Raw genomic sequence first — 122,826 nt, forward strand, 5'->3', positions numbered from 1 at the left:
GTAGCCCTGGACTAAACACATAGTTAATCTACATAAATTCCCGCTTGAACAATGAGAATAAAGGACATTTTCATTCCAGAACTGTATATATTATCCGGAGAATATCATGTAGTTAAGAACGTGATGCCCCCAGAGCGAACACAGAGAGTGGTGAATCTGTGGAATTCTCTGCCACAGAAGGTAGTTGAGGCCAGTTCATTGGCTATATTTAAGAGGGAGTTAGATGTGGCCCTTGTGGCTAAAGGGATCAGGGGGTATGGAGAGAAGGCATGGATGGGATACTGAGTTGAATGACCAGCCATGATCATATCAAATGGCGGTGCAGGCTCGAAGGGCCGAATGGCCTACTCCTGCGCCTATTTTCTATGTTTCTATGTTTCTATGAACGTGACCTGGCGTGAACTGCCGTGGGGGTGAGGTGAGGTGAGGTCGGACCGCGTCCTGTCACTTGTGCTAGCGCCCCACTAGATGCCAACTGCCCATTCATTAGTCTCAGTGAGTGGGGTGAGGAGGGGGGAGGGTGGGGGAGGGGGGGGGGGGGTAGGGTCGCGAATGATGCTCGTAGCCTGGTGGAAATATCTCCCTCCACCCTCCACTCGATGGGGGGGGGGGGGGGGGGGGGGGGGGTAGTGCGAGAAGACGAGGTGCGTTTGCCGAGAGCTCTCGCCGCCGCAAGGCGCCCGGGCAGCCGGACAGCATCTGGTTCACTCGATGCGCACCGTCCCATCTCCTGCTCGGTTCTCGGCTGACCTGAATGGTGGAGAATACCCCGGCTGGCTTTTATCGGGCCTCCTGGATTATAAATCCTGACCTGCAGAGAATAATATAACAGTGGAGCCTCAAACCACTGCTGTTATTTGAAGTGTTGTTAAATTCTATGATCAATTCCATCAGTGAAGTGTAACAAATAGTGCTGGAGCCATTCAGCGGGCCAGGCAGCATCTGCTAGGGGAATGGACAGACAACGTTTCGGGCCGGGGCCCTTCACCTGCTGAGTTCATCCAGCACTTTGTATTTTGCTCAAGACGCCAGCACCTGCAGCTCTTCGTGTCCCGGTGAAACAAGTAGCGGCCCATTTGGTATTGATGCCCGTGGGGAGTTTGGCAGCGTAATGTGTGCGGCGCTGATTACAGTGGAACCAGGTTGGGGAAGACTTAAGAAATCCCAACATGGGTGTAAGGTTGGAAGGAAACTGTCCCGGGATAATAACACTTAGGGAAAGAGGTTGGGGCCAAGTGATAGATAGCTCCATTGAGGAGGGGGGGGGGGGGGGGTGGTAATTGGCAGATGAGTCTGGTGGACACGGATGGGTGGAGATGGTAACCAAGGCTGGCGGTGGAGTGGAGAAGGCAAACGGGTGCAGATGTGGAATCTGATAAGGAAGGATGTTGCCTCTAGTTCAACATTTCATTCTCCATCTTCGGTCATTCGGTTCCACATCTGCACAATTTAGCCTTTTCCACTTTACCTCCAACCTTAGTTAGTAACTCAGCCCATCTCTCACCCACCTAACTCATCCTGCCATCAACCTGTCCCCACCTAAATCCAATTATCACTTGCCAATTTTTGTGCCAGCTCTCCACCTCGCCTTGCTCTACCACCTATCTCCCCTCTACTCCACCAGTCTGAAGAAGGGTTCTGACCTAACCCACTGTGTTCACTTTCCTCCACATGTGCTGCTTGATCCATTGTGTGTTTCAATAGCCTAGTTCCTCCAGCACTTCCGACAATACTCAACAGCACAATTTACTTTGGTTGTGACCTGGAAATAGTGACTTCGGTCCTCGCCCGCTGGGTTAAGCCAAGGTCCATTGCTGCAACAAACATCATTGCAAGGCAAAAACAGACACAAGGTACTGCAGCTAGTGATGTATTTGTGGGTAGTAAACACTGTGGTTTTGCAGAGCAAGTAAGAGGAGGTAAGTGTTGGGTGAATTAAAATGAAGATGTTGATTAACTGAAGAGTCAAGGGGAGAGATGGGTGGGTCTCAAATAGAAGTGTGATACCTGCAATGTGGTGAGATATCCTGATTGCTTCTGTAATGTTGATTGAGAGGATTAATACTAGCATGAACACAAGGATAATTTCTCAGCTTATTTTATCATTCTCTAAAACATTCATCTCTAAAACCAAATCGGAGAGTAGATGGGAGCTCAATTCATTATCACTGCTGGAAGTCCCTAGCACGAGCATCCACACATAACTAAAATACTTGGAATGGATGATGTTTCGGGTCAAGACCTTCCTCATGCAGTCTGAAGAAGGGTCTCGACCCATAATGTTGCCCATTCCTTCTTTCCAGAGATGCTGCCTGTCTCGCAAAGTAACTCCAGCATTTTGTGTCAAACCTTTCTATTTGTTAGTTTCTCTTCAGTTATATTACACTTGCTTTATTTCTGCTTTCCCCATAGCAAGATGAACTGCTGCACGCTATTAAGAATGACCTCTTTTTTTAATCTTGGAGTTCATATATTATTCTATTGATTATTTCCTTAAGCTGACATTCCCTTAAATGGTTTGACTATGATTTTACTGATGCTTACGTCTATATAATATTCAATCATAACCTTAATGCAGAAGACATTGAATAATGACTGGTCAACCTTGTTTTGCAACCATTTGCTACTATATATCTCAAATGTCTGAAGTAATGTAGCCATGGGCCTCTGAGATGGGACATCACTAGTCCCTGGTGTGCAGGGAGTGGGATAACATAGAACTAGATTTAATGGGTGAACGATGGTTGGTGTGGACTCAATGGGCCGAATGCCGTGTTTCCCTGCTATGTCTCTTAACTTCTTCTTCTTCTTGCATATGGCGTGCACAGCCAAAAGTTGTTGGACAACTTGTTCTATTTGATCTTATTTGATTGTGCACGTCGGGTTGATTGCAGTAGTCGAAACAGGGCGGACCACCTGAAGGTTGCAATCTCCCACTCCATCTCTTAACTAAAATTAAAGCAAAGTATAACATGCTGTGATTTAGAAGGTCAAAGTTGAGTGATGTTTTGTGTTGAATGGTACTATTTGCTAATATCCTTCCACACATTTGGAATTCCATACCTATTGGTTCCTGATGATTTTTGACTATGTTCTTACAGTTTGGGTATGCAAATATCAAGCTATATAATTTCATTTTTAGGCGCTTTAAATATATCTAGGCACCAATTAGATGCCTATTTTTATGCTTCCAATGACCAGAACAGAATAACAACACACAATGTGAATAATATTTATATAAATGAGACCAGTTTATTTTTGACTCATTAATTTTGACATTTTAGGAGTGTTACTGAATTTCCTTGAAAAATGCATGGAATGAGTGAGTATAAAATGAGACTAATGTTTGTTTAAACAGATTATTGAACATTGCAAATTCTACGAATAGCCAGTTCAATAAACATAATACTAAAAATAAGTCCTGCAGATTTCCAAAATGAATCCTGGGAAATTATATAAAATGCTGGAAGTTACATCAAAGTAAAGGGAGGTTCAGAAACGTCCGCATTAATAATTTCCTTTTAAAAATTGAGATGTTAAATTTCTGATGTCCAGTATGCAAAATCTCGGGTCTATACACTAAATGACTTTTCTCAGGAGAGTCGCTGCTGTTTGCCTTTGCGCTCCTGCGCTACTGATGGGGGAGAAACTGGACAAAGATCTTATTCATGGGTCCTATCCAATGGCAGTGCTGAAAAGTGCATTTATATGTGGATTTGAAGAAGCCAGAGGTGTGAAATTGTGAAAATGCTTAAATAGCCAGTCCACAATACTGGCCTTGACCAGTCCCCCAATGAAGGCCCAGCCCCTGTGTAATAAAAGCCCAGATCATGAAGACTGTTAGAAAGCAGCAAAGTAAAATGTTGGCCATGTGTCTTTTCTAGACTGGCACACTATAGGTTTAAAACTTTAAGGTATTAATCCATTTTCCTGAAATTGCAAGTCTGTACAATTTCATAAATTCAGGGAGTGTAGTTTAGTTTAGTTTAGTTTAGTTTAGAGATACAGCATGGACACAGGCCCTTTGGCCCACCGTGTCCACGCCGACCAGTGATCCCCACTATCGTTGATCAACACTATCCTACACCCACTTGGGACAATTTACATTTATACCAAGTCAATTAACCTACAAACCTGTACGTCTTTGGAGTGTGATATAGTATCCAAGGCACTAGACTACTGATCTAGATATAATTTCATATCGCAGTCAAATTCATTGTATGCAATTCTGGGTGACACGTTAGTGGAGGTATGTGGTTGCATTAGAGAGGATGTTGAAGAGATTCACCAGCATGTTGTGTAAGAACGAACTGCAGACGCTGGTTTATACCGAAGATAGACTTTAACGTGCTGGAGTAACTCAACAGATCAGGTGGCATCTCTAGAGAAAAAGAATAGGTGATGTTTTGGGTCGGAACTCTTCTTCAGACTGTTGTCTGGTTTGGAGAAGTTTAGTTGTGGGGATTGGATGGGCTAAACTTAGTTTTCCTCGAGTGAAGATGGCTGAGTTGTGAATTAACAGTATATAATATTATCAGAGACATAGATATGGCAGATAGTTAACTCCTTTTCACCTGGTAGAGGTACCAAAATCAGGAGGCCATAGCTTTAAGATGAGGAGTTTTAAAGGCGATTTAAGGCGTGTTTTTTTACATGGAATAAGGTTGGTATCTGGAACTCAATGCCAAAGGAGATGTTAGAACAGATACAATTTCTATAGTTAAGCGACACTTAGGGCACACTGTTGGAATTGGTTTAGAAGGCTCCTAGACAGATTCCAACTAAAATTCTGACCGGCCGACAGAAAGATTTGGAGAAAGTTCAAAGAGAAGCAGAGATAAGGCAGACATGGGAAGAACCACAAAATGGACATAAAGAATAACTGACGGTAAATTATTAAATATAGAAATAACAGAAACTTCAATATACTTTACAATCAATGAAGTGTGGTCAATGAAGTGCTGGGTGTGGTAAATATAGTCACCTACCAGTACATTGCAAAGTCTCGTGGAGTAGGAATGAAGGTGACCAGTTCATCTGATTTGCATCCATGCTGTAATAGTGTGGGGTGGGGAAATATTGACCCAAATATTAAGGTAACTTCCCTGCTCCTCTTTGATTACTTATAGCAAGTCATTTACGCCAATCTGATGAGATGGATCACCATCTGAATGCAGACATTTCTGACAGTACAGAAGTGCACTGAACTGTTGGTCTATTCTATTCTCTAGAATGCGCGTTTAAAGCAACAACATAGACCATTACTGCTACTTCAAGTTTTTTTAATATAATATGACTATTTTGCCTACTTTTAGTCCAGTTTAGTTTAGTGTAGTTTAGTTTAGAGATGCAGCACTGAAACAGGCCCTTCGGCCCACCGAGTCTGCATCGACGAACGATTCCCACACATTAACACAATCTTACACACACTAGGGACAATTTACATTCATACCAAGCCAATTACCCTACATCTATGTCTATACCTATGTCTTTGGAGGGTGGGAGGAAATCGAAGATCTCGGAGAAAACCCACGTGGTCACGGGTAGAATGCATCTGTACAGACAGCACCCATAGTCAGGATCGAACCCGGGTCTCTGGCGCTGCAAGCGTTGTAAGGCAGCAACTCTACCACTGCTCTACTGTGCCACCCCTAATACCCTAATACTTGACCACATATACTGGAGGGAACTATCAACGCCAGACATATCTCTGCGTGGATTGACACAGAGACGCTCAATAATGCCGCATGAATAAACTTTGCCACAATAGTGCCGTGTGAATACCAACTCTAACATCAACCACAACATCACTCCGAGACCAATTAGTCCTTTGGGTGAATGGCTCTTCCAATTCACGCTGCCTTTGGGCTCCCGGGCAGGATACTGTACCATGAAGTTAGTCCTCAGCATGCTAAACGCGACCATTGTGTAGAAATTGCCCAATGTCTTGCCCGCTGTATTCTTCTCGGGATCTCTTGGGATTAATGGCGACAAACTGGCGCAGGTCTTCTGTAAGTCTCAGTAAACACACATTTGAGACAAATTATGTGAGCACTTTCCTGATCCATTTTAATCCACTATGAAAGCAGCTTCCATGCATTATACACCAAAGATGATTCATATCTGGCCATTCAATCACTGAAAATGTCCATAAGAGCAAAAGGAAAAAGGACAGGCATTGGTCATAAGGCCCCTGTGGACTCTTACATAATTTCATTATCTGCTCTTGGGCCCTAACTCCATTTTCCTGCCTGATCATTTATTCCTGAATTTATCTCCAGTAAAATATTTTCTCTGTATCAACCTTGAATGTAGACCTCAAAGTTTAGACTTTAGAGATACAGCATGGAAATAGGCCCTTTGGCCCACCGAGTCCATGCTGACCAACAATCACCCCCTGCACTAACACTATCCTACACACAAGGGCCAATTTACAAATTTACCAAAGCCAATTAACAAACAAACCTGTACATTTTTGGAGTGTGGGAGGAAACCGGAGCACCCAAAGAAAACCTACGTGGTCATATAGAGAACATACAAACTTTGTACAAACAGCACTGATAGTCAGGATCAAACCTGGGTCTTTGACTCTTTAAGGCAGCAAATCTACTGCTGCACCACTGTGCCACCCTAATGATACACGTTAATGATTCACCATCTAGACGTCTCTGAAGTAGAGAACTCCAAATCTCCACATTCCACTGAGACAAGAAATTCAGCCTTAAATAGCTGATTGCTTAACTTGAGGTTATGTCCTTAATTCTAGAATACCCCACAAGTTACACATAATGATCAGAAAGTGTGTGTCTATGTGTATGTGGAGAGAGGGGAGGGAGATGCATGTGGTGGTGCAGAGGATGCAGTGGTTTCTTTCCCTGACTTTGATTCAGTGACATTTAAAACTAAAAGTAGAGTCACATTGTTACTTCTGTTTTCAACTTCAAATATCTCTTTCCATGTAAAGACCAACTCTAATTGGTTTATTACAACTTGTTTAATAAAATGTATTTGCCGATGCCTTAGGAACTGCAATCTCATGATGCTCTCAAAACAGTTGGTAAATTCCAATCTCATCCCAATATCGCTGTAATATGGAAAATGATTCAGAATTTAAAACTAAATGTAATCAGTTGATCAGATTGCAATAAACCTGGTCTGAAGTTTAAAGAAGTGAGTCTGAAGAAGGGTCTCGACCCAAAATGTCATCAGTTCCTTTTCTTCAGAGATGCTGCCTGACCCACTGCGTTACTCTAGTATTTAGTGTCTGTCTACCAGCAGTGGTTCGACATTCAGCCTGGACATCCTTGGTTCCATCACCAATATGGACACCCTTGGTTCGACATTCAGCATGGACATCCTTGGTTCCATCACCAATATGGACACCCTTGGTTCTACATTCAGCATGGACATCCTTGGTTCCATCACCAATATGGACGCCCTTGGTTCTACATTCAGCATAGACATCCTTGGTTCCATCACCAATATGGACACCCTTGGTTCGACATTCAGCATGGACATCCTTGGTTCCATCACCAATATGGACACCCTTGGTTCGACATTCAGCATGGACATCCTTGGTTCCATCACCAACATGAATAGCCTTGGTTCTACATTCAGCATCGTCATCCTTCACAGATGCTCAATTGAAAGCCTGGAACAATACACCTTCAACATGGACCTCTTCAGGAAAAAGTTCAACCTCAGCCTTCTCGTGAACAAACAATTTCTGGTCCGGAAGTCATCAGTTCAAGACAAATTGGATGGGTTAGGATGCAGCACAATTTCAAAATCACATAATTTGACAACTTTTAATAGGTTTAAATATGCAACTAACCTTGTTTAAACTTCACATGTAAGCCGAGCCAGTCACTGGTCCATATATCTCCACTCCGGACACGAGCGTTTCGGTGCACTAAGGGACTCCAGGCTTCGATCATCCATAATATTTACAGTTTTGCAAACTGCCCCCCAAAAAAAATCAACATTGAGCTCGTGTTAAAATTACCGAAAAATTGGGTTAAGGGATGCAATGAAATTGGGAACATGGCCCATTGTTTTCCTTACACAGCGCAGAAATTGCCATGAATTTGGTTTAGAGCAAAGAAATGCATCGGCTATGAGTCCCTGCAACGAATGACTCGTTAGAGCTGTGTCTTATTATGCCCCTGTCCCACTTAGGAAACCTGAACGGAAACCTCTGGAGACTTTGCGCCCCACCCAAGGTTTCCGTGCGGTTCCCGGTGGTTGCAGGTGGTTGCCGGAGGTTGCAGGTAGTGGAAGCAGGTAGGGAGACTGACAAAAAACCTCCGGGAACCGCACGGAAACCTTGGGGTGGGGCGCAAAGTCTCCAGAGGTTTCCGTTCAGGTTTCCTAAGTGGGACAGGGGCATTAGCCTGCGCAGGAAAGTAAATGGGTTTTAGTAATCAGTTACCATTTTCATTGAGAACCAGTCAAAAAATAATGACTATTTTAGAGCGTGCCATTTGATTGCGATGCGGTGTATTGTTGTGGGATGGGAGTGCTGGTATGTTTCCTCTGTGCGTGGAATTGAGATGTAAAAGACTGGAAGGGCCTCGCTGCTGGGTGATTCACTTGTCCCGCTCTCTCACTTCGATCGTGTACGCACTGTGCAGAGGCCACTTGATACCTTGTTTAAGAAGGAACTGCAGATGCTGGAAAATCGAAGGTAGATAAATGTGCTGGAGAAACTCAGCGGGTGCAGCAGCATCTATGGAGCGAAGGAAACAGGCAACGTTAAACGTTGCCTATTTCCTTCGCTCCATAGATGCTGCTGCACCCGCTGAGTTTCTCCAGCATTTTTGCCCACTTGATACCTTTGTGGGAGGCCTGGGGACGCGGCAGGAGAGAGTAGATATTGGTGACATGTCCAGTGATCTCGGAGCACCCCCTGGAGGAGATGAGGCGGGAGTGTGGCTGTTGATACAGGGATCGCAGGGAATCTACATCCTCCGGTCTCTGACCAACTGCAGTTAATCTAAAGTAACAGGACTATACAGGGACTGGTGGCTGGGCCCTTGTGATCTTCTTGGACAGTCGGGATAGATTATGGCATGTTCACCTTTGTGGACTCCTGGATGGCCATCGTAGGGAACGGAACCTATTCCCAGAAGGATCAAGACGGGCCGAAGGGGGGGGTGGGGGGGGGGGGGGGGGGGGGGGGGGAGAGGGGGGGGGGGGGGTAGGAAGGGACTGCATATGCTGGTTTACACCGAAGGTAGGCACAATATGCTGGAGTTATGTTGTAGAATCTCATTCCTTCTCTCCAGGGATGTTGCAAACAACATTGCCTCGAATTTCTTATTGGAATTATTATTAACTATATTACATTCCTGGCTTCTCTACCTTGAGGGGATTTGTCATCATTTTGCCCAAGTCTTCACTCGAGAGGAGTCTAACAAGTTATTTCCCTCGATTAGATTTGACTTCGTGCCTCAATCTCTTTCGTCATCAGTTCTGAGCTGAGTGTGGTCTAACCTGAGAGAGCTGAATCTGTGGAATTCACTGCCACGGATGGCTGTGGAGATCAAGACATTGGTGATCATTTAAAACCGAAAATTGATAGGTTCTTAATTAATAAGGGCGTCAAAGGTTACGGGGAGAAGGTTGGAAATGGGGTTGGGAGGGGGAAATAGATCAGGCATGATGATGGAATGGCGGAGTAGACTCGATCGGCCCAATGGCCTCATTCTGCTCCAATGTGGCCTTGCGGTCTTACGGACCAACATGAAACAGCTTACACAGGAACGATGACGCCTGGAGACACAGCAAGTCGAGTTGCTTGGATCATGAGCAAAACACAAACTGGTGGTGCATCGCAATGAACCAGGCAGCACCTGGCGAAGCGGGTAGTTGGACAGGATCGGGGCCCTTCTTCAAACTGACACAAGAAAGAGTCGGGGCCCTACTTCAAACTGACCCAAGAAAGGTCCCGGCCAACAGGTCAGCTGTCCACCCCCCCCCCCCCCCCCCCCCCCCCCCCCTCCAGTTGAATTCCTCCGGCACTTTCTGTTTTATACCCTGTTAAGTTTGGACGAACTGAAGGTCTGCTCTTTTTGTTTAAATTAATGTCCGTGTCATGGAAACTGTAAGCTTCCGACAGCAGCCATAACTGTGCTCCTTGAACATGGTCCATTTGTAAGGGGAAATTTGCGAAAGATTTCTGGAGATCATGGCTCCGTTGTCATTTAATATTTAGATGTTCTTTAGAAATCTAGCCTTACCCCGATTTTAACGACAATTGGGACACGTTATTAATTGCATCTGTAATTACATTGCTGCATTATAACTGCGGTCAAATAATCTCCCGGTCAGTAATAGGCTTGAGAGGTGGTGCTGAAATACTGTGTGTGTGTGTGTGTGTGTGAGCGCTTGAAGCGTCTGACGGGCACTAGTGGTCATTAAAACCGGTCTAAGGCGAGGTTCGTATGTACATGGGATGTTGCCGGTTTTTCTAACGCAAATAAATAATGTGTGACAAAGGCATGTGTAAATGTTCTCGAGTGAACATTGATAGACAGTTTACGAGGGTGTCGCCTGGACTCGAGGAGGACCTGAGCTACAGGGAGAGCTTTTGGACTCTTTTCCTTACAGCGCAGGAGGCTGACAAGCGATCTTATAGGGGTGTATAAGATCATGACGGGGGTAGATAAGGTGAATGCACAAAGTATTTTACCCAGGATAGAAGAAAAAAACAGAGCACATAGGTTTAAGCCGCGATGGGCAAGAAGGGGCAGGATCTGAAAGGGCCAACCTTTTCACTCAGAGGGCGGAGGGCGCATGGAAGAAGCTGCAAGAGGAGGAGGTGGCAGCATTTAAAAGACACTTGGGTAGTTACGTCGACGGGAAAGGCTTAGAGGGATATGGGCCAAACACCGTCAAATGGGTGCATCTTCGATGGGGCATCTTGTTCGGCATGGACGTGTTTGGCCGAAGCGACTGTTTCCATGCTGTAAGACTCTATGACAAACCAATTGAGAAACTAGTTGAAACGCTGAGAAGCGAGGCAACCCTGGTTCTAGGTGAAACCGTTTAATTAAAGGCCAAAAGAAAAGAATATCCGGTGAACTTATACATATAGTGACTAGAACATTTTGTGATTATAAATTTAAATATCTCTAAGGCTCTAAGGCAAAAAAAAAAGCGACGTTAAGATACATTTGTAAAGTTGATATGGAATTGCGAAATATGTTACTGTTTGCCCTAATAATACACAATCGATGTCATGTTTAGATAATTTCAATTGCGATTTCGATCTAATACAATGCAATAAGGGGGCTATTGATGAAGCTACTTGTTCCTGGTTTGGGAATAATTCAGGCCACTCTCAGAGCGATGCAAAAACAGCGGCGCCACTGCCACCTTGTGGTGATCTGGGGGGACGGGACTGAGACACAAGGAACTGCAGATGCTGGAATCTTGCGCAGAATACCCAAGTGCTGGAGTAACCCAGTGTTGTGGAGGACATGGACAGGCGACGTTTTGGATCGGGATACTTCTTCAGACTGGACAGAGACAGGTCGAACAATTTTCAACGCAAAAAAAATACTGGAGTAACTCAGCAGGTCAAACGGAGAAACATGTCTCTCCTTCTCCCCATTGCAAATAATCCCTTTTAAACCTTCTACTCTGGATGTGGTTTTTGTTCAATGGAAGAATCAGGGAATCAATACTGTGGGAGACCTCTATCAGAACAGGACTTTCCTCCTTTGAAGAATTGTAGGAGAAATACGATCTGAACACAAATAAATTTTTCAGATACCTCCAAAAAACATCGGCACTCCAACATCCGAGATTTATAGGCGTTCATGGGAGGATGAGTTGGGTCAACACATCTCCAAGGATATATGGGACGAAAGCCGACACTACTTACATCATTGCTCTTTAAATGCCAGACACTGCCTGATACAGTTTAAAGTACTGCATAGGCTATATTACTCAAAGACCAAATTGAGCAAGATTTTCCACAGTTTCCCCCCTTTGTGAAAAAATTAGGTTTGGCTTGACTGACAAACCAGATCAATTCTTAAAAATATGGTGTCCTTTTATTGAATTCCTTGAACACAAACTCAAAACTGATTGTAAGGCTGGGTGAGCGGGCGCATGGGTGGGTCGGCGGATATATCTCTTCTTTCTTCTTCTTTTCATCTTTCTCTTTCCTTTCTTCTCTCTTTTTTCTTATTTCAATTTAATATTCTGTTTGTAAAAATGTTAAAATTGAAGCTGTTCTAATGTTGTAGAACTGTTGAGTTATTCTTTTTTGTACAATTATTTCCAATAAAAATAAAAAATAAATTTTTTTTTTTTTAACTCAGCAGGCCAGGCAGCATCTCTGAAGAACATGGATAGGTAAAACGCTTCTTGTCGTGACCCTTCTTTAGACAAATTTACAGCGCAATCCTATTTCAAACAAATTGTATTTGTGTAACTACAGTAAACGGTGTTAAAACTAGGGTACACAAAAATACTGGAGAAACTCTGCAGGTGCAGCAGCATCTAAGTGTTAAAACTAGGATTGACAATCCATCCAAATACACGCTAATACCATCAATTTCAGTACCATGTGAAATGTCACACTTTAAATTTAGGAAATATATATCTGTTAATGAAACCTGCTTTTGCTTTTTACTATAAACGAATCCAACCAGGCTGCAAACAAAATAACACTTATGTTGTAGAAAGGAACTACAGATGCTGGTTTAAACCGAAGAAAGACACAAAATGCTGGAGTAACTCAGCGGGACTGCCAGCATCTCTGGATTGAAGGCATGGGTGACTTTTCGTGTCGAGGCCCTTCTTCAGACTGAATCGGGGAGAGGGAGATACAGAGATATGGAAATTTAAGGTGTGAAAACGAGACAAAGGGGATGCAAATCAAGGAAAATATAGAATAGATTATTGTTAGCAAGGAGAAGGTAACAACAAAGCAAGTAGAGATAAAATGTCAGGCTGGTCGGAGAACTGGGAAGGGGGGAGGGATGGAGAGAGAGGGAAAGCAAGGGTTATTTGAAGTTAGAGAAGTCAATATTCATACCGCTGACCGCCAGGGTGTAAGCTGCCCATGCAAAATATGAGGTGCTGTTCCTCCAATTTGGGCTGGCCCTCATTTTGACAATGAAGGAGGCCCAGGACAGAAAGGTCATGTGGGATACGATCGGCGAGCCCGTTTTATTTCGGATTAGAAAATTCACGAATTCAAAAGTGATAGGAGCAGCATTAGGCCATTCGGCCAATCACGTCTGCAATGCTGCTCGATCGTAGCTGATCTCCATTTCTCTTTAACCCCATTATCCTCCCTTCTCCACATAACCCCTGACACCCGTACTAATCGCGAATCTATCCATCTCTGCCTTAAAAATATCCATTGACTTGGTCTCCCCAGCCTCATGTAACCTTTGCAACTGTTTCCTGCACATTCTGTGGGAAGGAACTGCAGATGCTGTATTAAACAGAAATTAGACACAAAATGCTGAACTCAGCGGGACAGGCAGCATCTCTGGGGAGAAGGAATGGGGGAAGTTTTGGGTCGAGACCCGTCTTTCTGGCTTCGCTCTCGTAAGAATATCAAAATATTCGGAAAACTGCACCTAGCGTCAAGGCATGGTCACAACAGCTGCTGGGGTCCACCTGTGGCCTTCCTGATCACACTGACCCGAAGCGAAAGCAGCTGAACTGATAAGCAGTCTAGGTACCCGTGATACAAGGACTTCCATTGGCTGAGGCAGGTGGTCAGATACGGCCATATGTTATTCGGCGGTGTTAAAAAGTTAATCACGCATTGCTCGGGGATTAGTGTCACAGCGGATTCCATTTACGTAATTCAGTGGGAAGCATAGGCCGGTTTAATTCCGCGCTTACAAATGGCACCGCCTAATAGTAGAGCCAGAGGGGTTCTGATATGGCAATCCTATTTAGATCTCTTCAAAACAGAGTAGCATTGAAGGAAAACTAATATCAGAATAGCAAGAAACATCGATGTCTTTTACAGATCACAAATTAGCATTCAGAGTTGTTGGTGCCTTGAATATGTGGTGTAGATATATATCATAAATGTAGACATGCCTATATATCATAATATGATATACGTATATGTATATTTGAAATAACAGGTCCATAGTCTAAGTTCCGACAGAAATCATATATATATATATATATGTGTGTGTGTATACGAGTGTATTTGTGTGTGCACCACGTGTGTGTATATATGTATGTACGTACGAGTGTGTGTGTATATATATACCCTGCGGTATGAACATTGACTTATCTAACGTTAAATATCCCTTGCTTTCCCTCTCTCCCCATCTCCTTCCCCTTCCCCCAGTTCTCCCGCCCGTCTTACTGTCTCCGACTACATTCTATCTCTGTCCCCCCCCCCCCCCCCACATCAGTTTGAAGAAGAGTTTCGACCCGAAACGTCACCCATTCCTTCTCTCCAGAGATGCTGCCTGTCTCGCTGAGTTACTCCAGCATTTTGTGTCTAATATATATACCCATATACCCATATGTACACACATAGACAGACATAGAGTGTGTATGTGTGTAATATATACATAATCATAAATAAAAACATACATCATATATATATCCATAAATGTATTGTATATGCTCTGGCTGAACTTCGGCCATGGACCCTGCGCCGGTCTGAGATTCGTATAGAATTTAACCCGCCAGATGTATTTACGCAGAGCGCTAATTTATATTATTTATAGACAATGGTCTGGGTTACTGCGCTCAAACTAATGAGATTACCCGCTCAACATAAATGAAAGCTTAAATCTGTCTCATCCGGAGCATCTCGATTTGAAACAGACAGCGTTCAATTCAGACTGGAGTGTAGAGAGGACTGTTTCAGGGTCGGCCCCGCCGTGGGGAGTGGAGGTGTGTGAAGAATGGCTGCAACTGCATTCATCGGCCTGGCCTTTCTGTTGCTCCAACATGTGTCCATCGGGGAGATGTTTCAGTCCTCGCTGATGTTGGACATGGCTAATATCCTGTTGGACCAGTACTGTTTCCCAGAAAACTTGGTTGGGATGAAAGAGGCCAGCGGGCAGGTCAATCAGAGCGGCGACATTCTGCGAGTGACCGACCCCCAAACCCTGGCCGCAATGCTGACCTCGGGTGTGCAGGGAGCTCTGAACGACCCCCGGCTAGTGGTCTCGTATGAACCCGGCACCTCTGCCCCTGAACCAATCGACCTGCCCCTCCCGAGCCGCGAGATGCTCATTGCCTTGGTCCGAGATTCTATCCAATTTAAAATTTTGGACAATAACGTTGGTTACTTGAGACTTGACCACATCATTGAAGAGGACATCGTCAAAGTGGTTGGCCCGATTCTAGTAGACACGGTTTGGAAATACATGGTCGCCACCAACGCCATGATCCTGGACCTCCGCTACAGCGCCAGCGGGAAGGTCTCCGGTATACCTTTCATTGTATCTTACTTCTGCGAGGCAAACCCTGCGATTCACGTCGAGTCCATCTACGATCGCCCGTCCAACGCCACAAAGGAGATCTGGACCCTGCCCGCTCTGCTGGGTGAACGCTACGGCAAGAACAAGGACGTCCTGGTGCTAGTTAGCAGGAACACCCATGGCGCGGCGGAGGACGTGGCCTACATCCTGAAACACTTGGACCGCGGACTCCTGGTCGGGGAGCAGACAGCCGGAGGCTCCCTCGAGGTCCAAAAGTTCCGCATTGGTCCGTCTGACTACTTCATCACCGTTCCCGTCTCCAGGTCGATCAGCCCCATCACCGGCCAGAGTTGGGAGGTGAACGGCGTGTTCCCCTGTGTTGCGGTGGATGCTGAGCTCGCCCTCGAGAAAGCGACCTCCATACTGGCCGTGAGGAAGGAGCTGCCCCGTGTCATCCGGAAGGTGACTGAGCTGTTGTACGCGTACTATGCCTTCGTGGACCATGTGCCTTCTCTGGCCAGCCGGCTTGCCCGGGTCGCTGGCTCGGCCGTGAATTCAGAGCAAATCCTGGCGGAAAAACTTAACTATGAGTTACAGGCCATCTCTGCAGACCCCCGCCTGGTGGTCAGTGTCAGTTCGGGACCCCCGGTCACCACAGACCAGACTCCACCTGAGGAACTCCCAGACGATGTCAGTTACCTCCAGCAGGTCGTATCCGCCGTGTTTCAAGTGGACATTTTACCGGGCAACACTGGCTACTTGAGATTCGATATGTTCCCCACCGAGTCGGCGCTGATGAAACTGAGACCCTACATAGTTGAGAGGGTTTGGGGGGCAATTCATGACACTGCCAATTTAATTCTAGATCTCAGGTACAATGTGGGTGGCACGTCGGCCGCTGTGCCGGTGTTCCTGTCCTACTTCCAAGACCCAAGCCCACCCGTTCGCTTGTACACCGTCTATAACCGGCTGAACAATTCCACCAGAGAATTCGTCACTCTTTCTGGTTTGGATGGGAGCTCCTATGGATCGAGGAAGGGCGTGTATGTGCTCACTAGTCACCGCACCGCCACGGCGGCCGAGGAGCTGGCCTACCTGATGCAGTCGCTGTATAGAGCCACCGTGATCGGGGAGATCACATCCGGCATCCTTCTCCACTGGCGATCTTTCCACATCGAAAACACCAACTTGTCGGTTACTATTCCCTTCATCAACTTCATGGATAACACCGGGGAGAGCTGGCTGGGCGGCGGAGTGGTGCCCGACTCCATTGTGTTGGCGGAAGAGGCGCTGGATAAGGCGAGGGATGTTATGGAGTTCCACGCTGAAGTCTCTCGGCTGGTGGAACACACTGGGGCTCTCCTGAATGCCCACTATGCCATCCCAGAGGCGGCCACCAAGGTCAGCTCCCTGCTCCGTTCAAAGTGGCTGGGTGGTTTATACCGCTCTGTTGTAGACTACGAGTCGCTGACTGCTCAGCTCACCTCGGATCTGAAGGAGGCCTCTGGCGACCACCGGTTTCACGTTTTCTACAGCGAGAGCGCGCCTAAAGTCCCGGAGGAACAGGTGGGTAGAGTACCAACCCCGGAGGAACTCGACCATATCATCCAAGCCCTTTTCAAAATGGAAGTATTACCAAATAACATTGGGTACCTCCGTTTCGACATGATGACCGACGCAAAAACCATCAATGTTATTGTTCCACAGTTACTAGACCAGGTGTGGAACAAATTGGTCGATACGGACGTCTTGGTCCTTGATATGAGATACAACGTCGGTGGATATTCAACTGTCATTCCTGTTTTATGCTCTTATTTCTTCGACGCCGAACCCGCCCGTCATCTTTACTCTGTGTTCAACCGCTCCTCCTCGTCCACTTTGGAAATATGGACGCTGCCAAAAGTTCGTGGACGAAGGTATGGCCCCGATAAAGATGTCTACATCCTCACCAGTCACATCACGGGCTCCGCCGCAGAGGCGTTCGCCCGGGCGATGAAAGATATGAACAGGGCAACGGTGATCGGGGAGCCAACCATTGGAGGTGCATTGTCGGTCGCCATATACAGGATAGACAACAGCAACCTCTATGTATCCATCCGGAATCTAGTCGCCTTGAGCGCCGTCACCGGGAAGGTTTGGAGCGTCTGTGGCTCTGAGCCGCATGTTATGGTCCAGGCTAATGAAGCCATGGGCGTGGCGCTTGGCATCATCGAGCTTCGGGCCAATGTGCCTGGGATTGTACGAACAGCCGCAAAGTTGGTGGATGACAATTACGCGTTTGCTGAAACCGGCGCCAAGGTAGCTGGGCAGGTCGCAGACTTGGTTCAAGACGGGAGGTACAATGCCATTAATTCTGAGATGGAGCTGGCCCAGAAATTATCAGAGGACCTGCAGAAACTCTCTGGTGATAAACATATCAAGGTCGCGCATATCCCCGAAAATCTAAAGGACCGTATCCCCAGCGTGGTTCCCATGCCGGTAAGTTTACAGAAAATACGTTTATAGGAACGGATGTCGTTGCCCTATAAGGCGCTGGCCAGGCCGCATTTTGAGTATTGAAGGATGAAGGGACACCTCATTTAAACTTGCCGAATAGTGAAAGGCATGGATAGAGTGGATGTGGAGAGGATGTTTCCACTAGTGGGAGAGTCTAGGACCAGACTTCATACCCTCAGAATTAAATAACGTTCCTTTAGGATGGAGGTGAGGAGGATTCTCTTCAGTGAGATGGTGGTGAATCCGTGGAAATCATTGTCACAATAGGCTGTGGAGGCTACGCCAATTGATCAGTTTTTAAGGCAGAGATTGATAGATTCTTGATTAGTACGGGTGTCAGGGGTGATGGGGAGAAGGCTGGAGAATTGGGTTAAGAGGGAAAGATAGATTAGATGTGACCGAATGGCGTAGTAGACTTGATGAGCCGAATGGCGCATTTCTGCTCCTATCACCTATGAACGTTCTAATCCGAAATAAAACACAGTTCAATTTCAGGACATTGAACAAGCAATCTATTAACTCCTGCCATGTGCTTTTCCTAGATCCCACCTCCGGATATGTTAGAAGACTTAATTAAATTTGCCTTCCAAACGAAAGTGTTTGACAATGCCGTCGGCTACCTCCGGTTCGACATGTTCGCTGACATTGACTTGATCACCCAAGTGTCAGATCTAATGGAGAAGCATATATGGAGTAAACTGGCACACACCGTTGCACTGATTGTGGATCTCAGGTAATTAATGTACGGTGCGATGTTGATTATCCGTTCATAGTGACGCTAATTAGTATTACTTTCAATCTATTTCCCAAACTATAAAACATGCGCAAATCTCGCCCTGCTTCGTGTGTCAACACGGAGTCGGGCCCTTCCACCCACCGAGGTCGCGCCAGCTATCAAATACACAATTACAGCAATCCTACATTCTTCCTATGTTATTCTCCCCACATTCACAAATTCTACCACTCACCGAGAAACTGGAGGCAATTTACAGTGACCAAGTAACCAACCAACGATCACTGCGTGGATCAGTGCTGAGATCATCTTCATCCGTTGGCGATGCCAGGTATTCAAAATTAGGGGCACGGCAAATAGACAAAACGTTGTACAGGGGTGTGACATGTGTAATCAATTGCTGGGTGCCCAAAATACTTCAAACTAATCAAATTTGTTGAAAATAAGATAAACTGGCTCTTCGGCCGCGCCGAGTCCGCGTCGACCAGCGATTATGCCGCACAGTAGCACTAGGGACAATGTTACACTTTTTACTGAGGCCAATTAACCTACAAACCTGTATGTCTCTGGAATGTGGTAGGAAACCGGAACACCCGGGGAAACCCCACGCGGCCAAGGGGAGAGCGTACAAACTCCGTACAGACAACACTCAGTGGTCAGGGTCAAACCCGGGTCTCTGGCGCTGCAAAAGGCACCGCCCCTGTGGAGGGCACGACGATCTTCTCCAGACTGAAGAAAAAGTCTCGACTCGGAGCATCGTCTGTCTATTGCCTCCACAGACGCGACCAGACCCGCTGAGTTCCTCCAGCACTTTCTGTTTTGCTCAAGATTCCAGCCCCTGTGTCAATGTGTTTCTTGTGTCGATCAAATGTCGGCTTTAGATTTCCTCGAGCATCTCGTTAATGTCTGGTGTACCCAAGTTGTGTTCCAAGTCAACCTGGTAGGATTAACACTGGACTAGTTAAGTACGTCCCTCAAAGAGATAACATGCAGATCTCTCTGCGTAGTATGAGTTTATGGCTCAGTCATGGACATAGCAAAAGGATTTGAGTATAGGAGCAGGGAGGTTCTACTGCACTTGTACAGGGCCTTGGTGAGACCGCATCTGGAGTATTGTGTACAGTTTTGGTCTCCTAATCTGAGGAAAGGCATTCTTGCTATAGAGGGAGTACAGAGAAGGTTCACCCGACTGATTCCTGGGATGGTGGGACTTTCAATGAAGAAAGACTGGATAAACTCGGCTTGTACTCGCTAGAATTAAAAAAATTGAGGGGGGATCTTATAGAAACTTACAAAATTCTTAAGGGGTTGGACAGGCTAGATGCAGGAAGATTGTTCCCGATGTTGGGGAAGTCCAGAACAAGGGGTCACAGTTGAAGGATAAGGGGGAAGTCTTTTAGGACCGAGATGAGGAAAACATTTTTCACAAAAAGAGTGGTGAATCTGTGGAATTCTCTGCCACAGAAGGTAGTTGGGGCCAGTTCATTGGCTATATTTAAGAGGGGGTTAGATGTGGCCCTTGTGGATAAAGGGATGGGGGGGGGGGGGGTATGGAGAGAAAATAGGTACAGGATACTGAGTTGGATGATCAGCCATGATCATATTGAATGGCGGTGCAGGCTCGAAGGGCCTACTCCTGCACCTGTTTTCTATGTTTCTATGTTTCTATTACTCAGTTACACGCGACGCTCCTCTATGAACATGGTTCGCATGCTGAAACCCTGCAAACAACGACCATCTAGCTAAGATTCATTCCAATACCCCAACAGCACATTGAATTATCTACTGTTTAAGAAGGAACTGCAGATTCTGGAACATTTTGTCTACATTGAAATACTCACCACGTTGTTGTCTTTGTTTTGTAAACCAACATCTGCAGTTCCCTGTATTCACATTAGGTGTGCTATGTTGGTCGACAGCTAACGATATGGCATCTACCAGGGAACCCCAGCAATGGCTGACATAAGTAGGGACACTCAATTAATAGAACGTATTATTAGCCCTGATATTCAGCTTCAATCATTATATGGAAACTGGACAATAACTACATAGCAATGGCCGATCGAGGGGAATCGTCCCAGGGCTCCGGTTGACGTAGGATTGCGAAGTATTTGTCCGTCCAAACCGGCTAACTTGGCCAAGAAGGGTCTCGACTCGAAAAGGCACCCATTCCTTCTATCCAGAGATGCTGCCTGTCCCGTTAAATTACTCCAGCGTTTTTGTGTCTAACTTGGTTGAAAGCTTTCCTGTTGGCTGGCTGTAATTAACCAATTGGGTTTGGGTCGGTTTCCATCTTTCCTCGGTTAGGCACAATGAATATCTTTTGATATTAATTTGGATTGTCTAAGGTTGGCTAATATGGGGAGCGAGAAATAGCAATGCCGCTTGTGGGCACTAGATGGCGATGGTGAGATGGGGATGGTTTAAAACGTAAAGAGATTCTCACCGACTGTGCTGTACATGAAGTTTGTTTAAGAAGGAACTGTAGATGCTGGAAAATCGAAGGTAGACAAAAATGCTGGAGATACTCAGCGGCTGCAGCAGCATATATGGAGCGAAGGAAATAGGCAACGTTTCGGGTCGAGACCCTTCTTCAGATGATGTAAGGGTGGAGGGAGGAGGGCGAGAGAAGAAAGGAAGAGGCGGAGACAGTGGACTGTGGGAGAGCTGGGAAGGGGAGGAGAAAACAGGGACTACCTGAAATTAGTGAAGTCAATGTTCATACCGCTGGGGAGTAAACTACCCAAGCGAGATATGAGGTGCTGCTCCTCCAATTTACGGTGGGCCTCACCCTGGCCATGGAGGAGGCCCAGGGCAGAAAGGTCGGATTCGGAATGGGAGGGGGAGTTGAAGTGCTGAGCCACCGGGAGATCAGGTTGGTTATTGTGAACCGAGTGGAGGTTTTGGGCGAAACGATCGCCAAGCCTACGCTTGGTCTCACCGATGTAGAGCAGCTGACACCTAGAGCAGCGGATGCAATAGATGAGGTTGGAGGTGGTGCAGGTGAACTTCTGCCGAACCTAGAACGACTGCTTGGGTCCTTGAATGGAGTCAAGGGGGGGGGGGGGGAGGTAAAGCGACAAGTGTAGCATTTTCTGCGGTTGCAAGGGAAAGTGCCAGGAGAAGGGGTGGTTTGGGTGGGAAGGGGCGAATAGACAAGGGAGTTACGGAGGGAGCGGTCTCTGCGGAAGGCAGACAGGGGAGGAGATGGGAAGATATGGCCAGTGGTGGGATTCCGTTGGAGGTGACTAAAATGTCGGAGGATTATGTCGGAGGCTGTACATGAATGTGGGTTTATATGTACCATCCCAGTATTTGCTACATATTTTGTAAGCAGCGTGCATCGCCTTGATCGGGCAGGTGCTGGAGGGAACTGAAATGACATTCAGTGTATGGATAGGCACACAATGCTAGAGTAACTCAGCGGGTCGGGCAGCATCTCTGGAGTAAAGGAGTGGATGACGTTTCGGGTCGAAACCTTTCTTCAGACTGAGGGTCTCGACTCGAAACGTCACCTACTCCTTTTCTCCGGAGATGCTGCCTGACCCGCTGAGTTACTCCAGCATTTTGTGTCTATCAGTGTAAATCAGTATTTGCAGTCCCATCCGACACATTCAGTATATGGCGCCTGGACAATCAAATGTAGAGCTGATTGTAATAAACCTCACTTCATTGTAGATTTTCTAGGTTTTGTCACACCGATTTAAATATTTCAGATTTCCAAACCGGACAAAATTACCTTATTGAAAGCTGATAATTTCCTGTTAATGTTTAGGAGTTAGACGGATGGTTGGGGATAGGGAAATATTTCCATGAATTCAGTCCTGAATCCCGAAGTGGCATTTTTTTTCTATTGTAAAGATAAATCCAGAAGTTTGATGAACAAGATAGTGTTATCAAATTTTAGCAAGAGAACTTAGCATGAGCGTGGATAATGTTTCGGTCTGTCTGTATAAATGACATGAAGAACCCAGTTTGCTTCAATGTGCTATTACACCGGATTTCACCAGTCCCGGTTCATCTCCTTTGTGCAACTTTCGTAATTACGAGATTGCGTGTTAAAGGCAAACCAGCGACTTGTTAGTTGTGCTGTCTTGAGATATGAAAACTAAATAGGATTTTTTAAACTATTTCCATTTGATCGTGGAGTCATAGACCTGCACGCACGGGAACAGTCCCTTCGGCCCTACTCGTCCATGCCGACCAAGTTGTCGAACTAGGCTAGGTGTACTTACTGTGCCTATCTCTGGCCAGTCTAGCTTTATGCTTTTCCGATCCATGTAGCCGTTTAAGTGTCCTTTAAATGTCTTGATTGTACCGGCCTTGTTCCACATGAGCAGTACCTTCTGCATGAAATAATAGCCTTCAGATCCCCTTAAAAGGTCAATGGGGAGGGGAGTTAAAGTGGTTCGCAACCGGGAGACCAGGTAGAGCTTTGGCGTAGTGTGCGAGTGTTCGGCAAAACGGTGGTCGAGTCTACACTTGGTCCCGCTGTACAGGAGACCACATTGTAAATACCGGGTGCAGTAGATGGGGTTAGAGGAGATACACAGGAACCTCTGTCTCACCTGGTAGGACTGCTGGGGTCCCTGGATGGAGGTGAGAGATGAGGTACAGGGGCAGGTGTTGCATCTCCTGTGGTTACAGGGAAAAGTACCTGGGGAGAGCTTGGGATGCCATGAGAGGAACCAAAGAGTTGCCGGAGGAAACGGTGTGAAGATAAGGTATGCTCCACCATGGGACCGAGGACAGAGGGGCGCCAGGTTTGTAGTCAATCATTTAACACACCGCACAATTGATTCTTCATGGGGGTGAATTAAAGAGAGCTTTGCATGTATGTAACGCAAGTAACAAACTTACGACCACGTTAGGGTGGTGTGTATAAATCAGACAACAACCCAATTCTTTGTTTATGGTGTTTAAAGTAAATATGAATCTTGCTTAATTTAATCATGACCCCCACCCCCCTATTGCCCCCCCCCCCCCCCCCCCCCCCCCCCCCCCCTATACTGCAGCAATGCGTTGTTGCTTACACATGCAAATAATGCACAACCTTATGGGTGTCCCAGGTACAACGGTGGAGGATCCGCCTCATCCATTCCAGCACTCTGCTCCTATTTCTTTGACGGTGGGGACCCCGTGCTCCTGGATACCGTGTACAATAGACCTGCCGACACAACCTCCAAAATATGGACCATTCCATGGATGTCCGGTGAGTATATAAAAGGCAGCAAATGTTTCAATGTTCGATCTCGACCACATCCCTCATCATTACAGTTCAGTTTAGTTTAGAGACACAGCGCGGAAAGAGGCCGTTCGGCCCACCGAGCCCGGACCGAACAGCGATCCCCGCGTACAAACAATATCCTACACTAGGGATATATATTTCAATTAATACCAAGCCAATGAACCTACAAACCTGTACGTCTTTGGAGTGTGGGAGGAAACCGAGGTTCTCGGCTAAACCCACGCGGTCACAGGGAGAACGTACAAACTCCGTATAGACAGCACCCGCAGTCAGGATCGAACCAGTGTCTCTGGCGTTGTAACTCTATCGCTGCGCCACCGTGCAGCCCTACAGTGCTGTTAATTTTTTATGTTTGTTTTTTTTTGTCAAGGGGAGAGTTATGGATCTAAACGGGAGCTGATTCTCCTCACCAGCAACGTCACCTCGGGAGCAGCCGAGCAATTCGTCTTCGTTATGAAGACGCTGGGAAGGGCACGCGTCGTAGGCGAAGTGACGAGCGGCGTTTGTCACCCTCCGCAAACCTACCATGTAGACGGCACCGACCTTTACCTGACCATGCCGACCCTCAGGTCGTCCAGTACGGATGGGAGATCCTTGGAGGGAGTCGGCGTCGTGCCTCACATCGAGGTACTCGCTGCCACCGCGCTGGAGACAGCCAAGGAGATACTCAAGAGTACCTTGCACGGTCGTTCCTAATTCACTCCTCTTTAGAATCAACGTCTATAGTTACGTTGCTGGGTGCGTTTTCTGAATAGATTTACTAGTATTGGGATCATAGTGTAAAAAGACAACGTTGCGTTTTCTGACTAGTTGCGATCAGAAGGTGAAAAGGCAGCGTTGAGATTAGAATCACACTTTAGATGTGATGGTCCTGTCGTTTCGCACCTGATGTCGTCCACGGTAAATGAATGAGTCACTAGTGACTATCTAATGTGTGCGTCTCGATAGGGGGATCTCTCTAGGACATTTTGGCACCATTGGTTGCCCTCATTTAGTTTGCCTTGTGCGCACTTGGTTGAGATGATTATTTTTCTGTTATTTGAGATAATTGTTTTTAGGTCAATCATTAGACATAACGAACTGCAGATGCTGCTTTATAAAAGAGGACAGAAAGCGTTGGAGTAACTCAGTGGGATGGGCAGCATCTATGGAGGACATGCGTCTGTATCCTTCTTCAAGAAGAGTCCCGAACCAAAACGTCGCCTGGTCATGTCCTCCTGAGATCAAGATTCAAGATTCAAGAGAGTTTATTGTCATGTGTCCCTGATAGGACAATGAAATTCTTGCTTTGCTTCAGCACAACAGAATATAGTAGGCATTGACTACAAAACAGATCAGTGTGTCCATATACCATTATATAAATATACACACACATGAATAAATAAACTGATAAAGTGCAAATAACAGATAATGAATGGGCTATTAATGTTCAGAGTTTTGTCCGAGCCAAGTTTGGAAGGAAGGTCAGAGCCGATTATGCTACCAGACCCACTAGTTACTCCAGCATTACTCCAGCAAAAAAAGGACACCAAGTGCCGGAGTTACCAGTGGGTCTGGCCACATCACGGGAGGACATGGATCGACGACGTTTTGGGTCGCGACCCTTCTTCAGACCCATCTATGCTCTCCAGGGATGCTGGCTCCAGGGATACTCCAGGGGTGCTAGAGTTACTCCAGCACTTTGTGTCTTTTTTTTAGACTACACACTATTTGTTTCTTATAGTTTGTATGATTGTTCCAACTTCCATTGTCTGGATTATAGAGCGATGCTTCCGAGAATGTGGCAATTACACCAGTGGCACTCCGCAAACGCTTTAAATTAAGAAGAATATGCAGAATGTTTACGGGAAGCATCGCTCTGCGAAGAATGTCGCATAAGCAGTAATCACAATTTCTTTTGTTCCTCTCAATACAAAATCGATATTTTCAAATATTCACGGTTGATTGTATTCTTAATATATAGTTATAAATCAGTTAAAAAAAACAGTTATAAATCGAGATCCCAGCATCTACAGTTTCTTGTGTTTCCATGTATCTAGCAACTTAGTATTTAACAATGTAAAACACATTTTAGATCAATATCTAATGAAAACGACAGTGTACCCTTCACACAAAATCGTTCTAATAACCTTAAATTAAAGCAATTGATAAAATGTTGGTACAATGTATCCCATTGTGGGATGTGTTGGAGAACTCCCTACGGTCTGCTGAAAGTTGCATCGCACTGTTTCATGGAAAACAGGTGAAATTACATTTGGTTTGGGAACGATTAAATCCAGTGGTAGTCTGACATTACACTGCATCTGGTACCAACTGAAACTGACAATGTCTCGACCCCCGGGAATGAAAACTGACGCCTCGAGTCTTCACTGTGGCATAGAGTGAACAAGTCATTTGTAACTAAAGATTGCTATTTTCAGATCCTTGCACGTGACTGTGCTTAAGTGAAGCGGTATTTTTTCCAGGAAGAATCTAAAATAAAATCTTTAATGTTTTACTGTTTTTCAAAACGATGTGTAAAATTGGGATTTTTTTTTAGAAGGTCAGTAAGACACGTTAGTTATGTTCTCGGTGAGTGTAATATCAAAAGGTTTCTTTGTTTTTGATTTTGAAGAGAATGGATAGTCTAATTTAACATCCAATTGGCGTTTATTAAATGCTGGAACAGGCCCAAAGGGCCGAGTGGACCTCTCCTGCCATAATTCGTATGATCGGATGTGATTGATAGACGCTGCTCATGTGTTTAGCCCTATGATTCCTGCTCCATCGCATTTGATATCATGAAAACAAAGCTGTAATTCTGCTGTGTCGGAAGGAACTGCAGATGCTGGTTTACACCGAAGATAGACATACAATGCTGGAGTAGCTCAGCATCTCTGAATAGAAGGAATGGGTGATGTTTCGGAGGAGAGGGAGACTATTGTTTCTGGATAGACCTCTCAGTAATTATCACTTAAATTAAAATCGCGCCACAAATTACCACACAAAATAATATATAACCGTGAGACCTGTGACAAACTAAAGGCAGATCACAACAGGATCACCTAAAACCTGGAATGCCGGGGACAATAAATCGTATTCTGAAATAGTCGCTGAAACTTCAATGCCGCAATTCGTTCAACCCTGTGAACATTCAGGGGGTATAAAGGCAAATAAAACAATCTTAATTCAGTATGGGTATCCTAATATCGAATCCAGAAAGAGTATATAAGGAACCAATGAAGGAGACTACTCGGACTTTCATTGCTTATCTTAATAATTGAACTTGTTTGCAGGGCTAATACCGTAAAAAAACCCTCGCCGTTTGGTATGTTTGACAGATATAGTCTAGTATTGGATGAATGTATGGACTGGTCTCGTCCGCCTGTCCCACCACGGATGCCTTCATCGTACATTCGCACCCTGGACACTCCTTCTTTCTTCTCCCTTCTCCCATCGGGTATAGGAGTATGAAAAAGCGCTCCTCCAGATTCAGGGACACTTTCTTCCCAGCTGTTATCAGGAGACTGAACTATCCAACCAACAACTAGAGAGCAGAACTGTGCTACTCTCCACCTCATTGGAGACCCTTGGACTACCTTTGATCGGACTTTATCTTGCACTAAACGTTACTCACGTTATTCACCTTATCATGTATCTGTACACTGTGGATGGTTCGATTGTAATCATGCATTGTCTTTCCGCTGACTCCGTATCATAAGTCAACCAAATAGATAACAGACCTGTACCAGCAAACGCAAACATTTAGTTTTACTCGACGATACAGAACAGTGCATGAACTGGACTATGTTCGAGAGTAAACAGGTCGTGTTTATCATGTTATTTAAAAGCAATCATGACAGATATTCAAACCGATGAATAGTTGGGTGTGGCCACTCCGTTTTGTGCTTCAGTAAGTTCACACCCTACAACACAAGAATCTAAATATGTATCGTGGCAAATAAAATGAGGGGGGCCGGTACAGATATTGTGCAAAATTAATTCTCCAAACTGAAATAATTATACATTGAATGTCGCTTTATCAACGGCATAACCAATTACTGTTTCTCTAAGTTAACAAAAATCCAAAAAGCAGAAACCTATAACCACAGATGTTCCATGCGGTATACATTTAATCCATTGCCAAATCAAACCAATTATCCTACAGCTTTGATAACATTGGCACCTTTTTGTAATTAATGTATTTTATTAGCCTAAATAAATTCAAATGTTGCGGATTTTTAATATTTAAGACTGTTTCTCCCGACTATTGTAACACTGTTCCAAGCCTGGGAGACCAGTTCACCCTCAAATGAAGTGACTCCAGTTTCTTAAGGAAGGCACCCCCTGGTACCTTCTGATCAGACTGCCGGCGAGCCCATAAAATTCCTTCAGTTTTAATTCACACCTCAATTGTGAGATGTCATGTGTCGCGATAGATGGTGGCGCTCTCTAAAAAATTCATTACATATCGGGCATGTCAACTTGTCTTCCCTCCTTCTCTTGTTCAAGAAGTCAGTTGCGTATTCCTTTTTATGATGCGATCTCATGTGAAACACCAGGTCCGAGGTCATCCGAAAGGATGCGTTGCATTTGGCGCACCAGTTCTGGGCTGAAACCCCAAAGGACGTGTAGGACGGTGGAAGGAGAGTCAGCGAGGACGTGGATTGGAGTTGTACGCCGACCGGTTTAGGCCACATGTCAGTGCTGTATAAACGTGGGCTGTTGTTTGTAACACCTGCGTGCGGTATGTGAGAATTGCCCAGATCAGTCCTGAGAGACTTGGAGCCCAGCAGATTGGCGGGGCCCGGGAGGTGACTAGTGGCGATTGAATCGGATAAATCCCCCGAGCTTTCGGCAGCGGCATGCAGTGCATGAGCAAGAAGCAGAGGCGCCCCTTCCCCGCTTCGTCTGCTCGGCTGACAGAACGCACTCTTCTGATCCTCTCTGGCACCAGATGGCAAAACCGAAGAGAAGGCGCTCCCAGTGGAGCTGAGCACCAGCTCTGTCCTTGCCTTCCTGATCAAATCAGGGGCTCGGTCTTTAACATTTCCCTCTGATTTGGCAGCTTCGGCCCTTTCACGCGGTCGACGGACCTCGGTGAATGCGCTAGTTTTATGTTCAGACGAATCCCTCTTCAATAGAAACTTGTCCGAATTAAGTTTCCAAACGGAAACCGCGAAAGCCGGGAAAACACTTGGTTCGTCTTTAGAAACGCCGCTCTGCACGCACACCAGGTTATTTGTTTTCTCCAACAAGACGGTGTTCCTGCTTTTGTTCTCATCTGTACCATCCTGTTTCCGCTTGCTGGGATGTTTCTCGGAGGAAGGTCGCCCCTCGTCCTGCGCCGCTGATTTCTTCTTGGAGTGCTCCAGATCATGGGCTATCCTGTGGAAGTTGGTCACTCTGGTCTTCTCTCTCACCTCTACGCTCCTGGGAGTCTCCTTCCAAAGGCTATCATGACCAAACCCCAGGGCCCGAAAATCTCGCCAGAGATAATCCTTCCTCTTCGCGCATAAGAATCGAACATGGGCCAGATATGGATTTTCATACTTCAGTTCCTGATCACAGTCCGCGCATCTGAAGGCTACCGCAAACAATAAAATATAATTAATATCTCGTTCTCGTTGCAGCAATATTCATTTACCGGAGACGTAAAATGGTGCATCTATATTCGCCTTTTAAACCCCACTAACCATGCTAAAGCATTTCACGGCTAATTTTGAAGTGTCGGCATCGTTGTAACGTGAGACTCTGCACAAGACAATATTCCACTAATAGCAATGGGGAAATGGACAGACTCTGGTACATTTTTGTAATGTTAGCTAATGAATAGACATCACTCCTCCAGGAAGAACACTTTTCTTAAAAAAATATACAATGACAATTTTAGTGTTAATGGTGAGCTCAGATCCAAAAGCTCCTTGAAAACTGCACTAGATTCTTACTCCGCTTGGAGTGAACTGTGGCAAACTCTCGGTCTTAGGGCTGAAACGACCAAATGAATTCAATAGAATCTGAGATTTTTTGTTTCGATAGCTATTCTTCAATGTTACTGTTAAAGGCAATATGTTCTATCAAAACCGGTGGCGGTGGTTGTATGTTCGGGTGGTAGATTTGAGATCCAAACATTTATAACACTGGGGCTTATTTTTTAACTATAGCATAACTGAATATTCCATATAATGCACAAATGGATACACAGTGCTGGAGTAACTCATCGGGTCTGCATCTCAGGAGAACGTGGATGGGTGACATTTCGTGTCTGAAGAAGGGTCTCGACCGGAACCTCACCTAGCGAATGGTATGTTAGCATTCATAGCAAAAGGATTTGAGTATAGGAGCAGGGAGGTTCTACTGCAGTTGTACAGGGTCTTGGTGAGACCACACCTGGAGTATTGCGTACAGTTTTGGTCTCCTAATCTGAGGAAAGACATTCTTGCCATAGAGGGAGTACAGAGAAGGTTCACCAGACTGATTCCTGGAATGTCAGGACTTTCATATGAAGAAAGACTGGATAGACTCGGCTTGTACTCGCTAGAATTTAGAAGATTGAGGGGGGATCTTATAGAAACTTACAAAATTCTTAAGGGGTTGGACAGACTCGATGCAGGAAGATTGTTCCCGATGTTGGGGAAGTCCAGAACAAGGGGTCACAGTTTAAGGATAAGGGGGAAATCTTTTAGGACCGAGATGAGGAAAACATTTTTCACACAGAGAGTGGTGAATCTCTGGAATTCTCTGCCACAGAAGGTAGTTGAAGCCGGTTCATTGGCTATATTTAAGAGGGAGTTAGATGTGGCCCTTGTGGCTAAAGGGAGAGAAGGCAGGTACATGATACTGAGTTGGATGATCAGCCATGATCATATTGAATGGCGGTGCAGGCTCGAAGGGCCGAATGGCCTACTCCTGCACCTATTTTCTATGTTTCTATGTTTCTATCCATGTGACCCATCCTGCAGAGTTACTCCAGTACTTTATGTACTTTGTTTTGCTGTTTGGCACCTAATTACAATAGCAATTTAATTTTTTTTTAAACATTACACAGTGGGGATGGTAATACAGACAGTCAAGCGCGATTTCACTATGAGCTAAACGGGATGTGCACGAGCTGCCAACTCTTGCACACATTGCAACGCGCATTAATAATAAGGATACGGCGCATTTCAAGTGGAACTTAAATGATATGTTGTAGACACCAGGCTATCCAGGAGCACCGTGTGTGCTGCGAGGTGGGAGAGAGTAGATCACTTATAATCAATTACATTTAAAATCAATGCCTCTTCAGGTCATAGAATTATAGAGCGTGGAAACAGGCCCTTCGTTCCAACTTACCCACGCCGACAAACATGTCCCATTTACACTAGTCCCAACTATCTGCGTTTGCCCCATCTCCCTCTAGACCTACCCTATTGATGCGCCTGTCCAAATTTTCTTAAAAGTTGTCATGATTGTACCTGACTCAACTGCCTCCTCCGGCAGCTCGTTCTATATACCCACCACCCTCCTCGGATGGTCAGATTTTTCGCGAGCACCCTCGGGTTTAACAATGTTATCCAAGCATACTCATTTATGAATGAGAAGTCTCATTACATAAAACGAATACTAAAGATGAAAATATATGGAAACACCTTGAAATATGGCGAGGTGTTGCCCAATTACGGTTTAACCTAATGACGCGGGCAAGAGAACGTCTGTTGGTGACACGTCTCCTCTAACCTTCCTACCCATGGACTTCATCCCAAAGGTCAGGCCATCTAACACTACAGGAACGCGATATTTTTTAAATAAATCTCAGATCAGGTGTGTAGAGAGTAACTGCAGATGCTGGTTTAAACCTAAATTAGACACAAAAAGCTGGAGTAACTCAGCGGGAAGGCAGCATCTCTGGATAGAAGAAATGGGTGACGTTTCGAGTCGAGACCCTTCTTCAGACTGTGTCTATTCTCAGATGAGGTGATGGACATGCTGGGTATCGATTACGGGCGGTTTAATTTCGCTTTTTGCATTTTGTGCATATATTCTTTGACCAATTAGTGCTATATTATGCAGGAAGGAACTGCAGATGCTGGTTTACACTGGAGATGGACCCAACATGCTGGAGTAACTCAGCGGGACAGGCAGCGTCTCTGGATAGAAGTTTTCAGACAGTGAGTCAAGGAAAAGGGAAACGAGAGATATGGAAGGGTAAGGTGTGAAAACGAGACATGAAAGGGGATGAAAATCAGGAAAATGTAGAATAGATCTTTGTTATCGTGGGGAAGTTGACAACGATGCTTACAAAGTATAATTTCGTCAGGAGCACAGTCAGACTGATCGGAAAATTAGGATGGGGGGGGGATGTAGAGAGAGGGAAACAAGGGTTACTTGAAGTAAGAAAAGTCAATATTCATGAAGGAACTGCAGATGCTGGTTTAAACCAAAGGTAGACACAAAATGCTGGAGTAACCTATCGGGACTGGCAGTATCTCTGGAGAGACAATAGACAATAAGTGCAGGAGTAGGCCAATTGGCCCTTCGAGCCAGCACCGCCATTCAATGTGATCACGGCTGATCATCCCCAATCAGTACCCCGTTCCTGCCTTCTCCCCATATCCCCTGACTCTGCTATTTTTAAGAGCCCTATCATAGCTCTCTCTTGAAAGCATCTAGAGAACCTGCCTCCACCACCCTCTGAGGCAGAGAATTCCACAGACTCACCACTCTCTGTGAGAAAAAGTGTTTCCTCGTCTCCGTTCTAAATGGCTTACTCCTTATTCTTAAACTGTGGCCCCTGGTTCTGGACTCCCCCAACATCGAGTGAAACCCATTCCTCTCTCCAGAGATGTTGCCTGGCCCGCTGAGTTACTCCAGCATTTTATGTCTATCTGAAGCCAATATTCAAACCACTTTATATACTATTTTGTGATAAATCAACTTATTTTGGGGCTTCTCAGAACTCAAACATGTTTAAGGCAGTGGCGGTACACTGCGTTGCATTTTCTTTCATTTTTGGCTACTGGTGTCCAAAAGTTTAGGGTGGTGTCAAAGTTACTCACTATTCGAGCCAGTGCGGGGTGTGATGTCGGTGAAGCCGAGGAGCGTGGACAGCTCCTGGTCGTACCACACGAAGAGTTCCTCATCCCTCCCGATTCTCCGCGTGGAGCGATAGTACAGTTGGCCGTTCTTCAAGTAAGCCTCCAAGTTTTGTTCCTTGTTATTGCTGGCCGCTTGTACCAGTCGCAACCAAGACAATCCATCCGTCGAGCTATTCAACGCAGTCGCATCCACCTGCACAAAATATATATTTTAAATTTAACTTGAATAAAGGGTTGGAGTCTGTGGAGACTTCAGATTTTTTACGACGCAAATTTCATGCTGCTGTGAAATTAATTCAAATTTGATTCTTAATTGTTTCCGACACCTCCAATATGCAATCCAATCTTCAATGGATATCCATTATAATTATTGCTTTTCTTTTAAAAAAAATGATTTGATCTTATCAATTTCAAATAAATAATTTTTAAATCTTACTTTTTGGAAGAAATGTTAATTCGCCTAGGTGGGTTGTGGTTTGACGATTCTTCACGTGTCGTAATCAATGAGCTCGCAAATGGAAACGTTTAAGACTACTATGGTCGAGGGTGAGAGGGTTCTTACCCGAAACACGTAGGGCACACTTCTCCGGTCTGAAGATTTCAAGGCAATGAAAGCGATAGTGTCGTAAAATGTGCTCTGGAGGATGCAGGGGCCGAAGACTGCGTCTTCAGGGACCTCCCGGGTAATGTGCACACTTGTTAATATGTCAGTGAAGTGGTGATGCAGAAACCTGTTGTCACCTGCCCATAATCCCTTAGAAAACGGGAAATATTCCATAATTCACCTGCGATATACAAGATAAAATAGGTTAATTCCTCGGATTTCGCGGTACAAGTGAAATTATCCATTAGAGTTGTTTATGTGGGTGAAAGTTTGGTAAGATCCATCATACACTTGTTCGCATCGAACTATTAATTAGAACGAGGATCTAATCCAAAGGCCACATCCATGCGTTTTATTATGCAACTAATTTTACGACAAATCAGTACCGTTATTACAATCTGCAAAAGGGCAGGAGGGTACATATTTTAGTCTCGACCCAGAAACAAATTTATACAATCATTCAAGCTATGGCAGGTTAACTCCGAGTTTCCCAGAAATATATCAATATCATATTTCCAATCAATAACGCGTGTTGGGTTGCCGCGATTTTTAATGCATCCAGATTTAATTTATTCTCTTCCTAACTCCCACCAATCGTCACTCAGAAATGTAACCTTATGTGAATCGTGGCTGCAAAATTACTTTAAAATGTGTTCAAATTGTGGGCTACTGAATTTGAACAAAAAAATGTAATGACATATAAAATTGAATCAAGTCTTGTGCAAATCATCCCGTGTGATTACGATGTATCCAAATATAAAGCAATATTTTAAATAGAGGCGAAGACTAAATTATGTGCACGCTTGTTGAATCTTCTTAAAATTAAAAATATGTTAATTTCAGGAATTGGGATTAGAGAAACGTCAGCGTTTGATTGTTTCAACGCTACGTTGACAAGGTAAATGCTAAATGCAATTGAAAATACATTATTTAGTCGCGCAAGAATGTTAAGCATCTTGCATCCTGTAAAACAAAACGCTCGTTGCATTTATTGCACCACGTTGTACTTCAGATAATGTATGCCTGTGGAAAGAGGGGGCCCAATGCCGAGCAAACATAATAAAGTTATCAATCATTTTCATTCTTGTTACTGTAATTGCAGACGATATGATTTTACCTAATCTTCCTTGGAATTGCGACTATTACGCTCATCAGGCGAGGCGATGTTGATAATTTGTGACAATTCTGAGCGACCCTTTTATTATGTGGAACGATTTCTAGATTTTTTTTAATCATCACTATTGTATTGGAGCCGAGACCTAAATTAAATGCGTAAACTAATGAACTGAGAGATCGTACTGGATGGATACATCCATAGCATTCGTCAAAGCGAGTGGCATAGTTTAGCGAAGATATAATAGATATATAAAATATAACATAAAACGAAGAGCGTATATCATCCCGAGCGTATAATTATTTTTATCGGGATTGCTACGCCGTCTTGGTCTTCGCTTCAGTCAGAAAGCTAACCGACTGTGCTGTTAACGTTCTTCACTTCTGACTGCCAACAGTACAACAGTACAAAGCAGGTCTATTCAATTCGGATCGCACCTCTGTTCTCGCTGCTCAGTGTGAAAAAAATCTCCTCGGCTCTCACTGAGCGTAGTGACACTTGGAAGCATGATACCGTATTTTACTGTTCATTCAACCCTCTCCTTTCCTCCCAGCGTGCCTTTTATTTCACAATACCAAGTGACACGCGTGCAAAATCAATTTGACACGAAGATGCAAGCATCAACATAATTGTTTTCAGTGTACATCCGAGGATACTTCAGACTGTTGGAAGCAATCTAAATATAAATATTTCCCACTCAATAGCCGCTGTTTTCAAAGCCAAATTTAGGGATGAGAACTTATTGCTAAGTTATTAGGCTGCTTTCAGCATTTAAGCCGTGTTAGTGGTTGGCACTGTTTGGTGCCTCTTCGCCGTGATCTGATTGAAACTGGCAAAGCGACTGGTCTAAACGCTGACAAAAGTCGAAGCGATCTGGGTGAATGCGTTTCTCTCTCCCTCTTTCTTTCCCCCCCCCCCCCCCCCCCCCCCCTCTCTCTCTCTCTCTCTCTCTCTTTCTCGTCCATTGTGTTTGAGAGGAAAGTCAAGGGATTGTTCATTTGATGCATATCAGCTCAGTGAGACTGATCCCCATTGTCTGTCCATCTGCCTGCCTGTTAGTTCCGGCCTTTCTTTTCCACCATCACCAGTAATGATCATGTTTAGAATCAACGGCGATCATTAGTTACCGCTCGGATTGTTTGGAATGATTTAAATATAGATATTTAAAAATATTTGTAAACAGCAGTTGCGTTTTATGAATTGATATTCAAGCAATGTAGCTCTTAATCGTGGCGGAATAATCGCGATTTAACCATATCAAACTCTACATTATTAGAATGGTCGCTGGTCTATTAAATATATTTGATTAAATAAACAAGCCAGCGATTAAAAGAAGCATCTAAACATTTTGATAGTTTGCTATCCTCAACATTATTTAGTTTAATCTTAGATTCAACCCTTTAAAACATGACTGTTGATCAGAACGGAAAGGTTCATCAGAATAATTCAGCCATGTACAGTGATATAAGATACTTAAAGACAGTAGCAATCCACAGACAGACACAAGCCTACTTTTCATTTACCAATGCCAGTCGATGGTTCTTTGGAATCGATTCTTCAATTTCCCCTTCAGGTACAAGCTTCTTTGGTCGCAGCGATTTCTATTGATTCCTGAAAGTGAGAGTGACGCTGGTGTGCGCTGCGTTGAAATGACAGTTTGCTCCGCTGTAAAAGACACTTTCCTTTGCAAGATCATTTGTTCAGTGAAGCGTGCCAAGCAATCCCTGGGCTCTTCCGCTTGCATGCACCCTCAATTGGCACTTTCATTGGTGGTTTATGTGGAGCAACCCTATTAATGAAAGCATGGTAACCAACAATTGCAGTGCATTAAAGCAATATTTGATAGCTTTATGCACAATATTTTCTGTAATACATGGAATCTGTTTACATGTCATTTACAACGACTGAATATGATAATATCTATTTGGGTCGCTTAAAGCACCCGATGGAAGGTCAGATGTTAAATGTTACATATTTATGGCAAATCCTTGTCTTGAGCTAAATATTATGATGCTCCAAACGATGGTAGCGATTACGAGTCAGGAATAATAACTTTATCTTAGTTGATTCATTTGAGGACGAAGAAACGAAGCGCGTAGAGCGTTTTGCTGCACAACGTGCATGAAAAGTAACATTTGAAATTAGTCCGAAATAATCGTGATCCTATACAGATTCATATCTTCCGATTTTCTTCGCTTAGTAAAATATGTTTTCTGAACATTTAAGTTATATTATTGTTTTCGACAACTCAATTTAAAATCTATTGGTCAGTGAAAGATAGAAGTTTTATTTATATCATTGGTTTTAGTGGGTGATCATCGGACAAAGCTGAATTCAATTTTACAACATGCGTTTTGAGAAGCGATAAACAGCTTAGGAGTCTGTTGTGCATTTTTAACAAGTGATGTTGCTGGGATCATTCACGAGCATTTCCTTCTGTACTAATATATTTTTTTAAATAGCGGATTGTTGCATTGATAAAAGCGTTCATTTAATGCTCATCGTAAAATGCTGGGGCTGTTTGACATTCACAAGAATTTTCTATCCAGGAGATTTAATAAGAACATTCGTTGAACAAGATACAACTCCACGTAACGCACTAATCACATTGGGAAACACCACCACTTGTTTGAGGGAAACGTTACATTTTAAAATTGCTTTAAAATTATTTATTGCAACAATTATCGTCCAAACAAGCTCAGGGCGAATTTAAGTTCCCGAAATCGGTTACATTTCTCATCGCGTTTATGTGTAATGTAGTAGGCTAATTCTGTCAAAATCGCACAATCTGGTGAAGCTGTCGTATCAATTAAAGGGACATTTTTCCTATCAACATTTTATGTAATCGGGCACGCCAGAAACTCTCACCTTCAACCTTTCGTGATGATTTACAAAATACAATAGATTATCTTTCAACTCACCTGAAATCAAGATGTCACAGTGAACATTTTTAATCGACTGTTAAACTATTCACTGCAGGTAATGTCTATCATTCGTTAAAATGTTACTTAAAGTGATTTTTAATGCAATAGGCCATTAGGATAAACTACATTCTTGGTTCTTTCTTTCCAAGAATCGATCATTTAATTTTGCATTAAAAACTAATTTGATTGCATTTAATTGGTACATACTCGAAATAGCTACTCCGCGACAAACAGCTCTGGTCGACTGTCTACCTCGTTCCATATAATAATCGACTGCGACATGCTTATGTAAAAAGCTTCCATAATGGCCACATATCTTGTCACAATCAAAAATGCCTGCAGTTCAAAGAGCAACATCACTTTTGAAAGATGTCGTTCCAAATAAAGGCCTGACAGAAAATTCCTATGAACATTTTGACATCTGAAATAACCAGCCCTTTTGATTAATGTTTATGGGGTGGTTGTATGGCGATGATGAATATATACTCCATCTGACCGACAATGCAATTCTATAAGGTGTGTAGGAAAGAACTGCAGATGCTGGTTTAAATCGAAGGTAGGCACAAAATGCTGGAGTAACTCAGCGGGATAGGCAGTATCTCTGCAGAGAAGGAATGTGTGACATTTCGGGTCGAGACCCTTCTTCAGTCTGAAGAAGGGAGACACAAAATGCTGGAGTAACTATGTCTGAAGAAGGGTCTCGACCCGAAACGTCACCCATTCCTTCTCTCCAGAGACGCTGCCTGTCCCGCTGAGTTACTCCAACGTGTTGCGTCTAGTCCAATTGTATAAGTTGCGTTACATTTAAAAGCGAAATACGGAAAATTGTTCACAATGGCGCTTAAAAAATTAACACGTTGGCAACGGCAAAGTAAATAGGATCTTCTATGGGATTGGAATTTCAATGCACTGATCATAAAATGACCGTTACAGACACATCGAAAGAACTGAATACTTCTAAACAAAATACTACCAGTTTGAAGTTCAGTCTCTCAATTCACTAAAATAGACACAAAAAGCTGGAGTAACTAAGCGGGTCAGAGCTGATTTTCAATCTCGTGCGCAAGTGTGAATTTATGTACACATTTCATAACCGCCTTGTCCTTCAGCAAGATCGCTGATATGATTTTGTTTGTTATTACGACGAATTGGATGGATCTGTAGTGTTTTAACATATTCATAGAATGATCACAAAACACACAATTTGCGTTTCAAAGTAAAGATATGCCGAATGTCCATTCTGGCAATTATCCTGGATAATATAACTAACAGTTGTTCATTTATATTACGATGTAAATTCTGATCAGTTTCTTCTAAATTAAAATGACAGAGTAATTCGCGCTGCAACATTCAAACTATTCAGGAATCCGTTATGCCTGATAATTTACCAATTTACTTGTGGTTGAAAATGCTGAAAGTTTGATTTAGGTTATCCCATTTTTGGAAAACAATATCTTGATAATGTTTCAGTTGGAAACCGGGGCAACAGACTGAATGGAACTGCATTTAATTTACTCAATGCAAAGATGCAGCGATCCTTTAGATTTGGCGTGAGCTATCGCAAACGTTTCAAAAGTAACACGTCATATATGAGTCTGTAGCTGTAACCCGTTGTTATAATTCTGTTTTGCATGAATTATCGTCAGATGCCCCGGGAAGGGACTGATCTGATAGCATTTTGAAAATCTACTCGAGTACACAAATATAAATTAAAATTCAGCTTTAAGTCACAGCGGTGTGGGGGGCGGGGGATATATTTGTGTATCATCGTGTGGATATACCATGTCTATGTCTTCCAGGCTGATGCAAAGATAACTATCTTTATTGGGTATAATTGAAAACAACAATACTTTTTCACGAAAACATTTTGTATCACTATCTCCCAAACGCCCTCTTACTAACGAGTATTCTGCATATTTTTGGAAATATCATAGCGCCTTCACCCTAGCGTCTTGAGGTTAGAAAACCAGCTTCATGATTGATCATGAATTATTATATTCACAACCCTGCAATCCAGCCTTATGTATTAAAAAACGCGCGTTCTACTCAATTAATGAACGTGAAGATTAAAGATGATAACTCTGTGAAATAAAAAAAATGATGTGATTGATGAAAGACTAAAGAGGGTTAGGAAAGTGCAAGTTTGCTAAATTGTTACAAATCTTACCGTGATATGAGATTAAAATAAAATATAGGCTAGGAAGAACAATTGATGGGACCTTATACACTGAGTGTACGAAATCACACGGCACCGAAGATCATTCGGCCCATTATGACTGTGTTTTCCTGTGACAGACATTCATTTTACTCCATCTCCGCCTTTCAACATTTTCCGACCCCCAATTACCTATTGAACTCTCTTTGAAAATTATTATCGATCCCAGAAAGCTGTCCTGCCCCTTGCATTGACAACGTTTAAGACATCATCTCCACGTTTAAGAAACAGGTACATGGATCGGATGCTTAGAAAAAAGTGGGCCAAACGCAGGCATGTGGGACTTGTTTAGATGGGGCATGTTGGTCGGAATGGGCAAGTTGGGCCGAGCGGCGCTGCATGACTCTACAGCCAGTGTAGATTATATCAGTTCTTTGAATGCCAGTGCAAGGAACGGACGTAGACTGGACCCAAGCTGCAATGGGCAATCCACTGGTTTTACTGCAGCCTTTAGTCAGCAGAAGGGGGTGGTCCCAGGATACAATCCACTGGTTGCTACCGCAGTGAAGGGGGGCGGGTGGGGGAGCTGCAATGCACTGCTTGGCCAGTGCAGGAAATGAACCAACGCGGATCGCAGGCTAAACTGCAACGAGTTAGTCATACAACATGGAAATAGACCCTTCGGCCAAACTCGTCTATGCCGACCTAGATAACCCATCTCTGCTAGTCCCATTTGCCTGCGTTTGACCCATATCCCTCTAAACCTATCCTATCCATTTACCAGTTAAATCCTGTTATAGTACCTGCCTCAACGACGTCCTCTGGCAGCACATTCCATATACCCATCACCCTCTGTGTGAAAACGTTGACCTTCAGGTTGCTATTAAATCTTTCCTCTCTCACCTTAAACCTCTGTGCCCCTGTTCATGAACCTGCTACTCTGAGTAAAGACTCTGCGCATTCACCCTATCTATTCCATTCATGATCTTGTACACCTCTATAAGATCACCCCTCAGCTTCCTGCGCTCCAAGGAATAAAGTCCGTCTGCCCAACCTCCATCTACAGTTCAGGCCCTCGAATCTTGGCAACATCCTCGTAAATGGCAACACCCTTGTAAAAAATGTCATGAAAGGAAGGGGAAAAGGTTGTCCCCAGATGAGACGGTTGAGTTTGCGAGTGGAGGAAGCTGACTGGACTGGTCTCATGCTGGAGAACCTTGACTGCCAGCGCAAGAAATTGAATGGGCTGATCCCACGTTGGGGTGCACTGGGTCCCAGTGTTTGGAACGGGACAGGTCTGACTCCAGGCTGTAATACACTCGGCGCTAAAGCAATGAATGGGGCGGGTGTTGGCCCGAGGTGGAATGCACTGGGTGTCAGTGCAGGAAGCCGATGGCAGACTGGGGTGCACAGTCTCCCAGTGCAGGGTGCTAATCCCAGGCTGGGGTGCACTGTCTCCCAGTGCAGAGAGCAGATCCCAGGCTGGGGTGCACTGTCTCCCAGTGCAGGGTGCTGATCCCAGGCTGGGGTGCGCTGTCTCCCAGTGCAGGGTGCTGATCACAGGCTGGGGTGCACTGTCTCCCAGTGCAGAGAGCAGATCCCAGGCTGGGGTGCACTGTCTCCCAGTGCAGAGAGCAGATCCCAGGCTGGGGTGCACTGTCTCCCAGTGCAGGGAGCTGATCCCAAGCTGGGGTGCACTGTCTCCCAGTGCAGGGTGCTGATCCCAGGCTGGGGTGCACTGTCTCCCAGTGCAGAGAGCAGATCCCAGGCTGGGGTGCACTGTCTCCCAGTGCAGGGAGCTGATCCCAGGCTGGGGTGCACTGTCTCCCAGTGCAGGGTGCTGATCCCAGGCTGGGGTGCACTGTCTCCCAGTGCAGGGAGCTGATCCCAGGCTGGGGTGCACTGTCTCCCAGTGCAGGGTGCTGATCCCAGGCTGGGGTGCACTGTCAACCAATGCAGGGTGCTGATCCCAGGCTGGGGTGCACTGTCTCCCAGTGCAGGGTGCTGATCCCAGGCTGGGGTGCACTGTCTCCCAGTGCAGGGTGCTGATCCCAGGCTGGGGTGCACTGTCTCCCAGTGCAGGGTGCTGATCCCAGGCTGGGGTGCACTGTCTCCCAGTGCAGAGAGCTGATCCCAGGCTGGGGTGCACTGTCTCCCAGTGCAGGGAGCTGATCCCAAGCTGGGGTGCACTGTCTCCCAGTGCAGGGAGCTGATCCCAGGCTGGGGTGCACTGTCTCCCAGTGCAGGGTGCTGATCCCAGGCTGGGGTGCACTGTCTCCCAGTGCAGGGTGCTGATCCCAGGTTGGGGTGCAGTCTCCCAGTGCAGGGTGCTGATCCCAGGCTGGGGTGCACTGTCTCCCAGTGCAGGGTGCTGATCCCAAGCTGGGGTGCACTGTCTGCCAGTGCAGGGTGCTGATCCCAGGCTGGAGTGCATTGTTGGCCAGTGTAGAGAGCGGGACGGGTCTGATCCCAGGCTGTCTACAGCGAACAGCTGGCGCCTGCAATGGGCTGAGCAAACGTCAGTCTGACCGCAGGGCAATCTCGGGCTGACGCGCTGCTCCGCAAAACGCCAATGTTAGGGGGTGGGGGAGCAAAGTCATTCGTTGGGATTTTGTTTTTGCAGCCAGCAGCAGAAAAGCCGTGGGGCTGCAACTGCAACCGGGGCGGGAGCTGCAGACCGGCTGCGCGCGGGGGGGGAGGAGGAGGAGAGAGTCCAGGTGCGGGAAATGGCGAGGTGTGGAGCGGCGCTGTTGCTGTTGCTGTTGCTGCTGCTGGCGGTGGCCATCGTCCGCTGCTCCCCCGCCGCCGGCCCCGAGGATGGAGCCGGGGAACAGCCGTCCTGTCACGGGGTGTTCGACCTGTACTTTGTGTTGGACAAGTAAGTGCGGGGGGGAGGGAGGGGGATGGGGAGCCGCCGCGCTTTGTGCTCCGTCCGTGCTGCCCAGCGGCTCTGTGTGTGTGTGTGTGTGTGTGTGTGGGGGGGGGGGGGGGGGGCAACAAGTGCTGGCGCCCGTCGGCTGCTCCCCGCGCCAACTGCTGCCCCCCCCCCCTCCCCCCCCCTAACGGCCCCCCCGCCGCGCGGAGCCAATTGCTGCCCCCTCCCCCCCCCCCCCCCCCTAACGGCTCCCCCACGTTCAACGACCAACGGCCGCTTCACGCGCCGGCGGCCGACTCAGCCCCTGGGCGCACGCGCATGGGTGACACGCGGAGCGACCGTTGGCCGTTGACCGTTGGAGGGGAAGGGGGGGCAACAATTGGCCCTTCGCGCGGCACTGGGTATAAAACACTGGCACTGGGTATAAAACACTGGCACTGGGTATAAAGCACACACTGGCACTGGGTATAAAACACTGGCGCTGGGTATAAAACACTGACGCTGGGTATAAAACACTGGCACTGGGTATAAAACACTGGCACTGGGTATAAAACACTGGCGCTGGGTATAAAACACTGGCGCTGGGTATAAAACACTGGCGCTGGGTATGGAACACTGGCGCTGGGTATGGAACACTGGCGCTGGGTATAAAACACTGGCGCTGGGTATGGAACACTGGCACTGGGTATAAAACACTGGCACTGGGTATAAAACACTGGCACTGGGTATAAAACACTGGCACTGGGTATAAAACACTGGCATTGGTTATGGAACACTGGCACTGGGTATGGAACACTGGCACTGGGTATAAAACACTGGCACTGGGTATAAAACACTGGCGCTGGGTGTGGAACACTGGCGCTGGGTATGGAACACTGGCATTGGTTATGGAACACTGGCACTGGGTATGGAACATTGGCGCTGGGTATAAAACACTGGCGCTGGGTATGGAACACTGGCGCTGGATGTGGAACACTGATATTGGGTGTGGAACACTGGCACTGGGTATGGAACATTGGCGCTGGGTATAAAACACTGGCGCTGGGTATAAAACACTGGCGCTGGGTATGGAACACTGGCGCTGGGTGTGGAACACTGGTATTGGGTGTGGAACACTGGTGCTGGGTATAAAACACTGGCGCTGGGTATGGAACACTGGCGCTGGGTATGGAACTGGCGCTGGGTATGGAACACTGGTATTGGGTGTGGAACACTGGTGCTGGGTATAAAACACTGGCGCTGGGTATGGAACACTGATATTGGGTGTGGAACACTGGCACTGGGTATGGAACACTGGCACTGGGTGTGGAACACTGGTGCTGGGTATAAAACACTGGCGCTGGGTATGGAACACTGGCGCTGGGTATGGAACTGGCGCTGGGTATGGAACACTGGTATTGGGTGTGAAATAGTGGCATTGGGTGTGAAGCGCACGTTGGTTGTGAAATAGTGGGAGTGAATCATTGTCACTAGGTTTGAGACCAACACCAGGTTTGAGCTATTGGCACTGGGTGTGAAATAATGATGCTGGGTGTGAAACACTAGCACCAGGAGAGAAACACTGACACCAGATTTGATGCACTGGATGTGAAACATAGCCACTGTGTGTGAAACAGCAACTGGGTGTGGAACACTGGTGCTGGGTGTGAGACACTGGCGCTGAGTAATAATCACTGCTGCTGGGCATAAGTGGCTGGCACTGGGTGAAATACACTGGTGCTGAGTGAGATACACTGGCACTGAACGTGAGCCACATGTGCTGGGGAATGAGCTTTGGGATTGGGTGAAAAACAAGGTATTTGGTATGAAACAAATGCAGAGAGTAGGAAGCACGGGCACTGGTGGAAGTACCGGCACTGGATGGGGAATGCTGGCGCTGAGCAAGAATCACTGCCACTGGATCGGAAACACCAGCATAGGGTGAGAATCTCTGGCATTGGATGAAAACCACTGGCACTGACAGAATATCTGCCACTGGATGAGAGACACTGGCACTGGGTGAGAATCTCTGGCACTGAGTGAGAAGCAGTTCACATAATGATTGGTAAGAAAGACCATTTATTAAGAGTTATTGACCGTGGGTGAGCAAAATAACCAGAGATACTTGTGCTGAGTGAGGCATAGATCCAGTTCCTGAGCTGTTGCCACGAGATGAGAACCACTAACAAATGTAGAGAGGGCACCATTGAGAAAAGGCATTATAAACATGGTTACGATAGCGGCTTAATGAGAAATGCTGTAAATCCATGAGAGGTACTGAATCTGTGTGAAAAACATGGGCAGAGACTGAGATTGTGGCAACGTGAGAAAAATATAACCAGTTCTGAGAGTTACTTGCAGTGCATAAGAAAAAAAACATGAGAGATTGAGATACTGGCACTAGCTGAAAACTTTACCAGTGACTGAGATGTACTGGCACTGTGTGAAACATCTCCAGTAACTGAGACATGCATTGGGGGAGCAGAAGCACCAGTAGCTGAAATATAAACGTGGAGTGAATGAGGGACACTGACAGAGTCTCTGAAGCTTTCAGTGAGTGAGAAGCAATGTTGGTGAATATGACAATATAAAAGAGGCACCGCTAATGGCTGAGAAATACAGGGTGAGAAAGATCATTTGCACATGACAAATCCACTGGCACAGGCCCAACAACGGGGCGTCAGTTATGATTACATTAAACTTTTATTTTTATAACAGTGCCTCTATCTCTCATCCACTGGCAATTTTTCTCATCCACTCCCAGTGTCTCTCAACACTGAAGCGACACTCACTCGCTGGTGTTATTCTTCATTATAATATCTCTCAGCCATTGGTGTTCCTCACTCCCAAAGTTAGTATATTTCATTCCACTGGAAATGTTTCACATTCAGTACTAGTGTCTCTTCTCTATTGTTGGATTTTCTCAACCACCCAGTAACATCTCAGTCACTGGCAGCACCTCTCACTCAATGCCAGTACCTCTGTCACTGCTGGCATAACTCACTGCCTGTATTTCACCACGTGCCAGTGTTTCTGCCCAATCCAAATATCTTTCAATAATTCTTCATTGCCTTTTATCTTGTACTAGTGAGCGAAATAACACAAGGAATAAATAAAAAACACTGGGAGTGCATGAGAAATATTACACTGGGTGAGAAATGCCACTTTTGGATGAGAGATGCATGGAGTGACACTGGATGAATGGTGATAGAGGAGACGTTGAGGAGATAGACACAAAATGCTGGAGTAACTAAGTAACTGACAGGCAGCACCTCTGGAGAAAAGGAATGGATGACATTTCGGGTCGTCACCCATTCCTTCTCTCCAGAGATGCAGCCTGTCCCGCTGAGTTAATCCAGCATTTTGTGTCTATCTTTGGTTTAAACCAGCATCTGCAGTTCCTTCACACACAGTACTTTGAGGAGTATTGTTAGTGAGTAAGACGTCGCCACAATGGGGACGTTCAGCATGGTAGGAGAGACCATCAGTACAGGGCAATTACTGAGCAGTGAATTGCCGTCACAGGATAAAGGATGTAATCATTATCGTACTTTATTAGCCAAGTTTGTTTTGCTAGTTTAAGTACTGGTACTTAAGTTAAAAATCGTGGCTTGGAAAAAGAACTATTATTGCTGAAGCGTAGAGGAGAGCAGTAGAGTTTCTGGGGAGAAAAGGAATGACATTTGATGCCAAAGCTACTGCAAATGAAGAAGGTAGATACAAATGCTGGAGAAACTCAGCAGGTGAGGCAGCATCTATGGAGCGAAGGAATAGGTCACATTTTGGGTCGAGACCCTTCTTCAGACTGAAATGAAGAAGAACCACTTTGACAATAGTTGGGAGATGAGCTCGCGTTAATGCAAGTTTCAGGTGTTGGTTGAGGAAAAACTCAATGAGATTGACGATGGTAGGTGATAAGATTAAACCTGTTAAGAAAACCTAGGTCCGTGTAGGCAATGCCAATGATTTAAAGAGTGAAAGGACTAGATGAAGGACAGTTAAATATTAATTCGTTAAGAATGTCTTACCGAGGGTGAAATGCATTTGGACTGGAGCTGCTGAGATATGGTGAAAGGTTGGCATAAATGAGAGATACACAGAAGGAGACTGGCACTGATAGTGATCTCCTGGTACAGAGTGATGAATTGTCCAGTTATGAGTGAGGAGCATTGACTCCGGAAAAACATAATTGGCACTGGTACAAAACCTAAAACACACGAGCCAGAATTTCTGGAAGTCAATAAAAGTTCCAATAATCCAAGGCAATAAATGTTTTGGTAATCCACGGCTGAAAAACTGGCTCTGAATATGTCACATCCTGACAGATCTTCTGAAGTTATACCTGTAGTTAATTTACAGCACTTACTCCCTTCTCTGTTCAGAAAGTCGGCAATCAGGTTTTGACATGCACCTAACCTGGAGTGGTAATCTTTCAATTCACTGCAGGCTTATCCCCAGAGTGCTTGCACTGGCACAAAAAGCTGTCCCCAGAGCTCAGCATTCCAGCACTAACTTCCCTTCCCCTGCATAGTTACAAACAACCACCCCCCACCTCATAATTCCTACCAGTACTTGCAATACACCTGGAGTGCTGGAAGGTAGGCAGATGCCTTGTTCCTCTGCAGCATCTATCAAATTTACACACATATTTTTTATGTGGAACAGGGTCTGAAAGATAGCATTTTTTCTCTTTGATCACATTTTATCACTCATCTAATCAAGCCCAGTCTTGTCCTAATCTAACATCTGAATAAGCAAACTTGCAGCATGGGCTGCTGAAAATTATTCAGGTGCAGGTAACCTCACTAAAATAATTGAAAAGTAGAGACTGAACTCAGGCACTTCTTTGTCTGCTTGTCTACCTACCTGATGTATTGAGAATTTAATCAGTACAACATTTGTATTGCTTTTACGGCTTACCGCCTATCATTTGGTTTCCACTGCTTCATTAATTTCTTCTATAGGATCATTTTCCCCTCAGTTGCAGGATACAAATCATTATCCCAGCATGTGTTGAGTCTCTGGGCTTCTTAGGGACATACAATTACAATTACAGGTACAATTACAGTACTATGTTGTTAAAATAACTTCACACTATTCTGTGATGCTGTTGACCACTGGAAAAGTCTGGCAGTGATGAGGCTGAGGGCAGTCCATCACCAACTGCTTAGGTAATTGACGGGGCAAATTTGGCCATATGATCAGAAAATCCCTACACTATGCTGTGTTAGCTGAGAGCTGATCTCTTATCTAATCAACTGAGATCTGAACTCCCATAGAAGACTAAGATTGGGACCATATTAGAATATGGTCCCCATTGGACCATGGTCCAAAGATATGCCATGAGCAAATGCAAGTAGTTCATCCAATAATAAAACAAAGCAATTCCTTTACATTGAGAGTAAGTGTCTTTTTTGTCTTTATAGAATAAAATAAAATTTAAGTTTCACTGTACCCCAATTGGTACACGTGACAAGAAACTGACATTGAACCTTTGGATAACAAGAACAATGAGAGGCCTACATTTAACTAGAGAGGCATTAGCACTAAGGCGAAAGACTGTCACTCAATGAAAGACTCAGGAATCTGTTGTTGTTTTTTTATTATCAATGAGATCAAAAAACATAGTGGGAGCGGTATGATTGAGAGGCACCAGCATTAAATAGTGGCATTGAAGACGAGTACAAAGACAGTGAGATGTTAGCATCGGATATTTCACTTGTACCGAGTGAAAAATGCTGGAATAATAATTGCCGCTGTTACTAGGTAAGAGATCTAATTACGCAAGGACAAATTCATTGACCTGAGGAAAGAGAATCACAACACTGAATGAAAGATACTAGATTTTGGTGACATTGAAAGTATAGTGATATGAAATCAGTGAATGTTTCTCACTCAAATGGACTTTCTGAATAAGAATTATAGTGTGAAAATTCAGACACTGTTACTGAATAAGCAACTGTGCCATGAGCACAGGATGAAAAATATTCGTACTAATATTGAATAAGATGATCACTTGTCTAAGTGAGAAAGGCAGTAAGTGAATGGTTCAACCATGACTTTGAATGTGTATCTTGTACATCTCTTTATGTGAGCAGGAAAAAGTGGCCCCAATTCTTTGGCAGCACCACACAAACCCATAACCTCTGACAACTGGGGAAAAGGTTCAGAACCACAAACTCATCAGAATGCCACTATACTCCTCTTCAAGTCAAGCATGATTCTAACTTTTATTCTTTGCTGAGTCTAAGTACTTTAATTCCCTGTCCAGTAGCATTTGGAGAATACCATAATCAGCAAAACTGTAGTTGTTAAAGAAGTGCTTCACCACCACTTCCTCCTCAGAAGCACATGTGGATAAAGACAGTAGATTTGCCAGCGATTTTCACATAAACTATTTTTTTTTAAACTGACTGAGAAAAGCAACAAGGGTGGAAACTCCAAGTTAGTAAACTAATAATGAATGATTGAATTTAACATCAGGTAGGAGACAACATGGACTTGGTGAAGGATACTGAGTGGGGAGACGTTCTGTATCTGAGTGATCTCAGCTGTGTGAGAAAATGAGTGAAAATCCCTCTCTCTGCCCCTCCCCTATCCTAGTCATCCTGCATCCACTGTTTGTGTTCATACGTCCCTTCATTATCACCTTTTCCACAGCCAGCAATGAACCATTTCCTTGGTCATTGGTGTCAGCTCTGATTTGTTCATCACCTTTTCATTCCTCTAGTTTCCCTCTCCTTTGACGCTCAGTCTGAAGAAGGGTCTCGACCTGAAACGTCACCTATTCCATTTCTCCAGAGATGCTGCCTGACCCGCTGAGTTACTCCAGCATTTTGAGTCTATCTTATTTGGAGAATCATGGTACTGAAAAGATAAATGACATGAATTTAAACTGCATATTATCACACCTTTCAGAAACATCTCAAAATGCTTTGTGTTTATGTAATTACTTTGCGAAATCGACATTACTCTCAGCTAGCAAATAAAAAAACTGAAATGAAATCCAAGCTTGTTTGGATTTCATCAAGGCAATTTGACATGCCCCTGGACTACTGGATTGGGGCTTATCTTAAAATGTGTTCCACAGGCTTAACTATAGGCAACAAGCAGTGTTGCCCTGAGATGTTGCTGCGATTATGCATTCTTATTCTGGAGTGAATTCAGACCCCCTGCATAACTGTGAGGTATTGTTCACAAGTTACAGTAGAATTAGGCCATTCGGCCCAACGAGTCTACTCCGCCATTCAATCATCTCTGCCTTTTAATCCTATTTTCCTGCTTTTTTCCATAACCCTTGAAACCGTTCTAATCAAGAATTTGTCTCTGCCTTAAAAACATCAACTGACTTGGCCTCCTCCACAGCCCTCTGTGGCAATGAGTTCCTCAGATTAACTACCCTCTGACGAAAGAAGTTCCTCCTCACCTCCTTTCTAAAAGGGCGCTATTTAATTCCGAGGCTATGACCTCTGGTCTTAGACTCTCCCATCAGTGGAAACATCATTTCCACATCCACTCTATCTATGCCTTTCATTATTCTGTAAGTTTCTTTGCCATTGGGAGAGCTGCAATAACATTCAGTGAATGTATGAAACAGTGAAAGAGTTGATAATGAGACTGACTCTGGTATTGTATGTGTCCACAAGGAACAAACCCTGGCATTTGCACAGTGTGAGAGAGGGTGAAACTACATATTAAGAAAGGCCTACTGATAATATATGAGAGGCACATTTTGCTACTGGAACTGCTGTTAAGAACGATTGATACCCCCAATAATAAGAGTATAATATTGTATGAAATTAGCCTGGTACCGAGTGGTAGAGAAACAAACATTGTGAGCGGACAAAATGTCAGAGGGACGCTAAAGCAGCTTAGCTTATCTGGATCTCAAATTTAATTCTTAAAATTAAAAATAAATTAAAACAAAAATATTATAATTTTCAATTTTGTAGACAATTGATGACATGAAGAAAGTACAGGAAAATGCCTGTGGTGAATAAAACACAGTAATTATCGACCCAAAACATCATCCATTCCTTCTCTCCAGAGATGCTGCCTGTCCCGCTGAGTTACTACAGCATTTTGTGTCTATTTACAGTAATTTATTAAATAAATAGAATTTGATTTTGTTGACATAGTTTGTCTGAAACATTAACTGTCTGAAACATTCAGAAATTAACAACTTGCTATGTTTTCCAGCAGTTTTTGTTTGTGGAATTATATATACCAGATTGTCTACTAGAATATGGGAGAATCAAACCCAGCATGTTGAGACATTTTATGTACATTTATGGCATAGTTAATGAATCCCCTGTGAGAAAGTAGGTTGAGTTCAGCAACAGGCTATGAAAAACTGGCCACTTTGAACCTGTGTTTCTTGGAAACTGCCAGGCAGTACAAAGAAAGGATTCACTGAACTCACATCTCTTTCCCCAGCCTGACCATTTTGTCTAGTCGTATCCTGCTTGGTTGGTGGATATTTTAGAAATATCAGAAGTTGTAATTTAAATCAAAGAACTTAGCTGTTCCACTTTTAAACATACATAACATTGATATTCATTGAAATAATTCATTGAGTACATGATTTTATTATGTTTCACTTGTTAGATTACAAGGGCAAAGTTCTTGTAATCAAGGTTCAGCTCGTCTCCTAGTATAGAGACTCGTGGAAACTTCCTGAACAAGAGGGAGGAACAGTTCCACCAAATTCCCGCTGCTTTCAGCAATTATTAAGTAGCAGAGTTCCTGTCCACTTTTTAGAAGGCAATTGTCACTGGGGAACGGACCCTGTCTTTATTATTTGCTTCAGTAAAAACTGCTAAAGTGGCTCAGTTGTAACCAGACAGACCTGTGGAAGATAGCATGCACAGGGGTGTTGCACTGTAGACCCTACATGGCTAAATGTGGCCTACAGTCGAGTGACTAGTGTATTAGGTGATCGCTGGTTGCGTGGACAGTGGGCCGAAGGGCCTGTTTCCATGCTGTATCTCTAAAGTCTAAAGAATGCAACATTGCACGGACAATGTGCCATATTGGCCTTAGTCCTTTAGGAAAATAAATGCCAAAATTGCTAAAGAGTAACTCCTATTAGAATGCGAGAGGGGTGAATTTCTACAATGTTGCAGCAGCAGATCAAGACAAGTCCAGAGGAAATTCACTCCCATATTTCTAAATGTTGGGTGAGAATGAAATCAGACATTTATAGTGGTTGCTTTTAGTTAGTTGTTTTACTAATTGTATGTTTTGATTAGCAAATTTGGAGCATTGTCGTAACCCTGTTATTGGCCAGAATGTACCTCAGCCTGCATAGCAGAAAATCAGTAGAAATAGAATATTTTTGCAAACATGGCAAACCTTGCCGATTCTAAAGTTCTTAAATTTGTTATGACCATTTAGTATTTATCTAATTTGACAATATTTGATTTTTTTGTGTAAATATGTAAAATAACAAAAATAAATCAATTGAATTTATTAAATCAATGATAATATATTTGTCAACACGTCATGAAGTGGTAGTAAATTTCAAACCTTTTACTGCTAAAAATAGTACATTCATAAAGATGGAGCATTTTACTGTCAAAATAATTATGGGCCTAGGTTATGGGTAAATCTATCTGGTTCAGTGCAAAAGCCTGGGAGAAGTTGTCTAAGCATGGAAATGTAAAGATAATGGAAACTTGTTTACTCTCTGTGTGGTTCTTAGTATCTCTTTCCCCGTGTGCGTCTATTTTGCAGAACAAATTTTTTTTTCTGTTTATTTTTATTTAAATATTAATGTTCGGGCTGGTTTTTTGTTCTTCCAGAAATAGAAACTTCAGGTCTTAGACTTCTTTTGTAAGCCTGGGTCACATTCAGCAAAACCAGCTACACAAAGTTTTAGATATTTTCAGGAAGGAAAGGTTTTACATGTATGTGCTCAGGCTGAGAGATATGCAAAGATATAGGCATGCAGTAGTTGACGGCTAAGAATTGGACCTTTAGTTGCTGATGGTTTTGGAGTTCATATGAACTGAATTTGTGAATTTCTCTGGAAAACCTTGGTTCCTTGATAAAGATCACAAGGATTCAAGCCCATACCCTGAATCGGTGCGATCAACCTTTGAGCTCATGCACATTCCTGCCCAATCACCATAACATTAGAATAATTTAATGTCCAAAAACCTATTAATATCAACATTGAATATAAGCATTACATTCACAGCCCTCTGAGATGGAGAATTGCAGTTACTGTAAAAATAAAGTTATCCTCCATTTGACCCTAAATGACATTCTCTATCTGGAGGCAATAGTCCTTAGTTATAGACTCTTCCACTGGACAGCCTCTCATCATTTAGTCTCTCCAAGGATATAGTATGTCTCAATAAGACAGAAAAATACATGAATACATTTCACATGTGATTTCTTTATGGCTGCGTTTAATCATTTTCTTGTCCACTCTTCAACTCTTTTACAGGTTTTATTATTGAGTGCTTAGCTTAGTGGACAACTCAATAATAATCTAATCTGAAGAAGGGTCTCAACCCGTAACGTCAGCCATTCTCTCCAGAGATGTTGCCTGTCCCGCTGAGTTACTCTAGCATTTTGTGTGTATCTTCGGTTTAAAATAGCATCTGCAGTTCCTCCCTACTCAGTAATCTGAAACATTTCTGTTGAAGGAATAAAACAATTTGTCACATGGTGAGCTGAAGTATGATGATTTTGTGAAGCGGCTTGAGTGGAGCACAAATAGTGGCTTGGACCTCAGAATAACATATAATGGAACCAAATCCTCTTACCTACTGCCTGTGCAGATTATTGAGCACCTATCAAGTGAAGTTTGATTTAACAAGCTGTTTGTGAATGATCCACGACAACAGACATAGTGAAAGATTAGTCTTTATTCTATACAGTGGCTTGTAAAAGTATTCATACCCCTTGAACTTTTCCACATTTTGTCACGTTACAACCACAAACATAAATGTATTTTATTGGGATTTTATGATAGACCAACACAAAGTGGCACATAATTGTGAAGTGGAAGGAAAATGATACATGGTTTTCAAATTTTTTTACAAATAAAAAACTGAAACGTGTGGCGTGCAAAAGTATTCAGCCCCCTTTACTCTGATACCCCTAAATAAAATCCAGTGCAACCAATTGCCTTCAGAAATCACCTAATTAGTAAATAGAGTCCACATGTGTGTAATCTAATCTAATCTCAGTATAAATACAGCTGCTCTGTGAAGGCCTCAGAGGTTTGTTAGAGACATTAGTGAACAAACAGCATCATGAAGCCCAAGGAACACACCAGACAGGTCAGGGATAAAGTTGTGGAGAAGTTTAAAGCAGGGTTAGGTTATAAAAAAATATCCCAAGCTTTGAACATCTCACGGAGCACTGTTCAATCCATCATCCGAAAATGCAAAGAGTATGGCACAACTGCAAACCTACCAAGACATGGCCGTCCACCTAAACTGACAGGCCGGGGAAGGAGAGCATTGATCAGAGAAGCAGCCAAGAGGCCCATGGTAACTCTGGAGGAGCTGCAGAGATCCACAGCTCAGGTGGGAGAATCTGTCCACAGGACAACTATTAGACGTGCACTCCACAAATCGGGCCTTTATGGAAGAGTGGCAAGAAGAAAGACATTGTTGAAAAAAAGCCATAAGAAGTCCCGTTTGCAGTTTGCCACAAGCCATGTGGGGGACACAGCAATCTTGTGGAGGAAGGTGCTCTGGTCAGATAAGACCAAAATTGAAGTTTTTGGCCTAAATACAAAGCGCTATGTGTGGCGGAAAACTAACACTGCACATCACCCTGAACACACCATCCCCACTGTGAAACATGGTGGTGGCAGCATCATGCTGTGGGGATGCTTTTCTTCAGCAGGGACAGGGAAGCTGGTCAGAGTTGATGGGAAGATGGATGGAGCCAAATACAGGGCAATCTTGGAAGAAAACCTGTTAGAGTCTGCAAAAGACTTGAGACTGGGGCGGAGGTTCACCTTCCAGCAGGACAACGACCCTAAACATATAGCCAGAGCTACAATGGAATGGTTTAGATCAAAGCATATTCATGTGTTAGAATGGCCCAGTCATAGTCCAAACCAATATCCAATTGAGAATCTCTGGCAAGACTTGAAAATTGCTGTTCACAGACACTCTCCATCCAATCTGACTGAGCTTGAGCTATTTTGCAAAGAAGAATGGGCAAAAATTTCAGTCTCTAGATGTGCAAAGCTGGTAGAGACATACCCCAAAAGACTTGCAGCTGTAATTGCAGCGAAAGGTGGTTCTACAAAGTATTGACTCAAGTTCAAGTTCAAGTGAGTTTATTGTCATGTGTCCCTGTATAGGACAATGAAATTCTTGCTTTGCAGGGGGGCTGAATACTTTTGCACACACTTTCAGTTTTTTATTTGTAAAATAATTTGAAAACCATGTATCATTTTCCTTCCACTTCACAATTATGCACCACTTTGTGTTGGTCTATCACATAAAATCCCAATAAAATACATTTACCTTTGTGGTTGTAACGTGACAAAATGTGGAAAATTTCAAGGGGTATAAATACTTTTGCAAGCCACTGTAAGTAAACCAGAACATTTAAACTCCCAGCCATTCATACCAAGCTTGCCATGACTTCTGAGAGCTGGCTGACCTTGCTAGTGTAGTACCGTGTAGTACTACACTGTGGAGGCGTGGGTTCGAATCCCACTTCTGACACCATGTTTGTGAATGGTCCACAACAACATACATAGTGAAAGATTAGTCTTTATTCCATAAGTAAACCAGAACATTTAAACTGCCAGCCATTCATACCCAGCTCGGCATGGCTTCTGAGAGCTGGCTGAATTTGTTAGTCTAGTACCGTGTAGTACCGTAATACCATGTAGTGGGTGGTATGCATATATATGTAATGGAGATTATAAATGGAATGGATTAACTACACAAGCTACTTTATTCCTTCTGCAGAAATAGATGCATTGCATATCTTCCTCTTGCATTCAATTTTTCATTTATTTCAGATTGGAAAGTATTGCTGTATTATTTTGCTGTTCTTTGTTGATTTCAAATATAAAATTGTGCAGATGTGCTCATAATTTTCAAAAATAAAAGAAACAATTTTGAAGCACTGTCGAGTGACAAGATTTAGGCATTCAATTATCTTCTGCATTTAGCGTTACACTTTCACTTGTTGAGAAGAGTGATATATATTTTTGTGCATAAATGATACAAGTATGTTCTTTGACGTTTAAGCTGCCATCTGTATAAAAAAAAAAGAACATTTATTCTCTGCCAATATTTAGAATCAAGTAAAGGTACAAAGGAAAGAAATTCTGAAATCTGCCAAACAGAAAATGGTCGACATATTACTAAAATAAAATTAGATAGCGGTATGGAACAACCAGCAGATGCCCAAGCTTGCAGGTCCAGATATTCATTTACTATCAGTACATTCTCAGTGAGGTCATCAATGAAGAAATAAGTTGGATTACTTCATTATCAATCTTTTGCATTGTGAACCTGCTTTTCTCTGAAGTGTAGGAATTGTGGCTTCACAAAGATAATGTCATGGCTAGTTGCTAACTCTTCTATGGATCTGTAGAATAATATTTCTGGACATTGATTATGGATAAATGTGTTATTTTTGTGTAAACCATGAAGCTGAAATGAAGGATCAAGATCCTTCTTGATCCATTTTATGTGTGGCTCCTTACTCCAAGAGTTCTCCATTACCAACTAGAAGATGTGTAATTCACCCAACGTAACTTTGACAGGAAAATGACAAAACGTGTAACTCTTACAAGAATAACAATGATCACTTCACTGATATATGTAGGCACCATGAATTACTACATCTGATTGGAATTCTTTGTACGTGGTCAGAAGAATATAGTTACTTAACTTGCTATTACAGTGATCTGAAATTCTGTGCAAAGGTTGTGTCTGGTTCTTGAGTATGTGTATCATTGGGAAGCTGTTTGCACAACTCTGATATGACTAGCAGGGGGTCTGAGGTTATAATCCAAACATATAAATATAAACATACCCCCTGCCTTTATTTATCTAATAATTCTCAACTTAACATATCCCCAAACTACATGCGCACCAGTCTTTGTGGAAATAAATTCATTAAAGACTAACAATGCTCTAAGAGAAAAATGTCACTGAGCACTGATTTATCTTTAAACAATATCCCATATTTCTAGATTCTCTAACAAGAAGAACCATCTTCTCGACATAAACTCTGTCAAGAGTCCTCAGGAATCTTTAAGCTTCAATCAAATCTGCTTTTATTTTCCTAAAGGCTGTCCAGTTTTTCTTAATGTATTTACTGTTAACATGGAAATAAATGAGAGGCCACGCAGTGATGATGATATTTGGATTCTACAACACAATATAGATAGGTTGAGTGGCTGGGCAAAAGCCTGGAAATTAAAGCTAATGCAGCAATGCGTGAATTCAGCATTTTGCTCGGAGGAATCAAAAGATAGACTGATCTAAATGAAGAAAAACTGCAAATGAATGGCATTGCGAGAGATTTTTGTGTACATTAAACTTAAATGGTAACATGCAGATGTAGCTCTTAATTGAGAAGCAAATGACATCATGGCCTTTATTATTCCTGGACTTGTGTAAAATGCAAGGTACTATATTTTGCTATATTTAGCCGGATTTGGTCAGCGGTTACTTTAACCATCAGTTGCACATGATTCTGAGACCAGCTCGATAGTAGGCATGACAATATCCTAAAACTTGTTTTATAAAAACATCCTCAGTGTGCTTCAGGCTCCAGAAAAATTATGCCCAATTTTTTAAACCGCATCAGCGGAATGCAAATCTTTTCATAATCAACGACTCCAATGTATAATCATGCAGACCTCCTGCAAGGTGGGATTAGAATATTTATTGTTTTATGTTAAGTGGATTAGAATATGCCTACAAGGCCAGTGTTTCGAGGACAAAACTAATATAAATGATGTTAGAAATACTTCTCGTTCAAAATTTACCACGTGACCACATTTTCTTGTATATTGTAAACTATCGTTCCAATTCTTGTTACAATTTTAACCCAAGTAGATAACCCATGCTTGGAAAAAACTCGGTCCAAGCCTTGCTCCTTGCATTGACACAAACTGTTTGATCATATTTACAGATTCCCAATATCTGATCACAATTTTGGAACAGTTTGCTGTTTTCATTATAAATCAAGAATATGACAACGGTGTAGCAAGGAACTGCAGATACTAGTTTCCACCGAAGATAGACACAAAATGCTGGAGTAACTCAGCGGGACAAAGGCAGCATCTCTGGACAGAAGGAATGGGTGACGGTTGGGTCGAGACCCTTCTTCAGTCTGAAGAAGGATCTCGACCCATAGCACTGAAACTAACTGCTGGAGAAATAATCAACTCCGATACAAGGCCGCAACCTTAAATGTTGACCATCCTATTACCTCCGCAGATGTTGCTTGATGCGTTGAGTTCCTCCAGCTATTTGTATTTTTTATTGAATCTGGAGTTATTTTCCAGATTTGAATCCTATAAGTCCATGGGGAGAATTTAGGGTCGGGTCAAGACCCCTCTTCAGTCTGAAGAAGGGTCTCGACCCATAGCGTCACCCATTCCTTCTCTCCAGAGATGCTGCTTGTGCCGCTGAGTTACTCCAGCATTTTGTGTCTACCTTCTATTTATGATAACTTCTATTTCTAGTTATTTATAATTTGTGTTCTCTTTGAGCTTTGGTTTTTGACACATATGCACAACATATACCAAGGAAGGATGGAATTCCTTTGGGTATTCAGTCATGCTGTATCATTTATTTCACATATATATTGTGGTTCACATGTGCAGCCCTGATGGCAACACAGGTGCGGCCAACATCCTATCAATCCTTAAAATGCAGTCAGTCTGAAAAGATTTTAAGGAATCATTCAGCATCTTAGGTAAATTATTTGCTCTTCTTTGAAAATAATCAGATTAGAATAAACACATTAAAGATTGAAATACCTGTAAAAAAAGACTTGAAACTGCCCATAATCTTATGCACATGTTACAAATTGTCCAAAACATTCTCAATGCCTCCCTTCCATCTGAAGCCCAGGGTGTATTCACTTATAAACATTAATTTCAATCATCTCAAATTCTCCACATACAAGATTCGCTTTTTTGTTGCATCTTTGGGCATTTAGACCATGTGGAGGACTTCATTTCCAGTTGTGTATATGAGCATGTTACATTTTCCCTTCTTCCAAAAAGCTTTCAGCAAATTCCCTTCATCTTCAGGGCAATTGATTACTTTCCCAATCGCTATAAACTGCCTTAGTTCCCAGTTTATGGTTGACCCCTCCCTAAACTACCATGCCTCGTTTCAGGATTCCTTGCTAACGATGGATTAATGTTGACATTTCAATCATTCTCTCATCCCTGGTTTTGATTTCTTCCTGGATCTTCAAATCACTCAGTATCTCATCCCAAACACTGTCACCCAAAACCATTTCATAGATTGCTGTAAATTTCAGCATCTCTCGCTGTTGCCTTTTCGCCTTCGCTCCCAAGTGCTCCAAGACCACAGATCTGTCAAAAGGTTTAAATTATAAGCCATTTGTGCTGTCTCTGAGTCTTCAATCTCTAGGACTATTCATAGTTCTAGTTTCCTTCTTATACAAAACCTCAGGCATCAGTCTCCCTGATACTGTAATGTACAAAACTATACTTCTACGGACAACTCAGTGGTCTAAGTTCTCCCCATGGACTTGTAGGAAATAACTCCAGATTCAATAAAAAAAACAAATAGCTGGAGGAACTCAACACATCAAGCAACATCTGTGGAGGTAATAGGATGGTCAACAATTAAGGTTGTGGCCTTGTACCATTCCTCCAGCAATTTGTTTCCTGCTCCAGATTCCAACACGTGCAGTCTAATGTATCTCCAGATTCAAGATGTCTGGAAGAATGCTCTTCCAGATTCCAACACCATCGTGTGTGGCACTGCACAGCTGTTCATGTGAATCTTCATTCCTTTCCTCATCCCATTACCTATTTTCCACTTCCTTTTGTAATAAGTAGTTATGAAAAAGAATCATTCATACAGCTTCATCTTATTACTTGGAAATCTCTCCAGGTGGTTCACATATGATGAATTATTGTGAGATACAGTGGCCTGGTATGCAAGCGGATTTGGTAGTTTTTTAGAGATACAGCGTGGAAACAGGCCCGACAACTAACTGAGTCCACACCGACTATCGATCACACTAGTGTACACTTTTATGTAATCCCATTTTTGTATACTACACATTAAGGGCAATTTACAGAAGCCAATTAACCTACACACCTTTACATCTTAGGAATGTAGGTGGAAACTGGAACACCCAGAGTAAACCCCTGTGGTTACAGGAAGAACGTACATAAACTCTGCACAGACAGCGCCCATAGTCAGGATCAAACCCAAGTCTCTGGTGCTGTGAGGCAGCAACTCTTTTTTGTGACTGTGCCACCCTATATAATGCCCTATATAAGTTATATTGGGCATTGTAAAATCTTAATGGAGCAACAAGCAACTAATCTATATTTGGTTAAGAATGAACAGCAGATGCTGGAAAATCGAAGGTAGTCAAAAATGCTGGAGAAATTCAGCGGGTGAGGCAGCATCTATGGAGCAAAGGAACTAGGCAACGTTTCGGGTAGAGATCCTTCCTCAGATCCTTCCTATATTTGGTGGTATTTACAGTAAGGATATTGCTCATCGCACTTGGGGAGGTTCATTCCCTTCTTCATATCGGTAGTGTGTATTTGTGATCTATGACAAAATGTTCATACATAGATTTTACATGTGGATTTTTTGGAATGAATAGCTTTTGCTATTGTGAGAAGTCATTCATTAGGATAATAAATCATTGGTTTCTCTTAGCAGTTTTCGCTCATTGGTGTTTTCCCACTTTATATAGGAAGAAAGATTTTAACAGTAAGTGAAAATCGATAAACTGCAGATGGTACATGTCAGGCAGAATCTATGGAAGGAAACAGCTAATGTTACCGGTCCTTAATCAAAGGATTTTACACATTCTTAATATCTATTGTGTTCCCGGTGTCAGTACTCATAGTTAATGAAATACTTGTGAAATATAATCACTGTTATAATACAGGAAGCATGTACTTGACCTTATTCTCCCTAGAGCACCTGTTGAACATTCATCGGACGTTGATTGAATTGGTAGGATTAACAGCCTGCATCCTGTCCCGCATTTGAGTAGATCAAGGGTTCCCAACCTGGCGTAAATTTACCCCAGGGGGTACATTTCACCTACCCAGGGGGTAAATTTGTTGATTCTGGATTTGTACATATTTTTTCTCATTGACTGACTCTGTTTGGTTCTGGTATCTGTTCATCATTTGTTGTTCGTAAATAAGTGAAATAACATTGTTATGTGCTATTAAAGTTGCCAGAGGTAAACGGGATGAAAAAGGTTGGGAACCTTCCTAGTAGATCAAATGCTATTTCTAATTTATCAGTACAACCCTCAATGTCATAGAGGTCTTGCTTATTTCTGTAGTGGAATTTAACATTCTGCAATCATCAATGAATATTGCCATTTCTAACCAGTGATGGAGTGAAGAGCAATTGAAGTTAGTTACCATAATAATAATAATAATAATAATAATTCTCCTCCAGCGATGGCAGGCGTTGAATTGATTGGCCTCCAAACACCACAACCGTCTTCCTTTGTGCTCTAAATGAGTGTAACTATAGACAGCTTTTCTAAATTCCCATTAATTTCAATTTTACTAGGTGGTCTTTAAGTAAAATTCTGTTAGTACTGGCTTGATGTCAAAGTTATCACCCTAAATTTACTCTGAAATTCAACTCATTAGTTTTGTTTGGGTGAAGACTTTAAGGTTTATGTTTGGATTATTATTCCCACATGTACCGAAGTGCAGGAAAAAGCTTTATTTTGCATGTTATCCGATCAGATCGAATAATACTATACATAACTACAATCAGGTCAAACTCAAGTACAATAGGCAGAGCGAAGGGAAAGATACAGTGTGCAGAATATAAATCTCAGCATTGTAGTGCAATGAAGTGTACCAGGTGAGTTAGTGGTCCTGGCACTTTGTAAGCAGTTCATTGGTATCTGCTGATATTCTTCTTCTGCATCTTCTATAAAGCAACAGCTTCTATGATTTATTTTGATAATTGAGAACGTTTTGAAATAGTAAATGGTCACTTGAGCTGCCACTTGAATTTGCCTTGTAGGAGATGGGCAAGTGAATAAGGGAGCTGAGCTGTGGCAAGCCCTGCCACAGCTGCTGAATGTCCATCTCATCCTCCAATTTAGAGTAAAATTTCCTTTTAGCATTTTTAATGGCCTTAATGAAGCTATACGTGGACTCTGTGTATGAATCTACTTGGCCGGACTTAAATACCCAAAATCTGTTCCTCAGAAGAATGTGGACCTCCTGGTTCATCCAAGGCTAGGGGAACACTTGGATGGTTTGGTGGGAACACTTGGATGGGAACAGTCGGGTGGTTTTGGTGGCAGCACACTTCACCACACATTTACTTATGAAGTCAGTAACAACCATCACAGATATTTGTTCAGGTCCCTTGCCGAGTCCCTGAACATCGCCCAGTCTACTGATCCAATATTCACTTACTCCACCACCAGCGTAATGTGGTACAACAAATACCATCTACACCTTAAGAACTTGCCATTGCTTTTTCAATTGCATATCCAAACTGTGACTTCTGTTGTCTAGAAGAATAAGGGGGAGAAACAGTTGTGAACCTTACCACACAAAAGGTCCTTTTAATATTCCACACCATCCTGACTTGGAAATTTATCACCATATTTTGTCTGTCAAAATCCTGGTACTTAATCAGCAATTATGAATACATGTCTCATTTGCTGCATCCATATACTATGTCTGAATAAAAGTAACATTAAATGTAACATTGAACCCAAGTTGTGTACAGCCAAGTAAAATGATATGGACCAGATCCTGAGGTAGAAATTGATTTAGTTCATCAGTGCTAACATGTGCTTTGTTTTTTTTTGCTGCTGGTTTTGCTGAGCCCTAAGTATCCCATTTCTTTTTTGATAACCGAGCCAAACTCACTTGAGTTTAACAACAATCACCTGTCAATACTTGTGCATATCTGAGATACTACATACATTTAAGGAGACAGGTGATTTAAGAACTTAAAGGACAGTTACTCAAGTTGTATAAAACTTTCCAGTATTTGTGGGAATAATTGTTAATTGTATTTTTTCTCAGGTCTGGAAGTGTTACAAACCATTGGATAGAAATATATTCTTTTGTCGAAGCTCTTGCTGAAAAATTTTTAAGGTATCAATAAATCACTTTAACATCATTGCTGTTAAATATATTAGCTGAATATATTACTTAACTTACATTTAACTTCTTTCAGTCCTCAGCTACGAATGTCTTTTATCGTTTTTTCTGCAAGAAGTACAACCTTGATGAGTCTGACTGCTGATAGGTAAATATTGGAATAGAGTATGTAAGTACTTAATAAGAATAGATTTGATAAGATGGAAAATTGTGCATAATTACGCAACTACTAGTCACCTTATTTTACTAAACTCTTCCTTTCTGATCTTGTGAAATAAAATACAAAGGAATATCTAGCGAAACAACTGCTTTGACCGGATATCAATATAAAAACTAGGTCGAATGGTAAAAAACGCTGAAAACATTTAGTAGGTCAGACAGAATCTATGAAAAGAGAAATGGAATAAATATTTCTGGTGGAAGCCCCTTTGTTCAGAGCTCAAGATAAAGCAAGTCAGTTTTAACCTGCAGAGAAGATGAGAAAGAAATGCCAAGGACAAAACCAGTGTGTTGATGGAGCAAACTAGAGTTTCCCTGGTGATAAAATGTCTGTGAAGTCGTTTGGTTGCTGTGTTGCAGCAAGCGCTGACAGGAGATGATTGTCATTTTAATTCTACATCACTCTCCCACGACCTATCTGTCTGTGGCCTCATTTATTGTACTAATAAGGCTAAACATAGGTTGGAGGAATGGCATTGCATCTTCTCTCTGGGCATTTTGTAGCCTTTCGGACTTAATATCAATTTCAATGATTTCAGGTAACTTGCTATCTCTTTCTGTATCAGAACTGGTTCTGTTGTGTATTATCCATTTGTAATATTAATTCAGTTCATCTCTCGTTACTAATACTATCTGATCTGCTGGGCATGTCCTACACCCCTGATCTGCATTTCACATATTTGCCATATTGCTTTGTTTATTTTTGCCTGCTCTATCTTCCCTGCATATCCTATTAACTGCTTACTGCAATAGCATTCCTGGGCTTGTCTTATCAGAGAGCTTTGCTTTGAATTCTGTATTCTTTCCCCACCATTTTTCCAACTTAAAATGTAAATTATTTTCGCTCTTTTTCACTTCTGATGAAGTTTTTGACCTGAAACATATTTTTTTGGTTCTCTATCCACATATGCTGGTTGACTTACTGCGTATTTTTAGCATTTTCAGATCTTAAATTAGATTTTGCAACATCTGCAATTTTTTGATTTTCATTTAGGATGAAATTATACATATGGAGTCATAAAGCCATAGAGTGATACAGTGTGGAACAGGCCCTTCGGCCCAACTCGCCCACACCGCCAACAATGTCCCAGCTACACTGGTCCCACGTGCCTGCGCTTGGTCCACATCCCTCCAAACCTGTCCTATCCATGTACCTGTCTAACTGTTTCTTAAACGATGGGATAGTCCCAGCCTCAACTTCCTCCTCTGGCAGCTTATTCCATACACCCACCACCCTTTGTGTGAAAATCTTGGATTCCTATTAAATCTTTTCCCCGTCACCTTGAACCTATGCCCCCTGGTCCTCGATTCCCCTACTCTGGGCAAAAGACTGTGCATCTACCTGATCTATTCCTCTCATGATTTTGTATACTAAATGATTTAAACATATGATTTGATGTAGTGTTTCTTTGAATATAATTTTATTTGATAAGCCTCTGCGAAAGATATAGTGATATTTTGCAATATTAAAGAGTCTATATAAGATGTTGCTAAATAATTGTGTATCAATTAAAGGGAAACTATCCGCAGAGGTCTTCAAACCCTAAAACATGAATTGCCAGGAGGGGATACATTTATGCACGAGGGCTTCAGGAAGGTACAATTTATACATCAAGTTCTGTTCTTTATCATTTAATACAAGCCCATCACTTCTGTTATGAGAACGCATTGTTAATGATGAATAGTTTACTTTCATTTTATAGTTATTCTCTTTCATTTCACTACAGGCAACTGAACAGATTTATCATGAACACCACTCAGGTAATCAGTAACCTTCTTTCTTTGTGACCATATCTGATCCACGTAGATGTGCTTAAATCCCGTCATAGGATTCTTAATTTTGTACCTTCCTCTGCTTCAATCTTGACGCTCACACCCACCTATTCTGACTTAGGCCTCATGTTCATTCTTCCTCAGCTCATCACTAGGAGCTACCTGAATCTTTTTCCTCCATTCAGCCTATTCTTAAAATCCATCATCAACAAATTTTGATCACCATTTGTAACTAAAAAAATGGCTTTATTTCCTTAATACAACTTCAAGGGGACAATATAAGTGCAAGTTGTTGATGCTCTTCTGATATTTTCAACCTGCTTTTGTTATACGTGTTAAGGACTTTTTAGGTGCAGTCTCCATCTATCATTCACATATTATTCTATGCCTTTACTTTTCAAAAATGTATTTTTCTGACTGTGTTACACATACACTAATATTAATGCCATTCTCTGTCTCTTCTCCCTGACCTGGTAGACCATCAGACATGGCCAATAAAGTAGACAAATAGATAGTTCCCAGGTCTCTGCCAATATTTTGTAGTTGCCAGAAGGCATGGAAATACATTGTTGATAGTGCATTATCTATTTTCTACACCCTATTCTTTGACAACAGGTTTATGGGATTTATTTGAGACTTTCTAAATGATACAATTAAAGTTGGTAAATCTCAAAGGACATGGAAAGTGATCAGGTGTGCAGATTACTATGTAGACTGCAAGAAATCTTTGGCATTACTTGAAGTTTGGCATCAGGTCTCGTTTTACATGTAGTGAGGTATTATTGAGACTTGCCAATGTTGTATCTGGGCACTGGGCCTGCATTCGTTGACCTAATAGGCAGTAATATGTTCCATTAGCTGGAGTTAAACCAATGGAGGACAAGCAAATACTGAACATTTATATCTACACTTCCTGTATTGTGCTTCGAATGCTCTGATGTTGAGGTCTATACATTCTTTGTCAACGTACAACACAATATGCAACCACAGTATTAGAAATGACTGTAGTCACATGCAATACAGCCGATCAGAGCCCATTGTCTAACACAGACAACTACAACAGTGGTACCAAGAATCTCAATCTAATTTCTGATTGTCTGGCAATTCTAGCTGGATTTCTCATAATCCCATTTGGCAGCCGTCTTCTTTCGAATACGTGGAGTTTTTTTGAATACTGTCCAACTTGGGACCATTGACCTTACGTAGAATTTGCTTTGTTTCAAGAAAATATTCCGATTTACATTGTACGTCCTAATTAAAATAATTTAATTCTCAGTCTCCCACTACACGATCACTTTAGTGCGCAACAGTGGCAGCGCACGAAAAAGTCAGTACATATTAAAATCACATTTTATGCTTCTTGTAATATCCCCCATAAGTCACTGCAGCTCCCCAGAGAGCGGGAAATTTGATTTTAATGCGCGTTGACTTTTATACACGGTGCTGCCACTGCACATTAACACAACTGGAGACTAAGAAAACCAGCACCGGAAATTATTCTATTTTAATATATAGAAGGGATATCAGAAACTTTTCTGCCATCAAAGTGCTTCATGAATATAATAACGGTCTCAGAGTTAACATTTTAAAGATCTTTGATGATTAGGAAGGCATCAATACCGAAATATCATTTTTGAGAGATGAATAATAAAACAGAGTCTGACGGGGGAATCATCAGACATAGAACTGGAGAGATAGGACCTTTGCGACTGGTAATAATGTTGACCCACATCTTGTATGTGGGTCATAGTGTTTTTGGTAGCTTTGGGCTGGTGATGAGTGCAGAAAGTCATTCCCTATATGGATAGCCTCACACAAAGTATTAACAGTAGTAAGTAAAGTCTGACTTTGCAACAGAGGAGATGAACAGATGAAATATATACTAAGAGATGCTCCCAATTTAAACTCCTTCAAACATTCCTTTATGATCTTCAGTTCACTCTATTTTGTACACATACTAGTCACTTTCCAAGTAAATTAATATTAGTTCAGTAATTAGATTGCTAAGAAAGTATTTTACTTTATCAAAGTTGACAAAGTAATCTTCCCAATGGTAAGATTAATTTTCAATTACAATTTCTGAAAAGCATACAGAAAATCTGTTTGAATTATTCATGTTAATTTCCCTTAACTTAGTTGGTCGAAACTGTAGGGCGGCACAGTGACTTAGCGATAGAGGAGCTGCCTGACAATGTCAGAGACTTGGGTTTGATGCCGACTACAGGTGCTGTCCGTATGGAGATTGTACGTTTGCCCTGTGACCCCGTGGTTTTCTCCAGTTTCCTCCCACACTCCAAAGACATCCAGGTTTGAAGGTTAACTGGCTTCGGTAAAATCGTAAATTGTCCCTAGTGTGTAGGACAGTGTTAGTGGACGGGGTGATCGCTGGTCAGCACAGTCTTGGTGGGCCAAAGGTGTCTCTGCACTGTATCTCTAAAAGTCTGAAATTGTTTTGGGGATTTTGAGTTGCAAGGATGGCGGGAACAGAGGAAGGTGAGTTATTACCTGCCATTAAAAAAGTGCATATTAGAAATAAATATTAATTTTGATTCTACAATCACAGGACTTCGAGCTGCTAGTGTCATCATTGCATTGACAGATGGGGAATTAATTGACGACGTGTATGACCACACACAAGCTGAAGTAAGTACTCATAGCTATTAAACAAAGAAAGTCATAGTTTATCTCTAGCACCAGCAAAATTTAACAAATATCTTTTTGCATAGGCTAAAAGAGCGAGAAGTTATGGAGCTACAATTTATTGCGTTGGTGTGAAAGATTTCAATGAAACTCAGGTACAATGTACATTGTTTTGAAATTTATTTATCCAAAATCAAATTCACATCACGCTTTTCAAAGATCACTAACAGCACACCCATGGCAAGGACCACGTTGGGATGAGCAGTGTTTTCTCTACTCTATCCCTCTATTGTGCTTTAAGGGCCTGTCCCACGAACATGCGACTCCATGCGGCAAGCACGACCTAAAGCCCGCAGCCGCCTCGACGCCGTACGCACGGAGGTCGAGTGAGTGACGTGAAGTCCGAGCGAAGTCCGACGAGCGTACGGCGTCGAGGCGATGCGTACGCCGTCGAGGCGGTTGCCACGCGGAATTTTTGAAGCCGGTCAGTTTCAGCTCCGCACAACTCCATACGGCTCCGGCGATCAAAGTGGGACCGGCCCCGCAAGGCCGTACGGCTCAAGAAACCACATTAGATCGCGCTTGCCGCATGCAGGAGCATGCTGGTGGGACCGGCCCTTTAGGTTGCGCTTGCCGCATGGAGTCGCATGCTCGTGGGACAGGCCCTTTAGCCACTATGTTCCTGTTTTAGCGACCTTCATAATTTAAGACCTAATACAGGATTATTGACGCAGTAACTTTTCTCGGTGAATGCATTGAGAGAGTTAACGTGTACTTCGAGCAATCACTGAAAATATTGCAAAAAGACAAGCAGCCAAAGAGATCATTTCTATTTTGCAGGAATGATGCTGCAAAGTTTGTGTATTCTTTTCCACATTGGTAGTTATACAAAAAACATAAATTAGCTGAATCATTCAAATTTTCTGGATGCTACAAAAGACAAGTATAAATTAAAAAAAATACATCTTTGTAGATGGTTTGAAGGGCATGATGATGTGCTAATGAACTCTAGTAAGTATTGGTAGTACTCTTAGCAGTGCAGTGCCAACGGGCCAAGAAATGACATGTCATGAAATCCTACTTGCAACATATTTTGATTGGACTTTTGTGCAGCAATGTAGCTTAAAAATCCATGCATATTATTTGTATGTTTTGTTTCAAGTGTTCATTGTAAACTCCACTGAATAATGGGAAAAGAACCGGCAGGGTGCCTCAATTTAATTATTATCTAACCAAAGACTTTCTTTTCTAGTTAGCCAGAATTGCTGACAGCATCAATCATGTGTTCCCAGTAACGGGTGGATTTCAAGCATTAGGAAGCATTATTGATTCGGTAGGTCTAAAGCATGGTGGCTTTTTCTACAGTGATGCTGATGAAATTGATAAAGAAAATATTTTTCTTCAGTTTACTCGGAAAAAATGAATGCTTTTAAAAAAAAATCTCTCTGTTGTTCAAATCACAAATAAGCACCAAAATGTTTTCATACTTACTGTCTTAACAGATTCTTAAGAAATCTTGCATTGAAATTCTAGCAGTTGAACCATCAAGTGTCTGTGCAGGAGGTGGGTATTAATTTCTGATAAAAGTCAAAGCATCAGTAAATGATTTGATTTAAAAAACATTGAGGTAATTCAAAAATGTTGATTTTACTGTCAAATCTGTTAACAGGCTTTGCGTCATTCATATGATGATACTTTAAAACTGAGTTCTTAACTGCTTTGTCAAGAAACTGTTCCAACACTTTTATCTTTGGATCAATCCCAAACATGCTTACTGGTAACTGTTCAACACACAGTTCCTGATCATTTTAGCTACTTGTTTATCCTTCTAAGCTTTCAGTTCTAAATGTAAAACATGAAACACATAAGTTGACTTGTGTTTGAAGCATGCAACAGATTGCATGAAACGCACAACTGTGGATGGCGAGGCATGTGGAATGAGGGATGTGGGGTTAAGGGGCAAAAGTAGGAGAAAATTGGGTTGGGAGAGTAAGATAGATCAGCTATGGTTGAATGGTGGAGTCGACTTGATAGGCCGAATGGCCTAATTCTGCTCCTAGAATTTATGAAATGTGTCTATCAAGATTAAATATTTAATAATAGCAAGTATGTGATCTTTCATCTCAAGGCACAAATAGTGTTTGGATGAATAAATAATTCAACCTTTGCTACATACCTTGTTTGCCAGGTTTATGTTCTTAGCCTCTGAAAAACTACAATATTTCCTAATTAGCTTTGAGTAGCAACCTCAGGGTTACTTGACTTTTCAAAGGGTTATCAGATTGCTTTTATAATCATCATATCACTAATATAAAAAAAACTATAAGCAAGTAAGAGATATAGACTTAACTATCAGTGGGGAAAAAAACATAAAATGGGGTTCGACTGATCTGTTCACAGGCAATAATTTTATTAAAGTAGTGTATGTGTTACCAGCTGTTTTTCAGTTGGTTCCTGTAATATTTCAGTATGGTTTACTTCGTGCTAACATAAGTTTTAGTTTGTAGTTTATCATTCAATTGACAGCAAGGTAAATCTTAAACACACATGCACAGCAGTCAAACTAATGTGTACTAAAATTTATGTTGGAGGATTTTTTTACCTTAGCTATTGCCTGAGTTGTTAGTCACAAAGGTCAAAGTGTTATGACATAAAATATGATCCCCACAAAGCTGATTTAAACTATCAATCCCATTGTTTAGGGTCCCCAATCTGAGGTTTATTTGGGGCATTAAATGGATGATAGTAAATCATGTGGTTACCAAATGATGATCATTTGTTTTATGAAATTAAACAACATAAATTTTAACATGTATTCCACCTAACTCATGTGAGTCCTGAAATATTTCCCTTTCTCCCTCCAAAGTAAGTAATTGAAAATTCATATAGAAGATAAACACAAAAAGATGGAGTGGGTCAGACAGCATCTCTGGAGACGTTTTGGGTCGAGACTTTTCTGACCAAAAGCTTTCCATAGCATGAAACCAGCAATTTATTATATTCCTGTTTATTTCCCTTCTATCCTGTGCCGAGCAGATATTTATTCCCTTTTATCATCGGGGGGAAAAGCTTCATCAATAATTGTCTGAAAATAATCCTTAATGTCCATTTAAATTGCCTAATTAAGAATAATTGGATAAAAAATAAAACAGGAATTGCTTATCTACATTTTAAAAAAACTATCATTATATTTTTGGTAACTTAAATCTTACAATAAATATTTATATAAATGCAAATTATGTATCGACAAAATTTAGTTTATGTACATCCTCTAAATGATGTCAATAAATAAATAACGGTGATAACTATTTAGGGCTAATTTTGACCCAACCCATTGAGTATTGAAATTGACAATATTGAGAAAAACAATGGTTTTAAGTCTCCACCCTGTTTCTCCTCATTTATTGATTAGCATTCCAACTGTTCGCTTTGCTTAAAATTACTCGGTATAATCATTAACATTTAAGACTCCAATCACTCAAATAATTTCAGTCACTGCAGGAAAATGTGTTGTTTCCATAAAACTAATAGCAGTTGCCAGTACATGTTTTCCATATTTGTGGAATATATATATTGCTTATTCTAACAATTTCAAGATTATGAAACGGACATGAATCAATCCACTCACATTAAACATTCACTGGTAATGTCTATATTTGGTTATAAAATTGATTGGACATATATATTGAAAGCTATAACAAAAATCAGCGAAACAATGAGTAAATGATTGTCCAATTAATATTCTTTTTCCTTTTTGTGAATCATATTTAAATATTTGGACAACTTGATATAAAATCTTTGTTAGGGTTCATAAAATTCTGCTTTGCTAAACATTTATGCAGACAATGTAGAGAGTGAACCAAGAGAGCTGAAATATAATACAAGTTGCCATTCCCGAATTGTGACGGGCATGTGTGAAGATATCACTGGTTTCCTTACATGCCACTTCATGATTCCTGCCTCTACACTGATGGATTCATGGTCAACATTTGCATACTGCAGTTCCTGATATAGAGTAACATGCTGATATCTTGGTAATAAGGCTGATTTAAAATGACCAGGACGTGCAGCCTGTAAACAGGCCATCAATTTGGAGTTGGAGGTGCATTGTATATAAGCTGACAGCATCATTGCTTTGATTATATTCATGGTACATAGACATGATTGAAAGGTTTTGCTGGATGTGGCATCCTACTGGCCACGTCAACTACCAGGTGTGGATGCAAACAGTCAGCTTCTCATCAGAGTAACAAAAGCAAAGCCGACAGCACAGCCAGCGCGCACCAGCTTCAACCCACCATCTCGCTGCCAGCGCTGCCTGATTATTTCAGAGTTGACCTTTTTCCCTTCGCTATCTTGTCAAAATCGACAAATGTACAATCTGACAGTAACTAAGGAAGAAAAGGACTCGGTCACAGTCAGAAACTGAAATTAAATAGAATTAGCCATTTCGGCATTCAGCTTTCATAATAATCACATACAGCTGGGCATGAGCAAGAATTTGATTTGTGAGCTGGTCTATAAGTTTGAACAAGAGAAGAAATTAATGTAAAATTAAACTGGAATACTTTATTGTAATGACTTGTTATTCAAGATTTGAGCTGTTTGCTAGCTGACAGAATGGAGGTTTAGCGTTATACCTCGGCTGACATGGCAAGTGAGACATCAGAAGAGCAATAGATGTAAGCTATAATGACGTGATTAAACCCTGTGACATTAACAAGAGGGCAGTTCACAGTTTTCTATACTCATAGCTTTATTTGTCTTGTCCCAGCCATTTTTTAATTTGTTTTCCTGAGATTGTTAAATTTGCATTATAAACATTAACATCCTTATTTATTAATATTTCTTAAATATTCTAAATAAGAATTTCATTCTACTGCTATTAATTGTAATCATCTTATAACGTAAGATAACACAGTTTTAATTATGGACTAAAACTGTTTCAATTGGTCCATCGTGAGAAATATTAAGGTTAATACTATAAAACGTGGAACATTATAGCAAGCTCAATTTTTAAGGTAATCATTTTTCGTAATGAAATAAAACTGTGATGGTACTTGGACGCAAAAATATAATTTAAAGCTACACAAGCAAGTGACCTACAGGATGTAACTCACTTAAAGTGACTCTATGACTCTATAAGTGGCACCAAAGAAAGTATTTAACACAATATAGTCTCCCAAGCAGCTAATGAAAAAGAACTGAAATCGGGCTTCCAATTGTCAATCTTCATATATTTACCCTTAACATTACACTAATTGTAGAATGAAAAAAACATAATATGTACAAAATATATCTTTGATCTTTGAATTCATTAAGCAAGGGGGAAGATTTACAAATTAATGATGTCCAATTAGTTAAAATCTGCCTATAAGAAGTTGGATTGGACAATCAAGATGGAAAATAAGTACATGGGGAATGGAAGAAAGATGAGATAATTTGGCCATTGTGTCTGACCCACTATTCAATATGATCACGTCTAATCTTTTAACTCTGCATCACTTTCCTGTGCCCACCCCTCACCCTCTGTTTCTTTTAATATCTAGAAATCTATTATCCAAACCAATGATGTTGATTGTGAACAATTAGGGACCCAACACCGATCCCACTGGTCATAACCACCCAACACAAAACTCATCTGTTTATTCCTACTCTCTGTTTTCTGTCTGTTAACCAGCCATCGGTCAAGAGCAGTATATTGCCTCAACACCCTGCACGTGATTTAAAAAAATAATTTCTTGTATGGCATCATATTAGATTAGATTAGATTAGATTCGTTTATTGTCATTCAGACCTTTCGGTCTGAACGAAATTTCGTTTCCCTGCAGTCATACATATAATTAAAAAATGACAAAAACACACAATCAACACAAATTTAACATCCACCACAGTGAGTTCACCAAACACCTCCTCACTGTGGTGGAAGGCAAAATCTTAAAGTCTCTGTCTCTTCCCTCTTTGTTCTCCCTCTGCGCCGAGGCGACGGTTCAAACTCCGCGGGTGGTCGCTGCCACCGCATATTAAAATCTTGCTGATGATCACCACATCATCTGGATCATTTGGACTTATTTTCCTAGGATAGGAATGAGTGATCATAATGAGTGATCCCTTTCACAAATCCTTTTAAGCTCTATCCAATCCTGTTGGTATTTTCCAAGTCCCTTGTTACTTGATCCTTCATATCTGATCCCTATAGTTTCCCGAAGATAGGCACTAAATGCTGGAGTAACTCAGCGGGACAGGCAGCATCTCTGGAGAGAAGGAATGTGTGACGTTTTGGGTCGAGACCCTTCTTCAGACTGATGAACCTGATTCACCCTATATTTTCCCTACTACTTGTTTTAAGGGGCTGTCCCACTTGGGCGACCTATTCCACGAGTTCTGGCGAGTTTGCCCTAGACTCATACTCGCAGCCTGGTCGACACGAGGTCTGTACTCTCCTTCATGCTCGAGAGTAGTCCCCGCGTACTCGAGGCCTCAGCTAGGTCGCGGCGTATTTTTCAACGTGTTGAAAAATGCCCACGAGTGAAAAAAAGGTCACCATGGAAAAAAATCGATACTTTTTTTACTGGTAGGTTGTAGTAGGTCGGCATGTTAGTCGTAGGTAATCGAGGGTAGGCTTCATCATAGTCGAAGGGAGGTTGAAGGAGATCGAAGGAGGTCGTCTTCACTCTCCACTACTCGTTGCCCAATTTTCCCGAAGTTAGTCATAGCTAGTCGAAGCCGGTCTTCAATGAAGTCGTAGGAGGTCTTCTACATAGTCGAAGGAGGTCTTCAACATGACATTTTTTCAAACTCTTCTAAACTCTCCAATTAGGTCACCCAAGTGGGACAGCTCCTTTAGGTTAGATGGTCTAACGTTCCTATTTTCTCCAAGTAATCTTTTTTAGATTGTTACATTTGTCCCCTTCCAATCTGTTAAAAATCCTGAAATTTGTTGTATTTTTGAACATTACAAATGGAGCTTCCACCTTTTCAATAACCCCCTCATCTGAAATATTAGGAATCTTTAGTCATCAGTTCTGGGGTTTTATTACCTTTAAATTCCATTAATTTCTTCATTACTTGTTTTTTTTCTCAATTGTAATTTATTTTATATTCTTTATTCTCACCTATAGTTCCCATCACATATTGGGACGTTTTAGGTGTCCTTTTCCAGGAAGACAGGCACACAGTAATTGTGTGCAAATACTTTGTTCGGAAGTCTGAAGTAAGGTTTTGACCCGAAATGTCACCCATACCTTCTATCCAGAGATGCTGCCTGTCCCGCTGAGTGACTCCAGCATTTGTGTCTATCTTCAGTATTTGTTTACTTGCTTTTTCGTATCCTTATTCTCCTGTCCCAGTCAGTAAAGGCCCACATCCACTTTAGGTCATCTTTGCTTTTTAATGAGAAGATAGCTAAAACTCCTTTCGACATATTGACATGTTGAATCACGGTATGAAGTAAGCTGCACAATATGCTTTGTGTCTTTTTTTGATAGACAACATGATCCATATAAATAATGAACTGAAGTGACAGACCATACTTGGGCTTTTACAACTCTAGTTTGGCTTCTTTAAACATGTTGTTATGACTAATTCAATGTATTTTATTGGTAGGATTTATTACATCTATATACTGCTTTTGTTCAAGGGAAAAGAGATACCCTAGTTTAAATCATCTCAACCAGCAATAGTATTCTCACCTTTGAGTCAAATTATTATATCACTCTGGTGGGATACTGATGGAGCCCTGCATTATTTGAGATGTAGTATTTTAGAGAAAATATTAAATTAATCTCCCTATAACACCCCAGGTATTTCTAATGGTCTCTTGGCACTAATTTGATGAACTAGGGAGTTGTTCCCTGTCTTGGGCAATAATGCTTAATATTATCAAAAAGATAATTTGATCTTGCACGTGGGATTTGTAGAATTTAACTACACGTTTGGAATTTTCTTTGTTACAACTTGATTGCTCATTAAATAACTTAATTGGATATAAGGTATTTGGAAACCTAAATCAAGAAAAAATCTGCAGAACTTCCAAACTTTATTTTACTTTCTCATGTAATTCCCTTTTCCAGGCATATTTAACTAAATTCGATCTACAATGATGAACAGCTATGGTCGTCCAAATTTTAAGAAACATAAATTGAATATATAAACTCCAAAAGTATTGACACTTAATTAAATCAGTTAAAATATGTACTTGATTTATGTTTCAAATAAATAACACAACTTCTGAAATGAATGCAGTGCTGAAATCAAAGATTGTTGAATAAGTGCCATGACAAGCTCATATTAAAAAGTTATCTGCTGATAACAAGAAGAAATACAAGCATGCTGAGTATGTGGGAAAAATTGAATTGGTCGCATTAACATACTTGCTTAAAACATTCAGTCAGAGTTAATTTGGGAATGGTGCATAAATTCAAATTGTGTTGACACAACATAAAGAAACACAAAGAAGTTCCATTAGGCGATGTTAGGAACGCATTGAATTCTCAGCTGCATTCACTGGATATCGGTAGAGAATCCATTATTACATGGTGTGTTCAAGCTTGGGTTTGTGTTTTATTGATGACTCCAATGAATCTTCACATGTAATGCAATTGTCAAACAAGTCTCAATACAAATATCTGCATTTAAAATATTTAATTCATTTTTGTTTCAGTGTTGATAGACAGTTGTAATATTCATGTTATTTTGCTATCGTCGCAGAATCGTATCAGGTTGTGGTAAGAGGCAATGGATTTTCCCATGCACGGAGCGTTGATCAAGTTCTTTGCAGCTTCAAGATAAATGACACAGAGGTGATAAGTGAGTACAGTTCTAAATTTATAACCTACCATTTTCAGTCTTGAGATTTTTAAACAATAACTCTACTGTATTTAGTCTGATGATTCACACATGATTATTGCTAAGATTAGGACCAAGTCATCTTGCTTTAATCTATTCAGGCAGGATGGCAAATATGTTTTGTCATCGGGCAGTGAACAGCAATTGACATTTCCGAATTCACAAAGATATATTTCTTAATACCTAATTTATAATTGGATAACCAAACATAATTAAACATATAGATCTAATATTAGATTAAAATTAATGACCATAATCATGATTGCTTTTACATTTACGTAAAACAAAATATATTAAAACATCCCAGTTTACTAAGGATTGTTCCAATTTTAAGCATAACTAAACAGTTTTTTCAATATCTGCCATAATGGATAATTATTATTTTTTTACTTTCATTCTCAATTCAACAACCTCTATGTCATTCTGAAGATTATTGATTTGATCACAGAATGATCTCAGACTATATCACCAAGATACTGATTTACTCAGTTTGAGAGCCTCCATTGAAAGCCCAGCTTTGTCCTTCTTTTCCACGAAGGAATCCTCCAGAAGCTAAGTTTGCTAGTCTTGGCAAGGTCATTTGAGGGTAGGAAGAAAATTTCTCAAGGGACTTCCTTTCAACTACTTAAGCTTACCTTCTGGCAAGTGAGCTGAAGAGTTGCATTCACGTAACAAATGGAAATGCTGGTTGGATGAACCTTTCCTTGCTTTTCAGTGAGCAGAACATGAATGAACAAGGAAAATTAAAGCAGTCAGAAAATGCTAATTTTTGACAATCTATTTTTCACATTTTTGTTGTCATTTTATTGGATTTTATATTACTATTTGTAGAGGATTCAACATCAAAGCTCAGAGTTCTGCAGCTATAACATTTGAATCTGTATTTGAAACTTATGCATGTTTGCCGGTAGTTTGGGTTTGGGGTCTATAAGCAAGAATAACAAATTACTGAAATGTTATATTGTTTGAAGTTGTAAAATAAGAAAAATGGTCATATCAGTGGAAAAAAGGGCATTCATCCTCTCACATCAATGGTCAATGGTACTTTAATCAGTCGACTTAATAGGTTGTTCATTTTCCCAAGTGTGCTCCTATAGTGAGTGTGTACATTTTTTCACTAAAGTATTAATCTAATTCTCATTTGAAAATTATTTTTGAATCTGCAAATACTATCATTTTAGTAAATGCAATATAGATTACCACAAGATTGCAGGACAAATATCACCTTGCATCTTCTGTACATATCTTGTCAATTACCTTAAACCTGCATCCTTTGATTGACAACCCGACTGCCACTGATTAATCAAAGAATAATTTCAAACTGAGTGCATTGCAATGAATGGGAAGTGCTTTTTCCTTTCACTGCTGAGGTACTAGTGCAACGACAATCTCAGTGAATTACCATTGCTATGGCCATAAGTGACCACCAAGTGTGGCTAAGTGGACTGAGGCAAAGACATGCTCATCAGTGAAGAGCCACCAGCCGCAGAATCCTCAGAGGCACCACATCTTAACTGGTCCTCTTTGATGAGGAATATATTCAGTGCCTCTGTTTTTTCCTATGCTGTCATCACTGAGATATATGACATTCTTCAGTAGGACTTAAATCAGTCTTGTGACTGGACTGCCTTTTCTGTGAAGATTAAGGTTACATAGATTCTCAACTTCCTCACCACGAGATTCTCACTTTCATTCTGCATTTCCAAATAGAGTTTTATTCATTTTTCAGGATCTGGATGTGGTTGACATGGGCAGCTATTATTGTCCTTTTTGAAGATTGTGGTGAACCACCATTTTGAGATGCTGAACTTCTCACAATAAAAGCAGCTCAAAAGGTGTTGAGTGATGAGTTCCACAACTTGGACCCAGCTGTGGTAAATTTCCAGGAGCAAATTGGGAACCTTTGGGTGATGGCGTTGCCATCTGTCTACTGCCTTCGTCCTTCTTGGTTGTGTAGGTTAGAGGTTTGGGCGGTGCTGCTAAAGTAGCAGTTTCAAACGATACCATATTAATAAGATTCATGGGCGAGACAAATAAATTTAAGGGTGGGGAGAGGGAGGGGTTATTTTATGCACCTTAAAATCAGAATAATTAAATCCATTTTAATTACTAAGAAGGTGAGAAATGATGTGGTAACTGAGGAACTATGTGGGTTTATGAAATACAAGAAGTGAACACAAAAATATAACAAACAATTGGGAGGATAAGTGCTATTTTGGATTGTATTACTTCTGGTTTGAAGTACAATGACAAGGATTTTTTTCTGAGGTGGAAGGGCACTCTAGCTGTGTATCATGTCACATGCAGCACCATGACCAGAACAGAAATGACCTCTAGTGATAGCCCTAAAACCAGTAATAGTATTAGCAACACTTCTATGACACTAACATTCCTAAACTAATGAATGGTGAAGATAACTTGATTTTTCTTTGTGCACAACCCAAAATATTTTATTGATGGAACAATAGTAACTCCTGCCTTTAACTCAGTAACATATCACAAGATTATTCACATTGAATAAAAAATTTACACCGCAACATGCTATATTATTCTGAGTACATTTTGATTGCTTTTTGACATATTCACGTCCAGCACTAACAAATATTTATCATTTTTAGCTGAGAAACCTCTTGTTGTGGAAGATAATTATTTACTCTGCCCTGCTCCGGTGATAGATGAAGTTGGAATGTGAGTAATGCACTATGATTTTTGTATCATGTGAAATGCTTTCAATTAAATGTAATTCTTACTACAGGTTCACAATCTCTTATCCGAAAACCTTGGGACCAGACACTTTCGGAATTTTTCGGATTTCGGAATGGAAGATTTTTTTGCGTAGATTTTAACCGGGTGGCTCAGTGGTAGAGTGCTCGGCTCGTGGCCGCAAGGTCGCGAGTTTGCGCCTCGATCCCGGCAGTTACTCAGTGAGGGAGGTAGCGCTCTCTTGTCACCCTAGCGGGGCTACATGGCCTTAGGTGGCCTAGCTCGGGGATTCTTGAATCCCCCGATTAAATAATTTAAAAAAAAGATAAAACATTAAGTAAAACTTTAAACATAAACTGGCTCAAACTAAGCTAAACTAAGCTAAACACATGAAAATATACTTACATGCAGTGTTCGGTTTTCGGAGCTTTTCGGTTTTCGGAATTCCGAGTTATAAGAATAATACAACGATTCCTGTTCAGCAATCCTGGTCAGACTAATCATATACATTGATTATGCTCATCAGTATTGATTGAAAATAACTCGAGGGACCATTAAACCCATTGGGTTCATACCAGTTCTTTACACATTAGTGTCTACTGTAGTAATAAGCAATCAACATTTGTACTGTAGCTGTTTGGTCTTCCACTGCAACTGTTAGACATTGGGTGTCTGTCCCTTCTGAGGAGGAAAATGGCAAAGATTATAGAAATATAAAACAATAATTAAGGAGGGACGAGCTAAAGAAGGATTATATGCCTGGAGGATAAAAGTTTTGAGAATGGTATTGAGTATACAGGATAGGTCATTCACACAATAATCTTTCTCAAGACTGAGTAGAACACATGACATGTGACTGTGACAATCATTTATTTTCCACTCCGGCCAGTGTTAAATTCTACTTTGTTAATAAATATTTACTTTATTTTTTACAAATTTCAGAAAGAAGATGGCGTTTCAGTTACATAATTTGACAAAATGTTCTGTATTAATGGAAAATTGTTTGATAACAAGAAATGAGGTTATGATGAATTGAGTCAATAGTTACTGAGTTAATTTGAAAGATATATTGATGATTTGGAATTGAAAAGGAAGATATTTTGAAATATACCTAAAAAAAAATGGTTGACAAACAAAGACGACAATTATAAAAATAATCTCCAATATTTTGAAATGTTAATAGAATATACAGGCAGATGCAATAAATTAAATACTACTGAATAAAGCCAGGAATGGAAGAACAAACTCCCATCAGATGATAAATACAAGAAAGCATAGAAGTCCATAAACTGTGAATGCAGATAGGTGATGTAATATTTAGATTGCTTAATGATTAAATAAACCAGCAAGGCTACATAAAGTGAGTTTCTGAGTCATTATTGAAAAGGCATTGAAACTGTGAAGAATACACTGTTTAATAGGGCAAGAAATAATGAGATTTAAAATTGTAGTTACTTCTACCAGACTAAAGAATATTACATATAAAGATAATTATGAAAGATTTTAACAGGATGTTAATAGGATGAATGGTGAAAAAACATTCCCTTAGGAATCAGTAATGAAAGAGCAGCACTTTTAAAATGTCATCAAGTGGATTATAAAATAAGTTAGGAGAAATGTTTTTATATGGAAATTTGCTGGAGGAATATGTTTAGCATAGGTAACACGAGGCGAGCTTCACAGTGGCCTTAAATGGAAGAGCATAAAATAAATTGATAAAAATAGAATGCAAGGTTGTGAGAAAAGAATAATGCGCAGGTTTAGTGGCAGAGACTCTTTAGGATAAATGTTGATGTTGATGTTTCAGATTGATTCTTAAACAGTAGTTAATGTTTTGGCCAATGTACTGTCTGCTAAAGCTGTAAAATTCATTCATGAACATGTTCAAGTGATCAAAACCAGATGCAGTTCCACGTGACAGTATTAATCCAAAATTGAATTATGAAAAAATTACTTGCAAGAAACAAAATATCACAGTGAAGACAGTAAAAAATGAGATGAACTCAGCTTAATGCACAGTTTCTGCTTAACCAGATATCTAAATTAGTGCTTAACTGAAAATTATGGACAGAGTAGAATTGTGGTTTCCTGTAGGTGTGTTTGTTGAGACTGGATATGAACCCAAGTCATTTTAATGTTTCCTTTACTGAATCTCTAGTAATGGGAATAAATGTTATAGTTTTCTGTGGTAATGGAGAAACGTATATGTTTACAGTTAAAGAATTTCAAATAATAGTCTTAAGATCCTTAAAATAGAATATGCGACCTCCTCATCTGTTGTATTGCCTGAATGAGAGACTGCAGCAGTGGAAAGGCATTGTTTCCATACCACCCATTGCTGCCCAGTCAGCATGCTGAAAATAGTTTCTTACTTACTATAACAACTTAACACATTCAGCCCATTAGTTACTGAGTTAATTTGAGAGATATATTGATGAATTGGAAATGAAAAGTAAGACAATATGAAATATACCTCAAAAAAAGATGGTTGACAAACAACAAAGAAGACAATTATAAAATTAATCTCAAGATTTTGAAATGTTAACAGAATAGACAGGCAGATGGTCACAAAGCAATCCTCATCAGTCCCATGCCCCCTTTAAACATTTCCCTGCAGCTCATTCTTATTCATATGCCATCAATTATTTTATGATTCTTTTTGTCACCTGCCTAAACTAAGGGATAACTTACTGTGGCCAATTAACCTACTGACAGATATTTTTGGTCGTGGAAAGAAACTGGGGCACAAGGCAGAAACCTACGAGGTTTTGAAGAACATGGAAAATCTCGGTACACAGAACCTCATTCCCACCAGATGTAATGTTATAGAAATTCCATTGCAAAACTTCCACTTTACTGTACTGTTTATATGCTGCATTTGATAGAACAATGTTCAGTACAAATTGAATTGAATTTCTACCTGTTGAATTGAAAGATTGAAATCATTATTGACGTTTTTCTTTTAGGGTGGTTTACCTGCAAGTGAGCATGAACCAGGGATTAACATTCATCTCGAGTTCTGTCAGCATCACCAGTACACATTGTGTAAGTATGCATTAGGTCGTGTAAGTGAAAAGAAAATTATTTCCACACTGTATCACTCTGACTCTATGACACTCGTAATGAGTGTGAATCAGATGTTCCTGATGTGGTCTTCTTTACATCAGCAATACATCCTCCTGCACCTATTTTCTACCTCCTGCACCTATTTTCTATGTTTCTATCACTGGATGGATTTAAGAGAGAGTTAGATAGAGCTCTAGGGGCTAGTGGAGTCAAGGGATATGGGGAGAAGGCAGGCATGGGTTGTTGATATGGGACGATCAGCCATGATCACAATGAATGGCAGTGCTGGCTCGAAGGGCCGAATGGCCTCCTCCTGCACCTATTTTCTAATCTAAAGAATTGACTATGTAACCATTTCACCAAACTCAGTCCATCAAGGCCTGCTAGATCTCCCGGTTGCTAATCATTGTAACTCCCATTCTCACTCCCACACTGACTACTATCCTGGGCTCCTGCCATTACCAGAGTGAAGCCACAAGCAACCTGGAGAAACAGATATTCCACTTGAGTACCTTACAACCTAATGGTATAGACATTGAATTCTCCAATTTCAGGTAGCTAATCTACTAACACAGCTGACCTGCTAAATGAACAAAAGCAGATTACTGGGACATAAAGGTGAAGAGTATAGTTAGAAATTGTTACAATGCACAATGAAATAATTTGAAAGGGGTAAGATTTGAAAATTATTTCTGGGAAGCATGGAGTCCATAAGATCTTGGCATTTTCAGGGTGCCCAAGAATGTGTGCAAGCCATTTTGGATAAAAATTGTAGTTTGTGACAGATTTAAAATTAATGTCTGGGGAAATAATGCGTCAAAAAAATGGTATGAATAATTATTTTTCATGGCAATGCTCATGTTATAATTTATTCTTCTAATAAGATCATTGTTGATAGCTCTTGCATTCCCCATAAAAATATTAACAGAAGGTAAATGAATATTGATAATGGTAGAATAAAGAAAAACGAATGAGTCACAATGAAATATAATTGGTGATGTCCCTCTGCTTTCTGTTACTGCCCAATATTAAACTAATTTTAATAAAAAAACAAAAAATGTAAGGGATACTTAGCAGGTACACAAGCATCTGTTCAGATAAAAACAATTAACATTTCATATCTAATTAATGGAAAATTGATCTGAAAAGTTAACTATTGTAGTCAGTGCATATACTGACTAATCTGTGAAATATTGCTGGTATTTTCTGGTTTTTGTTTTTCTGGATTTTTTTCTAAATTTCAGGTTTCTAGCATCTCAGGAACTTTGCTCTTTGTTTAAAAACTATATTACTTATCTCTTCTGTCATTTGTTTAAAGTGAGGTATTTTTCTCAATCTTATTTCTGCCTTTGTTTTCTTTCATCTTTTTAGCTCGAAGACATCCTTGCTCACCTTACAAAACTATTTGCACTTCTCTGAGGCATCTTCAACTATTTTCTCTCATTATCTTCCTTTTATAGAGTAAGTTTCTTTATCTCTTCCTGGCCCCATGGAGCAATTCCCTATTGCTATATTTTCACCGTTTATTCTGAACACCAAGCATCTCTAAGTCCTGCAAATAATTTCACCATGTTGTATAAGTTTTGTTACATTGTAATTAATAGTATATTTTACTTCATTACATCTCAAGTTTAAAAAAATCCTTTATTTTCATTTTCAGTCTGATGGAACAATTCTTCTAATTGCACTATTGGTTTTGTTCCTTCTGTTGGCATTGATCCTGCTGTGGTGGTTTTGGCCATTATGCTGCACTGTGGTAAGCTCCCAATCAGTTCTTAAATCCTTAAGTAATACTGTTAATGACATTTGACAATTATTGCAGATTATTCAGAAAATTGGAAATTTATCCCATATTGATGTTTTGATTTTTAAATATTATGTTTCTTCCATAAATATTGCATTGACAAGGCATTCGACAAGGTTCTGCGTGGTAGGCTGCTCTGGAAGATTAGATCCCATGGGATCCAAGGAGAGATACCTCAATGGATAAAAAATTGGCTTCATGGAAGGAAGCAGAGAGGGATGGGGGCAGGTTGCTTTTCACACTAGATGCCTGTGACTAGTGGTGTGCTTCAGTGTTCGGTGCTGGGCCCAATGCTGTTTTTCATCTATATTAATAATTTGGATGAGAATGTACATGGCATGATTAGCAAGTTTGCAGATGACACAAAAGTGGGTAGTATTGTAGATAGTGAAGATGGTTCTTGATGGGCTGGGCAGTTAAGCTGAGGAGAAGTTGAAGGAATGTGAGGTGTTGCATTTTGGGAAGACTAACATGGCCAAGATCTACACAGTGAATGGTATGGCTCTGGGAGTGTTGTAGAGCAGAGGGGTCTAGGAGTGCAGGTATATAGTTTGTTGAAAGTGGCATCACAGGTATAACCATATAACCATATAACAATTACAGCACGGAAACAGGCCATCTCGACCCCTCTAGTCCGTGCCGAACAAATAGTCTCCCCTAGTCCCATATACCTGCGCTCAGACCATAACCCTCCATTCCTTTCCCATCCATATAACTATCCAATTTATTTTTAAGTAGGTAGGGTGGTCAATAAGGTTTTTGGCACATTGGCCTTCATCAGCCAGAGTATTGAGTATGGAAGTTGGGAGGTCATGTTGCAGTTATGTAAGATGTTGGTGAGGCCACATTTAGAGTATTGTGTTCAGTTCTGGGCACCATGTTATAGGAAAGATGTTGTCAAGCTGGAAAGGTGCAGAGAATATTTACAAGGGCTTGAGGGCCTAAACTATCAGGAGAGATTGTGCAGGCTAGGACTCTATTCCTTGGAGTGCAGGAGGATGAGGAGTGATCTTAGAGGTGTACAAAATCATGAGAGGAATAGATCAGGTAGATGCACAGTCTCTTGCCTAGAGTGCGGGAATCGAGAACCAGAGGACTTGGGTTTAAGGTGAGGGGAGAACGATTTAATAGGAACCTGAGGGGTAACTTTTGCACACAAAGGGTGGTGGGTGTATGGAACAAGCTGCCGGCGGAAGTAGTTGAGGCAGGTACTATTGCAACTCTTAAGAAATATTTAGACAGGTGCATGGATAGGACAGGTTTAGAGCGATATGGGTCAAACACAGGCAGGTCGGACTAATGTAGATGGGACATGTTGGTCGGTTTGGGCAAGTTGGGCCAAAGGACCTTTATGCTATATAACTCTATGACTATCAATTTTGATATTATTAGAACATTAGTTAGTGACTCCATGGGATATTTAATCCCCACCACACTAATATTAGAAATGCCATTTAAAGATAGATGTCAGCTCATGCTGGATATTCACCCTTGGCACGGCTAGGGAAATTGATCCATACTGAGGCACACTCTGCCCTTTCTTAGTACAGAAACAAGGAACAGCAGATGCTGGTTTACAAAAGAAGACACAAAATGCTGCAGTAACTCAGTGGGTTATGCAACGTTTCTGGAGAACATGCATAGGTGATGTTTTGGGTTTGGACCCTTTTGCAGACTTCTGAAGGGCCTGACCCACTGAGTTACTGCCGCATCTTGTGTCTTCTATACACTTTCTTTTTTGGTTCTCCTCAGAGTAATGATAATCACCACGGAGAAACAATTCACCACATCTCATTAGTAACCATTCCAAAATACAGCCTGGAAGTTAAATGCATAATATCGCATATAACAGAGCGGTAGGCATTGTACTCTCCCTCCTTATAGAAGTGACTTTTGGTGGCGATTGCAATACACTGCTGCCACTGTAAATCAAATTATTGTGCCAGTCGCAGTGGGCATCCAGATAGTGGAACCCACAAGTTGAAACCCATTCTGTTAATTATCTAATAATGGCACAATACTATGTGTGATTCAACTGAACAGATTTGCTTTCCCATGCCCATACGTCTTGTATAGTTAAAATAATGAGAAAACTGTTTCAGTATTATTTTTGATGAAGCACATTTGACATTATAATTTGAAAACGCTTGCCATTTGAAAAGAGAGGTAGGTATGTTTCATCTGTACAGGAATACAATGTTACATGACAGAAACGTTTTCAAACAAAATAATTGCTATTCAGCTTTACAAATGTACTACATTAAGAATGGTATTTTGTTTCGTAAATAGTCTTTCTTTCTAAATAGGTGATTAAAGAGCCACGACCTCCACCAATCTATGAAGATGTAAGTTACATAATCTCCAGTTCGTTTATTTGATAATTTGTTTAACACCAGTCATTCTACGGCATCACTTCCTGGTTCGGGAGCTGCAGGCGTACGAACGGCACCAACTAGACAGGATTGTGATGACCGCCAGCAGGATTATTGGTGCTCCACTCCCTTTCCTGCTGGACATATACAGGAAGAGATGTATCAGCAGAGCCATCTCCATCATCAAAGACCCCTACCACCCATCGCATCACATATTCTCCATCCTGCCATCTGGGAAGAGGTACAGGAGCATTAGCTGCAAAACCAGCAGGATGCTCCTCAGCTTCTTCCCGCAGGCTATAAGACTGATAAACGGACTTTGCCCCCTGCCAAAGTATCGCGCACTAACCACCAACCTGGACACACTGCAGCAGAGCCACTGTCGTGCCGCTGCCGATCAGAACGCCTGTTGATGTTTAGTAGAGAGTAGAGTGTTTAATTTGTTCATGATATATGTATTTTTATTTCTATTTATTTTTTACTGCACACTGAATGGACACTGGTTGAGCAACGTTTTTTTGTTTCCTCTGGGTATGTGAGTACTCAGGAAAATGACAATAAAGATATACTATACTATACTATACTATTCTAATGCTATATTTTATGGAACTTTTATTTTTACTGACAACTGGTGATACCTGAATTTATATGTATACATTCCATTCTGAGCACTCTACTACACAAGGATACTTTTGACATAAGAAGTACACATATACTTTTTGCCAACATAATAACTACTGTTGGTCTTCAATTTGGTCAGTAATATATAATTAAATCCCTAAAGTACAACAAACTAGCGTGCCTTAGTTTCAGGAAAGCTGGGACAGTAAAGGTTCAAGTAAAAGTTTAAAAAATAGCATCTTCTTGTGCTAACTGGATTATTAAAAGACACGGGTCAAAGATTTTAACTCTGAATTTGCAAAAGATCTTTGTCACTATGCTGCTGAAGTGTACCTCTGTGTGTCATTCCAAAGCTTTTGGACTGAAGAGCAAAAACCCTCACAGTTACAGGGGGGGTCTGTGTTTCAGCGTTGATTTCATTGAGATACAGTAGACAGAAGTATAATATAGCATTTGTCCCCATATAATGACTCTTGGCACGATTTATCAGAATTTGTTGCCCTGTATTTGGATGTGAATAGAACATGAATCAATGCGATGCTAAATGCCAAGTATTAGCTTTTTTCCTGAATTATAAAGTTCCAAACAGAACAGAGGATTTCTTTGTTTTACTTCGGTATGAGGATGTACTTAGTTTATAGCTAAGGCTAATGGCAACTTAGATTTAAAATCGAAGAACACTCGCTGTTTGATATTTACTTAAATTAATTCAGTGTTTGGCAGAACATCCAATGATATTTTCCACCATCTGGCAACTGTCTTTTGTTATCTGCAGGACTCTGATGATGAAGCAATGGCAAGGAAAAAATGGCCAACCGTTGATGCATCATACTATGGAGGAAGAGGAGTTGGTGGCATTAAAAGAATGGAGGTTCTTACCTTGCTTCTTACTGTTAAGAAGTTTAAAACATTAACACAATATTACTATTGGAAAGATAACAAATAGTTCATAACAAAATGTTCTTACTTGTGCTCTAAGTACATCCATAATGTATTTGTTGCCTTATTGTGCGACTTGTAAATTGGGCCGTGATGCCTTCTTCAGGACACATCAAACCCTGAGATGTTCCCATACTATTTTGTACTTTGGCACAGTCAAGCATAATGTGGGAATGATGATGGACAAGGTTGTTGGCCTTTACATTTATAAGAATTAAAACATCCCAATGAGAAAACAGACCATGCGACCTCTCGCCCTCTGATCTCCTATGCTAAAGGGCCTGTCCCACTTTTACGACCTAATTCACGAGCTCTGCCCAGTTTGCCCTTGACTTGTACTCACAGCATGGTCGTCACTAGGTCATAGGTAGGCCGTGATGCTAGTCGTAGGTACTCGTAGGCATCAAGTAGGTCGGGGCGTTTTTATAGCCTGATGAAAAATGTCCACGAGTAAAAAAGGTCGTGAATTAGGTTGTGAAAGTGGGACAGGCCCTTTAAGGAATATTGGTGGTTAGAAGGATTTTGCATTTGATCAACTGGTGGGGTCGGTCTGTGATCAGTGCTGGTGGTGGCGATATATGCAATGGCACTGGATATTGCCTGGTAAAGATTGGGAGAGATGTCATCTGAATGTGAGATCAGGAGCCCTAAGAATACCATTGACCTGTTTGACTCCACACCAGCATATTTTGTACTGATCGGTTCCCTGAAAAACCCCCGTCAAAGCAAGTCCCAACTCTAGTTAACATAACCCTTGGTTTCTTTAAATGCAGATAAGAATTTTATAAAAGTGATCCCAAAAAGTGCATTGCACGTCATTTCAGTGAATGCTTTTAACTCAAAAACCTCTGCACATATGCATGTCGGAGAAACAGAGGATCAAGGCAGAATTAGGGGAATTGGTACATCAACATGCAGAATATAAAGGCATTCAATAATCAGATTTCAAAATTCCTCTTATTATTACAATTTGGAGATGGTCCAGCTGACAGACTCCCAAATCATAGTTTTGTGAACACTCACTATCTTCACTTTTCTTTGTGTATTTTGTAGTCTGTTCATGGGTAGTATCTGCCTCTTTAATGGGGATATCAAGCAGCTCCCCAGTAGCGTAAGACTGCATCTGATCAGATTCAATCTGCTCCCATAAAGCAGACCTCCAACTGATCAAGCTGAACACTGAGAAGCAGGAGGATATCATGTAGCCTCCATCTCCACAGCATTTGAACGCAAGAGGCACTGTGTGATGGGATTGCCCTTGCAAAGATGTATACATAAACCCCAAAGTGGTAATTGTGGTTGCATGACCCCAAACAACCTCCGATCGATTTATTCAGGTTCCTTGTCATCTCCTGCATTCAGTCAGTGGTCATTCTAACCACCTCATTATGCAAACACTTTGGCCTGGTGATTAATGCCTCTTAATTATTGTTCTCACCTGAGTCCTTGAGGGTGATACCGATGCCTCACCTTTGGTGAACCCTCACATTAAGTTGGTGACCCTGTTCAAATGAATGAGCTCATATTGCATATGACAGCCATGGTGGATGAAAATAAGAAGGGACAAAGTTCGTGGGAGCCCATCAGTGCTCTGTCCCTGGTGGTGTCTGTGCTGTCTAGCAGTGGGTTCGGAGGTCCAGGATTTGGCTTCAACTTATTTCTGACATACTTTTCAAAACACAAGCATAGAAGTTGGGAGTAAGCTGATCTATCTATGCCAATTCTTGAGGAGACCGTCATTCTCTCATTTTTCTTTCCTGGGATATTTCTCTCTTGAATGATTTTATAATTTGTGTACCTTATAATTTTATTATTTCTTTCTTACATCAACATTTGTTTTTTTTTATGGTCAGGTGCGCTGGGGGGGTAAGGGCTCGACAGAAGAAGGTGCAAAATTAGAAAAACCAAAAAATGCAGTCATCAAAATGCCAGATCAAGAGTTCGAAATGTTGGATTCGCGGCATTATAAATCCCGGTCTTTTAAACCACCACAACAGAGGAAATGGTACACACCAGTCAAGGTATTTATTTCAATAGAATGCATCAGGGTTAATAGGGACATCATGCTGACAATTAACGTCTGCCCATTGATCAGAAAAGATGTTATCAACAGTTATGTCTCTGAGAATCTAATAAAGTAATAAGCTGGTAAAACACTATAGATGCTATATATTAAGGTATGATCAATCATTCTTAATTAATTTAATGTTTTAATATCAGAATTTTCATATTGGTCTGGTTCTTTCCAATCTGCATAACTTTGAAAGTAGCTGACATGCAACAAAAATAATGAATAATTTTCTGCATTTTGAAGTATATATTTTCAAATCTTTCAATTCATTTCTGTACTTAATTTCCATTTAATTTGTTTTGGACCCATTATGGCATATATCTCTTATACTGACCATGAAACATATGAACTGCCAGTAAGAAGGCACAACCAGATAGTGCCAAATTGATCAGTGTTGTATAAGATTAATATGGACTACCTTTAAGTTGATAGGATTTTGTACATTTTGGGTCCAACTTTAAGAATGGGCAACCTGTTACTGTTTTTTGCCAGCTTTGAAAATCACAACGTCCTTCTCCTCTTACCCCACCCATCCCCCATTGTCTCTAAAGGGATAGAAAAAGAGCTTGTTGATAAACAATGGAAAATCCCATCAACTAACATTGTGATCATTTATCCAGGGAAAATTGGATGCCCTGTTGGCTCTCTTTCGCAAAGGATATGATCAGGTATCTCTAATGAGGCCGCAGTCTGGAGACAAGGTAAGATCAGCTGTAAAAATTCCTAAAGTACCATTACTGTGAGAATTCTGAGTTAATTCTCATATGGACAAACATACATATGAATTTTTGTATACTACACCCCAATACTGTAGAAACATGTATTTGCACTTTGCTTTCTGAACATTGTGTCAACCACATTATGTTTCTTCAACCCATTTAAAATTACTTGCTGGCATTGGCAATTTTTAAATGGTAAATTATCTTAAAAAGTAGCAGATGGTGTCCCACAAATACATCAAAGCTTTATCGGGATCCTTGCTGTGCATACTAACTGCGCAACTACTTAATATTGCATGTCGAGACATTATCTACCTAAACACTGTAATACCATTTAGTTTCCGAACTTAAGAAAAGGTCATATAGAAACTTGCAAGTTACTTTTTAGGCTACAAACACTCTTAGCCTTCAAACTTTGCTGATGAAATACGAGCATTTTCTATGTAGTGGTTTCAATGAATGTACTGATTTTGCTATCGCCATTTGCAGTCCATTGTATTTGCTATATATAATACAATTATCTATCAGTACTGGTGGCCATGAAGCTCCCACATAATGAAAAGGAAATTTGTCATCCTTACCTGATCTGGCCTTCGTGTAATACCAGATCCAGAGAGATGTGATGTATTCTTAATTGCCTTCCAAAATATTCAAAGAAGTCATTCAATTTAATCTCAGGTCCAAGCCTTTTTTCTGTTGCGAATCAATATGTACAATAACTGCTAATTTATATTGCATCTTTATCATCGTAAAAGGATTCTGATAATTATGAAATCAAACAAGATTTAACAAGAAGGAATTGCACATGCTGGATGTGAAGATAGACACAAACTGCTGGAGTAACTCAGCAGGACAGGCAGCATCTCTGGAGAGAAGGAATGGGTGATATTCCAGTCTGAAGAAGGGTCTCGACCCGAAACATCACCCATTCCTTCTCTCCAGAGATGCTGCCTGTCCCGCTGAGTTACGCCAGCATTTTGTGTCTGTCTAAAACTTAACACCAATCGACATAAGGAAATATTGGAGTAGATAAACAAATGCATTCTCACAGAGCAAAGTTTAAAAAAACATTGTATTAAAAGATAGTAGAATGGTTAGGATTTGTAGAGATGAAATCCTGAAGCTTAAGACTGTGGCATCTGAGAGAATTGTCTCCTTGGTGTAGTGAACCAATATATTTTGATGACACTGCAAATAAGCATCAGTATTCCAGAGAATTGTAAAAGAGTGATTTAAAAATCCGGCGATGTTCGAAATTCAAGCGATGTTTATCTGGGAGGCAATGTAGTTCAGATAGCACATGGGGCTTGGTAGAATTTAGAAAACAAGCAACAGAAATGGTCAGATTATCTAATGGTTGTCAAGAGTGCTAGCAATAAGCACACCGTGTGAATTCAGAGTGTTTAAGAAGGAAGTGCAAATGCTGGAAAATCGAAGGTACACAAAAATGCTGGAGAAACTCAGCGGGTGCAGCAGCATCTATGGAGTGAAGGAAATAGGCAACGTCTGAAGAAGGGTTTCGGCCCGAAACGTTGCCTATTTCCTTCGCTCCATAGATGCTGCTGCACCCGCTGAGTTTCTCCAGCATTTTTGTGTACCGTGTGAATTCAGAGGTTGGTTTGCAGTTACTATTTGTAATACAAATCCCTTTTCCTGGAATTTGAGCGACTTGTAAGGAGGAAAACTATATTCTGTACATTGCTACTAATTACACAGTCATTCTGTGTGAAAGGACATATCTCCTGGTTTCATTCAGCTGTTGCATAATGTATGGATATGCTTCTTCCTCCTGGAAATATAGCTGCATTGAGCTTTCTGAATAGGCATTACACACCAGCTGTATCCTGCAATGTACATCCTGTCTGACACACAAATTCCTGTTAATAAGCCCACTTCTTTCTCATGCCAGCCCCTCACAATGAATACAATGAATATATTAGGGTTTCTGTTTGGACATAACCTAGTTAAATATTCACGAAAACAGCACTGAAGAAAAGCAGTTTAAATCAAATTAGAAAGCTCATTGATGGCAGAGAATTGTATTTATCCAAATAGAAAATAAAGCATCAAATTATCTAATAAGTAACTGTCAAGAAGCTGCAAAAAGAATATCTAGATGTACAAAAAAATATTCCTTTGCTTGATGTCCAGCTCTGAGGTTAATTATAGTCTTTGATTTTCAGGGATATAGTTGTAAACCAATATTTACAAAATGGTTACCAAAACAACCGTATGAGTTTAAAATAATACATGCTGTCAGTGATTCAAAAGAATCCTTAAGGATCAAAAGTGGACAGTTTCCTCTTATGAAATAAGTGATTCAGCAGTCATGGCATAGTAAGTCTATGATGTGGTTGTCCTTGTAGTTAGGCATGCCACTCAGTGTAAATTGAGTTAATCTTTCAACCTTTTCTCATGTAGCTTTGTCGAGTCTCTCGAGGGGAAGGAGAATAAAAATAGATAACTTCCGTTTTTCCCCCAATTCCAAACTTAAAAAATAACTAACTTTCCACCGGAACATACCAAGAATAATGTCATGTAAGCAGGATGTGTGACTGTGTCATCAGGAGCCGGCATATGGTTTCAATCATGAAGGAACGCTAACTGTGTGAAATAAAACTCTACAAAGCATTTTAAACCAGACTAACAAGACAGAAAATCATTTTTTTTAATGAAAATAGGAAATCTTAATACAGCATATTTCTAATTAATCTAACAGTAAAACCTTTGGCTTTGTTGAAATAGAATAACTTGCTTGGCATCAAGGGCAGCACAGTGGCGCAGCAGATAGACCTGCTGCCTCACAGAACCAGAGACCCAGATTCAATCCTGATCTTGGATGGTGTCTGTGTGGAGTTTGCACGTTCTCCCTGAGGCAACGTAAGTTTCTCCGGGTGCTCCACTTACCTCCCATATCCCTAGATATATGGTTTTGTTAGAGGCTAGTTGACCTGCGTAAATCACCTAGTGTGTAGGGAATGGATGAGATAGTGGGATAACATAGAACTAGTGCAAACAGGTCGGCATGCAGGGCCTATTTCCATGCTGTACTTTTCAATCAATCAATCATTCCTATTACCTCAATAATGAATTTTCTGATCACTTGCTAGCTGTCAATGTTTTTTTAAGAGTTTTTTAAATATCTCTGATTGCACATTAAAAATCTATTGATAGATATTTTTAAAATAAAATAAAATAATTTGAATATTCAAAGGAAAGGATAAAAAAAAAAAAATTTAAAACACATTAATGCTCCACGAAACAAAGAATATTAAAAATTAAAATTAAATAAAATGAGGAAACAAGTTCAAGTTCAAGTTCAAGTGAGTTTATTGTCATGTGTCCCTGATAGGACAATGAAATTCTTGCTTTGCTTAGCACACTTGAAGCCCAAGTCAATTGAGTAGAGTTACTATTCTTATGCCATTGCTTTCTGATGTAAAGCTGAGAGATGGATGTAAAGTACGTCTGAATCTACTCCTCAGCAAGCCATCAAGTGATGAGTCCAACGGTGGAACAGCAGTCAAATGTGTCAGATGTATCAGCATTAACAGTGGCATTGTCTGTGTGTGCTGGAAGGAAACTTGTCCCACGATGCTGTAACATTTAACAAAGGACATATTAAGGCTGTGCGGTAGTGTCAACATCAGCTTGGTGAATTGGTGCAGTGCATACCAAAGGGAGTAGAGGGTAGATGTGTTGATTATCCTTGAAAGGCTCGGCGTGATGAAGGAAAAAAATGGCTGTTGGGTCCATTTACAGGGATGCCAATTAAGTGCATTGTACTATCCTGGATGGTTTCATACTTCTGAAATGTTATTTGGCTCTACCCATCCAGTAAAGCGTGTCCCCTGTGATTTGAGCTTCTCAGATGAAAGGAGAATGGTGAGATGCCAATCGAAGCATCATTGAGTGCTAATTCACCATTCGGTTTTCTACTTATAATAATGAAATAAGTGAAAAGATTTTTAAATCAGCAGATGCCGAATTATAAACAAAACACTGGAAGTGCTCAACATGTAAGGCAGCATCTGTGAGGGGAAAATAGTTAATAACCCTTGATCAGAACTGGAGAAGTGAGAAAACTAATGTGTTTTAGCAGAGAGGAGGAATGAAGAGAAGAAAGAGAATCTCTGTGATTGGATGTTAGAATCATTTCTAGTTAAACTTCTATTCCGTTTTAATCATGAGACATAGAAAAATAGGTGCAGGTGTCGGCCATTCAGCCCTTCGAGCCAGCACTGACATTCAATATGATCATGGCTGATCATCCAAAGTCAGTACCCCATTCCAGCTTTTTCACGATATCACTTGTCTCTTTTCACCCTAAGAGCCAAATCTAACTCTCTCTTGAAAACATCCAGTGAATTGGCCTCCACTGCCTTCTGCGGCAGAGAATTCCACAGATTAGCAACTCACCAGACAACTGGTAGATATTCATGTAATTGTAATATATATTCATAGAATGTGCCAAATTTACTGATGAACAACAATTTAATTTAAGCAGTATATGGCCTATCTTTTTCATCCCCAATAAATGCAAAGACTTAGTTAATTTATGTTTCATTTAATTCCAAGTGCCAGCCCAGTGACACTGTTTAACATTAAAGTTAATATTACATTACATGTAAATAAGACAGTTTCAAAGGAACAATGCTCAGAAACAACAAAAAAACAATAATTTGAGGGGTTTTTTCTAATCTGTTTTCTCTCCCTCATTCATACTTTGCTTTGTTTCTGCTCAGCTGAGTTATAAGTGCCTTTTGATTTTGTGTTTGCGATTTTTTTTCTTTGAAAACTTCATTACAATTGTTCTGCTGTTCTATACCATAGTCATGGTTAAGAATTTTTTGTTCAAGAGTTTGCCTCTGGGTTTCAGGAAAAACATAAAAACAAATCCTGCGCTATCCAGATAAAATTATGTCATCGGTTATCAACAAATTAAGTTGTGATTATACAGTTCTCAATTCTCACCCATTCCTTCTCTCCAGAGATGCTGCCTGTCCCACTGAGTTACTCCAGTATTTTGTGTCTATCTTCCATTAAAACCAGGATCCTACACATCCTTTCCTACATCTATATAGCTCTCAAAGCAAATCAATTTTTAAAACATTTTTGTGGAAATAATTTCCATTTTAATCTTGACGTTTGTTAGATTAAAATTTCAGTCTGTGACATTTTGTAGCATATTCTCTGGTGGAATGTTTGACAAAAACAAGGCAAAATGACAGTATCGAAGCACATGCAGAAAATGTCATTTAGGTAAACACTGAGTATGCATTACCGTTTTAGCACTGCTGAGTGAAATGGCTTCATGTATTGTTACCAGAGGTCGCTTTCAGATGGAGCTAGTGGTAATTTACAATACAAGTTAGCATCTAGGTGGTCTAATGAAATGAATACTTCAATAGATAGACCAAAAGGGACATGAGGCCATTCACAAGATGATAATTAGGGGCTGGCATTCAAGCGTGATGTCCTCAGGAAAGGACTAAACAAATTGCCGTGATTGATTGGGTTTAAGTCAGGGTGAAGGTAACGCCTGCTGCCTTAGCACTTGGGCAGAGAAAAGGCAATTTGCTGAGCAGTAGGGCCAACAGCCAAACACAAGGATGAACATATGGGTAAGAACAGAATGGTGCAGCATGAATACTGCACAGATGTGAGTGGAGGTAAGGGAGTCATTCCATATGGTGCCTTACTGGTCTTCAGTTGGTCATGAATTGCAACAAGCTTCAGTTCAAGACAGCACAGAGATTTACTGTCAGAACTAATGATAAAAGCACGGAGAACAGAATGTTAGCAGACTGATAATCTGCTTCGTAGGGGCGACAGGCTGAGCTACTAACTGCAGACTGGGAAATGGACAGCTGTCATGGTTAGGATCATTAGTCCAGGCTCCAACAATGCATCTTTGACACCTTGGTGTAAACAAGCAATGCATACCAGACAGTAAAAGACCAATATGCCAAGGGTATTGCTTTAGAGTCATCATTATCCGTCATACCTAATTAATCTGGTTACAGAATCAGGGTGGGGGAAGGGGATAATAATTTAGTTGATTCAAATGTCAATTAAGTTGTATAGTTAAACTAAATCCAGAACAAAAGTATAAAGCATTGACTCCATCTGAAAACTATTTAGGAAAGGAACACTTTAAACAAACAGTTGTCTTTCAGAATACAAAATAAGCAGGATATATGGTGCAATGACTTTTCATAACCATAGTTTCAAAGAATAAGATAATTATGTATAATATATTCCTACTGAATTAACAGCTTGAATTATTTGGTCTTTTGTGCTATTTAGTTTATACGGTTGCTTGCAACATAGAGAGAGGTTAATTAAGTAATAGGTGTGTTTTGAACATCGAACTAAATAATTGAAACTAAATTATGCTGGAAATAATTTCCATTTGAATCATGACATGTGATAGGTTAAGATTTCTGTCTGCACTTAAAGTCCATTGAAAAATACAACATTTAAGCAAATGTTTGCAGACACCACCTATATTTTGGTTTAACCTAACATACCAAATGTGAAATTTATTGTGGTACCAGGAAAGATCTGCTAATTTGCATCTTGAATCTAAGGGTACAGTCACTAAAACGGCGTGTAGTCAGCTTGTCTTGCTGGGCATAGATTAGCCTGATATATTCCATCTCAAGCACAATGTGGCTACCACATTTAAGTTTCACAATAGGTTATTGAACCACATTACAATACATTCAGACATTGTTGAGCAACATAAGGCAGATCTCATGCTGACAAGGCATTCACTTACATGCATTGCTTTCAGCCCATCACTCACAAGGAAACTGCAATCTTGCGATTCCTAATGTGTTGTTTGTCACCCAATTATGTGCCTTTCAGGCACGTTAAGAATTGACGACTTGAGCAAAGCAAACTTTTTTTTAAGCTACTTTTTACAAAATGTTTTTTTGTTTGAATAAAGTTGTAAATGAGATTTTAAAATGTTTTTCACAGCTAGAATTATTCAAACCTAAATTAGATGGAAAAACTTAATTGTATTTCAGTCAAAGCACAAATCTTCTGATGATGGCAATAATCTGACTTAAAACAGTTTACCGTGAGGGAAAATATACTCTCAGAGACACTTGGAAAAGAATAAAAATTGTTATTAGCCATGTTGAACCACAAATCCTATTCTAGTCAGCTAGTGTGCCGGAATATTTCACAGTGCATAGGCATGATACAACTTGTTTTAGTGCAGCAGCAGCAAAACTGTTGATAGTGTTTGAAGCAGAAAGGCATTCCTCTTTCCCATTTGCAAAGACCTAAGAGTGTGCCGAACAAAGAAGGGAATCTTTTCTGTCACAATATGGCTCGTGGCCTTTAAACTCTCCATCTGTTTGTCTGACAAGTAATCATAGTGTGTGGCAGAAACTGGCAGCACTTTGACGGCCCTTCTCACTATAAGTGAAGTGAGAGTAATTTGAACAGATTCATAGTTTCTTATTTGATTGTATACCAGTGACGAGTTAGCCATGATTTTTTTTACTACGCAGTATTTTTGTGTTTGATTAACATGGCATGAAATGAGCACAGACACTTTAGAATGTGGCTATATTCTTGAATCAGCGGATGGCCCAAAGGAACATTTAACCTGCTACGGTTGTTTTTAACAGTGATTTTAATTAATACATAAACAATGTGAGGTTCAATTATTGAAATTAAACTCTTGCTGAGTGACTCTCTGTTCCATATGTAGCCAAACACAAGTATTTATATGGTTGCATTTCCATTCAGATTGGAACTGGCCAAGCATGACCATGTTCTAGTCAGCTTCATTTGGCAATGTGTACTTCCTCAGATGTTTTGTTTGTGTCATAATCTTTCAACAAAACTGTGGTTGCAGTTAATAATGTTGATGCACGATCCATGCTCCCATATCAAAAAAAACATATACATTATAATAACCCGTCCCTGACCAAACATCCATGTTTGTTCTTACAGACATAATGCAAAAGCATTTCATTCATTACAGTTCCTACAATTAAACCACTACGCAACCTAATATAGGAAAAAAGATATAAGTGCTGCACAGAAAAGGTTTGGATTTGCACACCAGGTCAGTCAGCTTCTACAGAAGGATAAAAAAGTATGCTCTTAAGTAAATAACCGAAAAAGTGCGGCACGATGGTGCAGCGGTAGAGTTGCTACCTCATAGCTCCGGAGACCCGGGTTTGATCATGACTACGGGTGCTGTCTGTGCGGAGTTTGTACGTTCTCCCTGTGACCGTGTGGATTTTCTCTGAGATCTTCAGTTTCCTCCCACATTACAAAGACGTACAGGTTTGTAAGTTAATTGGCTTGGTATAAATGTGAATTTTCCCCAGTGTGTGTAGGATGGTGTTAATGTGCGGTAATTGCTGGTCGGTGCGGACTCGGTGGGCAGAAGGGCCTGTTTCCGCCTTTATCTCTAAACTCTAAACACTAAACCTTTTTTTCCTTTTGCACAAAGGCTCACAATTCTGTTTTCAACATTTTCTTTTGTTAATTTCAAATCATCTTATTGTAAGAAATGATTAATATCAGCTGATAATTCCAAATTCCCCACCATGTGCATTTTAAAAAATTGACAGCATCTTGCATCCTTGTTTCTGCAAGTCGCAATGTAATAATTTCCTGGCAATTCAAGACCAGGACAAAGAGCAAATCACTATTAAGTTGGCATGATGTTAACCGTGGCCAAGTTATTTAACAAGCTGAATAGTTCTAAGCTCTAGTTAATGATCAGGCGGCTACAGATGGAATGTGTTTAATTTTGAAGAATGCTCTATGATGCCAATCACTTTATTTATGTAGAATATGTATAAACAAGGACTCTGAAGAGTTGAATTAGATCTTTAAAAGAGATTGTGATTATTTTTCTTTGCTAGATTTCTGTTGCAGTGTTAAATCAACTTTTTTGACATGTTTTTGTCTCCTACGGTTCCGATTGTACTAGTCTTTTAGTGCTTGCTGTGTACTAATGATGTCGATTGATTGGCCTCATACTCTCTAACTATCTGGGGATTGTTGATGAAGGACAAAATAACAGAAATATAGATATTTGATTAGTTCAGGTGTCGGGTGTTATGGGAAGAAGGCAGGAGAATGGGGTTAGGAGGGAGAGATAGATCAACCATGATTGAATGGCAGAGTAGACTTGATGGGCCAAATGGCCTAATTCTGCTCCTATCACTTGTGACCTTATGAACAGAAGTGAGTTCATATTGTGTCACTATTCTGAGAGCTCTGTTTCTAGAATAAAGGATTCCATACACACAAGAGATTTCCTGAATACATATCAATATCAAATATTCATTTAATAACATATCCACTGAACAACATGTAGATTAAAACATACTTTTTTTTGTAAAATTCAACAAACCTCATATTGTAAAAGAAATCTGGAGTTTTAATTTTTTTTTCTCATACTAGATGCATCCTGACCTGTAGAATGTTTCTGATTTAATTTGTAACTCATACTGTGGTTGCACTCTGTCAACTAATATAATTTTCATTATGCACTTTAATTCAAATGAGCACATAAGTGGAAAATTCTCTTAAGGGGATGTGAAAATGTTCTTCATCGTTTTGTGCATTCAGCAATTTGTTTCTGTTCAGCTCGATTATAGTGCAGCAGCTGCTGTTGATAATTTGAGTTAGGTCAGAGGTTCTGAGCTTTTCCTCAACTAGCTACTCCATACCAACATGCATTTACCCGTTGAAGTAGCAGGGAGAAATAATGTGGTCATTCTGCACTCATTATGACAAGTCATCTTTCATGCTGTGCCACGAGAAGTGTCACCCCTGTGATTTGTAGCACTTCTGAGAAAGAATATAGATGTTTAGACACTCACATAACTCACAGATGCCATCAGGTTCACTGTGCCAGCTGCCTTCAGGAAGAGGGGCCGCTGTGTGTACAGGTTCCTTGCCAATGGTTGCATCAATCTGCAGATGTGGATGTGACTATTAGAGGAAAGTATCTACTATTCTTATTGAGCGAGGATACCACACCTCTCTCATCTTAACTTGCCTTTAATCCTGCCCTAGATAATTTCCCTCAGATCGGCATTACCGATGGTATATTTGGCAGCAAAATGCAAAAAAACGTCACGTGGGCATCCTTTAGAAATATGACCGGCACCCTTCACAAAAAAAAAAGCAACACACAATGTCCCTGTCATTGATTATTTAACGAAAGCATCAGGCAGTTCGACCACGCTCCAAAAGATTGCTTTGTGGTGCAAACTGAACAAAGTTATGTGGCTGGGGGAAGGGGGGGGGGGGACCATTCAAACCATTTCAGCAGCTGCAAAGGGCAACAGTCAGTGGAAAATAGAAGCATGTAAATCTGAGGGTAAATGGAATGATAGCTTTCTCCTTTCATAGTTAGCATAGTTATTGGTCCCATTGTGTATGCAAAGTTAAGCTCACAGAGCACCTCTTCAGTTTTTGTTTGTACTGAATGAACATAAGGTGAGCTGAAACATAAATATTCTCGCACAAAATTAAAACCATTATTGGAAGTGGAGAACAGCTTCAACATTTTAACCTCTGTTTAAACCCCAGTTATAAACAATTAGAGCTTTGTCTTTGTAATTTGTTACCTTACCCAAATTATTAAATTGAACTAACACATGATGTCCTTCTTGTATATTGAATGTGTTCAAATGTAAAATACATTGGTATATAGAGAAATAGTCAAAAATGTAGTACTACAAAATACAAATGCGCAAAACTGTGCTAATGGAGAGCTTATATATTATGATAAACAATCATGTAAGATGCTCTTTAACAATAATTGCAACATTAATTTTGTTGGTAGAAAATGTGCTGTCAACTCTTTCACTGATTTTTCAATATTTAGCTTTTAAAAGAAGATACAGATTGAACTGTTGTGCAACATTTTCATCTGAATTGTAGGAGTGAATACACATGGATTGTAATTACGTTGTGCCTCTTTTACACTTAGGGTCGCTGCATTAACTTCACCAGAGTAAAAGAACATGAAGCCCCTTCTTCATGCAATACTGCAACTGCTCACGTGCCACCTACTCACAATGAATATATTCCCCTAACCCCTGAGCCTCCCAGCTCTCCTGTGACATCGGCCAGGTCATCTGTGAGGAGCCCACCACCTGGACCACCACCATCTCGTGCGCCTCCTCCTTCACGACCTCCCCCTCGCCCTGCAGTGAGAGAATGACCTCGCAAGGATTTATACTGGAACATCGGTGAGACAGAAAGTCCTGGCTAAAATGGATGAATACTACTGGACTTCAGGTCAATATTTATTACATTCATGGGCTTCTTCGAGAAAGTTGAATCTGTTGCTGTGCAGCAAGTTTCCATCTGGAGAGCCCTATTGTGTAAAACATCTCTCTGGAGTTGAAGATTATATTGCGCCCATTAATGTGCTAATCATTTAATTGAATCGAGGGGTTCCTGAATTTTTATAAAATTCATTCAAATTTAATAATGTCCTGCATTTTTGCCATCTGAAAATGTTTATACTCAAGCAGATCTCGATTGAACACTGAAGATCTGCAATTAAAAAATATAATACTAACTATTAACTTGTGAATCTGATGTTCAGGTATGCATTTTCTTGAATTCTGTTGGTGAACATAATTACAATCTGCTGCAAAATTAAATGTCTGCAGAGACAGGCCCAGAATATTGGTATATGGAGAAATATCAGAAAATCTGGAAAAAGCATCCAAAACTATGACAATTTCTGCATGATACTAATCTTCAAGTGGTGCACTTGACCAAACAAAAAATAGCTCTAAATTAATACAAATGTTGCATATAGGCAGCACATTAAACTATAATATAATTAAGAGCTTTCAATCAAGGGATTGGTTCAGTTCTTATATCTCTGATTTTAGTTCCATAAAGATATGTTCAAAAATAAGAATATTTTTAAAAAGTGCAAGAACTTGCATGAGCTGCACCCTACCCATAACCAAAAGAAACCCTCTGAATGCAGATAATTATGTCGTGAGTTTCTGTAGCTGGCAAACAGGACTATTGTTATATGTAAAGGAATCAATAAATTATCATCATAGATGGAGTAATTTAGGGGGTGTTACATATTGTGTGAATAATTCAACTTAATCCACATTTCCACAATCTTTCAGGGTGTGCACTGGTATCACGCCCTCATTATTGCAAGTTTCTGGGTACGAGTAGAAAAAACAGGCTATTTCAGACTTATTTAGTGAGGCGGTATGATAAAGAGTTTGTCACATTTACTTAAGTGTGTAAAATCGTGGTCAATCAACATCAGGTTACTCGGTCCTTATTTATCACATGTTTAAAGATAAATGTGAGAATGTAAAGCCAGGGCAAGTGAAAAGGTTCTCATACGTAATTAATGTAATGCAAGCCACAGGTTAGTTGACCAGTAGAATAACTCTAAAGTTGCTTGTTGATGCGATATAACAAAGATTGACCCCATAACTGATTAATTCGCTGAACTCTCAACTGCAATTTAAGTTATACTTGACTTCTTTTGTACAGGGTTAGTGACCCTAAACTGTGCTCGGCCCAAACAATGGTTTGAACCTAGAGAGTATTCTTGCTGTCCTTGAATTTTAAATGGTGCAGATGGACGAAGCAGGTTGTGACCCGTGGTATTCCTCTCTTCACATGTGTAAAGTTAAACATGCCCTTCTTATAGAACTTATTAACGAGCTACCAGATAACAGGGTTGTTTTGTGACAAGATCTGCGTAACACTGTTAACTGTGGGTAATAGCTCACAGAGAAAGCATTCAAAAATATAATTAGGGTTTTGGAACTGCTTATCTACTGGATGCTAAGCACTTTAGTTATTTCAATGTAAATCTAAGGGCCCTAATCCTTTTTCAGACTAGATCTAATTATACAATTCTAATTACTTATTCCCTTCCTTACAAATTACATTATACCATTTTCTTCAGGACACCGCTACATTTTGGCACACGTAAATAACAATGTCTATTATTGTGTTTTATAACAGATGAGATACATAAATCCCATTCTGGTAAAGGAAATATTGTAAGCTTTTGTGCTAATAGAGAAAAAATAAATACTGCAGGACAGTTAAATGTATTAATTTACTAAGCTGTGGTCTAGGTGTAGGTACTTAAATCTGAGTAATGTTGGCCACTAAATCCTCAAGATGATAGCTGCATGCAATAGTTAATAGAGCAAGCTTAAGTGAGCTTGAGTAGCACATTAATATTTTGCTTTAACATTTAGTACAAAAATCCTGCTAATTCTTTCTTTTTAACCATGGCTTGTGATCATATTTGAAATTGGTTATTTCATGGAACATATCTGGTGAGCACATGAACAGGTTATGCAGTCATAAATGGAAAAACGTCTATAGAAAGGCAAACTGGAATGCATTCATGTTTCAGTGGCATAGTCGCTCAATTTAATAGAATCAACAAAGGAAAACTTTGTCTAATCATGTTTGGATTTGGGCAACATGCACCATAGAACAAAGCGACCAAAATAACCTCAACACTAGTAATGTGCCATGCAGACCATTACTTAGTTACACACAATTTAAACTCACAAAAAAAACTTCACATGGGCATTGTATAAAGATCCACAGGGCTCAGGAAATGTTATATAAGATAGCTGGTAGCATTTTGCTAGACTGGCAACTTCATACTGAAAGCAGATTAAAAGCAATTTTAAAGTGTTAATAGTCATTTGTATTCTTTAGTTTTAACTTGAACGGATGACAATATTTTAAAGTTGTAAAGATTCTATTAACCGTTGCTTTCAAAAAGATATCTCTCCAAGAACAAATATTAAATGGAGCCTTTTGTACGGTTTTATTGTATGTAATTAATTTGACGACAGCCGTTTTTTAGCAGTTTTATGAAATTAATTTTGATTCCTAATGTTTTTTTTAATATTTTTTGATTGTTTTCTTAATGATGCCAGAATTGCAACTTTGGAATCAGTACTCAAAAAACAAAGCTGTCCAATGTTGTGTTTTATTATTTTTATATAACAATGTATATATTTTAGAAACAAAATGATAAAATTATTGGGAACAGAACTTCAGCGGGAGAAGGCTGGAAGCATATGGCAGACCAGGACTGATGTGTGAATATTTTGAGTGGGCCTTCACTGTCTGATCTGTTGTGTATTGTAAAAATTTGCTGATTTTGGAAAGCAAATCATTTGGCTATAAAATTCAACAGCTGATTGGTTCAGCAATGTGTTAATTGGTCATATTTAAGATATTGAATATTTTAAAGTGCATGGAAAATGTAAATGCAAACATGACAGAAAATACACAATTTTCAATTTCTAGCACATGTGGGAATCCTCATAAATAAATAAATGTTTTTTTTATCACATCAACGGAATACATAATTTGACACTATACAAAGAGATTTAAATACTGAAACAGTTAAATTGTGTTTCACATTTGTATTGGCATCAATCTGTTTTAAATGTACATCCGATAAGTTTGTACCTTTCCAGTTTGTCTGTACTTTCTGCAATCATTAATAAACTGCTAAACTTTTACATATAATCTGACACAGGTTTGTTGTTTGATAAAGGGGGTAGAACATAGAACAGTATAGCACAAGACCAGGCCATTCAGCCCACATGATGCCAAGACTGTCAGTTATCTAGTTGCACATAACCCATATCCTTCCTTCCATTCCCTCCATATCCACATGCCTGTCCAAAAGTCTTTTAAATGCCACCAACATATCCGCTTCTTCAGACAGGTCTGTAACATCATCTGTTCATTTCCATCTGCAATGCTGCCTGAGCCACTGAGTTCCTCCAGCCACATGTTTTTAATGTCCTATCTATCTTTGCATCATCATCAAAATAACCAAATATTCTGTTTTTTCATTTAAGTCAATGATGTTGTTTAATGACGAGGCCCCAGAACTGATCCATGTGGTGCACCATTCCTTACATCTTGCCAACAAGAAAAAGATACATTTTAGCTCATTTCTGTTTCTTTTAGCAGGTGCCCTGTATGCATGTCAAAACACTGTTAACATCGTGAGCTTTTACTTTTCTGCAATATCCTTTGACGAGGCACCTTATCAAAAGAATTCTGAAGGGCCTGTCTCACTTGGGGGTCATTTGCGCGTCACGCAGGTGGCGCACGAAGATTTTGTGAATCCCAAAATCCTGGGGTGCCGCGCGTGACAGCGCGTCACTACCTACATCACCACGCCTCACCACGCGCCATGCGCGTGTAATGCACGCCATGCGCGCATCACGTGCGCGTCACAATCAGTGCATCGTGACGTGTAAATTATGTCACGTAAATGACGCCCAAGTGGGACATCTTAGTACATCGACCCATATCTTTATCTGAAGCACAATTACTTCTTCAAAGACAAATGTTCAAACAGTCATTTCATATTATCATAGTCTGTGGGTTTCTTAAATGCAAACAAAATGAGACCAAATTATAAATATATGAAAATGAACAATATCCTACACATTTTAATTCTGCTCTGTTATCCTACCCACACTTTCCATTTTTATCTCCTCATTTTTAACATTATATCTTATTTAAAATCAGCATAAAACACCATACATGTGTTATTTCTATTGTGTCGGGATGAACAATATCTAACATACTAGTTTGCACTGCAGGAAATGCCTTTTAAGGCTAAGTTGACCCTGATTTGCTTCACTCATTAAAATCCGGACACAACTGATAGGGATAGCATGTCTAATTGTAATTTGATAATATTATGTAAAATTGTACCTCCCTGGTTAGGTGGGTGGAGCAGCGGGCTTGTATGAAGTGCAGTTTGATCCTTAAACTATAACATTTGTAGGAAGTTGTAAAGTATTCCTCTTCATACTTCAATTGAAAATTCGAACATCTGGGCTTGTGGGACAAGCTCAGTATCGTTGCTCACACTTGCATTTCAGTTGCGTCAGTCAATTCATCACCCTGCATATACAACCTCCAGGCAGACTTGTTGTACAATTCACCTTCATTTGGTTTTGTGAACCGTTATGGATCCTCTTAATGAGCTGCTTGGCTTTGTCCCAAATAAGCAAGTGATGATGATAGTGGCTCTGAACATCAGTTCTTCAATGCACGTTACTCCCAGGTTCTGCTAAAAAAAAATCACCAGAGGCCATTTAAAGGATCACAGAAACTATATTGCACAGAAGGAGGCCATTTGGCCCATCACATCCATGCTAGTAAAAGGGAGCAGGTGAACCTAATTGCAGCTTCCACCATTAGCCCTTTAGATCCCAATTAATTACCAACATATCCTCTCTTGCAATGAGTTCTAATTTCCATCAACCGGTGGAGGAAGAAAATGTTCACCTCCCTGCGAACCCTTCAATAAAATACTTCCAATTTCGCCCCTTGGATTTTGATCCCTCGACTAAGAGAAATAGGCCCTTCCAATTATGCTCTATTTAATCCTAGCAAAATAGGGAAACTCAATTAAGCCTCTATTCAAAGATGACAACAAAAGGTTATCCCATCTTTGCTCAAAGCTGCAATTTTCCAGTCCCAAATCATTCCTTTGGAAAGCAAGCGGATTTTGAATTCATCTTGCCAGTTTTTCTGGCAGCCCCTTCCCCCTTTCCTTCTTAATGCGATGACTTCAGGACCGAAACATAAGCTGCTAGTCCCGTGAAATTCTAATTGATACACAATCATCGGAAACAATTTGGGATGAACCGTTAAACCGAGAATGCATCTACTTTCTCATGTAGATTAAAAGGTTCAAAGAAGCAGGGAAGTAATTGATAGTGTCTTGGCCAATATTCATCATTTTGTGAAATAGTTGCCTTGATGAATATGAGAGCTACACGAAACTGCAGTAGGCTGGCTGTAAGGAAAAACAAGACATTAGTCCCAAACTTTTTGTTGTTGTAACCTTCAGCAAAAAACACTGTTGGGTGAATTCAATGGGTCAGGCATCATCTGCGGAGGGAAAGAACTTCATATGAAGGCTTAGTTCAAGGGCCTGTCCCACTTTCACGAGTTATTCACGAATTCTCCCGAGTTTTCCCCTTGATGCAAACTCGCAGAATGTTCGTAACGAGTCAGTAAGAGGTCGTAGGAGTTCGTAGATATATCGTAACGGCTAGTTATGCTAGCCGTAGGTACTCGTGGCATCAGGTAAGTCGGTACGATTTTTCCAGCCCGGAAAAAAATGTCCACGTGTAAAAGAAAATGATCGGGATGAAAGAAATTGCAACTTTTTACTCGTAAGGAGGGCATTGAAATAGTCGTGGGAATTCGTAGACATACCCGTAGGAGTTTGTGAACATAGTCGTGGAAGGTCGTAGGACTTCGTAGATTACCATGATCTTGATTTTTTTTTTAGGTCCTTTGAACTCAGCAGAGGTTTTGAATTAAGTCGTGAAAGTGGGACAGGCCCTTGATGCTCTGATTTACCTCCCCTCAATTTCAAGCTTTCTTTCTTGACCTTCCTGCAACAAGTCTGAAGAAGGGTCCCAACATGAAACGTCACCCATCCATGTTCTCCAGAGATGCTGCCTGGCCCGCTGAGTTACTCCAGAACTTTGTGTCTTTCTTTACCGCCAACATCAACTCATCAATTAAAATGGTGTTGGTGGAGACTTCATATAGGTGTGTTTTATGAGGAGATATTAATCAGACTGATCTTATATACCCTGGAAGGAAAAGGAGGTGATCCCATTGAAACAATTGATGTTCCTCTGGGGCTTGGCAAGGCAAATGTAATGGTGATTGATAATTCCCTTGGTCGTGGTGTCAAAAATCAAGGACTACAGTCTTAGAATATAGGGTTGGATAATCTGGAATGAGCCAAGAATAAATTTCTTCATCAAAGGGCAATGAATGTTTGGAACTCTCTGCCCAAGATGGTTGATGGTTCAGTTACTCAGTCTATTTGAGTAAGGGATTGATATATTTTTGTATTTTAAAGGAATTAGGGGATAAGAGGTCATGGCAGGAACATGGCACTGAGATAAAGGTGCAAATATTAAGAAATGTGGGTTCGTCTCTGTTCTTATGTAATGGCAGTTGCTATTTAATGATGTAAGGGCCAATGACATTGGCTGCAAGATATGTGTTCCAGGAACTTACGCTTATCGGCAGCCTCACGTGTAAAATAAAATACAATTATTTTCCAATATTAGCTTTTGCTTTCAATGCTCACTTTTCAATGGATTGCAAGCTGTGTTAAGGAATTTGGTTTTGACCAGAGAGGTTTCCGCTGCTTGTGGTTGAACTAATAGTAAAACGGTTATCATTAACCGTGAAACTACTAGCAACATATGGATTTCTGTGCGTGCGTTAAATGAAGGAGACATCCGTTCAGTGATCCAGCATTCCTCTACAGTCCATGTTTAATGGCTCCTCCGTAGCATTCTGTGATTTGATTAATATTTCAGGTGTGTCTGAACTAGCCCCTCTGTAACATTACCTGAAAACGATACATTTTGTTAGATGTGAGTGCAGCTTTAATGGCAGCTGAACCATAATTACTGCTTGTAGTCACTAAAAACAAATTTAATGTGGATTTTAATTCTCCCTCTCAATCTTCTTAAAAATATTTTCTATTTAAAAACTCACTATATATATATATATATATATATGCATTTAATATATATATATATATTTTTTTTTTAATATATATATTATATATATATATACATGGACATATATATTATATATGTATATATAAGGGCAGCATGGTTGCGCAGTGGTAGAGTTGCTGCCATTCAATGCTTGCATCGCTGGAGACCCGGGTTCGTACGGAGTTTGTACGTTCTCCCCGTGACCTGCGTGGGTTTTCTCCGAGATCTTTGGTTTCCTCCCACTGTATCTGTAAACTATATATATATATATATATATATATACACACGCACATATTTAAAACTCACTATCTTTTATAAATCATATATATATATTTTGGTTTCAAAACTTACTATAATATATACACAATATAGTGTGTTTAAAAACAACACAATTTAAAGAAGGTTATAATATTTTATCTTCCATCGTTATTATAGTTTTTATTTCACATTCAGTAAAATGAAGAATATATAAACGTGAGCTTGCAGTCTGTGGGACTTATTCAATGAAATTGGTACCTCGGCCAGCTTGTGAATTCACTGACGGTGGACACTGAAGATGCCATGAAGGGAGACCTGAGAGATGCTGTGTGAGTTACCGCAGACATTGTTGCTTCACCGCACTCACCAGGAATAATTGATGAGAAATAGGGGAAATAAAAATGATGGATTTGATCACTGATGGTCAGCAAAGGCCTGGTGGGCTGAAGGGCCTGTTTGATGCTGTATCCGTGACTCTATTTAAATAAAGAATCATATTGTTAACTTTCAAGTTGAGGAACTAAATAATAAATCGGGGCTAAAATAAAAAAACTAATTCATTAGCAGAACGCAAAGTTTTAGGTGAAGGGTTCATATTTTGAAATTATTTAGAGTTTTCTGACAATGAAGTTTAGGAGAGATGGCATATTTCCATAGCAAAGTTTTCAGCTCAGCACAGCTTAAAATGCTTGACAGTGAATGAACTTTCCTCCATTTCACTGACTGTTCTCTAAACATATCACAGTGGTGGGTATCATCTTCTCAATATCAGCTTGTGTTTGAATTAAATATGAATCTGTTTTGAAATGTGTGACTACCCTTAAAAAATATGAAGATTTTAAGCAATTTATTCTGTAGCCATTAAAACCCCAACTGTCACAATTAAATTACTATTTTTATTACGAAAGCTTTATTTTGAAAGCTGATTGCTGTTACAATTTCAGCTGTAAATTTTACTTTCAAGGGCAATTATATGCATTTCATCAGCCAAATATGCCACAATATTACTGCTGCACCCTGATTGATCCACATAAAATACCGTTCTGTGTGAGACATAAAGCTACAGGAGTCCCTGGAACTAAATCAGACTCCACAACATATTCCAATGTTACTTCCAGTTGAGTAGCCAGGTTTCACTAGCTTAAAGCAATGCTGATCATTCCGCAGTTACTGACTTAGCCATTATCCCTCGGACAGTCTCCCTAAAGGGTGAAAGGACACAGCAGGAATTTAACTCAGGGCATTTACATGAGTCACAGCCATGGAGATAAGAAACAAAGTATTGCTTTTGGCACCTAAGACTGCTAACCATTTTGCTTTGCGAAAAAAAAAAATCTTGGAACTGTCAACGTTGTGATGTCTTCATCATGTTTACTTCACTTCCAGCAGAAAGGTTGGGCAACTTTTATATCAAAATTACGTAGGCGATTAAATGTTTATGTAATTAGTTTCTATAAACCCTGTTTTAAAGTTGACTTTCTCTTGATTGCTGTCTCAAACAGGCAGTTGTCATCGGTTCAAGATTAATTTTGATGAGGTTGTGCTACTTGTGCGGATTCCATTGCAGCTCAAATGTTGACCAGCTGTTTGAGTCGATTTGCTTTACGGGAAGTTGCAGGCGATGGTGGTGAGGCAGACACGATATTGTATAACTAAGTAAACAAAGAGGAGGAGAGGGTAAGCCACTGTGTCTATGCCCAGAGGATTACAGTCCAGAATGGAGCTGGTGCCGTGCAGCACTCAAAGGCAAGCTCTCTGTTTCAGGCTTATCACGTCAGCCTATATATTTCCCCCCACCAGTCATGAGTTCTATTTCATTTTCATGGTGTGCTTTTAACCTGTGAATTTGCTGTTTGAACACTTCGGAAAAACATTTAATGCAAGCCCGAGTCTGAAGAAAAATTCTGGCCCCAAACATCACCTATACACGTCCTCCTGGAATGCTGTCTGACCCGAAAATAGTCTGAGGAAGGGTCTCGGCACAAAACGTCACCCATTCCTTCTCTCCGGAAATGCTGCCTGTCTGACCCGCTGTGTTACTCCAGCAGTTTGTGTCCTTTAATGTAAGCCTAGGTTAAATAATTGATCAGGTTAAATGACTGAAAATGTTCCAACCAGTGGTTGTGCTTTAAAGTGGTTATAATGTACCTTGGAGTTATTTGGCAGTGTTGATGCTGAGCAGTTAGAGATGGGGAAGAAGACGTACACACTTCGATTACATAGGTTTGCAGGAAAATGGATATAAATATGGTGAAGATATATTTGTAAACTGAAGATAGACACAAAATGCTGGAGTAACTCAGTGGGACAGGCAGCGTCTCTGGGTAGAGGGAATGGGTGATGTTTCGGGTCGGGACACTTCTTCAGACGGGTTTAGTAGCAGCTAACCCCGCAATGCCAGGCAATGAATATGCCTTTCCACACCTGCAGAACAGAACAGCTATTCCTCTCCATGGCAATCCCATGGCCAGGTCTTTGAAACTCCTGCCAGTGCCCATAAAACCCCCGAGAGCAAGACAATTTTCACCACAGGCACCGTTCACACCCTGGAAAAGTAAGTGACTTTGAGATTTAAATCAAGACTTGGATAGTTTTCAAAAGTTGAAACCAAGGGAACTCTTGGGTGGAGTTGCAATAAATAAATGATTAAAGTGAACTCTGGACATTCAATGTTGTATTCACAAAGTAATACTAAATAAAAACAATTAGTTTGCCTTTGGTGTGTAGGAAGGAACTGCAGATGCTGGTGTACAACACAAAATGCTGGAGTAATTCAGTATCCAGAGAGAAGGAACAAGCAGCATCTCTTGAGAGATGGAATGGGTGACGTTTCGGGTTGAGACACTTCTTCAGTTTGAGAGTCAAGAGTCAAGACTGAGACTGAAGAAGGGTCTAAACACAAAACGTCACCCGTTCCTTCTCACCAGAGATGCTGCCTGTCCCTGGCATACTGTGTCAATCTTAGTTTGCCTTTGGATTTCCTAACACATTTGTATTCCTTCCACTAGAATAAGCGAAATACTACCAGAACCATGCGAGTTTGTAAAATAGCTCAATAGAATCATAGATCCCACCTAATTGTCCCATTATGATAATCCCATATGTTTGCATTTGGCCCATGCCTATTTGCCAAATATCAACCACATCAGAGGCCAGTCAGAACCATTTCCCCCCAGAGTGGAAATGGCAAAGATTAGAGGGCAGAGCCTTGAGGTAAGAGGGGCAAAGTTGAAAAGAGATGTGCAGGGTAAGTTTTTTTTTACACAGAGAATGGTGGGTGCCTGCAATGTGTGGAATGGGGCGGAGGTGGAGGCAGTACTAAAGTGGTATTTAAGAGGCTTTTAGATAGGCACATGGAAATGGAAGGGTTATGCAGGCAAAGTGGATTAGTTCTTCCTGGCATTGTGTTCGGCACAGGCGTTATAGGCTGATGGGCCTGTTCCTGTGCTGTGCTCTCTGTTTGACGTGATCGTCGTGGACTTGCTGGGCCTAAAAGCCTGTTTCCAGACCATCTCCAAGTAGGAAGTAATACCATCCACTTTAGGAGGGATAGTGTGCAATGAAGTAACTTTCTCCATACAGTCTAAATATAATGTCATCTTCAGTTTTGGTTGTAGATCAAGAGTGTTTAATTGTCATATGCACCAGGATGCTGACTTACTGCAGCATTTTGTGTCTATCTTCGGTTTAAACCAGCATCCGCAGTTCCTCCCTACAACATCTAAATTGAACATGGTAGGTGTGAAGAAGGGTCCTGAACCAAAAATGTCACCTAACCATGAGATGCTGCCTGGCCTGCTGAATTACTCCAGCACTTATTTGTGTCTCCTTTTTAACCAGCCGTTCCTTGCAGTTCCCATTCTAGATTTCAAAGGCAGTTAGCAATGGACCGTGTGAAATGAGCTAAAGCATTTTTGAAAAGGCTGTAACCAAATGTAAACATATCTGCTGTTTGAGTTCCCTCTCCAAGTTCAGTTTGAGCCACGATTAGACAGGAAAGATCAAACTGTGCAGCTCATTGCTTGAGGAGGTAGAGATCACAGAACTTCCACCTGCTGCCCAGTCTAGACTTGTCGAGGATCACTTCAGCTGGAAGTCTGCATTCATTGACGATGGCTGTTTAATTCACAGATAGTAAATGCAAGTTAATGTTTGTGACTAAATGTCAACTTTCACCGTCAAACACTGCGGCCAATAATTGAGAATTGGAAATGTACAAGCGTCCCTTCCTGTCCGACACTGGTCTTTGCCGAACCTGCATTAAATGGTATTTTAAGTGATCCACAAAGAGACATTTTATTGCTCCAGGTAAAACATTCTTGGAGTAGTTTTCTCTCCCACCTATTGTGTGTCTCTCTCTCCATTCATACAGAAATTGTGATGACTTGCACTAAGGGCGTAGGAATTAGCTTCAGGATCCCCAGACGAGATTGAGGAGAGAATTATGTCTGATTCCCTCACCACTGTCGCCATTGTGGTTCAGTCCTGTCATCGCATGGGATTGAATGATCCAACGTGATAAATGAGAGACACACAAGGAACTGCAGATGCTGGAAGCTTGAGTAAAACACAAAGTGCAGGAAGGAACTGCAGATGCTGGTTTAAACCGAAGATGGACACAAAAAAACTGGAGTAACTCAGCGGGAGAGGCAGCATCTCTGGCGAGAAGGAATGGGTGACGTTTCGGGTAGAGGCCCTTCTTGAGACACAAAATACTGGAGTAGCCCAAGGGTCAGGCAGCATCTGTGGTGGGGAAAGGACAGGCGACGTTTCGGGTCAGGATCCTTCTTCAGACTATCCATTCCCTCCACAGATGCTGACTGACCCGCTGAATTGCATCAGCACTTTGTGTTTTTCTTATAAATGAGGAAGGGCAGCGCAGCTGAAAACGTGACGCCTTTTTCCGTCAGTAGCTGGTTTAGGATTATATTTCTCTTTGTGTGTTCAACACTATCACTGGGGTCTGTCAGTGCCACATGGTGTCGATCCATCCTCTAAGTACTAGTGTTTTGGCTACAAGGAACATGGTCCCAACCTTCATTGTTGGCTCCTGATGAACCTGAAACTAAGTGGTACACTCATTAAGTTGACCAGCACTCGCGGGTTCAAAACAGCCGATCTTCAGGTTCAGCCACGTTTTATCGCAAAGCCCTTGTTATTATTGCTACTTGTTAATGGAATTCCCATAGGCTTTGAGGGTGTCAAGTTAACTTACATCAATCAGCTCCTCCCTGTGTCGACAACGACTTGGCTCGGCATCAACACAGCCAACAGCAAAGGAGACACCATTGTACTGTCTCGGTGATATCGCCACCATCATTATGAATAACCTCAGAGTCGGACACACTGCAGAAGACGACTCAATTAGCCTGGGAGGAGAGTCGGAGCATTTCTAGACTAAGTGCAAAAAGACTGGTCAGATTCATATCCTATTTGTATTGCGAGTGTTGCCCGGAGAGGCAGATTGCTGGAGGTGGCAGATATACAAACAGGCACAGCCTCTTCCTCTGGTCAACGTCATGTCACATCTAGAGTTACCTTGGCTACTGATGTGAGTGCCAGATCACCAAGTAAAATTGCTTGCAGAGTTAGCATCACATGTGATCAATGGGAAAATTCTCATTCCTGAAATATTAATAAACACATGACCGACCAAGGAGAAGAAAAAAAATCACCGATCACTTCCGGTGGAAGTGTGTGAGCGATACAAATATAGCGCTTCCTCCAGTAAAGAATTCCTTTCTCCAAGTACACAGTTCAAAGAGTAAAAAACCTTCAGTGACCTTGGCAGCTGTGTTGACAAGCTTTGAGACACAGTCACTCCTAATGTCTTCTGGCAGACTATTCCTTTAAGGTGTGGGTACACTGAGCTCAGTTTTGGAACCACTAAAATGTCAACAGCATAAAGGACTACTAGATAGACCCAAACTGCTCGAATAACTCACGGGTCAGGCAGGCAGCATCTGTGTAAAAAAGGAATTGGAAGAGGAACAGCCTGAAGAAGGGTTCCAACGTGAAATATCACCCATTCCTTTTCTCCAGAGATGTTACCTGACCCGTTGAGTTACTCCAGCATGTTGTATCTATCTTTGGTATAAACCAATATTTGCAGTTCCTTCCTACTCATAAAGGACTAAATCAATTTTGCAATCAATATTAAGATTGAAAGGACCATCCAATTAACCACTGAAGGTCCACACAGTCTTTTGTTACATCACCTGTACAAAGCTTCCATTTATTCAGCTTATCGCACAATTTATGTATTTTCATCTCTGGCCTTAGTTCAACCATTTGCCTATCAACTCCCCCCCCCCCCCCCCCCCCCCCCCCCCCCCCTCCCCCACACCCTCTCCTCACTTACCTGGATTCACCTATCACTCGGCAAGCTTTGTCCTCCACCACCTTTCTCCTAGCTTTCTTCTCCCCCCCCCCCCAACCCCAACCCCACCACAATCAGACTGAAGGGTCCCGACCCGAAGCGTCACCTATCCACGTTCTCCAGAGATGCTGCCTGACCGGCTGAGTGACTCCAGCACTTTGTGTCTGTCTATGGGAGTGATGGGTTTGGTTATTACATGTTATTAGGATTTGAAGTTCAGCTCAGATGTAGGTTATGTAACCAGGGGCCAATGTAGCTGCCTAGCCTGCTCTGAACTGCTGATCCATTTGACCAAGACATTGGAGCAACTGTTGGCTTCACAGGACTTCAGGTGGGTGTATGGAACGGGCTGCCAGAGGAGGTAGTTGAGGCTGGGACGATCCCAGCGTTTAAGAAACAGTTAGAAAGTTAGGTACATGGATAGGACAGGTTTGGAGGGATATGGACCAAGCGCAGGCAGGTGGGACTAGTGTAGCTGGGACATGTGGGCCAGTGTGGGCAAGTTGGGCCGAAGGGCCTGTTTCCACACTGTATCACTCTATGACTTGGAACTATGAAGCAACATTGCATGGTCCTTGTCTCGCCTCATCCGTGGTAAAGCAATGTTTCAGAGTCAGGCACTTGTTTTCCTTGCATCTGAGTCATGACAGATTTTTAGCTGGTGTACTCATGAGAAAAATATTTTCATGCCAATAATGCAGTATGAACCAAATGCAGGCTAATCGCTTTTGGTCACACCAGTGGTTCTTTACACTGTGACTACATTCTTTAACCTTTTCAGCCCTGTAAATCTTTATTCGGACAAACAAAAGTTACTCTTAAACTATTTGTGTGTATCACAATATCTCTTTACAATTCCCTGAACGGTAGGTGCAATAATCATCCCAGGCACCCACCCATCTATATAGAAAGTGGCTGTGGTATCTTTCATAAACATAATAGCTACTTGGGTGGATTAGTCAGCTTACTTTAGTGAGGTGAAAAATAAAGGCAGAAACTGCCATGCTGATATCACCCATTAAATGTAGCATAGAACATAGAAAAGACAGCGCAGGCACAGGCCATTCGGCCTACAATGCCTGTGCTGATTATGATGCAAGATAAATGAATATCATTTGTTTGCAGGTGATCCATATGCTTCTATTTCCTGAATATCCATGTGTCTATCTAAAAGCCTCTTAAATGCCACTGTTGTACCTGCCCCTGCCACCACTCTGGATTTACCGGAGTCAATGCCTCAAAAAGGCAGCCCGCATAATCAGAGACCCCCCACCACCCTGGTCACACACACATTTCACCCCAGCCTCGGGCTGCCAATGAGAAATGAGAAAATAACTTTCCCAATCTAAGTCAAGTCCACAAACATCTTAAACCTTTTGTAAACATTCGGAAGAGTTCTGGGACATTTAAAAATGTCAGCGTTTTAAATGTTATTTTAAAACTTGAGAGATCTTCCCTGCAGAACGAGCAACCTTGTGGAGCCGCAGTTTCACACAACTCATCCATCCGTACCACAGCACAAGGCCCACAGGCAGCACTGTGGCAAAGCTCAATTAAATGAAAGAGGTTCCAATTACTTTCCACTTGTCCTTCACAGGCAACTCTCTCCACAGAGAGGAATAGATCGGGTAGACAGTCGGACTTGAATTGGAACATCAGACTTTTGGGCTCAGACTGTCTAGACATATTGCCATCTAGAGAAAGAGTTTAATTACAGTACACTCACATTCATGGATCTTACTATGAACCAGCAATCGGCAACATTTCTCTGGAACATCAGCGGCTGAGGGGGAGACTTGATAGAAGTATATAAAATGATGAGAGGTACAGATAGGGTAGACAGTCAGAACCTTTATCCCAGGGTGTCAATGTCCAACACTAGAGGGCGCAGCTATAAGGTGAGAGGGGGAAAGTGTAATGGAGATGGTCAGAACAAATCTTTTAACACTGAGAGCAGTGGGGATCTGGACACATCACCAGTGGGATGGTGGAGGCAGATGTGATAGTGGTGTTTAAGAGGCTGTTAGATAGGCACAGGAAATAGAGGGATATGGCTCATGAACAGGCAGATGAGATCAGTTTAACTTGGTATTATGTGGAAACAAAGAACCGCAGATGCTGGTTTATACCAAAGATGGACACAAAGTGCTGGTGTAACTCACTGGGATGCTACCTGACCTGTTGAATTACTCCAGCACTTTGGATGTAACTTGGCATCATGTTCGACACAGACAGTGTGGGCTGGAAGGCCTGTTCCTGTGCTGTAGTGTTCTATAATCTATGTGTATATATGAATGGATGCAAGTGCTTGGAGCATGTCTAACCTGGCTCAATCATTGTGGCCTATCTTCAGAGTGTGCAGACTCCCTTTGGAGTCCTTAAACCCAGCAGCAGAGTGCAATGAAGAGATGCTAATTAAGACATGAGTTGGAGAGTCCTGAACTTTGTCACACTTGGAGTATAAATGCATTGTCCTGCCGCCACATCTGTGGAAGATTAACATTGGACATGAACCACTGCTTCTAAACATGAGAGGGATGGCTTGATAATTGACTGCCTAGCTCACCAGTTTACAAAACAATGAATCATGTAACAATATTTTTTGCAATGAAAGGCACAGTTCAATGTTGTGAGCCAGGACTCAAAGCAGGAAACGAGTGAACAGGAAAATTAATAGGATTCATCTGGCCAGACTCTGTCCACGGGACCACAAGGATTACTAAGTCCTTCGTGTAATTTCTTGTTGCATTTACCAAAACAATATCAGGGTCAAGCTTCCCCAGTAGATTTAGGTCTCATGCAAAAGGTGTATAGGAACATACTGTAGAAACATAGAATAGGTGCAGGAGTCGGCCATTTGGTCCTTCGAACCAGCACTGACATTCAATATGATCATGGCTGATCATCCAAAATCAGTACTCCCAGTTCCTGCTTTCTCCCCATATCCCTTGATTCCGTTAACCCTAAGAGCTAAATCTAACTCCCTCGTGAATACATCAATTTATTTATGTTTTTACATTTACTGGCTCTGAACCCCTTTGTGTATGAAGACTCAGGGAATGGACAAAGCAGTTATTAAGATGAATGGGCAGCATAGTGGTAGAGTTGCTGCCTTATATCGCCAGAGACCGGGATTCGATCCCGACTAAGGATGCTGTCTGTATGGAGTTTGTATGTTCTCCCTGTGACTGCATGGGTTTTCTCTGGGTGCTCTGGTTTCATCCCACACTCCAAAGACGTACAGGTTCGTAGGTTAACTGACTTCGGTAAAAGTTGCAAATTGTTCCTAGCGTGTAGGATAGTGCTAGTGTACAGGGGTGATCACTGGTTGGCACAGACCCGGTGGGTCTGTTTAGTCTAAAGTCTAATGTAAAACGACTGCTTTGATAGATTAGATAGTGAGAGCATCTACTTTCATCAGCAGGGCAGCAAGGGACTGCAGGGACAGACATAGAAATATTAACATTAGACGTAAGGGCCTGTCCCATGTGGGCGTCATTTACGCGACATCATTTACGCGACGCGCATATCGTAACGCGCACGTGATGAATGCATGGTGCGCATTACGCGCGCATGTTGCGTGGTGACGTAGGCAGTGACGCGCGGTTGTGCGCGGCACGCCAGGAATTTGGGATGTACAAAATCTTCGCGCACCATCTGCGTGACGCGCAAATGACGCCCAAGTGCGACAGGCCCTTTAGGCTGTACGGGGCAGGAAGATGAATGCTTGCTCTGTCAAAGGGGAAATAGGAAATAGTTACCTCATTTCCCCTGCCCTCTCCCCATTCAAACAAATGGTTGAGGATTAACTGAAGATTTGATATATGCAGGAAGAAACTACAGATACAAATGCTGCAGAGGCCAATCTGAGGAAAGGTCACCCATTCCTTCTATCCAGAGATGCTGCCTGTCCCGCTGAGTTACTCCAGCATTTTGTGTCTACCTTCAGTTTGATATGTGCGCTAGCTGATGTTTGGGTAAATAAAATTACATTGGAGACTCGATACGTGTGTCAGAATAGACCTAAAGGCACGGAGCGGTCTATTCTGATCCGCTATTTTAGCTAATAGGATCACCTTTCCACCATGGAGTACCAATCTAATCTCCAGACACTATTTAAATCAAGTGCATTCAATAATATTATTACCTGGCCTGAAGCTCAGACAAGATTATTTTAAAGATAAACTTATAAGTTGAAGGCAAACAAAATATTTCCTTTTGTAATTTTTAATTAGCTCCGACTTCCGAGGCTGTGACAGACCATTTTCCTTCGAAGTATTTTCTGCCCATGTCGCAAAGGAAATTTTAGGCTCAGACTGTCTAGACATATAGCCATCCAGAGAAAAGGTTTAATTACAGTACACTCACATTCAGGGATCATATTATGAACCAGCGATCTGCAAGGATGATGAACCTTGTGGGTAAATTGTAAAGCAAAAGGTCTCGCTGTGGTGGTGGAAAGCAGCTGTGTAAAACCCAAGTGAAACCAGGCTATTGCCAGGTGAAGTGGGGACACTATAATGCAGCTTCTAATTAGTGTCATTTATAGAACTCCAGAAATGTGGACATTTCATTCATCACTTTGTATTCTCATGGTCCGTCACTTAATTTAAAACACAGAACATTGAAGAGGATGTCACAGGATGAAACACTCTCTTTGGTCCACATTGTCTGTTCCAAATCTAATGCCAAGGTTAACTCTTATCTGACTGCACATCATTTATATCTCTCAACGCTCTGCATATCCATGGCCCTATCCAAAAGTCTCTTCAAAGCCATTATCATATCTGCCCGCATCTCTACCTCTGGCAATGCAATCCAGGCATCCACCTGTATTCTGCACGTCTCCTGCACACTTGGCCCCTCAAACATGATTGCTGAACTTCAAAGGGAGAGTGCAGCCAGGTTGACCTGATGCTCAGTGCAACCCCAACACTGATGATCAAATTGAGAATGCAGAAGAACACAGGGAACTAGGAGGAGTAGGTCACAAGGCCCATCGAGTCTACCCTGCCATTCAATACGATCATGACTGATCTACACTGCTCTCAACTCCTCTTCTGCTCCAATTCCCCATAACCACTAATTCCTCAATCTTTCCAAGATTTACATAACTGCACCTTAGTTATATCCAGACTAATATCCAGAACCAGGGGGGTCACAGTTTAAGAATAAGGGGTAGTCCATTTAGGACTGAGATGACAAAGAACCTTTTCACCCAGAGAGTGTGAATCTGTGGAATTCCCTGCCACGGAAGGCAGGGGAGACTGATTCACTGGATGTTTTCAAGAGAGAGTTAGATTTAGCTCTTAGTGCTAAAGGAATCAAGGGATATGGGGAGAAAGCAGGAACGGGGGTACTGATTTTGAATGATCAGCCATGATCATATTGAATGGCAGTGCTGGCTCGAAGGGGCGAATGGCCTACTCCTGCACCTAATTTCTATGTTTCTATCATATTGAATGGCAGTGCTGGCTCGAAGGGGCGAATGACCCACTTCTGCACCTATTTTCTATGTTTCTAATATAATCATATAATAGTAAATAACTCCTTAGCAAGTCCGAAAGTGTCGATGGGGAATATTTCAGCCCTGTTGTGAAATACTCATGGGATGGCACCAGCTATGCATGCACAAAGAGGACAAATGTGATCGTTTTCAGTAGACAAAGACATAATTTCCTAAACGTCTTAAGATGTTTACTTCTCCTTACAACCACAAATTGCATCCCGGCTCTGGCCTTCTCATTCTGTTGCTATTCAGCTGACGTTGATTATAGCTCAATTACTGACTCATGGCCATTTGTAAGCTCACATGCACTTAGTTGGCAAGCCATTTCTTGCAGTGGAATATAAATGAATATTTGCATGGCTCCATCAAAGCGCCGCTCCTCGCCACTGGCAGCATTGGTACAGAGTGGGCTTTCACAGTAACTTCAACTACCAGTGCAGTGGTGCTTGAAGATAAAACACCTTGGAAACGACTCCCAAAACTGGGAATCGCAACACAGCACAAATCTAAGTAAATCCCGTTGCATGTTTGAGCAGATTACTCTAAATGATACAGTACTTCTTTGAAACCAAAAGTTGTGGATTCATTATTTTTGATAACTATCATTAAACAAGTCAAGTCAAGAGAGTTTATTGTCATTCGGCCCAGATAGGACAATGAAATTCTTGCTTGCTGCAGTACAACAGAATATTGTAAGCAATAATACAGTTCATAAATTGTGGTAAAAATGTCAATCATATGTCTTCCAACTGAACTAAGACAGCACGGTGGCGCAGCGGTAGAGTTGCTGCCTTACAGTGCCAGAGATACGGGTTTGATCCTGTCTGTACGGGATTTGTTCTCCCTGTGACCGCGTGGGTTTTCTCTGGGTGCTCCGGTTTCCTCCCACTTTGCAAAGATATACAGATTTAAAGGTCAATTGGCTTCCGTGAAATTGTAAATTGTCCCAAGCGTGTAAGATTGTGCTAGTGTACATGGATCGCTGGTGGCCGCGGTCTTGGTGGGCCAAAGGGCTCGTTTCTGCACTGTATCTCTAATGCCTAAAATCAGAACATGGAAAGAAAGGAAATAAGCTAAGCAGGATGCAATTTAGCCCATCACCACTGCTCTGCCACTCAATAAGATTATGTCCGATCTTTACCTCAGTGTTATTTCTCTCCATTCCTCCACTAATTCTTGTCTCACTATGTCTCAGTGCTTTCAAGAGAGAGCTAGATAGGACTCTTAAAAATAGCGGAGTCAGGGGATATGGGGAGAAGGCAGGAACGGGGAACTGATTGGGGATGATCAGCCCCTACTCCTGCACCTATTGTCTATTGTCTTGAAGGTTGTTGCTGTGTTTTGCTTCAGT

General features: G+C 41.2%; 3 protein-coding genes across 6 annotated transcripts; 2 read left to right on the forward strand and 1 right to left on the reverse strand.

Annotated features, from left to right (window-relative positions):
- Nucleotides 1–14,969: 14,969 nt before the first annotated feature.
- On the forward strand, nucleotides 14,970–25,141 carry rbp3 (retinol binding protein 3). 2 transcript variants are annotated; one of them, XR_004410027.1, is made up of 5 exons: nucleotides 14,970–17,906; nucleotides 18,467–18,657; nucleotides 23,727–23,869; nucleotides 24,276–24,684; nucleotides 24,729–25,141. XR_004410027.1 is itself a non-coding variant. In XM_033012718.1 (4 exons), exons 1-4 carry the CDS (start codon nucleotides 14,970–14,972, stop codon nucleotides 24,599–24,601), a joined length of 3,597 nt encoding a protein of 1,198 aa, XP_032868609.1. In that variant the 3' UTR covers nucleotides 24,602–25,141. The 2 variants fall into 2 exon arrangements, 1 of the variants encoding a protein (XP_032868609.1); XM_033012718.1 differs by having other exon boundaries at nucleotides 24,276–25,141.
- Nucleotides 25,142–27,694: 2,553 nt separating this feature from the next.
- Nucleotides 27,695–37,956, reverse strand: znf488 (zinc finger protein 488). 3 transcript variants are annotated; one of them, XM_033012609.1, is made up of 5 exons: nucleotides 37,601–37,956; nucleotides 36,203–36,290; nucleotides 33,524–33,746; nucleotides 32,923–33,154; nucleotides 27,695–29,471 (listed from the first exon to the last, which is right to left on the reverse strand). In XM_033012609.1, exons 3-5 carry the CDS (start codon nucleotides 33,737–33,739, stop codon nucleotides 28,294–28,296), a joined length of 1,626 nt encoding a protein of 541 aa, XP_032868500.1. In that variant the 5' UTR covers nucleotides 33,740–33,746; nucleotides 36,203–36,290; nucleotides 37,601–37,956; the 3' UTR covers nucleotides 27,695–28,293. The 3 variants fall into 3 exon arrangements, with proteins under 3 accessions (XP_032868500.1, XP_032868499.1, XP_032868501.1); XM_033012608.1 differs by lacking the exon at nucleotides 37,601–37,956 and having other exon boundaries at nucleotides 36,203–36,389; XM_033012610.1 differs by lacking the exons at nucleotides 36,203–36,290; nucleotides 37,601–37,956 and adding an exon at nucleotides 35,117–35,504.
- Nucleotides 37,957–42,204: 4,248 nt separating this feature from the next.
- Nucleotides 42,205–105,286, forward strand: antxrl (ANTXR like). The gene is made up of 18 exons (XM_033012919.1): nucleotides 42,205–42,636; nucleotides 62,873–62,944; nucleotides 63,027–63,098; nucleotides 64,685–64,766; nucleotides 64,897–64,930; nucleotides 67,506–67,585; nucleotides 67,669–67,737; nucleotides 68,835–68,915; nucleotides 69,085–69,145; nucleotides 76,292–76,390; nucleotides 79,048–79,117; nucleotides 82,099–82,177; nucleotides 83,859–83,954; nucleotides 86,309–86,347; nucleotides 87,771–87,866; nucleotides 89,788–89,955; nucleotides 90,626–90,706; nucleotides 101,712–105,286. Exons 1-18 carry the CDS (start codon nucleotides 42,485–42,487, stop codon nucleotides 101,943–101,945), a joined length of 1,665 nt encoding a protein of 554 aa, XP_032868810.1. The 5' UTR covers nucleotides 42,205–42,484; the 3' UTR covers nucleotides 101,946–105,286.
- Nucleotides 105,287–122,826: the final 17,540 nt, after the last annotated feature.

The sequence above is a fragment of the Amblyraja radiata genome, chromosome 37 (assembly GCF_010909765.2).
Source record: "Amblyraja radiata isolate CabotCenter1 chromosome 37, sAmbRad1.1.pri, whole genome shotgun sequence".
Classification (NCBI taxonomy): domain Eukaryota; kingdom Metazoa; phylum Chordata; class Chondrichthyes; order Rajiformes; family Rajidae; genus Amblyraja; species Amblyraja radiata.

Coding starts and splice junctions, on each gene's coding strand:
- rbp3 (XM_033012718.1), top strand. CDS start 14,970: ATGTTTCAGTCCTCGCTGATGTTGGACATGGCTAATATCCTGTTGGAC. Junction 17,907..18,466: donor CCAGCGTGGTTCCCATGCCG/GTAAGTTTACAG, acceptor TGCTTTTCCTAG/ATCCCACCTCCGGATATGTT. Junction 18,658..23,726: donor GCACTGATTGTGGATCTCAG/GTAATTAATGTA, acceptor TGGGTGTCCCAG/GTACAACGGTGGAGGATCCG.
- znf488 (XM_033012609.1), bottom strand. CDS start 33,739: ATGGAATATTTCCCGTTTTCTAAGGGATTATGGGCAGGTGACAACAGG. Junction 33,155..33,523: donor GTGTGCCCTACGTGTTTCGG/GTAAGAACCCTC, acceptor TATTTTGTGCAG/GTGGATGCGACTGCGTTGAA. Junction 29,472..32,922: donor ACCCCGCACTGGCTCGAATA/GTGAGTAACTTT, acceptor TGTTTGCGGTAG/CCTTCAGATGCGCGGACTGT.
- antxrl (XM_033012919.1), top strand. CDS start 42,485: ATGGCGAGGTGTGGAGCGGCGCTGTTGCTGTTGCTGTTGCTGCTGCTG. Junction 64,931..67,505: donor TTATCATGAACACCACTCAG/GTAATCAGTAAC, acceptor CTACAATCACAG/GACTTCGAGCTGCTAGTGTC. Junction 76,391..79,047: donor AAATGACACAGAGGTGATAA/GTGAGTACAGTT, acceptor TATCATTTTTAG/CTGAGAAACCTCTTGTTGTG.